This window comes from Mobula hypostoma, chromosome 2 (assembly GCF_963921235.1).
Source record: "Mobula hypostoma chromosome 2, sMobHyp1.1, whole genome shotgun sequence".
In the NCBI taxonomy this organism is placed as follows: Eukaryota; Metazoa; Chordata; class Chondrichthyes; order Myliobatiformes; family Myliobatidae; genus Mobula; species Mobula hypostoma.
This window is the reverse complement of record NC_086098.1, coordinates 244,232,895-244,377,073: the sequence shown is the minus strand read 5'-3', so window position 1 is coordinate 244,377,073 and position 144,179 is coordinate 244,232,895. Positions and strand designations below refer to the sequence as shown.

The window sequence follows — 144,179 nt, the reverse complement described above, 5'->3', positions numbered from 1 at the left end:
ATTAGTACCTATATGTATCAAGACATCTGTCTGCTCTCCCTCCCTCTCCAAAATGGTGTGGACTCGATCTGAGGTGTCCCTGATCCTGGCACCTGGGAGGCAACATACCATTTGGGTGTCCCATTCATGTCCACAGGATCTCCTGTCTGTTCCTCTGACTATTGAGTCTCCTATCACTACCCCTCCCCTCGTCTCCCTCTTTCCCTTCTGCTCAGTGCCAGTAACCCGGTCTCCATGGCATTCCCCCGGAAGGTCTTCCCCCACAATAGTATCCAAAAGCGGTATACTTATTCTTTATCCTCCAGTTTGTGCATCTTGATCTTGGGAAAATGCATTTAGTTTACTGGAGTATTCTCTTATTAATCCTCCTATTGCTCCCTTTACAATTTGAACTCTTCTCTTGGTTTCCTCATCCCCAACATCATCTGACAAATTCTTTGTTTTCATATCTCCATTGACTCCTTTCTTTTTGGCCTTCTATTCATCCGTCCATTTGTACCTACATTTACAAGCAGATTTTTGTCTCCCACTTTTTTTTAGATTATGAGAACACTCAGTCCTCTTTTATTGTCATTTAGAAATGCATGCATGCGTTAAGAAATGATACAATGTTTCTCCAGAGTGATATCACAGAAAACAGGACAGACCAAAGACTAACACTGACAGAACCACATAATTGTAACATATAGTTACAGCAGTGCAAAACTGTGCAAACCATAATTTGATAAAGAACAAACCATGGGCACAGTAAAAAAAAAGTCTCAAAGTCCCCGAGTTGATTGACTCCCGAGTCCCCGATAGCAGGTGGCAAAAGGGAGAAACTTCCTGCCATAAACCTCCAGGCACCGTCAACTTGCCGATACCTTGGCGGCAGCCGACCCCAGCCGACACTGAGTCCATCCGTCTGAAAACTTCGAGCTTCCGACCGGTCTCTCTGATACAGCCTCCCGAGCGCCATCCTCTGCCGAGCGCCTTCGACCTCTCCCCGGCCGCTGAAACACGCAAAGCTGAAGATTTCGGGGCCTTCTGCTCCGGAGATTATGGTTACCACACAGTAGCAGTGGCAGCGAAGCGGGCATTTCAGAAGTTTTCCAGATGTTCCTCCGTACTCTCACGTCTGTCTCCATCAAATCAGAATTGTGCACCGTCCCCTACTTGACAGATAACAGACATTACCACCAGAGTGGCCGCGCGCGCTGCCGTCGCGTTGCCATCTTCTTCCCCCTCCCGGGAGGGGGAAGTTCATGCAATAACCTTAATGCATGCAGAGTAGATTCTGGTTCTTTATACTCACAAAAGCTGAATGTTTGCAACTTTCCTGAAGCTCCTTGAACTCTCTTCCAACTGAAATACAAGCCACGTTTCGCAAGTAACTGTTAACGTATCAGAAGCTTTCTCAGATATGTTGCCTATGAAAACCGTTGTAGTCAGACTACTGCTTTTATCAATTTCACACTTCCTCTGAGCAGCAGCGTGCTTTCCAACCAGAAGCACAGAGCTCGGCACCAACACCTGCTTGCCCCCTGTGGGGCAATGACCCATGGTGTTTGGTATGGAGACAGTCGTGGCATCATCCAGTTCCTTTCTTAATTCAATTTCACATGGGTCTATTGCCGGGGATGTGGCATGCAAATGGTGAATGGATCTCCAATCAAGCTGTAGTTATCTCACATCTCCACGATGTTGGTCCTCCTGTTTTTACCACATACAACCCAATGTGGCTTGTTGGTTGTTGTATTTCACTGTTACAAATGTCATTCCTACAAGAATTATCTTTTCTCCAGTATAAATTCTTAATTGAATATCTACAGGCTTTAGTTTGGTATCTTTGAAATGCTATTCAAACTTGTTTTTTGGAATGACTGAAACAGAGTCCAATTTATTTTAATTAATTTGCCATTCTCTTCTGGTGTAAGCCATATTGCTTGCTTGTTGCTAATTTTCACATGTAAATCCCGGGGCTACACAGTCCTGTGTCATTCATCATGATCAGATTTTTCATCAGCAGCATGCAGATTAGTGCTCTTTTTGAAACTGCAACTTGACTTTTTATCTTTCTCTCTTCCCTGTGCAGTCCATTTGTTTTGTCTGCCCGACTTTGAGTCCTACTTTGTTGCAGTTTCTGCAAGTTTCACCCTTACCTGCACTTGTTTGGTGTATGTGAGCCCCCATCACAATGATTTGTTTGGCCAGACAGTCCTCTGTCTAGATGCTGCGATTTTGTTCACACTCACTTTCATTTATGACTGCTGTTCAGTGGCCTCTGTGTGGTTTCCATTGAAACAGCGATTTCAACTGTTCTGTAAAATGTAAGATGTGCTTCAGTTAGGAGCCTTTTTTGAATGCGTTATTCCACAAACTAAGCGTAGCTACAATGGCGCTAAGGAGCAGATTCTGTGAACTCATCTGCAGAAACAGCTTAATTTCTACCTTTAACGTCTCCTGTTTTCCCTTTTCAGGGTGATCTGAGCTGCACTCAAACTGTGGCCATTATGGTGATGATCCCCGCTCCCGGGACTCACTGACCAACCGATTTTCAATATCTGAAAGTCGCGGCCTAGAAAATGAGTGCACCTCTGTGATTCCGAGGTTTTGCTGCTCTATAGATAAACGGATTCTATGCCAGTGCCATTGACTGAAGTGTTGTGGGAGAAAATTAAATATTGGAAAAGTGGATCAGCTGTCGGAGGTCTCAGTACTCAGTGAATCTCTCTCTCTCTCTCTGATTGGTGGGGGTGGGTTTGCTGCCGATTCTTGAGTCAGAGAACTCGGAAAGAGCGACGCAGCAGACTTTAACACTGTAAATCAGTGCGTTGTTTGTTTTAGTTGGTCTCCCCTCTCACTGTGAAAGGGTGACACCTCTCTGCTCCTTTATTAGGGAGACAGAGAGAGAGCCTGCGGCATGTCGAATTGGAAGGGTGAGTGATTAGTTTTTCTGTACTGCAGATCACAGTCTCTCTTGGGGGCTTTGCTATTTATCGCTTGGTGGAAGGTGGGTGATGATGCTCTTTTTGCTGAAACAAGTGGGGAGGGGGAGGGGGAGAAGGGGTCTTTGGTGTTTTTACTGTCATTCATTCTTTGGGGTCCTTATTTCAGGTTGTATATTTTGTTTTAGATTATGAAGACACGTAGTCCTCTTTTATTGTCATTTAGTAATGCATGCATTAAGAAATGATACAATATTTCCTCCGGTGTGATATCACAAAACACAGGACTGACAAAGACTGAAAAAACTGACAAAACCACATAATTATAACATATAGTTACAACAGTGCAACAATACCATAACTTGATGAAGAAGTCCATGAGCGCAGTAAAAGTTCAAAGTCTCTCAAATGTCCCACATCTCACGCAGACGGGAGAAGGAAGAAAAACTCTCCCTGCCATGCCGACCACAGTCCGTCTCTGAGTCATCCGAAAACTTCGAGCTCTGATCAGCTCTCTGACACCGAGTACTGAGCGCCATCTCTGTCCGAGCGATTCGACCTCAACCTCGGTTGCCAACAGCAGGCAAAGCCGGGGATTTTGAGGCCTACCCTCCGAAAGATTCCTGACCATGCAGTAACGACAGCAGCGAACGAGCGTTTCAGAAATTTCTCCAGATGTCCCTCTGTGCTTTCACGTCCATTCTCCATCAAATCAGAATTGTCCACGGCCCCTATTTAACAGATATGATATCATTTTCACCGGAGGGCTGTGCACGTGCGGCGCGCTGCTTCTCTCTCCTCCCGCCTATACATTCTCAGATGTTAAATGGAGCTATTGAACTAAGCAATCACTCATTGCATCATTAAGCTCATTACAGAACTGACAATGCTCAGACAATATCTTCAATTCAGCCGCATTCACTAAAATGGATTCCCCTTCCTTTTGATTCCACTTATGAAGCCTAAAGCATTCTGCAATCGACAAAGGCCTTGTTTCTAAGTATTCGTGGATTCCTTTTACAATAGCAGCAAAGCTCATTTCTGCTGGTTTGGTCAGAGCTGTCAACCTTCGAAACAAACTGTATGCCTTTAAAGCCAATGCACTGAGCAAAACTGCTATTTGCTTCTCATTGGCTATTTCATTTGCTTCCAAGTATTGCTGAATTAGATCAGTGTACATGAACCAATTACCTGTTGTGTAATTAAATATGCTGATCTTTCTGATATGGCCAGCAACTTCTGCTTTTTTAAAAATCGCCCAGTACTCACCCTTTATGAACCTGTGGATTCTTCCATTTTCTGACTTTAAAAAAAACTTGATCTTGTCTTCCCTTCTGAAGAACATGTTCTGTGATGTTTTTAACTCAACGGGTCCTTGCTGCACTGTTCTCTTAACTCGAACGCCTCGCTGCGTTTGAACGGGTCGGTAGCCATCTTGGGTTCGTTTAAAAAACTCCTCATTGCCAGTATTAAGTTTTGTAACTTCAAAACATTAAAGGAAGTCATGGGAGTCCAAAATTTGGGCCTAGCTTTAACTTTATTTTCAGAGAGTCGTGCACATGTTGTGTAGTAGTTTGATGACATAAGCAATTAATGAAATTTTACATATTAAAAAATTATATTTGTGATTTAACAAATATTAAAAATTATATTTGTTCAAATTATAATGTTAACAATAATTAAAATTATTGTTAATAATTTTATAATAATAATCTGTGCCTCCCCCTCCCAAAGTGTTCTGCCCTACCCCCAACAGTTCTCGGGGGTAGACAAAAATTTGCTAAGGATCCAGCCTGAACTCTGGGTCGAAGGGCCTCTGCTGGTCGCTCTGGATCACGACAGTCTTTAATTTCTGTTTTCTTTCACCTGGCCATGTGGGTTCTGGCCCAGCCCCTTTCCTTTTTGGACTTCCTCCAATTACCTGCTTGTCTCCTCATTTGCACCCACCTGTTTCTAATATTCACTCATTGCCCTGTCCATTTAAACCCTGCCTCGACTAGTTTTCTCTGCCAGTTTGTCCCAGTTCTGACCTGTGTTGTTCTAGCCTGTCATTGTGACGTCTGCCAACTGATTTTGCCTGTTCCTGTGTTTTGGATTTTGCCTGTTCCTGGACCTGAATTTTGCCTGTGTGCTCTGGATTGTCTGCCCTTGCCTGACTGCCTTTCCTGGTAAGACCTCTGCCTGCCATTTCAGATTTGTGCCTGCCTTCTGTTTTTGAAAGACTGTTGCCTTTGTGCTCCTTAATAAATCCTGGTCTGCACTTGAGTCCCACTGAAACCTGACAGAACCTGACAAACTTAAACAAACAAGAATGCTTAATCAACTGATATATGTGGAAGATTAGTCAAATATTGTTTAAGTATTAAATTACTAACCCCCCAGTGTCATTTTCCAGCAGTTCAATATCCACTTTTGCCTCTTTTACTCTTTATATATCTGAAAAAGTGTTTGGTTTCCACTTTAATATTGGCAGCTAGGTCATCTTCATATTTCATCTTCCCATCCCATGCCATCTTATGGTCTTTTAGTTGCCTTCTGTTGGTTTTTAAAATTTTCCCAACATTCCCCAGTCAGGGTTGGATTCCCACTGCTGCCCATAAGGAGTTTGTACCTTCTCCCTGTGACTGTGTGGGTTTCCTCTGGGTGCTCTGGTTTCCTCCCACAGTCCAAAGGCGTACTGGTTGGTAGATTAATTGGCCATTGTAAGTTGTCCGGTTGTTAGGCTAGGGGTAAATTGGGGGGGTTGTTGGACAGTGTGGCTCGAAGGGCCAGATGGGTCTATTCTAAGCTGTATCTCAATAAATTTATTTCATCCTTGCCCCACCTATTCCTTTGGATTGATCAGCTGTGTAGAGAGGGGGAGCCTGCTACATGGGCAACTGCTTGGTCTCCATATTGTACTGCCCTGGTTTGCCTATCATGTAGACAGCATGGTTAAACCTTTCTTATTCATCAGTTCCACCCATAACGCCTCACTAGCTGAGTTCTCCAGTCTGTCCTGATGGAACTCGTGACATTTTCCCTGACTAGTAACATCAGCCCTCCTCCTTTAATCCCTCCTGCTCTGTCACGTCTAAAACAATGGAATTTCCTGCCCCTCTTGCAGCCAAGAATCACTGATGGCTACAATGTCATAATTGGTGTTGATCCATGCCCTGGGCTCACCTGCCTTCCCCTACCATACCTTTTGCACTGAAATATTCGCAGCTCAGGACAGTGGTCTCACCATACTCAACTTTTTTGAGTCCTGACTTTGTCTGAGATCTTACCAACATCAGTCTCCACAACCTCTCCACTAACTCTTCTGCCACTCTGGTTCCCGTCCCCCTGCAAGTCTAATTTAAAACCCACTGTGTGGCATTAACAAACCTTCCTGCTAGGATATTAGTCCCCCTCTAGTTCAGGAGCAAACCATCTCTTCTATACAAGTCCCACCTTCCCTGGAAGAGAGCCCAATAATGCAAAAAAACTTGTGCCCTCCCTCCTACACCAACTCCTTAGCCACGTGTTAAACTGTATAATCTTCCTAGTTCTGGCCTCACTAGCACATGGCACTATAGCAATCCTGAGATCACAACCCTGCAGGTCCTGCCGTTTAACTTGGCTCCCAACTCCCTGCAACACACACAAGTTGCTGGTGAACGCAGCAGGCCAGGCAGCATCTCTAGGAAAAGGTACAGTCAATGTTTCGGGCCAAACTCCCTCTGCAGAACCTTTTCACTTGTCCTACCCATGTCTTTCTTTTTAAATCTTTTTATTAAATTAGTACACAAAGTAAACCATGTAGATGCTAATACACTGTTGCAATATAAATTTGCAAGAGATTAATGCACAAAAAAAGTTAGTACAAACATTGCAGTTTAGATATAAAATAACAAGGTAATATAATAGTATACTAATTTTCCATACATGTCAATAAAGAGAAGAAACCCCCCCAAAAAACCCCCCCCCAAAAAACCCACTGTGCAACTAATCTAAAAAGCAAAGCAATGGGCTAACTAGGTATCAAGTAGACTTAAACAACTTAAAACAATCACATCCTCAAACCCGACCTCCATTAAATATCCGACCCATGTCATTGGTACCTTTATGGACCTCCGGCTGTTCACGCTCCCACTTAAGAATGCCAAGGACTCGATCCGAGATGTTCCGGACCCAGGCAGTGTACGCTATCTTGTGCTTGGCTTTAGGGTTCCAACAATTTGGAAGATGTACAGGCTGGTAAGTTACAGGTTGGCACCGGAAGCACGGTGACCCTCATGGGCTGCCCCAGAACATTCATCAGACTACGTTTGTAGTTGCTGCAAAATGATGCATTTCACTGCCTGTGTTTTGATGTACGTGTGACCAAGCTAATCTTCAGTATACAGCTTCCATTTAGATAGATAGATATACTTTATTGATCCCGAGGGAAATTGGGTTTCGTTATAGCCACGACAACCAAGAATAGAGCATAAATATAGCAATACAAAAACCACAAACAATCAAACAACAAAATGCAAACTATGCCAGATGGAAAATAAGTCCAGGACCAGTCTATTGGCTCAGGGTGTCTGACCTTCCGCGGGAGGAACTGCAAAGTTTGATGGCCACAGGCAGGAACGACCTCCCGTGCCGCCCAGTGTTGTATCTCAGTGGAATATGGCCGAAGTCCAACAGTAAAAAGTTTAATATCCGGTCTACAAACACGTTCCTCGATCGTAATATGACCCGGATTGCACCATCATTTTGAGCTAGTGTGGGAGTTGAGAGCAGTATGCTCTATCGTGGGCTTGCTCTTGGTAATCCCCAGGGTAAGGTGTGGTCTTAATGTTTCCTGAAGAGGTGAGTGAGGCCCCTCCACTCCCTGCCATTTTAACTGGTTTTTACAGGAGCATCGTCGAGAGAGCCCTGACCAGCTTCATCACCATTTGGTAAAGGAATTGCAAGGCATCGGTGCAAAGGTCCCTATAAAGGATTGCCAGAACTGCTGAGAGAATCATTGGGGTCTCCCTTCCACCCATCAGAAATATTTATCAGGAGCCTTGTGTATGCAGGGTCCTTAGCATTGGCAATGATCCCTCCCATCTGTCCAACAATCTCTGACCCCTGACCATTATTGGAAAATGCAAATGCATGCATTGTATTTTCTATGTATTACAGTATTTACTCAAATGCACACATTGTATTTTCTATATTTGCTATGTAACTACTGCTAGCTGAATAGAAGGTATTCACTATGTAGCCATGACTTTTGACCTGTTCACTATTAATTCATGAAGAGAACTAGAATGAAACCAAGTAGAAAGATAACGGTGGCGAGTAAGGTGATGAAATATGTGGCAGTATGTCAACACAAGACTAAGAAATAACCGTGGTTAGGGATGAGAGGACATATGGTCTAAAATGTAAACTAGGACATAAGTCAGGGAGTAAAAACAATAGTGGAAAGTGGAGAGCGGATATATTAATGATATGTAATCACAGGCCGACTGGATATGGTAATATAGCTAAGATAGGAAAATTACTATAAAAAGTGCTGTATACAAGCCTCGATAGGCAGTCAGCTCCTAGCTTTCTGATTGTCTCTTTTTTGATTTGCAAATTAAAGTTTAAAACATCTTGATGAGTTTTCTGCATCTCCTTGTCGTTTGTGAGAAACGAGAAACCACGACACCAGGCAGCAGGTAACATTGCATTAGGCCAGGGACTGTTAGGATGGGAAACATCTTCTTCCCCCCAGGCCGTGAGACAACTAAACTCCCTGTCACCACCTGGGTCTCATCACGTATGAAGCACTAGTAGGGTTCTACTGTTTACTTTTAAACTTGTGTCATAAATGCACCTTATTACTTGTTAATTTATTTGTGGTAACATTATGTTTTGTGTGTGTGATTTATGTGCACTGTGTTGTGCACCTTGGTCTTATTTGGCTGTATACCATTGTGGTTGAATGCAAATAATCTTTAATTTCCCAGCTGTAGGCTTCCAGCCAGTCATAGTCATACTTTATTGATCCCAGGGGAAGTTGGTTTTTGTTACAGTTGCACCATAACTAGTTAAATAGTAATAAAACCATAAATAATTAAATAGTAATATGTAAATTATGCCAGGAAATAAGTCCAGGACCAGCCTATTGGCTCAGGGTGTCTGACCCTCCAAGGGAGGAGTTGTAAAGTTTGATGGCCACAGGCAGGAATGACTTCCTATGACGCTCTGTGTTGCATCTCGGTGGAATGAGTCTCTGGCTGAATGTACTCCTGTGCCCACCCAGTACATTATGTAGTGGATGGGAGACATTGTCCAAGATGGCATGCAACTTGGACAGCATCCTCTTTTCAGACACCACTGTCAGAGAGTCCAGTTCCATCCCCACAACATCACTGGCCTTACGAATGAGTTTGTTGACTCTGTTGGTGTCTGTTACCCTCAGCCTGCTGCCCCAGCACACAACAGCAAACATGATCGCACTGGCCACCACAGACTTGTAGAACATCCTCAGCATCGTCCCGCAGATGTTAAAGGATCTCAGTCGCCTCAGGAAATGGAGACCCTGTGGTAGTGTAAGCAACACGCACAAGTCCTGATGAAGGGTTGTGGTCCGAAACATTGACTGTACTCTTTTCCACAGATGCTGCCTGACCTGCTGTGTGTTGCCTGGATTTCCGGCATCTGCAGATTTTCTCTTGCCGGAGGTGGTGTGAATCATTGCTGAGGCACTGCGCCACCAGCTGGCCAGAATGAGCATTACAACCAACCCTGCCACCACTGTTTCAAAACCAGACTGGAGTAACTCTGGGTTCAACCACAGAGCCCTAAGGTACTACCTGATCTTGGCTGAGATGGGGAGGGTTTTGGAACAGAAAGGACAAACCACAATCTAGTAGGCTAATTTCATTCCATAATACTGCCATCAGATTTCTGAAAGTTCCTTAAACCCATGAACACCACCCCTAGTCTGTGCTACTTTATTATAACTTGCGGCCACAAAACAGCATATTTTATGAACTAACACACAAAAGGAGGAACTCAGCATCAATGAAGAAGAATAAACAATTGACTTTTAAGGCTAAACAGATTCTGATGGAAGGTCACAGCCCAAAATGTCAACTGAAGTGGTAAATGCAGGCTCACCTTTAACATTTAAGAAAAACTTGGACAGGTACATGGATGAGAGGTGTTTGGAGGGATATGGTCCAGGTGCAGGTCAGTGGGACTAGGGGGGAAAATGGTTCGGCACAGCCAAGAAGGGCCAAAAGGCCTGTTTCTGTGCTGTAATGTTCTATGGTTTATTCCTCTCCATAGATACTGCCTGACCTGCTGAGCTCCTCCAGCATTTTGTGTGAATTGCTCTGGATTTCCAGCATCTGCAGAACCTTGTGTTTATAATTTTACAACTTATATCAGTAATAATAAAACTTATTCTAAGTATAACACTAGCAGCCACTCTTTAGCCATCTGTTTAACTCTAAAATGCTTGTCAAAAGCCCTCTGCCCCCTCTCTTGTGACATTTATATTAAAAAAAACATCAAATCCCCTGCCTCCTTGACTAAGTTTTTTTGCCACCTATCCTGATCTCTCCTTAAATACAAGAGATTCTGCAGATGCTGGAAATCTAGAGTAACACACAAAATGCTGGAAGAACTCAGCAGGTTGGGCAGCATCTATGGGGGGGAATAAACAGGTGACGTTTTGGGCTGAGACCCTCAAGGGTTTTGGCCTGAAATGACGAGCAAGACAGACAAAATGCTGGGGGAATAAACAGTCATCATTTTGGGCCGAGACCTTTCATCAGGACTGGAAAGGAAGCGGGGCAGGAGCCAGGATAAGGGGGGGGGGGAGGAGAGAGTGCAAGCAGGGAGGTGATAGGTGGGAGGGGGGGATGAAGTGAGAAGCTGGGAGGCGATAGGTGTGAGAGGTAAAGGGTTGAAGAAGGAGGAATCCGACAGGAGAGGACAGTGGACCATGCGAGGTGTTCCGAAAACACTGAGTGTGTGTCTTCAGACTCTTGTGCTTCCTCTGATGGTAGTAATGAGAAGAGGGCCTGTCCTTCATGATGAATGCCACCTTCTTGAATGACCGGTAGTACTCTTGAAGTAGCCCTCGATGGTGGGGAGCGTTGTGCCTGTGATGGAGAGGGCTGAGTCTGCAGGGGGCATTAATTGGCTGCACAGCTGTCCCCCTTGTGTTTGGTGAGTGGTAGGGGGTGGGGTGGGAGAATAACGTTGGGGTAGAGTTGGTGGGAATGGTGAGGGTGGATTCGTTTAGCAGAAGGGCCAGTTTCCATTCTCCGTGACCTGATAGTAGTGCCTGTTACACCTTCCAGCAGAACCTCTCCAATATAATCTCAGCAAATTGTCATCTGAGTAGTAGTCAGGCCGAAATGTTCAATCACACCGTGCTTGCTCCCCCCACCCACCCCACTCATTATCATCATCATCATGTGCCATGTTGTATACCTTGGGCAATTATGGTCCTGACCATGATTGTTCTTGGCAAATTCTTCTACAGAAGAGGTTTGCCATTGCCTTCCGCTGGGCAGCGCGGTGTCTTTACAAGATGGGTGACCCCAGCCATTATCTTCAGAGATTGTCTGCCTGGCGTCAGTGGTCGCATAACCAGGACTTGTGATGTCCACCAGCCACCAGCTGCTCCGATGGGTTCACATGATCCTGATCGGCTGGGGTGGGGGCTAGGCAGGTGCTACACCTTGCCTGTGGGTGACCTGCAGGCCAGTGGAGAGAAGGAGCAGCTACACCTCCTTTGACAGAGGTATCCCCACCCTGCACACCCACCACTCTGTTAGACGCTGGATAGTTGACGTGATGGAGAATAAGGTCACCCTGTTCTACGTGGATTTTGGGAACATTACCCGTGGCCCTGCAGTAGCAGCGAAATCTCTGGACGATGGCAGGTTCCAGACCCACCCTCCGCTGGCTCGACCTTCCATCCTGTGACAAAGTTCAACATTCAAAAGTTCAAATTTATTCTCAAAGTACGTACATGTCACCATATACAATCCTGAGATATATTTTCTTGAGGGAATGCTCAATAAGTCTATAGAATAATAACCATAATACAAAGATCACACAAACTTGGGTGTTGGATCAGTGTGCTGCAGACGACAGTACAAATACAAAAGGAAAGTATAAATAATAAATAAGCAATAAATATCGAGAACGTGAGATGAAGAGTCCTTGAAGATGATTCTATAGGCTGTGGGAACATTTCAGTGATGGGGCAAGTGAATTGAGTGAAGTTATCCCCTCTGGTTCAAGAGCCTGATAGCTGAAGGGTAATAACTGTTCCTGAACCTGGTGGCGTGAGTCCTGAGGTTCCTGTATCTTTTTGGTGGCAAAAATAGGAAAACAGATTATTATCTGAATGGTGGCCGATTAGGAAAAGGGGAGGTGCAACGAGACCTGGGTGTCATTATACACCAGTCATTGAAAGTGGGCATGCAGGTACAGCAGGCGGTGAAAAAGGCGAACGGTACGCTGGCATTTATAGCGAGAGGATTCGAGTACAGGAGCAGGGAGGTACTACTGCAGTTGTACAAGGCCTTGGTGAGACCACACCTGGAGTATTGTGTGCAGTTTTGGTCCCCTAATCTGAGGAAAGACATCCTTGCCATAGAGGGAGTACAAAGAAGGTTCACCAGATTGATTCCTGGGATGGCAGGACTTTCATATGAAGAAAGACTGGATGAACTGGGCTTGTACTCGTTGGAATTTAGAAGATTGAGGGGGGGATCTGATTGAAACGTATAAGATCCTAAAGGGATTGGACAGGCTAGATGCAGGAAGATTGTTCCCGATGTTGTGGAAGTCCAGAACGAGGGGTCACAGTTTGAGGATAGAGGGGAAGCCTTTTAGGAAAAACTTCTTCACACAGAGAGTGGTGAATCTGTGGAATTCTCTGCCACGGGAAACTGTTGAGGCCAGTTCATTGGCTATATTTAAGAGGGAGTTAGATATGGCCCTTGTGGCTACGGGAGTCGGGGGGTATGGAGGGAAGGCTGGGGCGGGGTTCTGAGTTGGATGATCAGCCATGATCATAATAAATGGCGGTGCAGGCTCGAAGGGCCGAATGGCCTACTCCTGCACCTATTTTCTATGTTTCTTCCTGATGGCAGCAGCGAGAAGAGAGTATGGCCTGAGTGGTTGGGGGTCCCTGATGACCGATGTGGCTTTCCTGCAACAACACTCCATGTGGCTGTGCTCATTGGTGGGGAGGACTGGTCTTACTACTTTCTGTAAGACTTTGGCAAGTCTGCTTGCCATTGAGGTAATCTTCAACCAACCCCTAATCCCCAGATGAAACCACAACACTAATTCTATGGCCTAGATACAATAGATCTTCAAACTGCTTTCTAGCATACTGTCATGACATAAAAGCAAGGATGTGATGCTGAGGCTTTATACAAGGCCCTGGTCAGAGTGCACTTGGAGTATTGTGAGCAGTTTTGGGCCCTTTACTTGAGAAAAGATGTGCTGGCATTGGAGAGGGTCCAGAGAAGGCTCACGAGAATGATTCTGTGCGTGAAAGGGTTAATCTCTGGGGAGCTCAGGGCCTGTACTCACTGGAGTTTAGAAGAATGGAGAGGGGCATATCATTGAAACCTATCAAATATTATGAGGTCCAGATAGAGTGGATGTGGAGAGAATGTTTCTTATAGTGGGGATCTCATTGAGACCCGCTCATTGAATGGGCACTCGGAAAGTCAACAATGAGCTGCTGGCTTCCTACTCTTGTTTGTTGTAGGAGTGCTCTCTCTCCTCGCTAGTGAGGGAGAGCCTGTCTGCGATACCGAAGTGTTGGGATGGACTGCAGCTTTTGATGGACTCTAGACGTAGGTCTTCTTGGGGGCTTTGCTATTGGTTGCACGGGGGTTGGGGGTGGATGTCAGTGCTTTTTCTGGAGTGAGTGGTGGGAAGTGGAGGGGGAGGGTCAGTGCATCTGCGTGCAGGAAGGAGGAGGGGGTTTGGGGTTCTGACATTTCTGTCAATAGATTTGTTTTTTCTGTTTTGTAGATGTCTGCGTAGAATAAGAATTTCAGGTTGTATACTGCATACACTCTGTTCTCTGATGTTAAATTGAGCTATTGAAGAGATTTCCCACTCTCACTATAAGCCTCTGCCCTCTTTCTTGATTCCACCATCCTGGACAAGAGACAGAGTGCAGTCACCGTTTCTATGCTATTCAGGATTTTATACACCTCTGAGATCTGGGAGATCTCTTTCAGAAGAAACATTAAAAATAGCCCTGTGTGCGCTTTTATGAATCTAAAAGCAACTTTGCAGAGAGGAGTTATTGCTGTTGCCCTGAGGAGATCTTTATTATGCATTCAATATCACTGCAAGCAGTTACTGTGGCTGTAATCTGCTGCTTATATCTGTCCACAAAGTGGCTCCCATTTTCCCATTAATAAAATGATGAATGAATCTTGGAAGCAGCGCTTAATTTCCTGCTAAGAATTCTTTTGTGGGGAAAGTCGTTGCTCTTTTAGAAAAGTCTAATCAGTAATGCCGGTTGGTATTCCTGATTATAAACACAAGAGGTCCCGCAGATGCTGGAAATCCAAATTAACACTCTCAAAATGCTGGAGGAACTCAGCAGGCCGGGGGCAATATCTATGGAAATGAATAAACAGTTGACATTTTGGGCTGAGACCCTTCTTCAGGACTGGAAAGGAAGAGGGAAGATGCCAGAAATAAAACGTTGGGAGAGGAAGGAGGATGGCAAGAAGGTGATAGTTGAGGACAGGGTGGGAATGCCACAGGGATGGAGAAGGAATCTAACAGGAGAGAGGAGAAGATGGCGGCGCGACGCAGCGCGCGGCCATTCCAAATGATATCATATCTGTGACGTAGGATGCCGTGCACAATCCTGATTTGATGGAGACAGACGTGAAGAAGCACAGGAACATCTGGAGAAACTTCTGGAATGCCTACTTCGCTGCTGCTGCTACCGCGCAATCAAGAATCTCCAGAGGGAAGGCCCCAAATCCTCGGCCTTGCCTATTGCCGGGGCCGGGGTCAAAGCGCTTGGCAGAGATGGTGCATCGGTTTCGGAGGCTCGACGTTTTCGGACGAACTCGGAGTCGGACTGTGGTCGGATGCTTCTGGGATGCTGCATCGGCAAGTTGGCGACGCTGGAGGTTCACCGTTTGCGTGAGGTAATGGGACTTTTGAGAGACTTTGAGATTTTACTGTGCCCATGGTCTGTTCTTATCAAAGTATGGTATTGCTTTGCACTGTTGTAACTAGTTATAATTAAGTGGTTTTTGTCAGTTTTTCAGTCTTGGTTTGTCTTGTGTTTCTGTGATATCATTCTGGAAAAACATTGTATCATTTCTTAATGCATGCATTACTAAATGACAATAAAAGAGGACTGTGTCCTCATAATCAAATAGGAGAGAAGGGTGGACCATGGGAGAAAGGAAAGGAGGAAGAGAACAAGAGACAAGTGAAGGCAGATGAGGAGAGGCCAGAGTGGGGAATGATAGAAGAGGAAAAGGGTTGGGGGGGGGGGAGGAGAAAAATTACCGGAGAGAAATTGATGTTCATGGCATCGGGTTGGAGGCTACTCGGACGGAATATGAGGTGGTGCTGCTCCTCTGTCCTGAGAGTGGCCTCGTCGTGGCACGTGTAGTCAGCCATGGACTGACATGTTGGAACGGGGATCAACAAAGCAGTCCTGCAGCTTTCGTTGGGTCTCACCAATGTAGAAGCAGACACACCAGATACAACAGGGGCGACCCCGTCAGACTCACAGGTGAAGTGTTGCCTCTCCTGGAGGACTGTTTGGGGCCCTGAATGGAGGGGGAGGAGGTGGTGAGTGGGCAGGTGTAGCATTTCTGTTGCTTGCAGGGGTATGTGCCAGGAGAGAGATCAGTGGGGAAGGATGAGTAGACATGGGAATCACTGAGGGAGCGATCCCTGTGGAAAACAGATCTGGGAGTGGTGGGGGGCGGGGGGGGGGAGGTAAAGATGTGTTTGAGTCCAGTTGAAGATGGCGGAAGTTGCAGAGGGTGATGTGATGGATGTGGAGGCTCATGGGGTGGTGGGTAAGATAAGAGGGACTCTATCACTGTTGAGGTGGTGGGAAGATGGGGTGAGTGCGGATGTCTGGGAAATGGAGGAGGTGCGGGAGAGGGCAGCATCAATAGCGAAGGGAAGGAAGCTCTATTCTTTGAAGGAGGACAACATCACTGATGTCTCATTCTGGCAACAGATGCAGTGGAGACAAAGGAACTGGGAAAAGGTAATAGTATTTTTACTGCAGACAGCGAGAAGAGATCCAGTCAAGATGGCCATGGGGATTCGTAGGTTTATAAACTATGTTGGTAAACAGTTTGTCTCCAGAGATGGAGACAGATTGAGAAGGAGAAGAGAGGTGTCAGAGGAGGACCAAGTGAATTTAAGGACGGGGCAGAAGTTGGAGGCAAAGCTGATGAAAATGGTGAACTCAGCAGGGGTGCATTAAGCTCTGGTCGATGTACTGGAGGAAGAGTTGGGGAGCATTACCGGGGAAGGCTTGGAACGTGGACTGTTCCACGTAGCCACCCAAAAGGCAGGCCCATGGTTACCCCTCGAGTTTGGGAGGAGCCAAAGGAGAAATTGTTGAGGGTGAGGACCAGTTCTGCCAGTTGGAGGAGAGTGGTGGTGGAGGGGAACTGGTTGAATCTTTTAGTGGGAAAGAAACAGGAAGTTTTAAAGCTGCCTTGAGGGGAGAAGCCTTTAGGGACTGGACATCAATGGTGAAAATGAGGTGGTCAGGGCCAGGGATTTGTGAGCCGTTTGGTGCCTCTTATCTAAAAAAATATATTATTTTCCTGATATTAACTTGGCATCTCTTCAGACAGATTATTATTTGTCTGGCTAAACATATGATCCTGGGAATGAAAGGGTTAACATATGGTGTGTTTGATGGCTCTGGGTCTGGAGTTCAGATGAATTGGGGGAGGGGGTCTCGTTGAAACTTATTGAATATTGAGAGGACTAGATAGAATGGAAGTGGAGAGGATGTTTCCTATAGTGGAGGACTCGAGGACCAGAGTGCACAGCTCAAGTAAAAGACGTCCTTTCAGCACAGAGATGAGGAGGAATTTCTTTAGCCCGATGGTGGTGAATCTGTGAAATTCATTACCACAGATGGCTGTGGAGGCCAAGTCGTTGAGTATATTTAAAGTGTAGGTTGATAGGCTCTCGATTAGTAAGGGAGTCAAAGGTTACGTGGAGAAGGCAAGGGAATGGGGTTGAGAGGAAAAATAAAACAGTCATGATGGAATGGAGTAAACTTCATGGGCTGAATGGCCTAATTCTGTTCCAATGTCTTATGGTCCTACAAATCATTAATGCAGGCTAGTTTTCCTGATATCGTTTATCTGGTGTCTCCCCCAAGGCAGATCTATCTGGTGAGACAGTCTTTCTTAAGCAACAGAAATAACCCTTTGAACAAATCTCACAACCTGTCCATTTACTTCCTCAAATGGGAACTATGGTGAGCAGCTGGATCAAAGTCACTGAAAGAGACTGACTGTTGTCGAAAAAGTACTAATTTTTTATTAGAAGATACAACACAGAATTGGGGTGGTGAAGTGTAGGTATATCTCTACCAAAGGAGGTACAAGGTGCTAGCTGGCAGGTCACCCTTGGGCAAGGTGTAGCACCTGCTTAGCCCCCGATCAGGGTCACGTGAAGCCATGGGAGCAGGTGGTGGACGGTCATATGAGCAGCTGGTGCAGATCACAAGTCCTGGTTATGCGGCCACTGACGTCAGGCAGACAATCTCTGAAGAGTATTGATAATGGCTGGGGTCACCCGTCTTGTAAAGACACTGCCCAGAATGCAGCAGTGGTAAAGTACTTCTACAGAAAAATTTGTCAAGAACAATCATGGTCATAGAAAGACCACGATCACTCACGTCACACAACATGGTATATAAATGAACAAACAGTGCGTTTTACCGCGCAGAATAATCCCTTCCAGCCCTCCGAGCTGTGACGCCCAGCAACCCCTGATTAACCCTAATCTCATCATGGGACAGTTTACAATGACCAATTAACCTACTAACTGGTCCATCTTTGAACTATTGGGAAGAAACCAGAGCACCGGGAGGAAACCTGTGCTTTCAGTGGGAGGGTGTACAAACTCCTTACAGAGGACACCAGAAATGAACCCTGGTTGCTTCACACTAACCATTATTCTACGATGGCACCACAGCTGGATAAACCTTCTCCGAGGATCATCACCTTGTCGTGGTGGTGAGGATTATGAGCCCCTGAGATCCCGAGAGTGAGCTGGTGATTAGCTCCGGGTAGGCTCACTCATGGAGGTAGGGTCAAGGAGGAAGTTCCAGACACAGACGATGACACATCAGTGGCAGTGAAAGTGGAGGAGGCCACAGCGGCAAATGGTCCCCAGTCACCTCGCATTCCATGTTGTTAGAGTGAGTTTTTTTGGGTAGATGATTTGTTTACACTTAAATGACTTTGGCCACCAGACTTCTATTTGACAAAGTACTGTGGATTGAGCCCACAACAATGAGCTTCCTAAAAAGGTGTGAATACCACATGCTTCTGGTGCTGTAGTTTGACCTGATGCTGTAGTCTCGAACACGGTATTATCTATACTTTATTGTCTTCTATGTTAGCACGTAAAATGCCAAATAAATGTATTGTGGATTTAACTTGCATTTCTAAGGGCTGTGGATACCAACCCAGACATGTTAGCGTCGGAAGGAAAGGATGAAGTTAGGAGGTGTGATGTTTGTAGGTAGTTTCAAAAGGAAACATTCTCTATAACTTTAAGATTGCCTTTTGTGTTTAGCATATAAATATCGAGCCCACATTGGGCTAGCAGACCTTTCTACCAAAAGCATCTCTGTCCGTATGTGCCTGCTGTACCTTGTGTCGAATAAAGAAGCTGCTTTGTATCTACCAGTGACTGTCTTTCTGGTGATTTCATCCATGCTACAACACGTCACTGGATCCTGACGCTGATCTGTCAGGGACCCTGTGGTGGCTGCCCATGCAGCAGCCTCCCCACGTTAAGCAAAGTCATGGACAGGCGTTCTCCATTATGGGAACAACCCCTTAGAAGAACATCAAACTCAACTTGAGTGATGACACCAATACTGTAGATAAACCTTTACTGTGTTAATCTGAAGATACCATGTACCTGGTAAGTATGTGGGATCTCTCACATCCTTTTTAAATTGCCTCAAAGCACCAGTAACTTAGAAATCCAAGTTAGTAAGAACCTCTTTAAACATCTCCCAAGAATCGTCTTGAACAATACAACTGCTTTGCAGAGAAAATTTCCAAGGATGTTGAGGAGCTAAGTTATAAGGAAAGGCTGAATAGGTTAGAACTTTATTCTCTATAGGTGTAGGAGCTTGAGGGGTGATTTGATAGAGGTATACAAAATTATGAGGGGTATAGATAGGGTAAATGCAAGCAGGCTTTTTCCACTGAGGTTGGGTGAGACTAGAACTAGCGGTCATGGGTTAAAGGGGAACATGAGGGGGAATCCTTTCACTCAGAGGGTTGAGAAAGTGTGGAACGAGCTGCCAGTGGAAGTGGTGGATGGGGGTTCAATTTCAATATTCAAGATAAATTCGGATAAGTGCATGGATTGGAGGAGTATGGAGGGCTATGGTCTGGGTGTAGATTGGTGGGACTAGGCAGAATAATACCTTGGCATGGACTATTGGGGTGAAGGACCTGTTTCTGTATTGTGGTGTTTTATGACTCCAAGGCAGGGAAACATAGAGGATATCAGAAACAAGTTACACACATCAAAGTTGCTGGTGAATGCAGCAGGCCAGGCAGCATCTCTAGGAAGCGGTATAGTCGACATTTTGGACCGAAACCCTTTGTCAGGACTTCGTCCTAGAGATGCTGCCTGGTCTGCTGCGTTCACCGGCAACTTTGATGTGTGTTGCTTGAATTTCCAGCATCTGCAGAATTCCTCGTGTTTGCGTCAGAAACAAGTTGTTGCTTTTTTTAAACAGAGGGTGGTGGGTGCGTGGAATGCACTGTTGGGGTGGGGGGGTGGGGGAAGGAATGTATTAGAGGCAGATACATCAGGCACATTGTTGATTGCAAAATAGAGGGCTATGTGAGAGGGAAGGGTTAGATAGGTTTTGGAGTATGTTAGAAGGTCAGGACAACGTCATGATCCGAAGACCTGAAATGATCTATGTTCTAACACAGCAGTGGATTCTTTCTAAATCAGTCTGTTCAGGGCTGCTGTCATTTATTGTCCTACATTGTGGAGGCTTTTGAGAGGTGATCGCATTGGTGGGACTGGAGCTTTATCCCCATAGAGTGTTTTGAATCAGATGCAGACAACTTTTTTTTGTTATAGAGACTATTTTAATTCAAACTTAATACCTTGAATTTAAATTCTCCTTCTGTTACGGTGGGATTAGAACACTGTCTCTGGCTGAGTGGTGCAGGCACTGGCTGCTTGCCTGTTAACTTAAGCATGGTCACCTTACGCAGACAGTGATCAGAAAGTGGTGGAAACAGCCCAGTCCATCACAGGAAAAGCCCACCCTCCATTGAGCACATCCACAAAGTGTTGCCACAGGAAAGCATCATTCATAATCAAAGACCCCCACCATCCAGGCCACGCTCTCTTCTCACTGCTGCCATCAGGAAGGAGGTACAGGAACCTTGGGTCCCACACCACCAGGTTCAGGAACAGTTATTACCCTACAGCCATCAGGCTCCTGAACCAGTGTGGATAACTTCACTCACATCAACTATGAGCTGATTCCAAGATATGGCCACACTTTCAAGGTCTATACAACTTATCTTCCTGCATAATTTATTTATTATTATTTTTAAGGAATAGAACATGTTAACAGACCCTTGCAGTCCAACGAGCCCGTGCTGTCCTATTGTACATGTGACCCAGTTGACCTTCCAATCCGTTTGTCTTTGGGATGGGGTAGGAAACCGGAGCAGCCCAGACAAAACCCATGTGGTCACGGGGAGAATGTACAAACTCCCTGGACAGCAGTGGAATCGAACGCGGGTCTTTGGTGTTACTTTAACCGCAGTGCTGCCATACCAGCCATACACATTTTATTGTGGTTTTGTTTTGCATTTGGTGTCTTTTTGCACACTGGCCGTCTGGCTGTCTGTCTGTGTAGTTTTTCAATGGTTCTATTGTATTTCTTTGTTCTGCTGTGAATGCCTGCAAGAAAATAAATCTCAGGGTAGTAGTATTTGGTCACATATACATCAATAAATAAATGCAGCCGCTAGTCTTGTGAGACCATGGATCTGCGCCTGGAAAGTCAGGTTGTACGGAAGACCAGCAGTTGCCCATGCTGCAAGTCTCCCCTCTCCACGACACTGATGTTGTCCAAGGGAAGGGCATTAGGATTCATACAGCTTGGCACCAGTGTCGTCGCAGAGCAATGTGTGGTTAAGTGCCTTGCTCAAGGACACAACACGTTGCCTCGGTTGGGGCACAAACTCATGACCCTTCAGGTCGCTAGTCCAATGCCTTAACCACTTAGCCATGTGCCCACACATATGTACTTTGATATAAACTTACTTTAAAATAAATAAATACAAATTAAAAGTCAACATGTATGAACTAGCAATGTGTGCTGTGTTCTGTAAAGGAGGATTAGAGTCTGGATGGAAACTGGGTCGAACACCTTCGCTCCATCTACAACAGGCAGGATTTTCCAGTGGCCATTTTAATTCCACTCCCCATTCTCACATATCTGTCCATGGCTTTCTCTACTGTTGAGGCCACACTCAGGTTGGAGGAACAACATCTCATATTCTGTTTGGGAAGCCACCAACTCTATGGCATGGACCCTAATTTTTCCAATTCCTGGTAATTTCTCTCCCCCCCCCCCCTTTTTTCATTCCCCATTATGGCTCCCTTCCCCTGCATTTCACCTCTCTCTGGTGCACACCCTTTCCTTTTCTTCCATGGTCCAACTCTCCTCTCCTAACTGATTCCTTATTTCTTCAGCCCTGCATCCATCACCTGCCAGCTTCTCACTTCATCCCCCTCCTCCCCCACCCACCCACCCACCCACCCACCTTCATCCTCACCCATCACTTCCAAGGTTTCCACTTCACCCCCCTCCTCCCCCACCCACCTACCTTCACCTTTGCCCATCACCTGCCAGTTTCTCATTTCATCTCCCTCCTCCCCACCCGCCTACTTTCTCCCTCACCCATCACTTCCCAGGTTCCCACTTCACCCCTTTTCCCCCACCCACCTTCTCCCTCACCCATCACCTGCCAGCTTTTACTCTTTCCCCTCACCCCCACTTTCATATCCTGGTTTCCTCCTCCCTTTCCAGTCGCGATGAGGGGTTTTGAACCAAAACTCTTGTTTATTTCCCTCCGTAGATTCTGCCTGGTGTTACGCTATAATCATTCAACATGACAAGATGTCTTTAAATTTTTTTCATCAGGGTCCTGGCTAATCGGCAGATGGGTGGGGCCATTTGTGGTCAGACTGCACAAGGCGGAAATACAAAATAATTACAAAATGAGGTGTGAGGATAGAGGGTCTGCAAAGGAAATCGCTTTGGGGTTTCCTACGCCTACACAATCTGTGCGAGATATCATCTGCTAGAGAAGAGATCCAATCACTGGCTGTTCGTTGATGTGAAGCAATGTAGAAAAGGGACCCCCCAGCACGGGCGGTGCATGGTCCGGGTGTAAATGCACAGAACCGTGCATTTGGAATGGTCGATGATGGTGATGGAAAAGGGAGCTGGCCCTTACACAGCCTTGTTGTAATTCCTTACCGGATGCAGGGCTACCTTGTGGCTTGCGGGAGGGAAAATGAATAACCAAACTAAAGTTCAATGCCATGCTTGTGTAAACCCTGAAATAGACTGAGGGGAAGGGAGGGAATGCCATTGGTCTTGGGTGAAGCAATTATATATTCATTGGCTTCTGACTCGGGATAAGTAGCATCTGATTAGCTTGGGGCACATCTCCTTTGAACTTCTATACAGTATACACACATACAAGGCATTGACCAGACCACCCTTGGAGTATTACGCGCAGTTTTGAGTATTTTATCGAAGAAAGGATGTGATGGCTGTAGAGAAGGTCCAGAGGAGGTTCATGGGAATGCCCCTGGGAACAAAAGGGTTAACATAGGAGGAGCATTGGATGGCTGTAGGTCCATACTCAGTAGAGTTTAGAAGAATAAGGGGAGGAGAGGGAAATCTCTTTGAAACCTACCGAACATTAAGAGAATGTGGAGAGGGTTTCCTACGGCAAAGGAGTCTAACACCAGAGGGCACAGCCTCAGTGTAGGACATCTGTTTAGAACAGAGATGGGGAGGAACTTCTTTAGCCAGAGGGTGGTGAATCTGTGGAATTTGTTGCCACAGACTGTTGTGGAGGCCAATATTTAAAGCAGGGGTTGATAGGTTCCCGATTGGGAAAAGGCATCAAATGAGAATGGGATTGAGAGGGATAACAAAGATTGGTGGAGGGGCAGGTAGTGTTGAGGAAACAGGTAGGATGCAGGAGGACCAGATTAGGAGAAAAGTCAAGAAAATGGCAAATGAAATACAATGTTGGAAACGCATGGTCATGCACTCTGGTAGAAGAAACAAATGTGCGGACTGTTTTCTAAACAGGAGAAAATCCAGGAATCTGAGATGCAGAGGGACTTGGGAGGCCTTGTGCAGAGCACCCTAAAGGTTAACTTGCAGGTTGAGTCGGTGGTGAGGAAGGCAAATGCCATGTTAGCATTCATTTCAAGAGGTCTAGAATACAAGAGCAGGGGTGTAATGCTGAGGCCTCACCTTTAGTATTGTGAACAGTTTTGGGCCCCTCATCTTCGAAAAAATGTGCTGGCATTGGAGAGGGCCCAGAGGAGGTTCACAAGGATAATTCCAGGAATGAAAGGGTTACTATACGAGGAACGTTTGATGGCTCTGGGTCTGTACTTGCTGGAATTCAGAAGGATGAGGGGGGATCTCATTGAAACCTTTCGAATGTTGAAAGGCCTAAACAGAGTAGATGTGGAAAGGATGTTTCCTATGGTGAGAGTCTCGGACAAGAGGGCACAGCCTTAGAATAGAGGGGCACACTTTCAAAACAGTGATGTGGAGAAATTTCTTTAGCCAAAAGGTGGTGAATTTGTGAAATTTGTTGCCACATGCAGCTGTGGAGGCCAGGTCATTGGGTGTATTTAAGGCAGAGACTGATAGGTTCTTGATTGGACATAGCATCAAAGGTTACGGGAAGAAGGCTGAGAACTGGGGTTGAAGAGGAGATGGGGGGAGAAAAAAGGATCAGCCATGATTGAATGGTGGAACAGACTCAATGGGCCAGATGGCCTAATTCTGCTCCTATGTCTTGTGGTCTTAAGTCAGCCCTGACAGAATGGCAGATCATAGTCCATGGGCTGAATGGCCTAACTCTGTTCTTATTGTCTAGGTTGTTGACGAAGGCAGGAACACATCTACAACCAAAAATAACAATGCTGAGTGATTGGGATTTCCATTCTGTGGTCTCCCAAACAACCACTGGGTAGCCTTTTCAGCTCTGGGGATTTTTTTTTTTACCTTAGAAGCTTCACCCACACTGATTGTTTGTTTGGAAACATCACTACCACAAAGTTTTCTTTCATTTTTTGGGGGGGAATTTGGCTGTCACCAACAAGGACAACATTTACTTCCTTTTAAATGAGGGGCTTGTCAGGCCCACACAGCAGCTAAGACTAAACCTCACGAGTGAGGTTGGGGACATGTGGGCCACACAATGTAGGGGACAGTTAATTACCTTCAGGAACAGTTATTACCCTTCAGGTACCAGGCACCTGAACCAGTGTGGGAAACTTCACTCACCTCAACAATGAACTGATTCTACAACCCACGGACACTTATGCAAGGAACACATGTTCTCAATATTATTTATTAGTAATACTTTCTGTATTTAGTTTCTCTTCTTTTGCACATTGGCTTTTTTTGACTACCTTTGTGTAGTTTCTCATTAATTTTATTGTGTCATTTTTGTAACTACTTTGAATGCCTGCAAGAAAATGAATTTTGGGTAGTATATGGTGACAGATATGTACTTGGGTAATAAATTTACATTGAACTTTGACGCATCTTTCCTAGACGGTCATTAATGAACAAGATGGCTCTTTACAAATCTGCGTGCATTAGACCAGTGCAGGCTTTTCAGACCACAATGTTATACTAACCTTCTAATCAATCCTAAAATTAAACTAAACCTTCCCTCCCACATAGCCCTCCATTTTTCTCTCATCCATCTGCATATCTAAAAGTTTGTTAAATGCTCCTACTGTCTCTACCACCACCCCAGCAGGGTGTTTGACCCACCCACAACTCTGTGTTTAGAGCTAGGCTTTTCCCTTTGGAGCAAAGGAGAATGAAATGTGACATGATAGAGGTGTATAAGATGGGGTGGACAGACAGCATTTTTTTCCCTAGGGCAGAAATGACTAATACAAAAGGACTTAATTTTAAGGAGATTACAGGAAATTATTAGTGGGGTGGGGGTGGGGGGGGGGTGGTGGGTGCATGGAATGAGCCGCCAGGGGGCATAGCAGATACATCAGGGAGATTTAAGTAACCTTCAGATAGGAACATGGATGAAAGGAAAATGGGGGAAAGAGAGGGATTAGATTGATCTTGGAGTAGGTTAAAGGGTCAGCACAATACTGTGGACTGAAGGGCCTGTACTGTTCTGGGAACAATAACTCAGTCCCTCCTTCATCCGTTATGGTTTATAGAACGGTAGAGCACAGAAACAGAGCCACAATGTCTGCACTGAATACAAAGCTGAATTAAATGAATTGTCTTCTGCTTCACATGATCCACACCCTTCCATACTCATGCCTCTTAAAGCACACTGTCAGATCTGCTTCCAACACACCACATGCCCCCACTCTGCACCAAAAGAACTTGACCCCCCCCAGCACTTCATATTCCATCTGAACAGCCTCCAACCTGATGGTATGAACATCAATTTCTCCTTCCAGTTAAAAAAAAATGCTCCGCACCTTACCTCTTCTGCTCTGGCATCTTACCTGCTCAACACCACCACACGTCCCCCTCCCCCCCACACTGGCACCCCCCTCCCTTTCTCCCAGGGCCCACTCTTCTTTCCCATTAGATTCCTTATCTCCAGCCCTTTACCTTTCCTACTTGTCTACACCTCCCTCCTTTCTATTCTGGCATCTTCCCTTCTTTTCCCAGTCCTGATGAAGGGTCTCAGCCTGAAACATCGACTGTTGATTCCTCTCCATAGAGGCTGCCTGACCTGCCGAGTTCCTCCAGCATTTTGTGCGCTGCTCTGGACTTCCAGCATTTGCAGAATCTCTTGCGTTTACCCTTCAAGTAAGTCTCCTTTAAACTTCCCCCTTTCACCTCAAATGCACGTCCCATAATACTTCCTTCTCTATCCAGTGTAACCTTCTCTTCCCAACACACACAAAATGCAGGAGAAACTCAGCAAGCCAGGCAGCATCTACGGAAGTGAATAAGCAGTCATCGTTGTAGGCTGAGACCCTTCACCGGAACTAGGAAGGGAAAGGGAAGAAGCCCGGAGGAGTGCAAGGAGAACACGCTGGTGGGTGATAGGTGAGGGAGAAGGTGAGACGAAGTAAAAAGAAAACTGGGACTCAATAGGTGGAGGTGATAAAGGGCGAAGAAGGGGGAACCTAATGGGAGAAGAGAGTGGGCCATGGAAGAAAGGGAGGAGGAGGGCGGTGATGGGCAGGTGGGAGAGTAACCAGCATGGGGAATGGAAAAATAGAGAATACTGGGGAGGGGGCAGAAATTTGAGAAATTGATACTCAAGCCATCTGACTTATTAACAAAATAGACTTCTGAGCAGCAGATTAAAAAAGCTGGACAAAAATCAGCAGGCCAGGCAGCATCTATAGAGGGGAATAAACAATAAATGATTTGGGCCATCAGGATAGAAAGGGAGGGCTGGGGGGGGGGGACATACCAGAATAAGCTGTCTAACTTGCATGCCATCTTGGACAATGTCTCCCATCCACTACATAATGTACTGGGTGGGCACAGGAGTACATTCAGCCAGAGACTCATTCCACCGAGATGCAACACAGAGCGTCATAGGAAGTCATTCCTGCCTGTGGCCATCAAACTTTACAACTCCTCCCTTGGAGGGTCAGACACCCTGAGCCGATGGGCTGGTCCTGGACTTATTTCATAATTTACTGGCATAATTTACATATTAATATTTAACTATTTATGGTTCTATTACTATTTATTATTTATGGTGCAACTGTAACGAAAACCAATTTCCCCCGGGAACAGTGAAGTATGACTATGAATAAGGTGGGGGTGGGGAGGTGTACCTGGTAGGTGAGAAACCAGGTGAGGATGGGGGCGGGGGAGGGTAAGAAATTGGGATCTTCTTTTCCCAGTTCCTGCCTCACTGTAAACCTCTTTGCTTCTCAAAATTCTGCCTCGCGATGGGATGCAGGTGATGGTTGGTGCGTACCTGTGACCGCAAGGCTCAATGTACTGACATTTGCACTAAATCCCTAGGTTCTTTGTTTCATCAGTAAGTGGCCCGCAAGAGAGAAACCGGCCGAGGATTGCAAAATCGTCAGGGTGCTCGAAACTGAGGAAGAAAGTCTTGAACTGCGGGAAGATCAGTCAAATGGGTAAGTGGCAGTGGGGACGACAAACAAGGGGAGGGGTGGGAACACAGGGACCAAAGAGTGTATGTTCCAGAAGGTGGGGTGGGAGTTGACATCACCTGCACTGTCAAGTCATTGAATGTGGACAGGGAGATCATAAACACAAGAGATTCTGCAGATGCTGGAAATTCAGAGTAACGCACAAAATGCTGGAGGAACTCAGATCAGGAAGCGTCTATAGAAATGAATTAACAGTCATTGTTTCAGGTTGAAACCCTCGTCTAAGGGAAGGAAAACTCTAATGTCAAACCACGGCTGCCTTGTGGCTATACCCACCCATGGGGAAGGGTGTGGGAGCAAAGCCTGAGCAAAAATCCAGAGCTGAAGTCCCTAAGGCAGTCCTACATTGAGTTCAACGCCTGTGACGATATTGGTGCTAAGTGTATAGTCTCTGTCGTTTCTTTGGAATCATCAGCTTGGAACCTGCTGTGTGGGCAACAGCTTGCTCTCTATATCAAATTGCCCTGGTTTGTGCATCACGTAGACAGCTAGGACACAACATCCATGGTTGACCCCACAGTTATTTATTGTCAGCCTATTGCAGCAGAACGTGATAGCACTAGAGGTTTTAGAGAAGGGCAGTGCCAGAAATGAAGATGTTCAATTGTGACACTCACAACACGCTGGAGGAACTCAGCAGGTCCGGCAGCATCCGTGGAAAAGACCGATCTTTTCCACGGATGCTGCCCGACCTGCTGAGTTCCTCCAGCGTGTTGTGAGTGTTGCTTTGACCCCAACATCTGCAGATTATTTTGTGTTTTTGATGTTCAATTGTGAGAGTTTGGGAATATCTCCCTGGAACTAGAGCCAAGGGTAGTTTTAGCAGAAGTCCATTTTAAAAGACCTAGTTTCCTCACTCGATACCTGACTAGGAGCCGAATGGTACAGGAACATGAGGTTGAGGAATGACTTCAAGCCCTCAGAGACCCAAAGCTGCCAGACTTTTGACCAGTCCCGATGAAGGGTCTCAAGACTGAAATGTCAACTGTTGATTCACCTCCATAGGTGCTGCCTGACCTGCTAAGTTCCTCCTGCATTTTGTGTGTGTTACTCTGGACTTCCAGCATCACTTGTGTCAAGACTTGGTTGTCATACCTTTTGGTATGGCAAAGAAAGGTATCAGTTAGAAGATGGGTTGGAAGGAGAGGGAGGGGGGAAGAGGAAGACCTCGGGGAAGAGTATGGTCGGGGAAAGGATGGTGTTAGTGTGACTGTGGGGAGAGGGGATTAGGGGTGTGGGAAGAGGGGTAGGGTTAGATAGGGAGAGGGGAGTGGGAGGAGTAAGAGGTGTACAGCAAGAGGGGTACAACTGGGGAAGAGGGTAGGTGTGTGGGTGTAGGGGAGTGAGGACTGGGGAGTGAATAGGTGGTGAGACTGGTTGGAGGTCAGAGGGGAAGTAGAAAAGGGGTGTGTGGGAGTGGGATAGGGTTGAGGGAGGAGCTAGAAGGATTAGGATGAGTGAGAAGAGGGGTAGGGTTGAGGGAGAAGGAAGTGGGGTAGGGTTATGGGGGACTGATGTGGGAAGAGGTGTATAGTTCGAAAGAGGGGACGGGTTGGAGGAGTGAGCAGGCAGTGTGAGAAAAGAAGTATGGTTTCGGAGTGGGGGGTGGAGTAATGAGATGTGGTGGGAAGGGGTAGAGTCGGGGGAGAGGATTTGAGAGGAATGAGGAGCTGTGTGTGGGAAAGGGAGGGCTGAATGTGGGAAAGAAGGGAAGGTTGGGGAGTGAGGAGCAAGATGGGGGGGTGTGGCAGGGTAGAGTTGGAGAGAGGAGGGAAAACGATAGTGTTAGAGAAGAGAGTAGGGGCACTGAGGGGGTGTGGGAGTGGTCAGGAAGAGGAGTGGGACGGGGAAGAGATGGGGAGGGGTCACTGTGGGGATAGGGAACGGGTAGCATTGGGAGGGGAGACAGAAGTGACATTGTGGGAGAGAGGTAAAGTTGGGGGAGTAGTGGCACTGATGTGTACGGAGGGTGTTGTGGGGGGGGGGAATGAAACAGTAAGTACAGGGAAAGGTTGGGGGTGAGAGTAGATGCTGAGGATGTTCTACGAGTCTGTGGTAGCCAGTGCGATCATGTTTGCTGTTGTGTGCTGGGGCAGCAGGCTGAGGGTAGCAGACACCAACAGAATCAACAAACTCATTCGTAAGGCCAGTGATGTTGCGGGGATGGAACTGGACTCTCTGACGGTGGTACCTGAAAAGAGGATGCTGTCCAAGTTGCATGCCATCTTGGACAATGTCTCCCATCCACTACATAATGTACTGGGTGGGCACAGGAGTACATTCAGCCAGAGACTCATTCCACCGAGATGCAACACAGAGCGTCATAGGAAGTCATTCCTGCCTGTGGCCATCAAACTTTACAACTCCTCCCTTGGAGGGTCAGACACCCTGAGCCAATAGGCTGGTCCTGGACTTATTTCCTGGCATAATTTACATATTACTATTTAACTATTTACGGTTTTATTACTATTTATTATTTATGGTGCAACTGTAATGAAATCCAATTTCCCCCGGGATCAATAAAGTATGACTATGACTATTTCAATTTTCCAAGTTCATCTTCATGGGCAGAACTTAAAGTTTGACGTTACATCCAGGCACCATTGCTGTTAAATTGCTCAACTGCAAAGAGGTGATCCTTCTCCCTTCCCCCTTCCCCACACAATTTACAGAAGCCTCCTTCCTCAATCCTGGTGGGATTACCTACCTTCATTTTTCAGTTCTGTTCATCTGTCCCTGATGGCCACAGTCACCCACCCCCACTGATGCTGCCAGTCAAACACAATCTCAAGTTTAATGTACTTATCTTCCCGTGAAATTCTCCTCTGACGCACCGGGTCCCGACTCCCCTCAGAACCAACCATTCTTGCACCGGTTCTGAGTTGCTCCTGCCAAAGTGACACCAGAACCTCAAGTTCTGGAATTTCCTGCCAAAGTTTTTAAAATGGGTAAGTTTTTGCCTGTTCACAGGCAAGAGTTAACTGCAAAATCAAATGTGTTCTCTGAAAGCTGGCAATACATCCACCTTCTACCAGCCTTTCACTGCGTCTTGCAGCAGCAGTGAGTCCAGTCGGTGTGAAACGATCCTTTGAACGACCATCATCGCCTGCGATCACGCCCCACTGAGCGGGTACACTGCAACACTTACCGGCTGCCGCAGCACGTCCTTGGCGTTGTTGGTTGTTAAGAACCTGGGGAGGGGGGCGCCACGGTGGCATAGCGGTTAGCACGGCGCCATTACAGCTTGGGGCGTTGGAGTTGAGAGTTCAATTCCAGCGTCCTCTGCAAGGAGTCACTCCCCTGTGGAATGCGCGTGTTTTCTCCCAGCACTCCAGCTTCCTCCCACAGTCCAAAGACGTACCAGGTAGGCCAAATGGTCATTGTAAACTGTCCCGTGATTGTGTTAGGGTTAAACTGAGGTCGTCAGGGATTGCTGGGGCTCAAAAGGCCAAAAGAGCCTACTCCGCTCTGTATCACTACTTATATAAATAAACAAACACAAACGATGCATTTCACTGTATGTTTCGCTGTACATGTGATAAATAAATCTAAATCATTAGCAAGTCCCCATAGTGGCCACCCCCAGCCCTTCTACCAATCACAGAACATGTTACATACACTAGGGAACAAGCCAGTGACAGGCCGGGAAACAAAAAGGCTGCAGTCATTAATAAACTGTAATTATTGTTTCAGAAAGTTACACATCTTCACAAAACCAGCATACATTTTAAACAAAAAGAGAAAAAAAAAGGTGCATGTGAAGAAGAAAAAAATAAATTAAACGTCCACATTGATGCCTAGTTAGAGTGAAGTGGGAAGGGAGAGGGGGGACCAAAGTGAAACAAAAAAAAACTAGATGCAAAATTGATCGGAATCTATTCAAAATCCAGTTTACATGAGGTGGATTTAAGAGTCTGCGAGAGCAGGAGCCCAGGAATTGGGCCTGGCAACAGAGAAGAAGTTTGCAGTATTTGTCCGTGAGTGTACAGATGTATACTTGTATATACAGGTTTTATTTTATAGTAAGTGTATGATCCGATGTTCCGGCCAAAGCCCGTTCGTCTCACAGGGGAAGAGGCAGCTACTGATAAAATGGAGTTTTTTTTTCCCGACTGATGCAGCGTAATTGGTCCTGAAGCACAGGACATCTGTCACTGTTAGCCGTCTTCCTTGGGTGGGGTATACCAACCTGTGGGGATAAAGAACTCAAAATGGTAGATCAGACTATACAGCGCCTGCTCCCGGAGCTAACGTCAATCTACAGTCAGGTCATTCGTAAATGCAGTAGTGACCCTTGTGAGCGTATTTATCGAGCAATGCAGCCCTTCCAACACTTTGAGCTGGGCGACCAGCAACCCCGCAAACCCGGACTGGACCCCAGTCTAATCACAAGACAACTAACCGGTGGGTCTTTAGACAGCGGGAGTGAACCCGCACATTCCACGTACAGACTCCTTACACAGGACCCCGGGATTGAACTCGCAACTCCGACGCCTCGAGCCGTAATACCGTCGCGCTGACAGAGGCCCTACCGTGGCAGCCACTGCGACCGTGCAGAACCCCCAAAAGCTTTGATTCAAGTTTATTCATCACGCGTACGTCGGAGCATACAGCGAAATGCGCCGCCTGGGTGGGCTGGGGAATGCCCGCAAGCCCGCCATGCTTCCAGTGTCAGCATAGCAAGCCCAGGGTACTCAGCAGGACAACACAGAACGCAACAAGCAAGCCCCGTTTTCCCTTCACCCGCGCATACACTATCCTCTAATGCCAAAACATTCTGTATTCTTTGGCCCCCAGTTGACTCTGATCAACTCCCCTTCCCACCCACCTCTGTAAATACTTTAAACCACTTTTCATAATGCTGGTTACATTGGAAACATATGCTGATATTCTTGCACGTTTTATTCCATATCTGTACTCTTCACTTTACACACAGCAGTGCAGCAGCGGCTGGATTAAAAGGCTTAAGCCTGTGCCATCGAACCCAATCATCTCAAAATGATCAGTGTTTCGCATCGATGCTTAGAGCCGTCAGATACCCCACCGACACCCACTCTAAGGCTTGGTATGCAGGAACACTAAGCTGTAATAACCCTGTACCCCTGCCAGAGGCGCCGACTGCACCAGAGACACACTAATGCCTGACTCTCGAAGCTTACGGTCTGCAATTCATACCATTTTTCTCGTGAATCTGGACCAGCGATTTGTAGGACTGCTGTGCTCTGGTCAGGCTGTACTGTGACTGAAAGGAAGAACACATGCTTTAGAAGTTCAAAGTGCAGAGTACATGTATGTCACTATTATACATAAGAACATAAGAAATAGGAGCAGGAGTAGGCCATCCGGCCCATCGAGCCTGCCCCGCCATTCAATAAGATCATGGCTGATCTGTCCGTAAACTCAGCTCCATTTATTTGTCTTTTCCCCATAACCCTTAATTCCCCTACTATGTAAAAACCTATCTAACTGTTCCTTAAATATATTTAGTGAAGAAGCCTCCAACTGCTTCCGTGGGGAGAGAATTCCACAGATTCACCACTCTCTGGGAAAACAGTTTCTCCTCATCTCTGTCCTAAATCTTCTTTTCTGAATCTTGAGGCAATGTCCCCTAGTTCTAGTCTCACCTACCAATGGAAATAACTTTCCTACTTCTATCTTATCTATCCCTTTCAAAATTTTGTATGTTTCTGTAAGATCTCCGCTCATTCTTCTGAACTCCAGAGAGTATAGTCCCAGGTGACTCAATCTCTTCTCACAGGTTAACCCCTTCATCTCTGGAATCAACCTGGTGAACCTCCTCTGCACTGCCTCCAAAGCCAGTATATCCTTTCTCAAGTGCGGAGACCAGAACTGCATTCCAGGTAAAACCCCGAAGGCTGTAACTCACAGTAGAACAAAGAAATACAGGAGAATTTATGAAAAACAACACAAAGACTGGCAAACAATCAATGTGCAAATGAAAGCAAACTGTACAAATGTATACACACACACACACACAAACACTGAGAACGTGAGCAGTTGAATACTTTAAATGTGTCCATAGGTTGTGGACATCAGTTCAGTGTTGATATACGCTGGTTTAGGAGCCTGATGGATGAGGGGTGATAACTATTCCTGATCCTGGTGGTGTGGGACCCAAGGCTCCTGTACCTCCTACCTCCTTCCCAATGGCAGCAGTGTGAAGAGCCCATGGCCCAGATGGGGGGGGGTCCTTCACAAGGGGATGCTGCTTTCTCGTGCCAACGATCCTTGTAGATGTGCTCCTGGGGGGTGGGGGTGGGGGTGGGGGTGGGGTGCTGAAAAGATCTCGCTTCTGTGAGACCTCTTACGACTACTGGACATTCCCAGGTGTTTACCAGTGAGTGAAGTTGGGCCACTGTCGTGGGAAATGGGACAGTTTGGGTACGGCAGACACCCACGAAACGAAAATCTAAACTGATGAGGGTGGCGGACAGGGTGAATGCTTGTGGGCTTTTCCTCCTCAGGCTGGATGAGACTGGAACTAGCGATTATAGGATGGCTGTGACTTGAAGTAGAGCTCATAGGTTTAGGGTGAAAGATGAAATATTTAAGGGGAACTTTGAGGGGATCTTCTCTCAGGAGCACCATCATGTGGTATGGAAGCTACAAGGCACTGGACTGTAAGACCCAACAGAGGGTAGTAGAACTTGCCAAGAGGATCATCGAGCTTTCCCTCTCCCCGATTTGAGACATTTGCCGGGAGCATTTCAGACAAATTGAGGATCCCTACCACCCATTCCCCAATCTCTTTGGTCCCACTACTGTTAGGAAGGAAGCACAGGAGCATCAGGACTAGGACGGCCAGACAGGGAAACTGCTTCTTCCGCAGGGCTTTAAGATTAACGAATATCATGTCATCATTGAGATCTTGTCACCAGGACAGCAAGCTGTTTAACATACTGTTTACCTGTGCTGTGCAATACATGCACTTTGAATTATATTTTATTAACTTCTCTGTGGTAATATTTTGTTTAATGTGCTGTGTGTGATACAAGACCATAAGACATAGGAGCAGAATTAGTCCATTCAGCCCATCGAGTCCGCTCTGCTATTCCATCATGGCTGATCCCGGATCCCACTCAACCCCATATACCTGCATTCTCGCCACATCCTTTGATGCCCTGACCAATCAGGAAACTATCAACTTCCGCCTTAAATATACCCATGGAATTGGCCTCCACCGCAGTCTATAGCAGAGCATTTCACAGATTCACTACTCTTCAGCTAAAAAAATTCCTCCTTACCTCTGTTCTAAAAGGTCACCCCTCCATTTTGATGCTGAGCCTTCCAGTGCTGGATACCCCCATCACAGGAAGCATCCTCTCCACATCCACCTTATCTAGTCCTTTCAACATTTGGTAGGTTTCAATGAGATTCCCCCCTCCACTCTTCTAAATTCCAGTGAGTACAGGCCCAAAGCTGCCAAACGCTCCTCATTCCTGGAATCATCCTCGTGAACCTCCTCTGGACTCTTTCCAAAGACAACACATCCTTTCTGAGATATGGGGCCCAAAACTGTTGACAGTACTCCAAGTGTGGCCTGACTAATGTCTTATAAAGGCTCAGCACCATCTGCTTGCTTTTATATTCTATTCCCCTTGAAATAAATGCTAATATTGCATTTGCCTCTTAACCACAGACTCAACCTTCTGGAAGTCCTGCACAAGGACTCCCAAATCTCTCTGCACCTCTAATGTTTGAATTTTCTCCCCATTTAGATAATAGTCCGCAATATTGTTCCTTTTACCAAAATGTATTACCACACATTTCCCAACACTGTATTCCATCTGCTACCTTTTTTGCCCATTCTTCCAAATTGTCTAGGTCGTACTACAATCGCATTGCTTCCTCAGCACTACCTACCCCTCTACCTATCTCTGTATCATCCGCAAACTTTGCCACAAAGTCATCAATTCCATTATCTAAATCATTGACAAACAATGTGAAAAGTAGCGGTCCCAATACTGACCCCTGAGGAACACCACTAGTCACATGCAGCCAACAAGAAAAGGCTCCTTTTATTCCCACTCGCTGTCTCCTGCCTGTTAGCCATTCCACTATCCTTGCCAGTATCTTTCCTGTAACACCATAGGATTTTACCTTGTTAAGCAGCCTTGTATGTGTCAGCTTATCAAGTGCCTTCTGAAAATGTGTTGTGGGTGCACTGTCCAGAGGAACATTGTTTAGTTTGGTTGTCTGTACGTACAGGCGGATGACAATAAACGAGCTTGGCGGTCAGCATAATGCTTTACAGCGCTAGCTGAAAATTCCCCCACTATCTATAAAGAGTTGCACATTCTCCCCATGACCGTGTGGGCTTCCTCCCACATGCTAAGGATTAGTTAGCTGAGGGTACGGGAAGTGTGGCGACACTGGCGGGCTACACCCCCCACCCCCAGCACATCCTCAGACCACGTTGGTTGCGACGCGAACACATCTCGCTGTTTTGACGTACAGGTGATAAATAAAGGTAGTGACTCCGCATGCCCTGTGTGTGACTATATGTGAGGTGTCTTGCACCTCGATTCCAGGTGAACGATGTTTCATTGAGCTGTATATGTGCGTATGGTTGAATGACAATAAACTTGAACTGAAGTGAGCAGAGGCTCTCGACTTTTATTTTCATGCCATGGACCAATACCAGTAAGCCAGGGGTCCGTGGATCCCTGGTTGGGAACCCCTGGGAGGAACACGGTATGGCGAGCTATAGCAAAAATCTGTTCCTGAGTTGGGGAGAAGTCAGCTTATGAACAGTTCTTGGAACGGAACTCTTCTGTAACCCATGGACTGCCTGTGCCAGGGAGCCAGCCATCAGCTGATCCTGAATTGCCACAGTCGGCAGACCGAATGGTGCTGGATTAGGAGAGCGAGTGAGAAGCCAGACCCCACACGGCTCTGGAGAGAGTGGATCCCAGTGGAGGATTCCTCAAAGCTAGAACTATTAAATTGGTAAGCTTGTGTTGCATGCAGATCCACAATATCACTGCAGTGTCCACAGCAAAATAATCAGCCACAGCTTAAGGATCAAAGGTAATGTAGATCTGTTGTCGGAAGTACACACTCAGTGGCCTTTTTATGAGTTACCTCCTGTACCCAATAAAGTGGCCATTGAGTGCATGTCTGTTGTCTTCTGCTGCTGTCGCCCATCTACATTCTTCTGCACACCACTGCTGTTATTAGAGTTCCTGTCGCCTTCCTGTCAGCTTGAACCAGTCCGGCCATTCTCCTCTGACCTCTCTCAATAACAAGGCAGTTCCACCCCCAGAACTCCCGCTCACTGGATGTTTTTGTTTCTCATACCATTCTCTATGAACACTGGAGACTGTTGTGCATGAAAATCTGAGGAAATCAGCAGTTTCTGAGTTACTCAAACCACCCCATCTGGCACCAACAAGCGTTCCACAGTCAAAGTCACTTAGATCACATTTCTTCCCCCATCTGATGTCTGGACTGAACAACAACTGAAGCTGTTGACCACGTCTGATGTTCTTGTACATTGAGTATCTGTCACATGATTGGCTGATTAGATATTTGCATTAATGGGGTGGACGGATGGACCTAATAAAGTAGCCACTGAGTGTATATACTACCTTGAGATTCATTTTCCTGTGGGCATTTACAGGAAAATAAAGAAATACAATAGAATTTATGAAAATAACTATACATAAAGACGGTCAAACAACCAACATACTAAAGACAAACTGCACAAATAATGAGAACACGAGTTGTAGAATCCTTCAAAGAGATTCTGTAGGTTTTGGAGTCAGTTCAGAGTTGAGGTGAGTGATGTTATCCACGCCAGTTCAGAAGCCTGATTGCTGAGGGTTAATACATGCTCCTGAAGCCGGTGGTGTGAGGCTCTCGTACTTGCTACCCGATGTTAGTAGACAGGAAGGGAGCATGGCCTGGATGATGGGGGTCCTTGATGATGGATATTGCTTTCCCCTGGCACTGGTAAGGCTCACTGTAGGGGAGGGTTTTCCTGTGATGGACTGGACAGTATCTACCATTTTCTGTTCCTGGGTGTTGGTATGTCTGTATCAGCTGTGATACACTCAGCTGGAATACTCTCCACTCTACACCTATAGAACCTTGTCAAGTTTAAGATGACATCATGAATCTACGCAACCTTTGACGGCCTCAGTGAAGCAAGAGAAACTGACGCGTGCAAGATGACCCGCAAACTCTTTGATCCATACCTCCCTTACCTTATTGGCCCCGAACTGAATCCTCGCTTTCCCTTTCACCAGCGTCGCACTGATCTGCATAATGACGGACTCGATGGAGTAGGCGCTGCTCCAGCCCTGGGTGAAAGGTCGACAGGCAAAACGTTAATGACTCTGAACGGGCGCTGGTCGGGGCAGAATGCAGTAATGGTGGCATAGGCTACAGGACACTCATGGACAAGAGGGCATAGTTACAAGGAACCGGTCATTTAAACCTGGTGTGGGTAGAAGCATCTTCTCAGAGGGGTAGGAAGGGTTCCTAACCCTTTTTATGCCATAAACTGCTACCATTAACCGAGAGGTCTGTTCAACCCAGGTTGGGAACTCCTGGGATACAGGATCTCTGAAATCCTCTGTCACTGCTCTACACCACCCACCCCCACCAAAGACCTGAGGATGGGAGGAGATCAGATTTATAAACACAAGGTGGAGACGGGCAAATGAAGAAAGAAAGAGGAAAAAGATGCAGAAGAGGCTTGAGGCCTACAGACGCGAGAAGCCACGAGGGACATGAGAGACATGGGAAGTGTCAAGTGTAAATATTAAGAAAGTTAAAGATGTCTTTCGAAGAAAGGTTGAGTGAGCTAAAGCCCTTCTCTATAGGGTGAAGGAGAATGAGAGGTTCCTTGTTAGAGATGCATCTTTAAAGTTTCTTCGTCTGATCAACCACACTCCCCTCTATCTATTATCCCCCGTAACGGCACTGCATTATAAACATTTAAAAACACTCTTTATGATGCTGTTAACATTATAAATATATGCTGGTATTTATGTATTCACGCACATTTTATTCCACATCAGCACTTTCATCTCTAACTTTATATAATTCTTTATAATTGCTGAATCCTGCTTTTGGTTGCACGTCACGCCAACACAGCAAATTCCTAACACAAGTAAACGTATATGGTGAATAAAGTTGATCCCTGATAAGATTGTGAGGGGGTCGGATAGAGTGGACAGCCAGCACCTTTTACCCAGGGGAGACATGGAGAATCTGAGGGGGCATATTTTAGAAGATAGAAATCTACAGCACATTATAGGCCCTTCGGCCCACAATGTTGTGCCGACCACGTAACCTACTCTAGAAACTGCCTAGAGTTACCCTACCGCATAGCCCTCTATTTTTCTAACCTCCATGTACCTATCTAAGAGTATCTGAAGGTGAACAGAGGAAAGTTTAAGGGAGATGGCAGAGGCAGGTTTTTTTAAAAATATACACACAGAGAGGTAATGCACTGCCAAGATGGATGCAGAGGCTGATACATTCAGGACTGTATGGAAGGCTATGGGTTATGTCGGAGCAAAGGGTTAAATTGATCATAGAATAGGCTAAACACAGCGGGCCGAAGGGCCTGTATGGTGTTTTGTGCCGGACGAGGTTTTGAAACAGAGTGGTAGGTGCTTTGAACAGGCTGCCCGGGGTGATGTTAGAAGCAAATATGATGGAAGTGCTTGTAAAGCTGTTAAAATAGGCAGATGAACGGACAGGGAATGGGGGATAGGGATCGTGTGAAGGCATTAGGTGTCGAGCTTCATTAGTTTGGCACAAAGGATGAAGGGTCTGTTCCTGAGCTGTACTGTTAGATAAACGTTGGGAGTAGTGGCAGAGACAGAGATTCAAACCGTGACGGGAATAACGAGGACACACACAACACATATTCTGCATGCTAAAATGTCTTAAAGGAGGAGTATAGTTTCTGCCACAACCTCGTGGCGGGTTTACTCATAAAACAGGCTGCCTCCTCACCTGTTTCGTTAGCAGTTCCATGCAAATTGCTCCCCCTCCAAGGACATATCTGTAGACAAGAGAGGAAAGGAAAAATCAAATAGCAAGTCTGAGGTATTGGGAAGGAAAAAAAAATCATCTCTCAGCAGGCAGCAACTCAGAACACCTTGCAGGCGTTTAGCTGTTGTAAGCCCCTGAGGCCTCCGCATTCAGCCAGTTATCTTAACGTACAATGATGTGTGTACAAAAGTTAGCCAGCCAGCAAGATGAACAGCCAGTTTATTATCAAAAAATACTTTTAAAAACAAAACTACCTTTGGGCATATTTGCACTGAGAATTGTTGTACAGGGAACTTGGCTGGTCAATTCTTGTTAAGTTTACACTCCTACCTGTGCAGAGAGGAGATTTTGCCTGGGAATATGAATAGGCAGCGACTATCAAACACCCTCCATACTGTCAGCCTTGATCATGGGTTCAACACGATAATGGTATAGGCATAGAGGTGGGGTGGGGGGGGGGGGATGAAAATAGGGAATAAAGTCATTCCAAATCTGGAAGGATTAGAGGTTTCCGAGGAGTGGAACAGCCCGTAAAAAGAGTGCGCACACAGGACCAGGCACCTGTTCACCTGCTTGTTACTGTAAATATAAATTTACCTAATCTAATCTAATGTCTAATTAGCCCATGTGGCAGCAGCTCAGTGTATAAAAGCACGCAGACATGGTCAAGAGGTTCAGTTGTTATTCAGACCAAACATCAGAATGGGGAAGAAATGTGATCCAAGTGATTTTTGACTATGGAATGATTGTTGGTGCCAGACAGGGTGGTTTGAGTATCTCAGAAACTGCTGACGTCCTGGGATTTTCACGCACAACAGTCTCCAGAGTTTACAGAGGATGGTGTGAAAAGCAAAAGACATCCAGTGAGCAGCAGGTTTGTGGGGAAAAAGGCCTTGTTAATCAGAGAGGTCAGAGGAGAACAGCCAGACTGGCTCAAGATGACAGGAAGGCAACAGTAACTCAAATATCCATGCATTACAACAGTGGTGTGCAGAAGAGCATCTCTGAATGCACAACACGTCGGACCTTGTACAGGATGGGCTACAGCAGCAGAAGACCAAACTGGGAATCAAGGTGTACCTAATAAAGTGTCCACTGAGTGTACAATTAATAATAATACTTCCAGCCGGGTACAGGTATTGTTTTTAACTGATGTTTTGATGACAGACTCTGCCATCTTCATCAGGGATGATGCCCGGGCATGTCTAGTCCGGTGGTATTTATACCCCTGTAGTCTGTTCCTCCTGATTGGTTAAGTCCTCATCCAATCAAGTTTCTATTCTCCCACCTTGTTTGCAATTGAATTCCAGTTCTTATTTAGAGAGAGACCTTCATTTTTGTTAAAGTTCTTCTTCTCAAGTTTGATTTCAATGGCTTCCGTCACTATTCAGTCCCAAAAGCCATTGGCCCAGCACGGTAGTTTTCTGCCATCAACTCCTACGGCCATTGTGAATGCAATGTTTTGCTACCACCGATTTCTCCCGATAACCCAAACAGATACACTTCCTGTGCTCCTTGATGTAGGTTTCCACCGTGCGTCCCGTCTGGCCGATATACGCTGCTCCGCATTCACAGGGAATCCTATAAACCCCAGTCGACCCGAGTCCCAGGTCATCTTTGACCTGCACAAGCTGTGACCTGACCTTCCTTATGGGTTTGTGGATGGTATTAATCCGGTATTTCTTCAACGTCCTGGCCATCCTTCCGGAAACGGTGGAAATATAGGGAAGACAGGCAGTAGCGCTAGGTTCCTCCTCGTTGTTAGGTTTCCTGGTTTTAAAGGTTGGATTGATTTCCTTCACCTTGACCCGTTCTCTAGGAACATCGTGCATAATCATCTTATTTCTTTGTGGAGACTCTCCGGGTCCAAAGTAGTTTTCACACAATCAAAGTAGAAAGAACTGCTCTACATTGGGAGGCATGATGGTGGCTGTTATTATTGAGGTACAAGTCTGTGTGAGTGGGTTTTCGATAGACACCATGCCTGAGGCTACCATGCAGTTTCTGTCGTATTAGAAAGTCCAGGAACAGGAGGCAACATTCTTCTCCATCTACATCGTAAATTGAATGTTTGGATATGTGCTGTTCAGATGGTCGTGGAACTTAGGAGTGCCTGGAGTCCATGAGGCCACACTACGAAGGTGCAATCGATGGACCTGAAGCAGCATTTCAGGCGCAAGGACGATGAAGTCAGAGCCCTTTCCTCAAAGTCCTCCATGTAGGGATTAGCAATAGCCAGTGACAAGGGTGGTTCCATGGCCACTACATCTGTTTGTTCATGGTAGTTCCCCTTATAGAGGGAGTACGTTGATGTAAGGGTGTGTTCAAAGAGGTCAGTGGAATCCTTATCAAACCTTGACTCCAGGAAGGCCAAGCTGTCCTTAGTGGGAACTCTTGTGAACAGGGACACCATGTTAAAACTGACCATTACGTCCTCCAGTTTCAGCTGGATGTTGGTTATCGAAGTCGGTCAGGTCATTAGGAAGGAAAAGAGATATTGAATATAAGAGCAGGGATGAGATGTTAAGGCTCTATAAGGCACTCATGAGACCACACTTTGGAGTATTGTGTGCAGTTTTGGGCTCCTCATTTTAGAAAGGATATACTGACATTGGAGAGGGTTCAGAGAAGATTCACAAGAATGATTCCAGGAATGAAAGGGTTACCGTATGAGGAATGTCTGGCAGCTCTTGGGCTGTATTCCCTGGAGTTCAGGAGAATGAGGGGGGATCTCATGGAAACATTCCGAATGTTAAAAGACCTGAACAGATAGATATGGCAAAATTACTTCCCATGGTAGGGGATTCTGGGACAAGAGGGCATGACTTCAGGATTGAAGGACGTCCTTTTAGAACAGAGATGCGGAGAAATTGCTTTAGTCAGAGGGTGGTCAATCTGTGGAATCTGTTGCCATGGGCAGCTGTGGAGGCCAAGTCATTGGGTGTATTTAAGGCAGAGATAGATAGGTTTTTGATTAGCCAGGGCATCAAAGAATATGGGAGAAGGCAGGGGAGTGGGGATGACTGGAAGAATTAGATCAGCCCATGACTGAATGGTGGAGCAGACTTGATGGGCTGAATGGCCTACTTCTGCTCTTCTACCTTATGACCTTATGAAGTTCGTGATGTGATGCTCACAGCCCCCAACAAAGAGAGACATCATGGTCGTTAAAGGCATAGTGAGGTAGCAAGTCAGTGGATCTATCCCACTGATGATAGGCCTCGGGAGGGGGGGAACCCTCCTGGTGTGTCTCAGGGAGCCCGTAAAGTCTCGGTGGTACCAGCACCTGAGGCAGAAGTGTCTTGCGCACGTCTGCTGGCAGTCCGGATTTCTTCAGTAAACAGAGAGATTATCCTCACAGTTCAATCCGCAGGATCCTACAGTAAGACCTCTGCAGGCGGGATCATCCAGAATGTGTTGGACTTTCCTGTGGTATTGCTTGGGGGACATCAGAACCGTCGCATTTCCTTTGTCCGCTGGTAAAATCATGATGGCTGGATTTCGCTGTAATGCCTGGTGGGCCAGTCACTCTCCTTCTGTAATGTTGGTGTCTGTAAAACAGCCCTTTGCAAGGCTGCGTAGACCTCTATCCTTACCTTCTCTGCAGTATCCGGCGGGAGCTTTTGGATTGCATACTCGACTCCGCCAACATAGTCTGATAAGGTACAGCTCTGCGCACCGGAGCGAAGTTTGGCCCCTTGGCGGGGACCAGAGCGAAGTTTAGCCCCTTGGCGGGGACCAGAGAGAAGCTTAACCCCTTGGTGGGGACCAATCTAGTCACCTCATCGATCTTTTGCCCAGTTTGATTGATAACAATCCTTCCCTTCGCTAGCCTGCGAGTCACCCTTGGGTAAGGTGTAGCACCTGCTTAGCCCCTCCCCCTGATCTGGGTCATGGGAGCAAGTGTGGACGGTCATATGAGAAGCCGGTGCACATCACAAGTCCTGGTTATGCGACCACTGACGCCAGGCAGACAATCTCTGAAGAGTATTGATAATGGCTGGTGTCACCAGTCTTGTAAAGACACTGCCCAGAATCATACCAGAAATCTCTGTCAAGTGTTAGGATTGGGGCCCATCATCTAGCACCCCAAGAGATGAAATGGGCTCCAGTACCTCACTGGCTTCATAGTTTATAGAAATACGCCCTCTGGTTTAACTCGTCCATGGTGGCCAAGATGCAATCAAACTACCTACACCAAAAGCTGGAGGATCTCAGCAGGCCAGGCAGCATCTACAGAGAAGAACGAAGAGTCAACGTTTTGGTCCGAGAGCCACCATTAGGATCTCGGCCCGAAACTTTAGACTCTTTATTCCTCTCCATTGATACTGCCTGACATATTGAGTTCCTCCAGCATTTTGAGTGCGCTACTCTGGATTTCCAGCATCTGCAGAACCTCATTTCTATTCTGATCTCATTTTCCTGAGTTCAGCACACATCCTACTAATCTGTCATTATCCTGTCCTAATGTTTTTTTTAAATGTTCAATTCCTGCTGGGATAATTTCCCTGGAAAAGTACAAGACTTAAGGGAATACAACAGAGGTAGCTGTTACTCACCCTCCTGAGAGCACTGGAGATACAACCCGTACAAAGGGTGGGTCGAATGGGAAATTATCCTGGGGAGGCAACAAGAGATCTGTTAATATTCACTCAGTACCCCATTTCCCAGATGAAAAAGCGCGTCTCCACAGCCCACATACAGATTTCCCTCCGTCCAAGACCGGTAGCAATTCACTTGGATTTCTTCCAGATGGTAGTAGCTGGCTGGCCACGCTGAGGAAGAGCAGAGACTGGGTGACCACTTCACAGCTCATTGGTAACCAGCCTGCAAGCCACATGCTAAATTTGCTCTCACTGGTCTGGGACCAGAGTACATCACAGAATCGCTTTTGTTTTATAATCCTGCCTGAGCTCTCAGATCTTTTCCTGCCAGTCTCTTAAATTTAAACAATCTCTCTCAAAATCTTTTTTGAACTTTGCTCCCAAACTGTGGAACTCAATACCTAAAGCTATAAAGGGATGCAGACTCAGTTGACACTTTTTAAACACCAGCTCAAAGCCTATTTATTTAACTTTGCTCTTAACTAACGTCTTTGTCTTCTTATTTTCATGTTTGCACTTTATCCCATTGTAAAGCAATTTAAATTATATTTACTGGATGAAAAGTGCTCGATAAATAAATTATTATTACTACTTTAACACACAGACTCCCTCAGAGGCTTACAGTTCCAAACAAACTCAGCATATAGCATGAACATCAATTTCTCTAACTTATGGAGGTACTGAGTGCCAGGGTGAAGATACGTCTCTTCTAGAGGAGGCGCAAGGCACTCCTTCCCTCCGTGAGCCTACAGGGTCACGTGAAGCCATGGGGCAGGAGGTGGATGGTCGTGTGAGCAGCTGGTACATATCACAAATCCTGGTTATGCAACCACTGACGCCACTGAAGAATATTGATAATCGTTGGGGTCGGCCATCTTGCAAAGGCACTGCTCAGAAGGAGACGATGGCAAACCACTTCTGTAGAAATGTTTGCCTAGAGTCACGGGACCACAATCGCCCACGTCACATGACACAGCACATAATGATGATGTCAAATGACACGGCGCAAAATGATGATGATATGGAGGCATAAACATTGATTTCTATAATTTCCAGTAATTTCTCCCCTCCCCCTTCACTTTCCATTTCCCAGTCTGGCTCACCTCTTAAGCCTGATTTATACTTCTGCGTTAATTCGATGCGGTAACCTACTCAAGTGGCCTGCACGCATTGTGAGCATTTATACTTGTGCATTGGTGTGTCTGTGTCGCTCTGCAATTGGGCACGTCGCACATGCGCACACACCTGCAGTCGCAAGGCTTCATGGTCATGGTAGTCTTTCTCGGGGTAAACAAGTTTAAAGCGATCGTCTTTTTTTTGTAAAAGCGAAATGTGTCCTCCATAATTTCGGAGGTCTGTAAAGCTTTATGGAAAGCATTGCAGCCAGAGTTCCTTCCCTGCCCTTCAGTCGCCCAATGGGAAGCTGTTGCAGCGTAGGAGGAAATGCGATGCTACCAAGCGGACCAATCACAGCTGTTGCGGTCTGTGTTGCTGCAACACATAGTTACATTTTGGGAGAGGTGAGCGTCGGGCTCTGGTGTAGGGATCCGCGTCCGCTCTGCGTAGGGTTTGTGGCAGCGCACTACTTACGACGTCGCATTGACTCAGAAGTATAAATCAGGCTTAACTCCTTCTCTTCTCACCTGCCAATTACCTCCCTCTGGCGCCCCTCCTCCTTTCCTTTCTCCCGTGGTCCATTCTCCGATTAAGATTGTTTCTTCTTCAGCCCTTTACCTTTACCACCCATCACCTCCCAGCTTTTCACTTCATTCCCCCTCCCCTCACCCATCACTTGCTAGCCTGTACTCCTTTCCCTCCCCCCATTCTGGGCTCTTTCCCCTTCCTTTCCAGTCCCGATGAAGGGTCTCAGCCAGAAAAGTTAACAGTTTATTCCCCTCCACAGATGCTCATTTTTAATTTATTGATTGAGATACAGCACAGAATAGGCCCACTGAGCCACACCACCCTGCAATCCCCCGATTTAACCCCTAGCCTAATCACATGACAATTTACAACCTACCAACCGGTACGTCTCTGGACTGTGGGAAGAAACCAGAGCACCCAGAGGAAACCCATGCGTTCGGGGGGGCGGGGGGGGGAATCATAAAAACCATAAAAACCGCTTACAGACACTGGCGGGAATTGAATCCGGGTCGCTGGTACCCGACCTGCTGAGTTCCTCCAGCACGTGTGTGTGAAACTCACTAGAAGTTTTCTTCAAAGGATCACATCTCATCTTCTGCCCAGATCCGTTTCACTAAGCTGCCAACTAACTTCATAGAAATGATCTTGCTTCTCCCATTTACACCATCTCAAAACCATCCATTTTCTTGGCTGGATAATATTGTTAAGAGTCAAGAGCTATTCGGTATGGAACCAGACCCTTTGGCGCAAGTGGTATGTGCCAACCAAGATTACCTTTTCAAGGTAAATCACTGGGTATACTTAAAGCAAAGGTCGATGGGTTCTTGACTAGTAAAGGGGTCAAAGGTAACTGGGAAAGGCAAGAGAATGAGTACAAGGGGGAAATAAGTCAGCCATGATCGAATGGTGGACACTCGATGGGCTGAATGGCCAGGTCTTACCCTCTTGGTGTCCAGCCCTAAAGTGTTAACTGTGTTGCTCTCAACCACGTTGCCTCAGGGGATGACCATCTCAGAGAGCTTCTGTTTTTATCCCGCTCTCCACACTCAAGAGACCCACTCACTCCATCTTTTGCAAACCCCACCCACCCCCATGTTCAATAATCCGACCTCGCAAAGAGCCAGTCTCTCAGATTGAGAAAAGGAATTGGGCTTTATTATTTCGGCGGATGACTGGGCGCATACTTTACAACTAGTCAATACTTCCTCTATCTGTTCTAAACACTCCCTAATTCAATTTTAAGTTGTCCATAGAGCACATATGTCCAAAGATAAATTAGCTCATTTTTATTCTCATATTAATCCTCTTTGTGACAGATGTCATGGTGAGATAGCCTCCTTAACTCATATGTTTTGGTCCTGTCCTACTCTGGAAACTTTTTGGAAAGACATTTTTAATATTATTTCAAAGGTATTGAATATAGATATCTCTCCCCATCCTATTACTGCTATCTTTGGATTACCTAAAATTTCCAGTAGTCTTTCCCCTTCAGCCTGTAGAATGATTGCATTTCTTACTTTAATGGCGAAAAGATATATTTTACAACATTGGAAGGAGACTAATGTTCCAACTACGTTCTTTTGGTTTTCCCAGACGATACTATGTTTAAATTTGGAGAAAATTAGAAGTAATCTTTATGATTCTTCAGTTAAATTTGAACAGACCTGGAGATCTTTTATTCAACATTTCATTTAATGTAACTTTTTTTCTCTCTCTGTCCATATTTACATTCCCTTCTTGCTTTTTAACTGTTTTAATGGAGGTCGGGTTTGAGGACGTGATTGTTTTAAGTTGTTTAACTCTACTTGATACCTAGTTAGCCCATTGTTTTGCTTTGCTTTTTAGATTAGTTGCACGGTGGGGTTTTTTTGGGTTTTTTTTGGTTTTTTTTTTCTTTTCCTTATTGATATGTATGAAAATTAGTATACTATTATATTACCTTGTTATTTTATATCTAAACTGCACTGTTTGTACTAATTTTTTTTGTGTATTAATATCTCTTGTAAAGTTATATTGCAACAGTGTATCAGTGCCTATATGGTTTACCTTTTGTGTACTAATTCAATAAAAAGATTTAAAAAGAAAGAAAGAAAGAGCCAGTCTCACTTCTGATACAAACCTCATTATTTATTCATTTAGATCAGTAAGGTCCCAACCTCAGGTGTATGGCTCCTTTCTGCAGGTGGAACAGAGTTACAGGAAGAGGGCTGGTGCCGTAGAGGTTGGCACAACGCTTTACAGTACAGGCAACCCAGGATCAGTTCCCTTCACTGCCTGTAAGGAGTTTGTACGCTCCCCCCGAGACTGTGTGGGTTTCCTCCGGGTGCTCTGGTTTCCTCCCACAGTCCAACAACGTACCAGATGGTAGGATAATTGGTCAGTGTAGATTGTCCTGTGATTATGGTAGGATTAAATCAGGGGATCAAAGGGCCAGTTCAGCGCTGTATCTCAATAATAAAAATATAGGCCACTCGGCCCCTCAAGACTTCCTACCATTCTGTGTGATCGTGGCTGTTCTACCCCAGTTCCAATTTCTTCTGTGCCCCTTTCCCAGAGCTGCCAAAACATTTATCTACTTCCTCTTTGGTGAGCTAACACCCAGAGCTGTGCTGCGGACAGCCCAACACCTTACAAGTACCAGTGACCCGGGGTCCAAAGCCACCACTGTCTGCAAGGAATACGTGCGTTCTCCCCATGACCGCAGGGGTTTCCTCTGGGTGTCCTGGTTTCCTCCTACATACCAAGGATGAAAACGTTAGTGAATGGTGGGCATGGCATGTTGACACTTGTGGGCGGCCCCCAGCACATGCTCGGACTGTGTTGGTTATTGACAGAAAGGACACTTTCCAATGTAGGTTTTGATGGACGTACAACAAATAAAGCCAGGCTCTCGCCAGGAACTGAGGGCCTGAGTTATAGGGCGAGGTTGGACAGACAAGGTCTTTATTCCTTGCAATGTAGGAGAGTGAGTGGCAAAGCAAAGAAAGGTTAGTGAAAGGCAGACATAAGGTAGACGGTAATAGTTTTCTCCCCAGGGTAGCAGAGTCCAAAACCAGCCATGAGGGAAAAGATTTAAAAGGGACTTGAGGGTAGCTTTTCTCACTCAGTGGTGTGTAGATGGAGAGGAGCTGCCAGAGGAAGTGTTCGAGGCAAGTGCAATAGTATCATTTAAGAAGCACTGGGATAGGTAGGTGGAGAGGGCTTGGAGGGATACAGGCTGAGTGCTGGGCGTGCACTGTGGTCAGCATGGAACGGGTAGGCCGATGGGCCTGTACCTGTGCTGTATTGCTCCGAGACTGACAATCCATATTTCTCTGGTATGGGGTTTAGAGCAAGTCCAAAGCTTACAGGTGGTCTATCAGGTTTTAACAAAAGTATAAAAATTAATAAAGCCACCAGCCACCCTAGCAACAGGCTTGCTCGTACTCTGTGGTTTGTGTGTGCTCTTTCAGAGAGTAAACCTGCGATGTCATCACTTGCTTTTTTTTCCCCAAAAAAATGGAGCATATTTTACTGACAGAATTATTATTCCGTAAAATTTTATTTAGAAATGCAGCACCCTCTGGCCCAACTAGCCACATTGTCCAGCAATCCACCGACTTAACCCCAGCCTAATCACAGGACAGTTTACAATGACTACTTAACTTACTAACCCGTACGTCTTTGGAATGTGGGAGGAAACTGTAGCACCCAGAGGAAACGGGCATGTTCACAGGGAAGATGTACAAGCTTCCTACAGCCAGCATTGGAATTGAAATATGCCTCAAGCCGTAAATAGTGTCTCACCGATCGTTATGCTACCACTTAGCACAACTAGACAAAAGTGTTTTAGTCTGTTCTTACAAGATTTTATTTGACATGTTTGTGTTTTTCTCATGGATGTTGAGCATCTGGTGCTCTGAGCCTGTGATACTGCTGCAAGTAAGCTTTTAAATTGCACCCACGCACACACAGACTAGTGCAGATGAGAATAAACCTGACTTTGGGTAGCCAGGTGGCAATTCAGAGGGCAGCTTAGCAGTAATCACATCACAATACCAGTGATCGCCAACTGGGGCTCGATTCCCACCGTTCTCTGTAAGGAGTTTGCACGTTCCCCCGTGACTGCATGAGTTTCCTCTGGGTGCTCCTGTTCCCTCCCACATCCCAAAGACACACAGGTTAGAATTAGAGATTTGCAGGCATGCTATGTTGGTGTCTGTAGTGTGGCGACACCTATGGGCTTCTCCTCACTGTTTTGACGCTGCATGTTTCAATGTACAGGTGACGAATAAAACTATTTTACTTTTAACTTAGTTACTTTTCTGTGGGTCCCAACTTTCAGGATCAAGTTGGTGGGCAGCAGACTGGTGTAACCAGCAACCCCGTTTCGAACCTGATCTCCAGCACCAATCAGAACCTGATTTATCATAACTGATAAATGCCTGAAATTTGTTGCTTTGAGGCAGCAGGTACCGTGTCTTCGGTTGTCCATCCAAATCCGATGATGACGACGTCCACTCCTTTACCAGTGAGATCTTTGATGACTATACAGTCCTATCCTGGACCCACAAGCTCTGTTGCAGGTGGGACGTGTATATGTAGTAGTGGTGGCAACCATGGCTGCATTTCTCCTGGCTCTCTTCTGCTGTCTTCTGGTTGTCCTTTCCATCTCCAGAATACAATAGACAATAGGTGCAGGAGTAGGCCATTCAGCCCTTCGAGCCAGCACCACCATTCACTGTGATCATGGCTGATCATCCACAATCAGTACCCTTTTCCTGCCTTCTCCCCATAGCCCTTCGCTCCACTACCTTTAAGAGCTCTAGCTAACTCTTTCTTGAAAATACGAACCCCGTCCCTACACAGCTGTCGCCACGTGGTACGGTCAGCAGTAACCTCCTCTAGGTCCTCGGGTCTAATCTGGCACTTCCTTAAAGCTTTCTTCATCTAATCCTTATAGCACTTCTTCTGCCTTCCAGCTGAGCGTCGACCATGATGTAGCTGGCCGTTAACAGTCTGCGGGGTAGCCCACATGGGGGCATCCTTATCACGTGCCCCAGCCACTGCAGCTGACGCTGGGTGATCATGGCCTCAATACTCCTGCAGTTGGTCTTTACAAGTATTTCAGTGTGAGGCACCCGCTCACGCCAGGTAATTCCCAGGATGTGCTGGAGGCAGCTTACATGGAAGTGCTCCAAGGACTTGCAAGTACCATGCAAAGACAAAAATCTACAAACTGCATTCAGTGGCCATGAGTGCATGCTCGTGGTCTTCTGCTGTGGCAGCCCATCCACTTCGAGGTTTGACATGCATGCGTTCTGCACACCACTGCTGTAATGTGTGGTCATCTGAGTTACTGTCACTTTCCTGTCAGCTTGAACCAGTCTGGCCATTCTCCTCTGACCTCTCCCACTAACAAGTCGTTTTCACCCACAGAACGGCCGCTCACTGGATGTTTTTTGTACCATTCTCTGTAAACTCTAAAGAGTTTTGTGCATGAAGATTCCAGGAGATCAACAGTTTCTGAGAGACTCAAGCCACCCCATCTGGCACCACAGTCAAGGTCACTTCGATCATATTTCTTCTCCATCCATTTGGCCCATCGAGTCTGCTCCACCATTCAATCATGGCTGATCCTTTATTCTCCTCAGCACAACTCCCTGGACTTCTCCCAATATCCTATCATGTCATCTCCAATCAAGAACCTACCAAGCTCTGACTTAAATACACCTAACCTCCACAGCTCCCTGTGGTAACAAGTTCCATAAATTCACCACCCTCTGGCTAAAGAAATTTCTCTGCATCTCTGTTTTAAACCTCTATCTTGCTGTGCTCTCTTGTCCTAGACTCCACCACCACGGGAAACATCCTTTCCACTTCTACTCTGTCTGGGCCTTTCAACATTCGAAAGGTTTCAATGAGATCTCTCCCCTCATCCTTCAAAATCACAGTGAGTACGGACCCAGGGCTATTAAATGTTCCTGATATGATACCCTTGTGAACCTTTCTGAACTCTCTCCAATGCCAGCACACCTTTTCTTAGATGAGGAGTCCAAAACTGTTCGCGATACTCAAGGTGAGGCCTCACCAGAGCCTTATAAAGCCTCAGCATCACATCCTTGCTCTTGTATTCTCGACCTCTTGAAATGAATGCTAACATGGCATTTGCCGTCCTCACCACCAACTCTACCTGCAAGTTAACCTTCAGGGTGTTCTGCACAAGGACTCCCAGGTCCCTTTGCGTCTCAGATTTTTGGATTTTCTCCCCATCTAGAAAATAGTCTGCACATTTATTTCTATTACCAAAGTGCATGACCATGCATTTTCCAACATTATATTTCATTTGCCACTTTCTTGCCCATTCTCTTAATCTGCCTAAGTCCTTCTGCAACCTTCCTGTTTCCTCAACACTACCTGCCCCTCTACCACTCTTTGTATCATCTGCAAACTTGGCAACAAAGCCATTTATTTAATCATCTAAATCATTGATATACAGCATAAAAAGAAACGGTCTCAACACCGACCCCTATGGAGCAGCCAACCGGAAAAGGATCCTTTTATCTCCACTCGCTGCCTCCTACCAGTCAGCCAATGCTCTAACCATGCCAGTAACTTTCCTGTAATACCATGGGCCCTTAACTTGGTAAGCAGCCTCACAAGTGGCACCTTGTCAAAGGCCTTCTGAAAATCCAAATATACAACATCCACTACATCCCCTTTACCTACCCTACTGTAATCTCCTCAAAAAATTACAACAGGTTTTTTCAGGCAGGATTTTCCCTTAAGGAAACCATGCTGACTTTCTCCTGTCTTGTCCTGTGACCAAGTACTCCATTAACCTCATCCTTAAAAATTGACTCCAACATCTTCCCAACCACTGTGGTCAGGCTAACTGGTCTATAATTTCCTTTCTGCTGCCCGCCTCTTTTCTTAAAGAGTGGAGTGACATTTGCTATTTTCCAGTCCTCTGGCACCATGCCAGAGTCCAATGATTTTTGAAAGATCATTACTAATACCTCCACAATCTCTACTGCTATCTTTTTCAGAACCCGAGAATGCAGTTCATCTGGTCCAGGTGACTTATGTACCCTTGGGTCTTTCAGCTTTATGAGCACCTTCTCACTTTTCATAGTAACTACACTTACTTCTTTTCTCTCACACCCTTCAACATCTGGCACACTGCCAGTGTTTTCCACATTGAAGACTGATGCAAAATACTAACTTAGTTCATCCGCCTTGTCCCTGTTATTATTTCTCTGGTCTCATTTTCTAGCAGTCCTATACCCACCCTCATTTCTCTTTTTTTTTAAAAATACATACTTGAAAAAGCTTTTACTATCCACTTTGATATTGTTTGCTAGCTTGCTTTCATATTTCATCTTTTCCCTCCTAAAGATTCTTTTAGTTGCTCTCTGTAAAGTTTTAAAAGTTTCCCAATCCTCTATCTTCCTGCTAACTGTTGCTTTGTTGTATGTATGCCCTCTATTTTGCTTTAACATTTGCTTTGACTTCCCTTGTCAGCCATGGTTGTACTATTTTGCCATTTCAGTATTTCTTCATTTTTGGAATATAGCTATCCTGCACCTTCCTTATTTTTCCCCAGACACTCACGCCATTGCTACTGTTGTCATCCCTGCCAGCAGTTCCTTCCAATTTACTTTAGCCCACTCCTCTCTCATACCACTGTAATTTCCTTTACTTCACTGAAATACTGCTGCGTCAGACTTTACTTTCTCCCTATCAAATTTCAAAATGAACTCAAATCATATTGTGATCACTGCCTCCAAAGGGTTTTCTCCCCGTTGCAATTTAACTCAACCCCCAAGAACCATATCTTCCGATCCTGTGTCACATCTTTCTAATGATTTGATGCCATTCTTTACCAGCAGAGCCACACCAACCCCTCCGCCTACCTTCCTATCCCTCTGATATACTGCATAACCCTGGACATTCAGCTCCCAACTACAACCATCCTTCTGCCACGATCCAGCGATGGCCACAACATCATACCTGACAATCTGTAATAGTGCAACAAGATCTCCACCCTATTTCTTATTACTCCATGCATTGAGATATAACACTTTGAGTACTGTATTTGCTACCCTTTTTGATTCTGCATCCCAAATGCACTGATACTCAGCCTGCTGGCTGCAGTTTTGTCCTATCATCTCCCTGCCCCTCCTGACGTTCTGACTGCATGCTCTCTTTGCTTTTTACCATCTATCCTATCCCGAACCTCTTGACCATGTCTGCATGCTTTTACGCATTGAGTGCCTGACTAGGTATTTGCATTAATGAAATGTACCTAATAAAGCAGCCAGAATGTATATAAAAAGCTTAAAAGGAATAATGAGGAAGTGTTCATGGACCATTCGGAAGTCTGATGACAGGGGAAGAAACCATTCCTAAATGTTGAGTATGGCAGTATCATCCCACATCTCAAAGATGAGCAGGGATAAATTATAAACATGAGAAATTCTGCAGATGCTGTAAATCCAGAGCAACACACACAAAATGCTGGAGGAAATCGGCAGGTCAGGCAGAATCTATGGAAATGAATAAACTGTTGACGTTTCGGGCCGAGACCCTCCTTCAGAATAGATTAATTGCCCAATGTAGTATCTTTACATACAGCCCATCCTGGGAGTGCTGATGAGAATACAGGAAGAATAAAAAGGGACCCGTGTTAGATATGCTTAAACGGCTGCAGACAGTATTGGGATAGACGGGGTCTGACTAGGGATAGTCATCACGGCTTTACGTGTTGTAGGTTGCGTCTTTATTTTGAGGAGGTTACAAGGAAGTTTGAGGAAGGAAATGCAGTGGATGTTGTCTACATGGACTTCAGCAAGGTCTTTGACAAAGTCCCGCATGGGAGATTAGCTCAAAGGTTGATTTATTATCAAAGCACGTATTCATATACAACACGTCTTCTCCAGATAACCAAGACAAATTTCAACAAGGCTCAATAGCTTGGCGATCAGGATGAGGTAGTAAATTGGATTCAACATCAGTCATGGGTAAATTACTGAAAGATCTTCTAAGTATTTGGATAGACATGGCCAGAATAGGGATAGCCAACATGATCTTGTGCATGGTAGGTCTCATCTAGCCAATTTTACAGAGATTTTCAGTAGGTTACGAGGGAAGGTTGGTGAGGCAAAGCCAGTAGAAGTTGTCTACATGAACTTCAGCAAAGCCTTGGGCAAAGTCCCGGATGGGAAGCTGGTCCAGAAAGTGAAGCTGCTTGGCATTCAGGTTGAGGTATTAAAATGGGTTCAACACTAGCTTCAGCAGAAGACAGGGAGCAGAAGCAGACGCCTCGCTGATTGAAGGCCTGAGTCTAGTGGTGTGCGACTCCCTGGTTAGGATGGCAAGTTTCCCTTCCACGGATGTCGTCAGTGAATCCGATGCATATTTATTATAAGCAGTAGATTCATTACCGAGGCAGGCTACTTTCTTTTAATTCTAGATTTTGAATAACTGAAAACAAATCCTACGTTGGGACTTGGAATTGTGTCCCTAGGTCGTCAGTTCAGCTGGCCAGAGTACCAGTAGCATTCAACCTGCAAATGTTTCGGCCACGACAACAGCAGGCGCACAGGAAGTTAGGGCCTCTTGCAACCAAGTTCAAATTCCTGAACTGTCAAAATGAGACCAGAAACTCTGGCCTCTGAGCGACACGGCTCCCAGTTATGTAACGGTGAGAAACGACCCACAGACGGCAGGGCTGATCAGGAAGCTTCCCCCACCCACACACACCACCCCACCCACCCACCCCCTCCCCCCGACACCTCGCCCTGCACAGTACTCACTTTAAAAGAGAAATTTAACAAAATAAAGTCAACGCCTTCTTTCTCTTTGAGGATTTGGAGGTCGTTATGCAAAGCACTGTCCTGATCGACTCTGCAAGTGAAACAGCAAGAATCAGTCACCAAGACCTGCATTTGTCTAGTGCCTTTACAACAAAGCGGTTAGGGAGGGAAGGAGTGGGAAACAGAGACACGGACAACCAGAACAGGCCGTTGCCCTTGCCCCTTCAAGCCTGCTTCAGAATTTAATACCAACATGGCTTAAGGCCATCTTCCTCATACTCTCACTGTTACCTTTTGAACAATACAGGCCCTTCAGCCCACAATGTTGTACTGAACCTGTAACAGACTCTAGGATCAACCTAACACTTCCCTTCCACATAGTACTCCATTGCAGCCCATCAAATATCGATAGGCCGAGATTTTATTTATTTTTTTATTATTGAGACACAGCGCGGAATAGGCTCTTCCGGCCCCTCAAGTCACATCGCACGGCAACCCACAATTTAACCCTGGCCCGACCACGGGACAATGATCAATGACCAATTAACCTTACCAACCAGTACATCTTTGGACTGTGGGAGGAAACCAGAGCACCAGGAGGAAACCCACATGGTCATGGGGAGAACGTACAAACTCCTTACAGGTGGCGGGAAGTGAACCTGTGTTGCTGGTCCCGTAAGTCATTGTGCTAACCACTACACTGCCCTGCTGCCCCAAGATGTGGAGAGGATGTTTCCTACAGTGAGTCTAGAACCCCAAGGCACGGCCTCAGAATAGAAGGACATCCCTCTAGAAAAGAGATGGGGGGGGGGGATTTCTTTAGCCAGAGGATGGTGAATCTGCGGAATTCATTGCCACAGGCGCAGTCATTGGGTATATTTAAAGTGGAGGTTGATAAGTTCTTGATTAGCAAGAATATCAAAGGTTATGGGGAGAAGGCTGGAGAATGGGGTTGAGAGAGAAAATAAATCAGATATGATCAAATGGCGCAACAGACTCAGTGGGGTTAATAGCCCCATTCTGCTCCTGAGTCTTAGGTAAGAGCTTTTCCATTGTCCCCAACGTACCAGCCTCTTGCAGGACATTCCACGCACCTAGCACTAAAAACCTACCTCCGACATCCCTCACCATACTTTCTTCCCAATACCTTATGCCTGTATTGGCCATTTCCATCCTGGGAAGTCTCTGGCTGTCCGCTCTATCAAGTCACCTCTCGTCCTGCTGCTCTCTAATGAGAAAAGCCCGAACTCACTCAGTCTATCTTCATAAGGAGCATTCACATGGCGGCTAGCCTAACACAATTACAGCGTCAGCAATCCAGGTTCAATATCGCCACTCTCTGTAAGAAGTTTGTACACTCTTCCCATGACGAAGTGAGTTTCCTCCGGGTGCTCTGGTTTCCTCCACAGTCCAAAGACGTAGGGGTTGTGGTTAGTAAGTTGAGGGCATGCTATGTTGGTAGCAGAACCGTGGCAACACTCACACCCAGTGCATCCTTGTTGGTCGTTGAGGCTAACTTATTTCATAATGCTTCGATATACGCGTAATAAATAAAGCTAATCCCGTTCACTACTTAAATGACACCATTGCCTGCCCAACAGCCATATTGGGCTCCTCATCTTAGAAAGGATGTGTTGAAACGGGACAGGGTTCAAAGGAGGTTCAAGAAAATGATTCCAGGATTGAAAGGCTTGTCATGTGAAGAGTGTTTGATGGCTCTGGGCCTGTATTCACTGGAATTCAGAAGGACGAGGGTTGACCCAATTGAAATCGAGCGAACGGTGAAAGCCCTCGATAGAGTGGACATGGAGAGGATATTTCCTATGGTGGGGGAGTCTAGGACCAGAGAACACAGCCTCAGAATAGAGGGGTGTCCTTTTAGAACAGAGATGAGGGGGAATTTCTTCAGCCAGAGAGTGGTGAATCTGTGGAATTCATTGCCACAGGCAGCTGTGGAGGCCAAGTCTTTACGTATATTTAAGATGGAGGTTGGTAAGATTCTTGATTGGTCAGGGAATGAAAGGATATGGAGAGAAGGTAGGAGACTGGGGCTGAAAGGGAAAATGGATCAGCCATGATGAAATGGTGCAGCAGACTCAATGGGCTGAATGGCCTAATTCTGCTCCTGTATCTTATGGTCTATCGATGGAGCTTTTCAATCTCTCAGGATCATAAGAAAATGGTGAAAGGCCTTGATAGAGTGGATGTGCGGAGGTGGTTTCCTATTCTGGGAGAGCCTAGGACCAGAGGACACAGCCTCAGAATAGAACGGTGTCCTTTTAGGACAGAGATGAGGAGCAATTTCTTCAGCCAGAGGGCGACAAGTCTGTGGAATTTATTGTCACAGGCAGATGTGGAGACCAAGTCATTGGGTATATTTAAAGTGGGGGTTGAAAGTTCCTTGGTTAGTAAAGGCAAAGATTACGGGGAGAAGGCAGGAGAATGGGGTTCGGAAGGAAAGTAAATTTAAGATTTAGGATTCGATTGTTTGTTGTCATTCTTCAGTGCACGGGCGTAAGGGAGGGCAAAGTGATTGTTACTCTGGATCTGATGCAGCATGAAGAAAACCATCCTGATTGAATGGCAGAGAAGGGCCGAATGGTCTACCTCTGCTCCCGAGACTTACGGTCGAAACCTCGAGAGCCAGCGGGCGGGGGGAAGGCACCGCCCAGCCTTTGAACAGCAGTCAGTTAGCGCAGAGCCAGGTCACGACCTCTGCGCTGAAACGCCAGTCAGCCAGAGCAGACGCCATAGTTCACTGCACTGCCTGCAGACACAATGCTTGTGCTCAAAGGATGAATACGCGGTCCTTGGGAAAGGGTGCAAGGTCACCACCCCTCCTCCCCTGTCGCCTCTGTGTTGCCGGGGCGACTGCACACTTGCCAGCTTTTATTTAAAAAATGTACAAAAATTTATTCAAACTGACTGCAAAACCACAGAACACTATACTGTATCCAGACCAGATAAAACTCACTACAGTTCAAATTAAATTCTAATGAGCACGACCTACAACACACTTGAGGCCCGAGAGGGCCACTGCACTGGGAAATCCCCTCTAGTACCCATTGACACCCAAGCACAGTCTGGAAAATGGGCAGGCAGTCGGCTTGGGCAGAACCCTTGACTGCCCACTGCCTGGACCTGTGAGTGGTCACCTTGGCTGGGCCCAGGGGCAGGCCGATCAGAAGATCCCACAAGAAGCCCTTCCCCACCCCCCACCGTACTGAGCGACTGTAAATCAGGGGCCCCAAACTGCCCCACAACCTCTCTGACCCCCTATCATCAGGCAGGAGGTAGCACAGCATTAGGGCAAGAATTGTTGGGATGGGAGAGCTTTTGGTACATTGGCCTTTATTAATCAAATTATTGACCATAAGAGCTGGAATGTTATGATGAGGTTGTATAAGGCATTGGTGAGGCCGAGTCTGGAGTATTGTGTTCAGTTTTGGTCACCGAATTACAGGAAGGATATAAATAAGGTTGAAAGAGTGCAGAGAAGGTTTACAAGGATGTTGCCGGGACTTGAGAAACTCAGTTACAGAGAAAGGTTGAATAGGTTAGGACTTTATTCCCTGGAGCGTAGAAGAATGAGGGGAGATTTGATAAAGGTATATAAAATTATGATGGGTATAGATAGAGTGAATGCAAGCAGGCTTTTTCCACTGAGGCAAGGGGAGAAAAAAACCAGAGGACATGGGTTAAGGGTGAGGGGGGAAAAGTTTAAAGGGAACATTGGGGAGGCTTCTTCATACAGAGAGTGGTGGGAGTGTGGAATGAGCTGCCAGACGAGGGGGTAAATGCGGGTTCTTTTTTAACATTTAAGAATAAATTGGACAGATACATGGATGGGAGGTGTATGGAGGGATATGGTCCGTGTGCAGGTCAGTGGGACTAGGCAGAAAATGATTCGGCACAGCCAAGAAGGGCCAAAAGGCCTGTTTCTGTGCTGTAGTTTCTATGGTTTTCTATGGGAGACGCTTCCTCCCCCAGGCCGTGAGTCTGCTGAACTCCCTGACACCACTCACGTCTCATCATGTACAAAGCGCCAATACATAGAAATCAACAGCACATTACAGGCCCTTCGGCTCACAATGTTGTGTCAGCCATGTAACCCACTCTAGAAACTGCCTTGTGCACAGCCCTCTATTTTTCTACCTCCATGTACCTACCTAAGAGGCTCTTAAAAGATCCTATTGTATCCACTTCCAGCACTGTTGCTGGCATCCCATTCCACACACCCACCACTCTGTGCGGAAGAACTTAACCCTGACATCCCCTTGGTACCTATTTCCAAGCCCCTTAAAACTATGTATGCCCCTTTGTGCTAGTCATTTCAGCCCTGGGAAAAAGCCTCTGGCTATCCACACGATCAATGCCTCTCATCATCTTACACACCTCTATCAGGTCACCTCTCATCCTCTGTTGTTCCAAGGAGAAAAGGCCAAGTTCACTCAACCTATTCTCATAAGGTACACTCTTATGTAGCACGATGATCCTGAAAAACGTCGTCTCGTTTTTACTGTGTACTGTACCAGCAGTTATGGTCGAAATGACAGTAAAAGGTGACTTGACTTGACTCCAATCCAGGCAACATCCTTGTAAATCTCCTGTGCACTCTCTATGGTATCCACAATAGTATTATACTGTCTACTTTTTCAACTTGTGTCAAAATGCACCTTATTGTTTGTGGCAATATTAATTTATGTGTTGTGCACCTTGGTCCAAAGGAATGGTGTTTCATTTGGCAGTACACACGTGTAGAGTTGAATGACAATAAACTTGAAATTGAAGTTGAGCTCGGGGCTGATGTGCAGCCGGATCTCGAGGAGCAGCTCCCTCAGACACTCAAGAGGCTGTAATATAGACAGTACACCATCTCTTCCCGGCCACAGAAATAAACAGCTGGCTCGGGAATCCGTGAAGCAACTTAAGAATCTACAACATAGTGCTGCTCTATAGAACTGTGCAAAAGTCTCAGGCACGTATATATAGCCAGGCTGCCTAAAACATTTGCACAGTTCTGTAGCGGTTTTATGTACTGCTGCCGCAAAAGAAAAACAAATTTCATGATATACGTGAGTGATGATAAACCTGATTCTGATATGGGTCTCTCTTGTGGACTGAGAGTGGGAAGGGGGCAGGGAATGGGAAGCACCACAGAAACATTCTGTAATGATCAACAAACCAATTGCTTGTAATCAAATGACCTTGCCTGGTGGCTCAATATACATGCCATCTCCCACCCCTGGCACTCCTCCTCTGCCACCTGTCCCACACCTCTCCTAGGGCGCTCCGTCCTCCCCATTCCCAATATCCTTTGCTCGTGCCAGATTTGCAAACTCTTTCTCTGCTCTCTGTTGACAAACACACACACACACACACACACACACCCCTAAGACTTTTCAACAGTAATGCATGTAACACTTTCCATCCAGGTCCCCAATGTTAAAGGCGCATTTTTTAAATGCATCTACACATGGTTCAGTCAGATTCCTCTTCTCCCATGCCCAGTAAAGGGGCACATTTAATTCAGTGAAAGCAGCATCACTGCTAGACAGGGAGGTGAAGGTGGCATCTGACAGGCTGCCCTGCTTCAGTCAGGGCACTGGGCACTGGGTACAGGAATCGTGAAGTTATGTTTCAGTTGCACAAGAAGTTGGTGAGGCCACTATCAGGAGTTTTGTGTATAGTTTTGGTCACCCTGTAATAAGAAAGATGACATCGAAGAAGGAAGGATGCAGAAAAGGTTCACCAGGATATGGCCTGACAGCGGCCCGAGTTACCAGGAGGGGTTGTGTAGACTGGGGCTCTATTCCCTGCAACACAGGAGATTGAAGGGTGACCTGATAAGAGGCACACAAAATCATGAGGGGGGCATAAACAGGTTGAACGGATAGCATTTACCCCAGGGACGGGATGCTAAAAGCAGGAGGCAAAGGTTTAAGGTCACAGGCAAGAGATTTAAAGGGGATATCAGGGGACAACCAGTTTGTCAAGTGGTGTGAGATTAACCCAAGCCTCAACGTGAACAAGACAAGAGAGATGACTGTGGACTTCAGAAAGGTGCAGGTTGATCGGTCTCCATTGCTCATCAATGGCCCTGCCGTGGAGAGAGTGAAGAGCACAAATTTCCTCGGTATGCACATAATGGACGACCTAACCTGAACCCACACCTCCTTAGTCAAGGCATAGCAATACATAACACTTTGAGGAGATCGAGGTGTGCAAGTCTCCCGACCCTATTCTGACAACTTCCTACAGGAGCACCATCGAGAATATCCTGTCTGGCTGCACCAGTGTGTGGTACGGAAGCTGCAAGGTTTGGGCCACGAGACCCCACAGAGGACAGTAAAAAACGGCTGAGAGGAGTGGGGTTCCATTCCCCCCCCCCCATTTGCCCGCCACAGCACAGTATCTGAAGTGCCTAAAGCATTGTTTATTTATTGAGATCCGCGTAGAATAGGCCCTTCGAGCCCTGACGCCCAGCAACTCCCGATTTAACCCTGGTCTAATTGTGGGACAATTTTGTTGTCGCTCAGTCGTTCAGTCCAGTCCGACTCTTCGTGACCTCATGGACCACAGGGTTTTCATGGCAAGATACAGAAGTAGATTGCCAGGCCTTTCTTCTGCACAGATACTGCTGCTGCCCAGGTTGGGACCCGGCTGGGTTTGAACCATCTGTATTGAAGTCCAGCGCTGATGCCACTACACCACCAGCTGGCCCGTGGGACAATTTACAATGACCAATTAACCTTTGGACTGTGTTAGGAAACCGGAGTACCAGAAGAAAATCTACACGTTCCATGGGGAGGACATACCGCCTCCTTACAGAGAACATTGTAATTGAACTCTGAACTCCGACGCCCCGAGCTGTAACAGTATCACGCTAACCATAGGATACTGTGGCACCCGCCATTTTTGGAGGATTGTTGAGGATCCCACAATCTCTGACCCACTACCATTAAGAAGGGGGTACAGGAGTATCAGGACCCAGATTGCCAGACTGGGTAACAGCTTCTTCCCTCAGACTGTGAGATTAATGAATATCCTGCCCCCACTGAGGTCTTGTCACGAGGACAGCGAGCTATTTACCTGTGCTCTACCGGCACTTTGAATTATATTGTATTAACTTATTGTTGTTGAAATACTTTGCTTTATGTGCTGGGTGTGATGTGGGTTTTGTGGACGTGCTGTGGTCCAGAGGAATGCTGTTTCATTTGACTGTTACGTATTTACACACAGATGACAATGAACCTGAAATTCTTGATGTTGCATTTGGTGGTGTGCATTTTGAATGAGCTGCCAGAAATAGTGATTGAAACTGGGCATATTACCAACATTTAAAAGCACACGGTTAGGAGAGGTTTACAGGGCTACGGCCCTAACGTGGGCAAATGGGATGAGATCGTTGTGCAACACAGTTGCCCGCAAGAAAACGAATCTCAGGGTTATATATGGTGACATGTATGTAACTTTGATAATAAATTTACTTTGAACTTTGAGACTGTCTGTTAAGATTGTTCAAGGTAATTTCCTATACACAAGTGTAAAGGAGAACAAAATAATTTTTACTCCTGATCCTATGCAGGACACAATAAGAAGATGAACACAATAGTAAAAAACAAACTCACAATAAATAAAAATACACAAGACAGCTTCTATACATTGATTGTGACCATAAAGTGACCCAGGCACAGGAGTGTCTGTAGACAAGGTTAGTTAAGGTTTATTAGTAGTTTCTTTTTCTATTTGCACAGTTTGGTTTATTTGGCACATGGGCTGTTTGTCAGGCTTTGTGTGTAGTTTTCCATTGATTCTGTTGTACTTTGTCCCATTGTGAATGCCAGTAAGACATTGAATCTCAGGGTAGTATGTGGTGACATGATAATAAATTTACTGTGAACTTTGGGGAATGGGAGCAGAGGAACCGAGGTTAGCATAGATCAGTTATGATGGTATTGTACCATTGGGAGTGGAGTGGGAGAGATGCTTGGAACCCTGTTCCTGCTTTTGTTTTCTTATTCTTGGCCGAACCTTTTTACCCGAACCCCACTTTCTCCCAGACTCTAAAAATCTATTCACCCGCCTCCCACTCTGCTGAACAGGCCCAGGATGTGGTTCGAGGAGGAATGGGGCGGAACGCAATGATAAATTGGTCTGTGGTTCTCAGTGTAAGACCATAAGATATAGGAGTGAAATACAGTGTAAGACCATAAGATATAGGAGCAGAATTGGGCCATTCAACCCATCGAGTCTGTTCTGTCATTCCACCATGGCTGATTTATTTTCCCTCCCAACCCCATTCACCTGCATTCTCACTGTAACCTTTGGCATTCTTACTAATCAAGAACCTATCAACCTCCATCTTAAATGTACTTGGCGTCCACAGCCATCCACGGCAATGAATTCCACAGATTCACCTCCCTCTGGATAAATAAATTCCTCCTCGTCTCTGTTCTAAAGAGACATTTGTCTCTTCTGAGTTTGTGCCCTCTGGTCCTAGACTCCACCACTATAGGAAACATCCTCTCCACGTCCACACTATCCAGGCCTTTCAATATCTGATAGGTTTCAGTGAAATCTCTTCCTCATTCTTACAAACTCCAGTGAGTAGAGGCCCAGAGCCAAAGGCTCCTCATACATTAACCCTATTATTCCCGGAATCATTCTCGTGAACCTCTGAACCCTCTCCAATGCCGGCAAACTTTTTATTAGGAAAGGGAGCCAAAACTGCTCACAATACTTCAAGTGTTTTATAAAGCCTCAGTGTTACATCCTTGCTTTTATATTCTACTCCTGCATGACATGGGGGTTGGGAATCTGCTTTCCCCACTCAGAAATGAAGGTTCAGTTGTGTAGTGCGGTGATCCAGCAACCTGGCTCCCCACCCACAATTTACCATGGTCCCAGTGTGACCATGTTCACGTTCCTTTGTCACCTACCCTGAAGTGCATTATAAACCACACGCGCAAATTCTATACCTCAGAGTGAGAGGCAAGGCCAGATGAGGTGTATATTTAGGTGGAGGTAGATAAATATTTGAATGATCAAATAATCAAGGGTTATTTATTTACTTTCTTTATGTATTTTCATTTTGTCATTGTTTGCACATGCATTGTCTGTCAGCTGTGTGTGTAGTTCTTCACTGTTGTATTTCTTTGCTCTATTTTGAATGCCTGCAAGAAATTGAATCTCAGGGTAGTATGTGGTGACATACATGTACTTAGATAATAAATTTACTGTGAGCTTTAGGAAACGGGAATAGAGAAGAACACTCACACTAAATGCTGGAGGAACTCAGCAGGCCAGGCAGCACCTGCTGTAGCGTCTCGGCCTGAAACATCGACAGTACTCTTTTCCGTAGATGTTGCCTGGCCGGCTGAGTTCCTCTGGAATTTTGTGCGTGTGTGTTACTTCGATTTCCAGCATCTGCAAAATTTCTCTTGTTTGACAGAGGAGAGGAGGTAGCATGGACCAGTAATGATGATATTGTACGATGGGGCAGGCTTGGGAGATCAGTAATGATCGTATTGTACGATGGGGCAGGCTTGGGGGAAATCAGTAATGATCGTATTGTACGATGGGGCAGGCTTGGGGGGGATCAGTAATGATGATATTGTACGATGGGGCAGGCTTGGGGGGGGGATCAGTAATGTGGGGATCAGTAATGATCATATTGTACGATGGGGCAGGCTTGGGGGGGTCAGTTATGATCATATTGTATGATGGGGCAGGCTTGGGGGGGGATCAGTAATGTGGGGATCAGTAATGATCATATTGTATGATGGGGCAGGCTTGGGGGGGGATCAGTAATGATGATATTGTACGATGGGGCAGGCTTGGGGGGGATCAGTAATGTGGGGATCAGTAATGATCATATTGTATGATGGGGCAGGCTTGGGGGGGGATCAGTAATGATCATATTGTATGATGGGGCAGGCTTGGGGGGGTCAGTTATGATCATATTGTACGATGGGGCAGGCTTGGGGGGGTCAGTTATGATCATATTGTACGATGGGGCAGGCTTGGGGGGGTCAGTTATGATCATATTGTACGATGGGGCAGGCTTGGGGGGGGATCAGTAATGATCATATTGTACGATGGGGCAGGCTTGGGGGGGTCAGTTATGATCATATTGTATGATGGGGCAGGCTTGGGGGGGGATCAGTAATGATCATATTGTATGATGGGGCAGGCTTGGGGGGGTCAGTTATGATCATATTGTACGATGGGGCAGGCTTGGGGGGGTCAGTTATGATCATATTGTACGATGGGGCAGGCTTGGGGGGGTCAGTTATGATCATATTGTACGATGGGGCAGGCTTGGGGGGGGATCAGTAATGATCATATTGTACGATGGGGCAGGCTTGGGGGGGGACCAGTAATGATCATATTGTACGATGGGGCAGGCTTGGGGGGGATCAGTAATGATGATATTGTACGATGGGGCAGGCTTGGGGGGGGATCAGTAATGTGGGGATCAGTAATGATCATATTGTATGATGGGGCAGGCTTGGGGGGGGATCAGTAATGATGATATTGTACGATGGGGCAGGCTTGGGGGGGGGATCAGTAATGTGGGGATCAGTAATGATCATATTGTATGATGGGGCAGGCTTGGGGGGGGATCAGTAATGATCATATTGTATGATGGGGCAGGCTTGGGGGGGTCAGTTATGATCATATTGTACGATGGGGCAGGCTTGGGGGGGTCAGTTATGATCATATTGTACGATGGGGCAGGCTTGGGGGGGTCAGTTATGATCATATTGTACGATGGGGCAGGCTTGGGGGGGGATCAGTAATGATCATATTGTACGATGGGGCAGGCTTGGGGGGGTCAGTTATGGTCATATTGTATGATGGGGCAGGCTTGGGGGGGATCAGTAATGATCATATTGTATGATGGGGCAGGCTTGGGGGGGTCAGTTATGATCATATTGTACGATGGGGCAGGCTTGGGGGGGTCAGTTATGATCATATTGTACGATGGGGCAGGCTTGGGGGGGTCAGTTATGATCATATTGTACGATGGGGCAGGCTTGGGGGGGGATCAGTAATGATCATATTGTACGATGGGGCAGGCTTGGGGGGGGACCAGTAATGATCATATTGTACGATGGGGCAGGCTTGGGGGGGATCAGTAATGATCGTATAGTACGATGGGGCAGGCTTGGGGGGGGACCAGTAATGATGATATTGTACGATGGGGCAGGCTTGGGGGAAATCAGTAATGATCATATTGTATGATGGGGCAGGCTTGGGGGGGGGATCAGTAATGATCGTATTGTACGATGGGGCAGGCTTGGGGGGTCAGTTATGATCATATTGTATGATGGGGCAGGCTTGGGGGGGATCAGTAATGATCATATTGTATGATGGGGCAGGCTTGGGGGGTCAGTAATGTGGGGATCAGTAATGATCATATTACGATGGGGCAGGCTTGGGGCGGGGGGGGATCAGTAATGATCATATTGCACTTGGTGCCCCATTCCAGCCCATTTTCTCGTTCTTGGACAGATCTTTTCACTCCAACCCCACTTTCTCCCCGACTCCATAAATCCATTCACTCACTCCCCACTGTGCTGTACGGACATGGGATACGGACAGAGGAGGGATGGGGTGGGACCCAATGATAAGCTGACCTGTCATTGTCACACATACAGAGATACAGTGCAAGACATAAGACATAAGAGCATAAATAGGCCATTCAGTCCATCGAGTCTGCTGCACCATTCCATCACGTATGATCTATTATCCTCTCAACCCCATTCTCCTGCCTTTTCCCCCATAACCTTTGATGCTCTTACCGTTCTGTAAGGAGACTCTGGCGTGGAATGTGTGGGTTTTCCCCGGGTCTTCCGGTTTCATCCCACAATCCAACGATGTACAAGGTAGGTTAATTGGTCATTGTAAACCGTCCCGTGATTCGGTTAGGATTAATCGGGTTTGTCAGGGCAGCATAGCTCGAAGGGCCAAATGGCCCTATTCCATGCTGTATCATTAAGTAAATAATCAATCGAGAACCTATCCAGTTCCTCTTTAAATATACTCAATGACTTGTGGCAATGACTTTCATTGATTCACCACCCTTTGGCTAAAGAAATTCCTCCTCACCTTTGTTCCAAAGTGATGTTCTTCAATTCTGAGGCTGTGTCCTCAAGTCCTGGACAACCTCACTACTGGAAACATCCTCTTTGAGTCCAATCTATGTAGACCTTCCAACATTTGACAGGTTTTAATGAGATCTCCCCCCCCCCCACATTCTTCTAAACTCCAATGAGTGCAGGCCCAGAGGCATCAAACGCTCCTCACATGTTAACCCTTTCATTCCTGGGATCATTCTCATGAACCTCCTCTAGACCCCCTTCAATTCCTGCATGCCCTTCCTTAGATTAGGGACTGAAAACTGCTCCCAGTACTCCAGACAAACTGTTTTGACATGCCTTGCATACCGATAATATCATCGCAATCGTACATCGAGGCAGTACAAGGGAAAACACTAACGGAATGCAGAATAAATTGTCACAGTTACAGAAAGTGCAGTGCAGGCAGACAATAAGGTACAAGGGCCACGACCAGGACAAGTTAAAGTCTGTTCTGAGCCTTGTGGCCCATCATGCTGGTGCTTATGCCGGTTTCTGTGGCCTGAAGCAACTGAGAGTACGAGACTCCCCCCGGACAGGACGCCAGTCTATCGCGAGGTTAAACCCCAGCATTTTGCCGGTACCCATTTTCATCTGGGTGGACTGGAGCGGTGTGAGTGGGCCTTGCTCAAAGACACAACACGCTGCCTTGGCCGAGACTCGAACCCACGACCTTCAGATCGTGAGCCCAACGCCCTAACCACTCAGCCGCCCGCCAAACGCGACCAGGACAAGAGCCTATCTTAATGTTCTGGAGGACCGTCAATAGCCTGACAACCTCAGGGTAGAAGCTGTCCTTGAGCCTGGGGCACATGCTTTCAGGTTTTGTATCTTCACAAAAGCCCTTAAGCACATAATACCACCTCAGGAACAGCTTTTGGAAAACAGGCAAGGGACACTTTTTTTAACATTTAAAAAGAAATTAAGGTCAGGTAGAATCACTTACTTGAGGATTTTTACGTTCCAGTCATATAAGCTGTCGTTGACAAGTTCAACTGCATAGTTTCCTAGATGGGCAAGAGGATAAACAGATCAGGACTCTGCACTAAAGCTTCTCCAAACTCAATATTGGCTTCCACAAGTAATTCACACCCCACCCCACCATCAGCTCGGCCTGCGCAGGTATCCGAGCGGGAAGAAAATGAGAAGACGTCCGACAAACAAATAACTACGATCCTGAGTGCTGTGCTTGGGAAGGCCATAAGCAGAATTAGGCCATTCGGCCCAGCCTGTCTGATGAGGTTTTAATTTATCACCTGCATATTGAAACATACAGGGAAATGGGTCAACAACCAAACACAAGATAAGTGTGGCTGGGGTGGGGGGTGGGGGGGTTGTGCAGCCTGCAAGGGTCAACACACTAGTTCTGCTGCCAACATATCATAGCCTCAACGCTCAGCATAACAACACAGAAAACAGCTAAACAAATTTCTGGCAATGAATTCCACAGATTTGTCACTATATATATTTATTATATATAGTGCTGAATCTGTGGAATTCATTGTCACAGACGGCTGTGGAGGCCAAGTCATTGGGTATATTTAAAGTGGAGATTGATAGGTTCTTGATTAGTAAGGTTGTCCCGGGACAGCGGGTGTATAAATACATACACATACACACTGACACACTAATCATGGCTGATTTATTATCCCTCTCCACCCCATTCTCCCACCTTCTCCTTGCAACCAGAGACAACATCACTAATCAAGAACCTATCAACCTCCACTTTATATATATCCAAATGACCTGGCCTACACAGCCGTCTGTGGCAATGAATTCCACATATTCATCACCTTCTGGTTAAAGAAATTCCTCCTCGTCTCTGTTCTAAATGGATATGCATCTATTCTGAGGTTGCACTCTCTGGTTCAAGACTCTGCCACTACTGGGAGATATCCTCTCCTTGTCCACTCTATCTAGTCCTTTCAATATTCAATAGGTTCTTATTTTTGGAATTCATTGAAGTGTACTACAAAATGGAAAGGGTTATTGAAAAGCACAAGTCAGGTGATGCATACAAGAAAATTTCCAAGTCACTTAATATCCCTTGGAGTACAGTTAAGTCAATCATCAAGAAATGAAAATAATATGGTACAGCTGTAAATCTGCTTAGAGCAGGCTGTCCTCAAAAACTGAGTGACTGTGCAAGAAGGGGACGAGTGAGGGAGGCCACTGAGAGACCTATGACAACTCTGGAGGAGTTACAAACTTCGGTGGCTGAGATGGGAGAGACTGTGCATACAACAACTGTTGCCCGGGTGCTTCACCAGTTGCAGCTTTATGGGAGAGTGGCGAAGAGAAAGCCACTGTTGAAAAAAAAGCTCAAATGAAACCTTGGCTAGAGTTTATCAGAAGGCACGTGGGAGACTCTGAAGTCAGCTGGAAGAAATTGAGCTTTTTGGCCATCAGACTAAATGCCATGTCTGACGTAAGCCAAACATCACACATCATCAAAAAACACACCATCCCTACGATGAAGCATGGTGGTGGCTGCATCACGCTGTGGGGATGCTTCACTGCAGCAGGCCCTGGAAGGTTTGTGAAGGTAGAGGATAAAATGAATGCAGCAAAATACAAGGAAATCCTGAAGGAAATCCTGATACAGTCTGCAAGAGAACTGCGACTTGGGAGAAGATTTGTTTTCTAGCAAGACAATGACCCCAAGCATAAAGCCAAAGCTACACAGGAACGGCTTAAAAACAACAAAGTTACGGCCTGGAGCGGTCAAGTCAGAGTCCAGACCTCAATCCAATTGAGAATTTGTGGCTGGACTTGAAAAGGGCTGTTCACTCGTGATCCCCATGAAACCTGACAGAGCTTGAGCAGTTTTGTAAAGGAGAATGGGGAAAAATTGCAGTTTCGAGATGTGCAAAGCTGACAGAGACCTATCCACACAGACTCAAGGCTGTACTTGCTGCCAAAGGAGCATTTACTAAATACTGACTTGAAGGGGGTGAGTAATTATGCAATCAATTATTTTGTGGTTTAATAATTATAATAAATTTAGAATTTGTAAAAATTTGTTTTCACTTTGATCAACAGAAAAAGACTCTTACTGGTCAGTGTCAAAAAAGCGGAATTAAATCCACTGTGATTCAATGTTGTAAAACAATAAAACATGAAAACTTCCAAGGAGAGGTGAATTGTTTTTAATATATATAGGCATTGTACATAAGTGTTGGCGCGTGGCCAAGTGGTTAAGGCGTCGGTCTAGTGATATGAAGGATCTGAAGGTCGCGAGTTCGAGCCTCAGCTGAGGCAGCGTGTTGTGTCCTTGAGCAAGGCACTTAATCACGCATTGCTCTGCGATGACACCAGTGCCAACTGTATCGGCCTTAGTGCCCTTCCCTTGGACAACATCGGTGGCGTGGAGAGGGGAGACTTGCAGCATGGGCAACTGCCAGTCTTCCATACAAACTTGCCCAGGCCTGCACCCTGGAAACCTTCCAAGGCGCACATCCATGGTCTCACGAGACTAACGGATGCCTATAGATAGAATACTGTACATAAACACGTTTTTACTGTAATTCAGTTTTCCCCCAAATTATGTATTGCAATGTACTTGTGCTGCAATGACAACAAATTTCATAACATGTTCCAGTGATATTAAACCCGATTCTGGTTCCGAAGTAGTGGGGAGAAAAGAATATGGATGGGGAAGGGAAATCACAGAGGACATTTCCACAGAGCTATCACTGAATGGCACCCTCCTGCCACAGTTCTGTGCCGTATGGAATTGGGATTGGACTTGGCCTGTCTCCTCGTGATTACAAGGACCTCAGCAAGCACTGTTGACTGCAGGTTGAGGAAGGACATATGGGACGTCCCTAACAGCTGAGCCTTTGGGAAGCTGGGAGACAATCACTAGCGGGCGTGGAGTCACTTGCAGGGTAGATCAGGCGAGAATGGCAAATCAGAGACATAGAAACATAGAAAATAGGTGCAGGAGTAGGCCATTCGGCCCTTCGAGCCTGCACCACCATTTATTATGATCATGGCTGATCATCCAACTCAGAACCCTGCACCAGCCTTCCCTCCATACCCTCTGATCCCTGTAGCCACAAGGGCCATATCTAACTCCCTCTTAAATATAGCCAATGAACTGGCCTCAACTGTTTCCTGTGGCAGAGAATTCCACAGATTCACCACTCACTGTGTGAAGAAAATTTTCCCTAATCTCGGTCCTAAAAGGCTTCCCCTTTATCCTCAAACTGTGACCCCTCGTTCTGGACTTCCCCAACATCGGGAACAATCTTCCTGCATTTAGCCTGTCCAATCCCTTTAGGATTTTATACGTTTCAATCAGATCCCCCCTCAATCTTCTAAATTCCAATGAGTACAAGCCCAGTTCATCTAGTCTTTCTTCATATGAAAGTCCTGCCATCCCAGGAATCAATCTGGTGAACCTTCTTTGTACTCCCTCTATGGCAAGGATGTCTTTCCTCAGATTAGGGGACCAAAACTGCACACAATACTCCAGGTGTGGTCTCACCAAGGCCTTGTACAACTGCAGTAGTACCTCCCTGCTCCTGTACTCGAATCCTCTCACTATAAATGCCAGCATACCATTCGCCTTTTTCACCACCTGCTGTACCTGCATGCCCACTTTCAATGACTGGTGTATAATGACACCCAGGTCTCGTTGCACCTCCCCTTTTCCTAATCGGCCACCATTCAGATAATAATCTGTTTTCATATTTTTGCCACCGAAGTGGATAACTTCATATTTATCCACATTAAATTGCATCTGCCATGAATTTGCCCACTCACCTAACCTATCCAAGTCACCCTGCATCCTCTTAGCATCCTCCTCACAGCTAACACTGCCGCCCAGCTTCGTGTCATCCGCAAACTTGGAGATGCTGCATTTAATTCCCTCATCCAAGTCATTAATATATATTGTAAACAACTGGGGTCCCAGCACTGAGCCTTGCGGTACCCCACTAGTCACTGCCTGCCATTCTGAAAAGGTCCCGTTTATTCCCACTCTTTGCTTCCTGTCTGCTAACCAATTCTCTATCCACATCAATACCTTACCCCCAATACCGTGTGCTTTAAGTTTGCACACTAATCTCCTGTGTGGGACCTTGTCAAAAGCCTTTTGAAAATCCAAATATACCACATCCACTGGTTCTCCCCTATCCACTCTACTAGCTACATCCTCAAAAAATTCTATGAGATTTGTCAGACATGATTTTCCTTTCACAAATCCATGCTGACTTTGTCCAATGATTTCACCGCTTTCCAATTGTGCTGTTATCACATCTTTGATAACTGACTCCAGCAGTTTCCCCACCACCGACGTTAGGCTAACCGGTCTATAATTCCCCGGTTTCTCTCTCCCTCCTTTTTTAAAAAGTGGGGTTACATTAGCCACCCTCCAATCCTCAGGAACTAGTCCAGAATCTAATGAGTTTTGAAAAATTATCACTAATGCATCCACTATTTCTTGGGCTACTTCCTTAAGCACTCTGGGATGCAGACCATCTGGCCCTGGGGATTTATCTGCCTTTAATCCCTTCAATTTACCTAACACCACTTCCCTACTAACATGTATTTCCCTCAGTTCCTCCATCTCACTGGACCCTCTGTCCCCTACTATTTCTGGATGATTATTTATGTCCTCCTTAGTGAAGACAGAACCAAAGTAATTATTCAATTGGTCTGCCATGTCCTTGCTCCCCATGATCAATTCATCTGTTTTTGTCTGTAGGGGACCTACATTTGTCTTTACCAGTCTTTTCCTTTTTACATATCTATAAAAGCTTTTACAGTCAGTTTTTATGTTCCCTGCCAGTTTTCTCTCATAATCTTTTTTCCCCTTCCTAATTAAGCCCTTTGTCCTCCTCTGCTGAACACTGAATTTCTCCCAGTCCTCAGGTGAGCCACTTTTTCTGGCTAATTTGTATGCTTCTTCTTTGGAATTGAAACTATCCCTAATTTCTCTTGTCAGCCACGGGTGCACTACCTTCCTTGATTTATTCTTTTGCCAGACTGGGATGAACAATTGTTGTAGTTCATCCATGCAATCCTTAAATGCTTGCCATTGCATATCCACCGTCAATCCTTTAAGTGTCATTTGCCAGTCTATCTTAGCTAATTCACGTCTCATACCTTCAAAGTTACCCCTCTTTAAGTTCAGAACCTTTGTTTCTGAATTAACTATGTCACTCTCCATCTTAATGAAGAATTCCACCATATTATGGTCACTCTTACCCAAGGGGCCTCTTATGACAAGATTGCTAATTAACCCTTCCTCATTGCTCAAAACCCAGTCCAGAATAGCCTGCTCTCTAGTTGGTTCCTCGACATGTTGGTTCAAAAAAACCATCCCGCATACATTCCAAGAAATCCTCTTCCTCAGCACCTTTACCAATTTGGTTCACCCAATCTACATGTAGATTGAAGTCACCCATTATAACTGCTGTTCCTTTATTGCACACATTTCTAATTTCCTGTTTAATACCATCTCCGACCTCACTACTACTGTTAGGTGTCCTGTACACAACTCCCACCAGCGTCTTCTGCCCCTTAGTGTTATGCAGCTCTACCCATATCGATTCCACATCTTCCTGGCTTATGTCTTTCCTTTCTATTGCGTTAAGCTCATCTTTAACCAGCAACGCCACCCCACCTCCTTTTCTTTCATGTCTATCCCTCCTGAATATTGAATATCCCTGACCGTTGAGCTTCCATCCTTGGTCACCCTGGAGCCATGTCTCTGTGATCCCAACTATATCATAATCATTAATAACAATCTGCACTTTCAATTCATCCACCTTGTTACAAATGCTCCTTGCATGAGGGTCAGCAGATGCTGCAATCTAGAGCAACACACAAAGAGCTGGAGGAACTCGGCAGGTCAGGCAGTGTCCATGGAGGGGAGATAATAAATTCATTTGGACTAGATCATCTAGATCTGGCATCGAGTTGAAACGTCTCAACCCAAAATGTCGGCTATAGCATTGGTCTACTGTGTTCCCTCGTTTTACTGAAGAAAAAGTATCTCATGGTAGTAGATGGCAGTATCAGGCCCCTGAACCTAAGGGGATAACTTCACTCGCCTCATCACTGAGCTGGACTCGCTTTCAAGGAGTCTTCATCTCACATTTTCAGTATTTGTTGCTGATTTATTATTATTATTTCCTCCCTCGCCCCCTCGGTCTTCTGGTATTTGCTGAGTTTGGTTTCATTTGTAGAGTAGTTTTTGTCTACCCTGTTGTGTGTGGTCTTTGATTCTATTGCGTTTCTTGTATTTACTGTGATTATCTACAAGGAAATGAATCTCAGGGTTGTATATGGAGACGTACACCTGTGGACTTTGATAATAAATTTACTTTGAACTTTGACACTGCCTCACCTGCCGAGCTCTTTGCGGAATGAGATTTCGTTCTGTGGAAGGAGGAGTAAACCAGAAGGTTGCCGTAACAACCAGGTAGGTTCAAGATTCCTTCAGATTTGCTTCATTAATATTAATGTGTCCCCGGAATTTTAAACACACAAGGAGCACTGCCACAAAAAGGCAGCATCCATTATCAAGGCCCCTCACCATCCAGGGCATGCTCTCTTCTACGCTACTACCATTGGGCAGGAGGTCCCACACCACCACTTTCATCATCTTCAAATGACTGTTGTGCTGCTGGCATTTATGGCAGCAATGAGGGTCCTCCATATCTGTATGTCCTGAGCCATCTTCTCTCTAGTGTGCCCCAGGTGTAGTTCATTTCTGCCCCTACGGTACAGCGCCAAGTTGACTTTGGTCTCTCGTGTTTCCGCCGCCCTTCAGGGGTCCGATGAAGAGCTGTCTTGATGATGAAGCTGGCCTCTCTTCTCATCATGTGCCCAATCCATCTCCAACATTTCATGATGATGATTGTGGCCGTGCCCTCTGGGTGATAATGAAGGAGTAGGGAGTAGTTGAGATCTTTCTTGGCCAGAAAATACGGATCTTCTGGAGGCTCACGGTGTGGAATGATGACGCCTGGCAAGTTTGTTCTGTCATGTGTCAGCATTCTGACCCGTACAAGTGTGTGGGCACAACGCAGCTCTGATAAGGCTTCACCTTGGCGTGGGCGCTGTACGTGACAAAATGACAGCTACACGATCACAATGCTGAGCATCTGAGTGAAAAACATCAGGTTTGGGAATAGTTATTACCCTTCAACCAACAGGCTCCTGAACCAGTGCAGTTAATTTCACTCACCTTCACTCTGAACCGATTCCACAGAGTCACTGTCAAAGACTCCATGACTCAATCTTACTTTACAACCCACCATGCTCTCAGTATGATTTATTTTTTTCTACTTGCACTATTTGTCATCTTTTGCACATTGGTCTCTGTATTGTTTTTCACGAGTTATTTATTTTCCTGTAAGTGCCTGCAAAAAAAATGAATCTGAAGGTGGTATCTGGTGACATACACTGTGTGCACTTCGATAATAAATTCAATCTGGACTTTGAATGGTCTAGTATACTGGATACTATGCCCTGAAAACTTGTTAGCAATATCAAGAATGGACAGACGGTTCCCCAAGTTCCAACCACTCAGACAATGCCCGGTTAGTGTCATCTTACCTGCTTTAAAACTCTCTGATCGGTAAATGTCCCTGAGCTCTTTCATAAGCCGGTCGGTGGCCTGTACAGACCCGGACACCGCCCCCTGTAAAACAACGGACACAACATTAGCTGCAGCAGTCAGACACAAGGAAGTAGAAGCAGGAGGGGGCCGCTCGGCCCCTCAAGCCTGCCCTGTCATTCACGCTGGCCTCAGTTCCTCTTCTGCTGCCAGTTCATTATAACCTTTGAAGCCCTGACCTTCCAAATATTTATCTACCTCCAAATGATTTTTATTTTATTTAGAGATACAGCACAGTAACCTTCCAGCCCAATGGGCCCCAATTACACCCATGTGACCAGTTAACCTATTAACTGGTACATCTTTGGAATGTGGGAGGAAACAGGAGCACCCGGAGGAAACCCAGGGGGGTCACGGAGAGAATGTATCAACCCCTTACAGACAGTGGTGGGAATTGAACCCGTGTCACTGTTGCTGCCAAAACTATACAGAACACTACTGCCCACGATGTTGTGCCGAATTTTTAACCTACTCCAAGATTAATCTAAACCTTCCCTTCTTCCTTCATTCATGTGCTTCTTAACCACTCGTGACCTTATCTGCTTCTACCACCAGCCTCGACAGGACATCCCATCTGTGGGATAAATCTGTCTCTGACATTCTCCCTAAACTTCTCGCAATCACCTTACAATTTTGCCCCCTTGTATTCGCCATTTCCACCTCTGGCTGCCCACCATCTATGCCTCATATTATCTTTTACGCTTTTACTAAAAGTTATTAATAGGACTTTTAAAAGACATTTGGACAGGTACATGGATAGGAAAGGATTAAAGCAGGGGTTCCCAACCTTTTTTATGCCATAGATCCTTACCATTAACCAAGGGATTTGTGGACCCCACGTTGGGAACCCCTGGATACAGGGATATGGGCCAGATACAGGAAAATGGCTATCACTTGATCTACAGAGTGGCCACTTTATTAGTTACGTCCTGTACCTAATAAAGTGGCCACTGAGTGCATGTTTGCTATAGCTCATTCATTTCAAGATTTAACGTGTTGTCTTCAAAGGTGCTCTTCTGCACACCACTGTTGTAACTCGAGGTTATTTGAGTTGCTGTTTCCCTCCTGTCAGCTTGAACCAGTCTGGCCACTCTCCTCTGACCTCACGTATTAATTAGGAGATTTCGCCCACAGAACTGCCACTCAATGGATTTTTTTTTTTGTTTCTTGCACCATTCTCAGTAAACACTGGAGAATGCTGTGCATAAAAATCCCAGGAGACTAGCAGTTTCTGAAATACTCAAACCACCCCATCTGGCACCAATCATTCCACGGTGAACATCACTTAGATCACAGTTCTTCCCCATTCTGATGTTTGGTCTAAACATTAACTGGACCTCTTGACCAGGTCGGCATGGTTTTATGCTGATTAGATATTTGCATTAATGAACAGGTGTACCTAAAGTGATTGTATGCCCCTTATCATCTTGTATATCTTTATCAAGTTGCGCCAACTGCTATACCACTATGCCAGGCCACTAAATATTTAAGGGATCCAGCCACATACCTCTTGGTTAGAATAAGAATACAAAGGGGTCGCAACGATCGAAGAGATTTTGTCATTTATCTTTGGGTTCTGGCCGCTGCCAGAAAGGTCACGCACTGTGGTCAGTTTTGGTCACCCTGCTTTAGGAAGGATACCATTAAAGCAGGAAGGAGATTTGAGAAGGCTGCCAGGGATTGAAGGCCTGAGTTACAGAGAGAGGTACCACAAGCTGGGTTTTTTATTCATAGGGGTGTAGGAGAATGCAGGGTGATCTTACACTGAATTCAGGAGTGGCACAGATAGGCTGAATGCACAATCCATTTCCCCAGGGTTGGGGAAGAACTAGCGGACATGGGGTTTCAGATGAAAGGGAAGGGCTAGATTGATCATAGAGTAGATTAAAAGGTCAACACAACATCGTGGGCAATAGTCATATTTTATTGATCCCGGGGGAAATTGGTTTTCGTTACAGTTGCACCATAAATAATAAATAGTAATAAAACCATAACTAGTTAAATAGTAATATGTAAATTATGCCAGTAAGTTATGAAATAAGTCCAGGACCAGCCTATTGGCTCAGGGTGCCTGACCCTCCAAGGGAGGAGTTGTAAAGTTTGATGGCCACAGGCAGGAATGACTTCCTATGACGCTCTGTGTTGCCTCTCGGTGGAATGAGTCTCTGGCTGAATGTACTCCTGTGCCCACCCAGTACATTATGTAGTGGATGGGAGACATTGTCCAAGATGGCATGCAATTTAGACAGCATCCTCTTTTCAGACACCACCACCAGAGAGTCCAGTTCCATCCTCACAACATCACTGGCCTTACGAATGAGTTCGTTGATTCTGTTGGTGTCTGCTACCCTCAGCCTGCTGCCCCAGCACACAACAGCAAACATGATAGCACTGGCCACCACAGACTCGTAGAACATCCTCAGCATCGTCCGGCAGATGTTAAGGGACCTCAGTCTCCTCAGAAAATTGAGACAGCTCTGACCCTTCTTGTAGACAGCCTCAGTGTTCTTTGACCAGTCCAGTTTATTGTCAATTCGTATCCCCAGGTATTTGTAATCCTCCACCATGTCCACACTGACCCCCTGGATGGAAACAGGGGTCACCAGTACCTTAGCTCTCCTCAGGTCTACCACCAACTCCTTAGTCTTTTTCACATTAAGCTGCAGATAATTCTGCTCATACCATGTGACAAAGTTTCCTACCTTAGCCCTGTACTCAGCCTCATCTCCCTTGCTGATGCTGTACTGTACTATGTTTACGTGTATTGATTTAAAATGCTCTGCTGCCCTTGTTAGATAGCCTGGTATCTGTGCTAATTAGGGTAGATTGGGGGCGGGGGGAGAACTGGGATGGAGAGTTTCCCACCCTCCCCCCACCATCTGGCATTAACTGACATCACTGCATTCTCAAAACTCCAACAAGTCTCAATGTTCCTCGACCCAGGAATTACACTTGCGCATCTATCCCACTCTGACAGAGGCCCAACACCTTGTACTTAGTCATAATGCTGAAGCCCCACCAAGTCCTTGCCAGCAAACAATTTGAACCCTTCCTTGATCAGACGCGATGAATTACAAGGACAGGTTGGACAAACTTTGGGTCGTTTTCTCAGGGTTGAAAGGAGACATGATGGAGGTTAATAAGGTGAGGAGAGGCATAGACAGATGTAGAGACATAGGAGCAGAATTAGGCTATTTGGCCCATCGAGCCAGCAAGTCTCAAGCCAATCTTCCTCAACCCAGGAATCAGTCCCTGTCTGGCATCTGGAATTTAGATCATTTTCCCAGCATGGCTGCTCTTGGAATTCTGGGATATGAATATGCACCCACTGTAGTGAAGCTTGTTGCTGTTGTGTTTAATATTTCAGTAATACTGTAAATGTTTGATTAAGCATTCTTTGTTGTTTGCATAATTCATTACAGGTTATATGTAAAAGTACATGAATGGCATACGTTATCACACCACCGTGTCTTATGCGCGCGCCTTGGTAAACTAAAATAAAGAACGCGTTCTCCCATGTTTTGTTTAGTCTCTCAAGTTACAGATTAAAAACACTTGTCAGTGCCCACTGCTTCACACTTATCCCCCTTTCCTTTTGCTCCATGCAAGCTTCTTGATTCGTAATGGTGTCACAGATTACTGGGTGGAGGAAGAAGAGCCAGGAGAATGGGGTTGAGAGGGATAGTAAATCAGCCATGATGGAATGGCAGAGGAGACTTGATGGACAAATGGTCTAATTCTGTTCCAATGTCTCATGGAATCATTTTTCTCCTGGGATTGAAATGGCTAATACTGGAGCACATGCATTTAAGGTGGGGAGGGGGTGTAATTCAAAGGAGAGGTGTGGGGGAAGATTTTTTTTTTAAAAAAACACAGTGGTGGGTACCAGGAATGTGCTGGCAGAGGTGGTAGTGGAGACAAATACAAGGCATTTATCAGTCATTTGCAAACAGGATTGAAATCTCTAATTTTAGAGGGTATGTTTTTAACCTGAGGGGCAAAGCTGTCTTAATAGGAGATGTGTAGGGAAAGATTTTTTTTTAAAAAACAAAAGAGTGGTGGGTACTTGGGACTGCAAAACTGACATAGGAGCAGAATCAGACCATTCAGCCCATCAAGTCACTTCTGCCATTCACCATGACTGATTATCCCCCTCTACCCCATTTTCCTGCCTTCTCCCCATGATCTTTGATGCCCTGACTAATCATGAACCTATCGACCTCCGCTTTAAATAGACCCAATGACTTGGCCTCCACAGCCATCTGTGGCAATGAATTCCACAGATTCAGCACCCTCTGGCTAAAGAAATTCCTCCTCATCTCTATCCTACATGGATGTCCCCCTATTCTGAGGTTGTGCCCTCTGATCCTAGATTCACCCACTATTGGAAACATCCATTGCACGTCCACGTTATCTAGCCCTTTCGATATCTGATAGGTTTCAGTCAGATCCCTCCTCATCAACTCCAGTGAGCACTGGCCCAGAGCCAAACATTTACCCTTTCATTGCTTGCTGACCCACTGTGCCTCTCCCCCCCCCCAACTTTTATAACAGTGTTGGGTATCTGGGATAGTGGGCCACAAGGAGGCCAGCTGTCCACCCACACCTTAGAGTCTGGCCAAGACCAGTGCCACTAGAAAGCTTTGAACAGGAGAAACAGCCACAAGCTCAGTGCAGCCCACAAACAGCAGTGATCACCCCACCTCGGTCCCAACCAGCAAACCCCCAGACCTCCCAACTGAGCTGGAAGTGGGCCCTGAGTACATCATTGCGGCCTGTTTTTTTTTTTTTTACAAACACTTTGCTGCCCATCATGGACAAAATGAGCGAGTGGTAAAGGGTAACTCTACAATTAATGTCCCCTACAGACACGTACATTTAGATAATCTTGCCTCTGGTTCTTTTTAATTTTCTCCAATATAGCCAGGTTTTCCTTTCCGATGCCCTCGTCCTCTGATTTTTTGCCCTCAGCCGGCTCTTCTTCCTTCATCTCGTAATGGTCCAGGTCTTCGTTGTCCTGCAGTGCACAGAAAGAGGCAGTGCTAGTGTGCTGACATTTGAACAGGGCAGTATCACCAACAGCACACACAGCAACACGACGTGGACCAAGGCCAAAGGAGCAAGCTTAAAGGAGAGGTGCAGGGCAAGTTTTTTTTTTAAAAAAACACCGAGCGGCAGGTGCCTGGTGGCAGAGACAGATATGACAGTGGCACGTGAATGCGTAGGACAAGGGTAGCAAACCTTTCTGAGCCCAAAATAAAGAGAAAATCTGCAGATGCTGGAAATCTGAGCAACACACACAAAATGCTGGAGGAACTCAGCAGGTCAGGCAGCATCTATGGAAAAGAGTACACTACATACCTAAGGTCCTGCCGAAGGGTTTCAGCCCAAAACGTCAACTGTACTCTTTCCTAGTATCTCCTGCATTTTGTGCCTGTTGCTCAAACCTTTTTGAGAGCAGGCATCCAAATTGGCGATGATCTGAAAAGATTCTCCTGTGTGCCACGGTAACTTGGAGCAGAGGTTTTCACTGATTAATGAATTAGTAATAATAACTGGCAGTGGTCCTCCAGGTTTGGGGGGTTAGGCTTAGGGCCGACAACCCTGGCAGGTAAGAAGACTGTTATGGAAACAGCAGTGAAGAATCCGAGTGCGATGGAATCCCTGAGACTGGACTCAGGACTTGGACAACTGGCAGGAACGAAAACCGAGAGAAAGCTACCGACACGAGGCACACCGCCTTCACTGCTGCCCTAAACGCCAGCCGCGTAACCGGCAGTAAGTAACAATACATTCACTTAGTCTTTGGGGTTTGTTTTGTGGATGTCTCTCTGAAGAGTGAATTTCAGACTGTATACCATATACATTCTCTGATACTATAGGGAACCATTTGATTTAAAATGAATTGTAATTATTGTAAGCCATATACCCAAGGGCCTCTTAAATACTGCTAATGTGCCTGCCTCAGCCACTTCCTCTGGCAGCTCATTCCAAATGTGGACACCCTCTGGGTGGAGAAAGTCTTTCCCTCTGGGGCACCACGGGACTGTAGTAGTTAGCCCAACGCTATTACAGCGCAGGGTGCCAGAGTTCAGAGTTCAGTTCCAGCATCCTCCGTAGGGAGTCTCTGTATGAGCTCCCCGTGGAACGTGCGGGTTTCCTCCGGGTGCTCTGGTTTCCTCCCACAGCCTAACGATTGAAAACTATCCCGTGATTAGGCTTGGGTTGAACCAGGGTTGCTAGGCTGGTGCGAAATGAGGGGCCTACGTGCTGTATCGCTGAATACATAAACAGGTTGCCCGTCAAGTTCCTATTAAATCCCGTCCCTCTCACCTTCACTTATGCCCCCTTGTTCTTGAATCCTTAGCTCTGGGAATTTGACCAGCATTGTTCTGCTAGGCCCACACCAAACTCTCTACCCAACTTCAAACCTCCCTTCTCCCCCTTCCTTTTACATCTTTCCTCCTCCGACATGTTTATCTGTCTCCCCCTTCAAATCCTTTCCTCTGCAATCACTCCCCATTCCCATTCATTTAGAAGCCTGGGATTTAAAAAAAAAATTGGGTTGTTCAGGGCCAGTCCTGCAACGGCAGCCCCCAAGTTTCACGACAGTACACCCTCCATCCTGCTTATGATTCTGTGGTAGTTTTCACCGCCAGGTTCAGGAATAGCTATCACCCTACAACCACCAGGCTCCTGAACTGGTGTGGACAACATCACTCACCACCCTGAACTGACTCCACAACCTACACACTCTACAACTCATTGTCCTTTGCACAATTTGTCTTCCTTTGCATAAATAAAGACAATTCCTGAAGGTTGTTATAGCCAGCGTTGGCAGTGGGGATAAGCTCCCACTATTTATTAAAGGCTCCAAATACCGTGTCTCAAATAGCCTCTGACAACCAAGTCAAGCCACTGTCCTTCACATGTGGCTTAGCTACTAAGTCCAGTGGAGCAGTTTGAAGGGACAAAGGCGGATTACTGGCGCCTTAAAACCAGTCGCTCTGGAAGTGTCACTGGTTAATTTGTTCTGTACCCTACAATATTTAATTTATGCACTTTACTTTGACAATTCATGTGTATAAATATTTGATAATTCATTTGTAGATTTTATTCTTACTTTTCTAAGTTATTTGTGTAATAGTGTTTTACACCCTGCTTCGGGGAAACGTCTCGTTTGAAGGTATACATGTATGTAGTTAAATGACAAACTTGACCTGAGCTGGTTGGCACCGTGGTCAGCATGGGCTCATTGGGCCTGTATCCGTGTGGTATTGCCCTGTAACTATGACTAAGATTTAACTCTGTGATCTGTACATCATGGGCAAGGCTGGTATTTAATGCCCATTTTCTAACACTGCCTCGCTGGAGAAGACACAGGGGGATGAGCTGTCACCTTGAATGGCTGCCTCAGTGAAGGTTTGAGACGTAGAAACGTTTGAGAACTTGCAATGAGGAAGGTACACAGCTTGGAAGGGAAACTGCTGCTAATATCTCATGCCTGTGGTGCCTTAGTAGACCATTTAGAACGGAGTTGAGGGAAAACTTTTTCACACAGAGGGTTGTGGTTCTGTGGAATGCTCTGCCTCAGAAGGCAGTGGACGCCAATTCTCTGGATTCTTTCAAGAAAGAGTTAGATAGAGCTCTTAAACATAGCGGAGTGAAAGGATATGGGGAGAAGGCAGGAAAAGGGATGATCAGCCAAGATCACAGTGAATGGCGGTGCTGGCTCGAAGGGCTGAATGGCCTACTCCTGCACCTACTGTCTATTGTCTTACCTATCAGTGGTACAGGTCACGAGTCAGTACAGCACATTTTCTTTAGCCAGAGGTGGTGAATCTGTGGAATTCATTGTCACAGCCTGCTGTAGAGGCTGAGTCATTGGGTACATTTAAAGCAGAGGTTGATAGGTTCGCAGTTAGTCAGGATGTTAAGAGCTACAGGGAGAAGGCAGGTAAATGTGGTTGGGAGGGATAATAAATCAGCCCTGGGAATGGTGGAGCAGACTCAATGGGATAAGTGGCTTAATTCTATTCCTGCGTCTTATGGTCTTATTTTGTCAATGGTACACACCACACCCACTGTGGGTGAGTGGTAAAATGTTTTTGGCTGATGGCACCATATACCACATTGAGGTTCGTTTTCATTTGCCTGCAGGTGCTTACAGAAAAATAAATACAGTCGAATTTACGAAAAAAAACTACACATTAACAAAGACAGGCAAACAACCAATGTGCAAAAGATGACAAATTGTGCACTTTAAAAAAAAATACTGAGAATACGAGTTTAGAGTCTGTAGGTCATAGAATCAATTCAGAGTAGTGGTGGGTGAAGTTATCAGGCCAGTTCAGGAGCCCGATGGCTTAGAGGTAGTAACTGTTCCTGAACCTGGTGGTGTGGGGCCCCAAGGCTCCTGTATCTCCTGCCTGATGCTAGTAGTGAAAAAAAGACCATAGGCTGGGTGGTGGGGGCCCGCTGCTTTCTCGTTGCAGACTTGCTCAGTGGTGGGGTGGGGTACAAATCAAACAGCCTTCAAGTTGACAATGGACATCTTGCACTTCAAAAGAGATGTGTGGGAAAGTTTATTCTTCTCCCTGTTTTAAACAGCAAGTGGTGGATGCCCGGAAAATTCAGCAGGGGTGCTGGAAGGTAGTGTAGAGGCATTTAAAAGGCTCTTGGTATGGCACGTGAATGTGAGAGAATGGAGGGACTGTGTAGGCAGAAGGCATTAGTTTAGTTACGCATTTAATTAGTTCGACACAACACTGTGGGTTGAAGCGTCTGTTCCTTGCTGTACTGTAGTCCAAGTATCCATCTATCCATTCCAATCCACTCCACAGCTTCATGGAACACCACACTAGGGGAGGAGGTCACGGTGGAGGCATCTCCCACCATTTCCCCCGCCCCCCCTCCACCCCCACAGTGGGAATAAAAGCGACCTCACCTCTGCCATCTCCTCGTCCTCCTCCTCAGATGTTACGTCGTCCCGTGTGCTCTGCAAGAGAGGGGGGGGGGGAAGAGAGCCCTCAGACAAGTCTGCAGTCAGGTGCCCGCACCCCACCCTCGCAGAGGACGCAAGTCCATCTTTGTTTCTGATGTTCCCCCCCCCCCGCCCCAACACCACCTCAACCTGTTCCAGCACAATGTCCGTCAGCAGAGATCCATCGGAGAAAGAGCAGGATGTGAGATTTAGTGAAATCTATGAGGGGGAGGGGAGGAATTTCTCTCCCATCTTCAGTTCCTCACAAGCTGCTTCCTGAGTTTCTTGCCACCACTGCCTGCTCAGTATCTCACTGATGCCAGGGCTGGGTAGGGGAGGGAACATGCTTCCCAATCTGCACACTCCTACACCCTGCCTCACCACTCGGAGATGTTTAAACTCCACAATCTCCCTCCTCCCATTCTACCCCTTATCAGGAGGGGCAGGGTGCCCCAGTCAGTATCCAGCCACCAGCTTGGCAATTATCACACTACTTTCGGAAACCTGGCTGTGCAGGACGGACCTTCACCGGGTCTGGGTTCGATGGAGCACAATGACGATAGCTCGGTCACGTGCCACTGACCTCCAAGCCCTATGGACACTTGGGTTGGGCGTTGGTCATTGTGTTCTAAAGCACTGACCACCCCCCCCATCCCAAATGGCCTAAATGGCCCCTCTCCCCACTTGCAGTGGCCAAACTCCACCACCCCACCTCTCCCAACCCAACTACCTGTTCCGTGGGCAGCGGCTGGTCCAACATCTCCACGTCCGGGTGCTGTGGGAGGTTGTAAAGTTTGCACAGGTCGGATATTATCCGCTTTAAATGTTGAAGGAGCTGCCGGAGAGGACAGAGGATTAGTGGCTGACAGCTGTGCCCAGAGACCACCCAGACCACCATGGCTGCTCCAGAATCAGGTTCATTATCACCGACGTATGTCGCGCAATTTATTGGTTTTGTGGCGGCAGTACAGTCCAGGCTATAAAAATTACAAGTTACCATTAAAAAAAACAAGTACGGAAGAATAATCAGATAGTGGTCATGAACCGTTCGGAAACCTGGTGGCAGAGGGGAAGAAATGTTAAGTGTGATCTTCAAGTTCTTGTTTCTGCTCCTTGATGGTAGAAATGAGAGGACAGGTCCCGGACAATGTATGCCGGCTTCCTGAGGCACTGCCTTTCGAAGATGTCCTCTGTGGCGGGGAGGGTTGCTTCAGTGATAGGTACGAAGGCTCCAATGCACAGGACTGAAAGAGGCTACAAATTCTACAACCCTCTGCAGCCTCTTTGGATCTAGTCCAATGGAGCCCCCATACCAGGCGGTGATTCAACCAGGCAGAATGCTCTCCATCATAAAACCGTACCTAGAAATTTGCTAGTCTTTGCGGACGTACCAGTTCTCTTCCAACTCCTAATGAAGTAGAGGCACTGGCATGCCTTCTTCACGTTGGGCCCAGGGTAGAGCCTCGCACCCAGGAACTTGAAACCTTCCATGAGGACTGGTGTGCATTCTCCCGACTTCCCCTTCCTGAAGTTCACAGTCAATCCCTCGGGTCTTGCTGATGTCGTTGCTGAGTGGATTTTAAGATCATTCCCGAATCTGAAATGTACTCTTCCTCAGGCATACTTCGAATCATTATCTGTCTGTACTCAAGTAACCCTTACTGAGGGAGGGAACGGCTAGATTGATCTTGGAGAAGGTGAAAAGGTCAGCACAACATCCTGGGTTAAGGGCTGTACCGTTCTATGTTAACTTGTACAAAACTCCGGCAAGGCCACACTTGGGGAATTGAGTAGTTCTGGCCACCCCGTTTATAAGGCATCATTAACGCTGGAAAGAGTGCAGACCTGGTTTACAGGGATTTGTGGGCTTGAGTTATAAAGGGGGAGGTTGGACAAACTTGGAGCTCATTCTATCGATTGGAGGAGGCGGAGGAATGACCTTACAGGTTTATATATCATGATCGGTAAGTTGAAGGCACAGTCATTTCCTCAGAGAAAGGGAATCAAAAACCAGAAGCCATAGAGAGATGAAAAGGGATTCAAGGGTCAGTTCTTCATGCAGAGTGTGGCATTCAGACTCGGTGGCCACTTTATTAGGTACACCTGCTCGCTAATGTAAATATCTAATCAGTCAATCGTGACAGCAACTTAATGCATAAAGCATGCAGACATGGTCAAGGAAGTTCCGTTGTTGTTCAGACCAAATAGCAGAATGGGGAAGAAATGTGATTCAAGTGACTTTGACCATGGAATGATTGTTGGTGCCAGACGGGGCAGTTTGAGTATCTCAGAAACTGTTAATTTTTTTTTTACACACGCACAAGTCTCTAGAGTTTACACAGAATGATGTCAAAAACAAAAAAAAAACATCCAGTGAGCAGTTCTGTCTGTGAAAACGCCTTGTCGGTGAGAGGTCAGAGGAGAATGGCCAGACTGGTTCAAGCTGATGGGAAGGCGATAGTATCTATGCATTACAACAGTGGCGTGCAGAAGAGCATCTCCGATCGCTCAATACGTTGAACCCTGAAGTGGATGGGCTACAGCGAGAGAAGACCGTGAACTTGTGGTGAGCAGAAAGAGCTGGCAGAGTAAGTGGCATTGGTAGGTACGTTAACATTTACAAGACCTTTGGACAGGTAGATGATAGGGAAGGTTTAGAAGGATTCAGGCCAAACTGGACCCCTAACTAAAAGGGCAGGGGACACCATTATCTGTTTGCACAAATCCCCCAACCTGGAAATGTATCCTTGTTTTTAATCATGGACTCCCCTTCCACCAGTTCAGTAGGAGCCCCTACACCAGGGTAACCCACCATCCCCTCCTTGGGGAAGAGAATGAAAATTAATGCAACATCTTGTTTAAAAAAAAATAATTATTTAAAAACAAACCCAAGTTTAGATCATTTAACAGTGGTGCAGAATTCCCCTATGGACTAAGAAAAGTTTCCAGACCTGTTTCTGCAATTTCCCCCGGAATATTCTCAGTAGCTTCAAGCGGACCACAACATTGTGGTTTGGAGGCTTACTGTGATCCAGAGAGTTATGGCAGATGGAATTGGGGCTTTATGGCTTGGCTCTCGGTAGGGTCACACATGCCAAACAGGTGAAAGGGTAGAGACCAGACTAACAGTGGCCCGGCGATGCTCCAGGTTCAGGGGTTCAGCTCAGGGGTGAATGGCCAAGCAAAACTGTTACGGAAACAGCGATGAAGCATCTGATTGTGACGGTAATCCTGAGTCTCCACCTGTGACTTGCACGGCTGACAGTAGCGAAAACTACTGACATGATAAAGGACGCCGCCTGGGATGAAGGGTCTTCATTGCTGCCCTAAATGCCTGCAGTGTAACGGGTAGCAAGTATTCTTAGCAAGCCATGAATGGCTGACGAATTGTGCTAAACTCAGGAGGGGACCGGCCAAGGAAGTGGGCTGGTTCTTCCAGGTCTCCTTTCCCCTCGCTCCCCCAGACTCACCAGTGTGTTTCCTTTCTTGAGGTCAACGAGTCGCTCTAGCACTGCTGCCAAGTTGGGGTCATCTGATTCCACGAACCATATGGGTGGCACCGAGGGATAGGACTCCTGGAAGACAGGACCATACAGAAGCACGGTCAGCTCTGGAACCTGGCCGTTCACCTCAGCCCATCCTGCGCCCCACTGTTTCCCCAGCCCCACCACCCCATCCTACTCAATCAAATTATCAGGATTGGAAAGGAGGAGGTGGGGAGGAGTACAAGCTGGCAGGTGAAACCAGGTGAGGAGGAAAGTGGGTGGGGGAGGGTAAGAAATTGGGATCTTCTCTTCCCACTTCCTGCCTCACTGTAAACCTCTTTGCTTCTCAAAATTCTGCCTCGCGATGGGATGCAGGTGATGGTTGGTGCGTACCTGTGACCGCAAGGCTCGATGTACTGACATTTTAGATTAGATTTAAATTATGAAGACACGCAGTCCTCTTTTATTGTCATTTAGTAATGCATGCATTAGGAAAAGATGCAATATTTCCTCCGGTGTGATATCACACAACACAGGACAGACCAAGACTGAAAAAACTAACAAAACCACATAATTATAACATATAGTTACAACAGTGCAACAATACCATAACTTGATGAAGAGCAGGCCATGAGCACAGTAAAAAAGTTCAAAGTTTCTCGAAAGTCCCACATCTCACGCAGACGGGAGAAGGAAGAAAAACTCTCCCTGCCATGCCGACCACAGTCCGACTCTGAGTTGTCCGAAAACTTCGAGCCTCCGATCAGCCCTCCAACACCGAGTACTGAGCACCATCTCTATCCCAGTGATTCGACCTCAATCTTGGTCGCCAACAGCAGGCAAAGCCGGGGATTTTGAGGCCTTCCCTCTGGAAGATTCACGATCACGCAGTAACGACAGCAGCGAACGGGCGTTTCAGAAATTTCTCCAGATGTTCCTCTGTGCTTTCACGTCTGTCTTCATCAAATCAGAATTGTCCGCTAAATCCCTACGTTCTCTGTTTCATCAGTAACTGGCTCGCAAGCGAGAAACCGGCAGAGATTAGCAAAATTGTCAGGGTGCTTGAAACTGAGGAAGAAAGTCTTGAACTGCGGGAAGATCAGTTAAATGGATAATTGGCAGTGGGGACGACAAACAAGGGGAGGGGTGGGAACACAGGGACCAAAGAGTGCATGTCCCAGAAGGAGGCGTGGGAGCTGACATCACCTGCACTGTCAAGTCATTGAACGAGGTCAGGGAGATCATAAACACAAGAGATTCTGCAGATGCTGGAAACCCAGAGTAAACACACACAAAATTCTGCAGGAAGTCAGTAGGTCAGGCTGCATCTACAGAAATGAACGAACACTCAACATTTAGGGCTGGAACCCTTTATCAGGGCTGGAGAGGATGAGGGAAGAAGCCAGGATAAGGTGAGGAGTGGGGAGTGGGGAGTGGGGGGGGGGAAAAACAGGGATAGGTGATAGGTGAGACCAGATGAGAGGTTACGGTGGGTGGTGAGTGGAGGGGAGGGGATGAAGCAGGAAGCCAGGAGGGGATAGGTGGAAGAGGTAAAGGGCTAAAACCTTTGGAGAAAGGGAAGGAGGAGGGGCACCACAGAGAGATGAGATGACAGGCAGTGAAGGCGCAAGACAGGATAGTGAGAGAATGGGAAGGGGAGAAATTACCAAGGGTTAAGAGAATTCGACGTTTATACCTTCAGGTGGGAGCTTCTCCACCCACATTCCCCACTCACCTGGTCTCAACCTTCACTTGCCAGCTTGTACTCCTCCCTCTTCCCCCCCCACTTCTCATTCTAGCTCATTTCCCCCTTTCTTTCCAGTCTTGCTGAAGGCTCCCGGCCCAAAACACAGTCTCTTTATTCGCTCCACAGATGCTGCCCTACTTGCCGAGAACCTGCAGCATTCTGCACGCGTTGCTCGGGAAGGTTACAAGGCCTGCCTGTCCCTACAACAAGAGCCTCTCTCTCAATGTCAGCACAACCGAAGAGCCGATTATTGAATATAGGAGAGAGAAGCTGGAGGTTCTTCAGCCAGTTCTTATTTGCTCAGCAGAGGTGGAGAGGGTCAGCCACTCAGGGACTTGTGGTAGTTTTATTTTGTGACTATATGTGCTGTGTGCATCTATACTTACTGTGTTTTGCACCTTGGCCACAGAGGAGAGGTGTTTCATTTAATTGTATATGTGTTTTGTTGAATGACAATAAACTTGAACTTCGAAATTTTCTTTGGGGAGGGGGTGGAAATAGGTGAGTTAACTGTAGCTGCACAGGTCCAGAGTTGGTGAGAAGTTCCTAGGACAATTTAGAGGAAGCAACACTCTGCATCTGATCCCAGGAGTGTGAGTTGGGAGTGTGTGATGGGACAGTGTAGAGGGAACTCCACTCTGTGTCTAGACCCTGGGAGTGTGTAATGGGACAGTGTGGAGGGAGTTTCACTCTGTGTCTGACCCCGGGAGTGTCAGATGGGACAGTGTAGAGGGAGCTCCACTCTGTGTCTGAACCCAGAAGTACGTGATGGGTCAATGCAGAGAGTGTTTCACTCTGTGTCTGACCCTGGGAGTGTGTGATGGGACAGTGTAGAGGGAGCTTCACTCTGTGTCTGACCCCGGGAGTGTGTGATGGGATGGTGTAGAGGGAGTTTCACTCTGTGTCTGACCCCGGGAGTGTGTGATGGGATGGTGTAGAGGGAGCTTCACTCTGTGTCTGACCCTGGGAGTGTGAGATGGGACGGTGTAGAGGGAGCTTCACTCTGTGTCTGACCCTGCAAGTACGTGATGGGTCAACGTAGAGAGAGTTTCACTCTGTGTCTGACCCCGGGAGTGTGTGATGGGACAGTGTAGAGGGAGCTTCATTCTGTGTGTAGCCCCTGGCCACCCTCAGGGTCGCTCGGCTCGCTGTCGTCTAGGGAAACAGCCTCGGCCCCGGCAAACTGGGTAATTCGTTTGTGTGGATGCTGTGTGATGTACCCCACCCTGCCCAAATAACAGACAATACACCAGATGCAATTAAATGATATACAGTTTGTAGATATTACTGGAACTATATAATTAAAAGAGAATAAAATATAAAAGGAAAATAAAAGGCGCCACACTTATCAAAGTTCAATCTCTTCGTGCACAACAAGCGTTGGAGCTCAAGGACCTTCTTCTTCACCCTGCGACCCCCTCGAACCACCTCGACCGGCCGCCTGGGACCAACAACGGTGGTCAACCAGACGCTCCACACAAATCCGTCTCCGTCTCCTTGCCGAACGTCCCGCTCGGGGTCCGACCCCGTTAGTGGACTCACAGCACCTCATCCATCCTCTGTCTCGCTCTCCCGCCTTCTGTCCCAAAACCCCCTCGCAAACAGTATCTTCAAATACACCAAAACCATAACAACTATCCCTATTGGTTAATAACGTATTTCTTATCACCCTCTAAACCACAACAAGCTGCTAGCGCAAACTTTCTCAGCGTTTAAGACAACAAAGCCACATTCCCCAGATTAACATAACAAAGACGCCATTTTAATTAGCCTCCGCTGTAACATAAAAATCGAAACCCCCTTACACTCTCCCCCCACCAAATAAAGTCATGTCCTCATGACTTCTAAATAACTTGCCAACCAGTCCTGCAGACACACAACACACACATACACAAATACACACAGTGACAGTGCTCCCCAAACAGTGGACCTTACTCCCGTCCCACGGGCGCTAAATAGGCCAACCTATCTGGGAGCTTCTTAACCTTCTGAGACCTCCGTACCCCCTCACCTAAACCCAAAAGGCTCAGACACTACTAGGGATACCTCGGGCCTGCTTGCCAACTCCCCTCCCACTCAGGCCACCACTACAGCTCGGAGCCCCCTGTCCCGTGTCCGGGCCCCACCTCTACTCCTTCCCAATCCTGCCACAACTCAGACTGCCCACAGCTAGCCCTCCCCACTACACCTGACTCAGTGGGAGAAGGGCCAAAGGTCTCTTCCTCAATCGTGGGGAAGTTAGCGAAAGGCAGCATGTACCACATGTGCAGCACATCATCCTTCGAATCCGTATCCTTCCTCATTCCCTCGATCGGTAGCTGCTGTTTGAGTTTCTCCAAACTGAAACATTTAGCCGGGGCTACCCCTTCAGTCTCCTGCAGTCGAGACGTCAGCTTCTTTGGGGACTCCTTCAACTCTCGCCACAGCCTCAGTAGTTCTGACTCACGGTTCCTGCCCATCTCAATCTGGGACACAGTTACCCCACCAGCTTCTCCCACCCTGACCTGAAAAGCAGCAGTTAAAGGGTGTTCAGCCTTTGGTTGTTTCTTCCTGAGGATGTCTTCCAGGTCAACGTTCAGTTTTTCCACTTCATTTAAACTCATGATAGTCACCTTCAGGTTCCTTTCAAGCGTCCGCCGCCCTTTTCCAAGATCTGTCCTCCATTTCTTTACCTCCTCGGGAGTGTAGTCAAACTCCCCTCCCTGGGCGCTCGGTTTTCTGCTGACCTTACTCAGAACACTTCCTTGATCTTCCCCAACTTGCAAGTCTTCCAATCTGTTCTGAATGGATGTCTTGAGTTTCTGCTGATCCCTTCGAAGGTGGGTCATTGTTTCTTCTCGCTGGATTAATTCGTCAGTATATGACCGCAGTGCGGTGCAAATCCCCTCTCTCCCCTGTGTCTCCTTCAGATTGACGACCTGGGGTTCCCTCCCCAGGTCCAGCACCGTCTGTCCCAACACCAGGAAGTTCAACTGGTATGTCGGGTCATTTTCCTCACATTGTACCAAACTCCTCCGGCCAAAAACTCCTCCACATTTGACACTTCGCTTCGGTCGCCCGGGCTCAGCCACTCGCCTCGCCTCATAGTCCCCCCAGGCGAATCCAAGCTCTAGGTGGTCATCCACATACGTCAAAACTCCACACACCTTCACTTGCCCCATGGTCTTCCTCATGTCCCGCGGGAAGGATGCAGGGGCTCCGGATATGCCCCTGGGCATCTTTTCCGATCGGAAGAATCCTAGGGAACTAGTAAAGGCTATCTTCAGCTCAACAGCCGCACTCCTCAGGATCTGGCAACATCCACCCCTCAGATGCAGCACATCAAACCACATCGCATAATCCACACACACGCTGCCTTCATCTTCCACGCCGCTAGGGTCCAGTTGCCACGACCTCTCTCTCACTGAGGTGTCTTCAGTGGTCAACTCCCCTCCCTCGTGGTAGTTCGGAGCGTCTACTAAGAGGGTCTCACCCTCAGCTACTTTCCCCAAGCCGTACCACCACCGGGTCTCGTTTAAATTCGGTACTGGCTCAAGGCTGCTACACACGTCCTCAGAAGCAACTGGACACGCTGGGTGCCCAGAAAATGCCTCCATGAACTCCAGGGTCATTAACCAATCATCGTCTTCTGGATAACTACTGCCACTAGTACCCAAAGTCTCCGGTGCCCTTGCGGTTGTCAAGGGTAAATGCTTCAGACACCGGTTGTAAAACGAACTGTACAACAACTTGATCTGTGCCCCGCGGTCGAGGATAGCTTTAGCATTGCTTCCCTCTATCCACAACGACACCCTGGGGCGTGGTCCCTCTGAGCCTTCAGGAATAGGGTCTTTTCCTTTCGGAAGTTCATCGATACATTGCTGGGAACGTGCTTCCCCAGAGACCCCAAGCCGTTCCCCCACTGGGCCTCCACTAAGTTTCTCGATCCCTCTCTGATCAGCTAACAACTGAGGGAGGGGCTGATCCCCTGAAATGATCCCCCTGGCACTGCAAGCAATTTAGCCGCCCTCCTAGCCAGAGAAGATACACTGAAAACTTTTCCCCCATCTTTCAAATAACTGACAGCTGTCACTACGGTGTAAGTGAACCTGACAGTTCTAACACTGTCAACAGCCTGCCTACTCAAACTTTCAACCAATCCCTGTCGCTCTCCCTCAACCGAGCACTGCCACTCATCTAACAACTGAGATCCGCTCTGCCCACGTCTCACACGCCTCCGCCCCTCTTGGGGTGCACACTATCCCAAGTGCCAGGCGGAGCCTGCCAGAGCTAGAACATTTATTCGCAGACTCTACCTCCAAATCAGACCACTCTTTCCTCTCTCTCCCAACCGCATGGACAGCCTCTAGTGCCACCTCCCACTCGTCAATGCCAGCCTGAACTCGAACAAAGACCTCACCCACAACGCATACAGCAATCACCAGCAAATAACCCACAGAGACACACATTACAGATTTAAACAGGGCACCCACACAGCATACCAGCAGACTCAATCTCAGACAAAGCCCACACAATGTAGCCCCCCGGCCACTCTCAGGGTCGCTCGGCTCGCTGTCGTCTAGGGAAACAACCTCGGCCCCGCTAAACTGGGTAATTAGTTTGTGTGGATGCTGTGTGATGTACCCCACCCTGCCCAAATAACAGACAATACACCAGATGCAATTAAATGATATACAGTTTATAGATATTACTGGAACTATATAATTAAAAGAGAATAAAATATAAAAGGAAAATAAAAGGCACCACACTTATCAAAGTTCAATCTCTCCGTGCACAAACAGTTGGAGCTCAAGGACCTTCTTCTTCACCCTGCGACCCCCTCGAACCACCTCGACCGGCCGCCTGGGACCAACAACGGTGGTCAACCAGACGCTCCACACGAATCCGTCTCCGTCTCCTCGCCGAACGTCCCGCTCGGGGTCCGACCCCGTTAGCAGACTCACAGCACCTCGTCCATCCTCTGTCTTGCTCTCCCGCCTTCTGCCTCCAAAACCCCCTCGCAAACAGTATCTTCAAATACACCAAAACCATAACAACTATCCCAATTGGTTAATAACATATTTCTTATCACCCTCTAAACCACAACAAGCTGCTAGCGCAAACTTTCTCAGCGTTTAAGACAACAAAGCCGCATTCCCCAGATTAACATAACAAAGACGCCATTTTAATTAGCCTCCGCAGTAACATAAAAATCGAAACCCCCTCACATGTGTCTGACTCCGGGAATGTGTGATGGGACAGTGTAGAGGGAGCTTCACTCTGTGTCTGACCCCGGGAATGAGTGATGGGATGGTGTAGGGGAACTCCACTCTGTGTCTGACCCCAAAAGTACATGATGGGTCAATGTAGAGAGTGTTTCACTCTGTGTCTGACCCTGGGAGTGTGAGATGGGACGGTGTAGAGGGAGTTTCACTCTGTGTCTGACCCCGGGAGTGTGTGATGGGGCGGTGTGGAGGGAGTTTCACTCTGTGTCTGACCCCGGGAGTGTGTGATGGGACGGTGTAGAGGGAGTTTCACTCTGTGTCTGACCCCGGGAGTGTGTGATGGGACAGTGTAGAGGGCGTTTCACTCTGTGTCTGACCCCGGGAGTGTGTGATGGGACAGTGTAGAGGGCGTTTCACTCTGTGTCTGACCCCGGGAGTGTGTGATGGGACGGTGTAGAGGGAGTTTCACTCTGTGTCTGACCCCGGGAGTGTGTGACAGGATGGGATGGAGGAACTTCCCTCTGCAAAACACCATAAACAGAGTAATTTCATTCACCACTCTACTCCCATATGGAGGTAGAGACCACAGACCGGATGTAACTCCATTAACTACACAGTGTGGAGCTGCTGTGGCACTTACAGCCCGTGGTCAGATAACTTCACTTCATGCCTCACAGGCAGATTCAGAGTTTCAGTTCCTGTTACTGGTTTTCTCCACAAACTCTACCCACTCCCAGGGAGCGTTCTGCCCGAGCAGACAGTGACGCAAGTAGACCCGGTCAAGGCCACATCGTAAAAACTACATCTGTGCACAGAACTTCAATGGTTCGCATCAAAACATGGATACACCTAAGCAACATACATCAAAGTTGCTGGTGAACGCAGCAGGCCAAGCAGCATCTATAGGAAGAGGTGCAGTCGACGTTTCAGGCCGAGACCCTTCGTCAGGACTAACTGAAGGAATTAGTCCTTCAGTTAGTCCTGACGAAGGGTCTCGGCCTGAAACGTCGACTGCGCCTCTTCCTATAGATGCTGCTTGGCCTGCTGCGTTCACCAGCAACTTTGATGTATGTTGCTTGAATTTCCAGCATCTGCAGAATTCCTTTTGTTTATGGATACACCTAATCCACCTATCCCCACCAGTACTGTACACTGGTGTAATACAGTGACAGACCCATCCCCACTGGCACCGTACACTGGTGTAAAACAATGACAGACCCTTCCCCACCTGTACTGCACCCCAGTGTTATACACCGACAGACCCCTTTCCACCGGTACTGTACCCCGGTGTTATACACTGTCAGACCCACCCCCACCGGTACCGTACCCCGGTGTTATACAGTGACAGACCCGTCCCCACCGGTACTGTATCCTGGTGTTATTAGGATTAATTAGTTTCAGTGTAATTATGGAGAAGGATAGGACTGGACCTAGGATTGAGATTTTTGATTGGAGAAAGGCTAACTTTGAGGAGGTGCGAAAGGAGTTAGAAGGAGTGGATTGGGAAAATTTGTTTTATGCGAAGGATGTAACAGAGAAATGGAGGTCATTTAACGGTGAAATTTTGAGGGTACAGAATCCTTATGTTCCTGTTAGGTTGAAAGGAAAGGTTAAAAGTTTGAGAGAGCCATGGTTTTCAAGAGATATTAGAAACTTGGTTCAGAAAAAGAGAGAGATCTTCAATAAATATAGGCAGCTTGGAGTTAATGAGGTACTCGAGGAATATAAAGAATGTAAAAAGAATCTTAAGAAGGAAATTAGAAAAGCTAAAAGAAGATACGAGGCTGCTTTGGCAAGTAAGGTGAACATAAATCCAAAGGGTTTCTACAATTATATTAATAGCAAAAGGATAGTGAGGGATAAAATTGGTCCCTTAGAGAATCAGAGTGGACAGCTATGTGTGGAACCAAAAGAGATGGGGAAGATTTTGAAGAATTTCTTTTCTTCGGTATTCACTAAGGAGAAAGATATTGAATTGTGTAAGGTAAAGGAAACAAGAAGGGTAGTTATGGAAAGTATGCAATTAAAGAAGAGGAAGTATTGACACTTTTAAGGAATATAAAAGTGGATAAGTCTCCGGGTCTGGACAAGACATTCCCTAGGACTTTGAAGGAAGTTAGTGTAGAAATAACAGAGGCTCTGACAAAAATATTTCAAATATCATTAGAAACGGGGCTGGTGCCGGAGGATTGGCATATTGCTCATGTGGTTCCATTGTTTAAAAAGGGTTCTAAGAGTAAATCTGGCAATTATTGGCCTGTGAGTTTGACGTCAGTAGTGGGTAAATTGATGGAAGGTATTCTTAGAGATGGTATATATAATTTTCTGGATAGACAGGGTCTGATTAGGAACAGTCAACATGGATTTGTGCGTGGAAGGTCATGTTTGACAAACCTTATTGAATTTTTTGATGGGGTTACTAAGAAAGTTGACGAGGGTAAAACAGTGGATGTTGTCTATATGGACTTCAGTAAGGTCTTTGACAAGGTTCCACACGGAAGGTTAGTTAGGAAGGTTCAATTGTTAGGCATTAATATGAAAGTAGTAAAATGGATTCAGCAGTGGCTAGATGCGAAACGCCAGAGAGGAGTGGTGGATAATTGTGTGTCAGATTGGAGGACGGTGTGTAGCGGTGTGCCTCAGGGATCTGTGCTGGGTCCATTGTTGTTTGTAATATATATTATTGATCTGGATGATGGGGTGGTAAACTGGAATAGTATGCAGATGATACCAAGATAGGTGGTGTTGTGGATGATGAGATAGGTTTTCAAAACTTGCAGAGAGATTTAGGACAGTTAGAAGAGTGGGCTGAAAGATGGCAGATGGAGTTTAATGTTGAAAAATGTGAGGTGCTACATTTTAGTAGAACTAAACAAAATAGGACATACATGGTAAATGGTAGGGCATTAAAAAATGTTTTAGAACAGAGGGATCTAGGAATAATGGTGCATAGTTCCCTGAAGATGGAATCTCATGTGGATAGGGTAGCGAAGAAAGCTCTTGGTTTGCTGGCCTTTATTAATCAAAGCATTGAGTATAGGAGTTGGGATGTAATGTTGAATTTGTAAAAGGCTAAATCTGGAGTATTGTGTACAGTTCTGGTCACCGAATTATAGGAAGAATGTCAATAAAATTGAGAGAGTGTGGCGACCCACTTTCCAGAGCACACGAACCGGCTCACGAAACAGCGCGCGCAGGCAGAGGGCCGGTCCCAAAAAGGGCGCCAGGCCATCTTCACCAGCAGGGGGAAAATCCCACGCGCGGAAAGGGTCTGGGAATATGCATTCCCCACAGCAGTCCCGCCCCAGGGAGGGCGGGAACGGGAAGGCTTTAAAGCGGGCCGCGAAGTTTGAATAAATCTCTTTATCGCAACTCCAACTCACCGACTCCGTGTGGTTATTCTAGCGCTGTGTGTAGCACACCGCTACAAAAGCACAGAGGAGGTTTACTAAAATGTTGCCTGGGTTTCATCTCCTAAGTTACAGAGAAAGGTTGAACAAGTTGGGTCTTTATTCTTTGGAGCGTAGAAGGTTGAGGGGAGACTTGATAGAGGTGTTTAAGATTATGAGGGGGATTGATAGAGTTGGCGTGGTTAGACTTTTTCCATTGAGGGTGGGGGAGATTTAAACAAGAGGGCATGGGTTGAGAATAAGAGGACAAAAGTTTAGGGGTAACAAGAGGGGGAACTTCTTTACTCAGAGAATGGTAGCTGTGTGGAATGAGCTTCCAGCAGAAGTGGTTGAGGCAGGTTCGATGTTGTCATTTCAAGTTAAATTGGATAGATATATGGACAGGAAAGGAATGGAGGGTTATGGGCTGAGTGCAGGTCGGTGGGACTAGGATAGGGCAAGAGTTCGGCACGGACTAGAAGGGCTGAGATGGCCTGTATCCGTGCTGTAATTGTTATATGGTTATATGACCAATCCCCACCGGTACTGTACCCCAGTGTTATACAGTGACAGACTCATCCCCATGGGTAACATACTCTGGTTTTATAGAGTGACGGACTTATCCCCACTGCTCAAAACTCCCGAGAACACGGTAAGCCAGACTGACACACTGTGACATGACTAGTCAAGTACAGCAGTGCCAGAGTCATCCTGTGCCAGGGCAGAAACACAACACCGCACTGCGCCCCTCCCCCCCAGCAGTGCCTTGTCAACAATCATTTCTCAACATTTTAGGAACCACTCCTCCCCCTCCACTATCAGGATTCCGAATGGCCCATAAACAGCACCTCACGATTCATCTTTTTCAGTCTTTATTGCACTGACCTGCTGTCACAAAACAACAATATTTCACAACGAACGTCAGTCAAAAGAGATCCAGTTCTGATTCAGACCCCCGGTTTTAAACTCCTCAACCAGGGCAAAGGTGCTCCTGGCAGCTAACTTGTACAGTTATAGACATAGAAACAGACCCATCAGCCCATCTAGTCTGTGCTGAACCGTTAATCTGCCTAGTCCCATTGACGTGCACAGACCATAGCCCTCCATACCCCTCCCATCCAAATTTGTCTTAAATGTTGAAATCGACCTCGCAGCCAGGATATCTCAGATCGAGTCCTCAGCATTCTTAAGTGGAAGGGTCAACAGCTTGAAGTCACGGTCCATTTAGGTATCAATAACATGGGAAAGACAAGTGACAAGGTTCTGCTTAGGGAGTTCAGTGCTAGGTTAAAGGCAGGACCTCCAGGGTTGTGATCTCAGGATTGTTATCTGTGCCACCTGCTAGTGAGGCCAGAACTAGGAAGGTTATACAGTTTAATACATGGCTAAGGAGTTGGTGTAGGAGGGAGAACATTAAGATTTTTGGATCATTGGGCTCTCTTCCAGGGGAGGTGGGACCTGTACAAAAAAAAGTTTGCATCTGAACTAGAGGGGGACTAATACTCTAGCGAGAAAGTTTGTTCATGCTCTATGGTGGGGTTTAAACTAGAGTTGCAGGGGGATGGGAACCAGAGTGCCAGAATAATTAGTGGAGATTTTGTGGAGGCAGATGCTGGTAAGACGTCAGACAAAGTTAGGAATCAAAAGGTTGAGCACGGTGTGACTAGTGTCCTGAGCTGCCTATATTTCAATGCAAGAAATATCGTAGGGAAGTCAGGTAATAGTGCTGAACATGAGGTAGGGTGGCTTACAAACAGGCTATGTGAGGAGAGGCTGTTGATGGGGCAAAATTATAGTCAACAGGACGAGTTGTAACGTAAAAGGTGGACAAAATCAAAAAGGGTGAATACAGGACTGAAAGTGTTATATTTGAATGTGTGCAATATATGGAATAAGGCAGATGAACTTGCAGCACAGTTCCCAAGTCCCCTTTCACATCATACTGCTGGTGTCTTCCACTGTGAAGACTGACACAAAATACTTTATATCACTTCATTGGCCTTTTCATTGTCCCCTATAACTACCTGTCCAGCATCGTTTTCCAGCAGTCCAATATCCACTCTCGCTGCTCTTTTATACTTTATGTATCTGAAGCAACTTTTGGTATACTATTGGCTAGTTTACTTTACATCTGAAAGTATGAAGGTAGGCCATAGTCACTAGAATTCAGAGAATGAGGGGTTGAAACCTATCAAATGGTGAAAAGCCTTGATAGGGTGGATGTGGAGAGAATGTTTCCTATGGTGGGAGAGTCAAGACCAGAGGACACAGCCTTAGAATATCAGGGCGTCCTTTTAGAAGAGAGATAAGGAGGAAATTAGCCAGAGAGTGGTGAATCTGTGGAATTCTTTACCACAGGGAGCTGTGGTGGCCAAGTCTTTATGTATATCAAAGGCAGAGGTTGATAAGATTCTTGATTGGTCAGGGCATGAAGGGATACGGGGAGAAGGCAGGAGATTGAAAAACTGGATCAGCCATGATAAAATGGCAGAGCAGAAATGATGGGCCAAACAGCCTAATTCTGTCCCTATATCTTGTGATCTTATGGTCTAAATTAGGCTCAGCAATGTCTTACACAACTTCAACATAGCATCCCAACTAAGAGAGTTAGATAGAGCTCTTAAAGATAGCGGAGTGAAGGGATATGGGGAGAAGGCAGGAAAATGGGACTGATTGTGGATGATCAGCTATGATCACAGTGAATGGTGGTGCTGGCTCAAAGGGCTGAACGGCCTACTCCTGCACCTATTGTCTATAACTCTTATACCAAATACATTGATTAATGAAGGCCAGTGTGCCAAAAGCTTTCTTTATAATCCTAACTACAGTAGTGTGCAAAAGTCTTAACACATATCTATAGCTAGGGTGCTGATGACTTTTGCTCCGTCCTCTATATGGAGCAGAGAGCGAGGTTGTCAATCTGGCAGGAGCAAAGCATATTGGGAATGGTGAAGGTGGAGTGCCGCGCGAGGGGTGTGGGACAGGTGGCAGGGGGTGGCGTGGGTGCAGACACACCCAGCCCCGAGACACCAGGCAAGGATTTTTGATTCCAAACAATTGGTTTATTGATCATTATAGAATGTGTTTCTGGTGCTTCCCACTCCCTCCCCTCTCCCTTCACCCTTTTCCCGACCATGATTCCCCTCTCCTTGCCCCCTTCCCACTCACAATAGAGAACCATATCAGAATCAAGGTTTATCGTCACTCACATAAGCAATGAAATTAGTTTTTTTTGTGATGGTGCAATGCATAAAATTACTGCAGTACAGCGCAAAAGTCTGAGGCACCCTAGCTATACATAGGTGCCCAAGACTTCTGCACAGTACTGTACCTGTGACGGCACTTTCAAGGAATTTTTGATCTGTGCCCTACCGTTCACCTGGTTCGTCCTCCCAAAGTGCAACCCCTCACACTTGCCTGTGTTAAATTCCATCTGCCATTTGTCAGCCCACTTTTCCAGCTGGTACAGATCTTACTGCAAGCGTTGGTAGTCTTCCTTGCTGTCCACTACACCCCCAATCCTGGTGTCATCAGCAAATTTTCCAATTCAGTTTACCACATTATCATTCAGTTTGCTGATATAGATGACAAAGAACAATGGACCCAGCACCAATTCCTGCAGCACTCCACTAGTCTCAGGCCTGCAGTCAGAGAGGCAATCATCTACAATCACACTCTGACTTATTCCACAAAGTCAAAATCTAATCCAATTTACTACCTCATCTTGAATGCCAAGCGACTGAATCTTCTTGACCAACCTCTCATGCAGGACCTTGTCAAAGGCCGTGCTAAAGTCCATGTAGACAACACCCACTGCCTTTCCTTAATTCCTTGAAAAACTCTCCAAGATTGGTTAGACATGACTTACCACACACAAAGCCATGTTGACAGTCATTAATCAGTCCCAGTCTACCCAATCACTTATATATCCGGTCCCTTAAAATGCCTTCCAGTAGCTTTCCCACAACTGATGTCAGGCTCACCGACCTATAACCTCCTGGCTTACTCTTACAGCCTTTCTTTAACAATGGAATATTAGCTGTGCTCCAATCCTCTGGCACCTCACCCACGCTCAAGTATGTTTTAAATATCTCCGCTAGAGCCCCTGCAATTTCTGCACTAGCCTCCTACCGGATACAAGAGAACACATAGTCAGGCCCTGGGAATTTATCCACCCGAATTTGCCGCAAGACAGTAAACACCTCCACCTCCAATATGTATAGGGTCCCTGACCTCACTGCTGTATTGCCTCACACCTTATAGACTGTGTGTCCGTCACGTGAGTAAATACAAGTGCAAAAGATCCATTTAATATCTCCTCCAGCTCTTTAGGCTCCACACATGGATCACCACTCTGATCTTCTAGAGGACCAATTTTGTCCCTGGCTATCCTTTTGCTCTTAACATATCTGTTGAAGCTCCTTCACCTTGTCTGCTAGAGTGACCTAATTTCTTTGTTTAGCCCTGATTTTTTTCTTTAAGTGCTCCCTTGCATTTCTTATTCTCAAGTACCTCATTTGTTCCTACCTGCCTCTACCTGATAGACATCTCCTCCCTTTAACCAAGGCTTCCAAGGTTCCCTAAACCTGTTATCCTTGCATTTTATACTGACAGGAACAAAAAGACTCTGAACCCTCAAAATTCCACTTTTGAAGGCTTCCTACTTCCCAGGGAACAGCCTGTTCCAATCCACACTTGCCAGATCTTTTCTGGCACCATCAAAATTGGCCTCTCTCCAATTCTAAATCTCAACCCAAGGACCAGCCCTATCCTTTTCCATAATTACCTTTAAACTAATCGCATTATGCTCACTAGATACATAGTGTTCCCGTACACAAACTTCTGTCACCTGCCCTGTCTCATTCCCTAATTGAAGATCTAGTATTGCACTCTCTCTAATTGGGACTTCTATGTACAGATTAAGGAAACTTTCCTGAATATATCTGACAAATTCATTGTCATCCAGCCCCTTTATAGTTATGGGAGTCCCAGTCAATATGTGGAAAGTTAAAATCACCAACTATCACAACCTTACATTTCATGCAATAGTCTGCGATCTCTCTGCAAATTTGCTCTTCTAAATACCACGGACTGTTGGGTGGTCTATAATATAATCGCATTAACATGGTCATACCTTTCCTATTCCTCAGTTCTACTCTTGAGGACTCACTAGATGAGCTCTCCAGTCTGTCCTGAATGAGCACTGCTGTGACATTTCCTCTGACAAGTAATGTCCTCCCCCTTCATTCCCTCCCACTCTGAGCATTGGAACTCTGGAACACTGAGCTGCCAGTCCTGCCCCTTCTGCAAACAAGTCTCACTAAAGGCTACAATATCATAATTCCACGAGCTGATCCATGCCCCGAGCTCATCTGCTTTTCCTTACACCTTGCATTGAAATACACTCAGCTCTGAAAACTAGTCCCACTATGCTCGACCTTTCGATTCCTGACTTTGTATGTAGGCTGAACAACATCTTTCTCCACAACCATTCCACTATCTGTTCTGACACTCTTGTTCCCACCCCCCTGCAACTCCTCCTCTTTCTGTGCAGCAAGTGCAAACCTTCCTGCTAGGATATTAGTTCCCCTCCAGTTCAGGTACAAACCGTCCCTTCTGTACACGCCCCACCTTGCCTAAAGAGAGCCCAATTATCCAAAAAATCTGAAGTCCTCCCTCCTCTACTAACTCCTTAGCCATGTGTTAAACTGTATAATCTTCCTATTTCTGTCCTGACCGCCACGTGGCATGGGTAGCATCCTGAGATCACAACTCTGAGGGTCCTGTCCTTTAATTTAGCACCAAACTCCCTGAACTCACTTTTCAGGACCTCGTCACCCATCCTACCATGGTGTCACTGGTACCATGACCTCTGGCTGCTCACCCTCTCACTTAAGAATGCTGAGGACTTGCTCCGAGATGTCCCTGACTCTGGCACTTGGGAGGCAAGAAACCATTTAGGAATCTCATTCTCAACCACAGAACTTCCTTTCTGTTCCCCTAACCAATGAATCCCCCATCACTACAGCTCACCTCTTTTTCCCCCTTCCCTTCTGAGCCACAGAGCCAGACTGAGTGCCAGAGGTCCGAAGCTTTCTTCAGCTTGGTCATTCCCCACCGCACCCCCTCTCCAAACAGTAAAAGCCAAGGGGTACTCCCCACTGCTGCCTGTCCACTTTCCCCTCCTGACGGTCACCCAGTTACTCGTGTCCTGCACAGTGAGTGTAACTACCTCCCCTGTATGCCCCGTCTATCAACCCCTCATCCTCCCGAACGATCTGGAGTTCATCCCGTTCCAGCTCCAACTCCTTAACATGGTTTGTTAGAAGCTACAGCTAGATGCACTTCAAGTCAAGTCACTTCAACCATAACTTCTGGTACGGAACACAGTAAAAACGAGACGACATTTCCCAGGACCATGGTGCTACATGAAACAATACAAAAACTACACTGAACTATGTAAGAAAAAACACAAAAACTACACTAGACTTCAGTGCTATAAAGTGCACAAAACTGTGCAGGTATTACAATAAATAATAATAAACAATAAACAAGACAGTAGGCACAGTAGAGGGCGGTAGGTTGGTGTTAGTCCAGGCTCTGGGTATTAAGGAGTCTGATGGCTTGGGGGAAAAAACTGTTACATAGTCTGGTCGTGAGAGCCTGAATGCTTCGGTGCCTCTTTCCAGATGGCAGGAGGGAGAAGAGGAGGTCTCCCTGCCTTCCCATATCCTGAAAAAGAAGCATTCCAGTATCCTGCCCGACACTCCCTCTGCTCTAAACGTGGGATAAGGATAATGAAAAAAGCCTATGGCCTAGCCTCTCCACGCTAAAGCCTCATCTCACCACTCCAGCACTGGCCCACTCACAAATGGCTGCTCTGCTTAAACCTAACTTTGTAATTAGGTACTTGACAATGTCCATTATGTGTAATCCAAAGTCTTTGTCATTGTTGAGACCTGCTAGCATGCTCCATCTCTGGATGAGGTCACACCTCATTCTCCTGAACTCTCGACAACAGAGGCACAGTCTACAACAGTGGTCCCCAACCACCGGGCCACAAAGCCTGTGCTATCGGGCTGCGAGGAAACGATATGATTCGGTGATATGAAACGATATGAGTCAGCTGCACCTTTCCTCATTCCCTGTCATGCCCACTGTTGAACTTGAACCCACGCGAGATCATTACGCACACGAGGTCATTACCCACGCAAGGTCATCAGTTGGTCATTAACCTACAACTACTCGATGAGTAAAAAACAAACGTCGCTTGAGTTTCTTTGAATGAGGTGGCAGAGGACATAAAAGGCCTAACGATGACGATAATGTAGAGGCACTTGAGGCCAAGACTGCAAAAAAAAAGCTTCCTTCAACAGAAAATACGAGTTGTACATAAAATATGGCTTTATTGCAACCAGTGACTCACATGCTCCAAGCTCCGCGTGTGATATGTGGAGACAAGCTGTCTAATGAGGAACGGAAGCCCTCAAAGCTGCTTCAGCACCTTGAGTCCAAGCACCCTGCACTTAAAGACAAACCCGTTGAGGTTTTTGAGCAGAAAAAACGTGAGCAAGCAGGACAGAAGCAAGTACTGAGAGTCACCACCTCCACAAACGTTGCTGCTCTGAGAGCGTGGTACTTACTGGCTAGCCGTATTGCTAAGGATAAGAAGCCTTTCACTGTCGGTGAAGAATTGATTCTGCCTGCTGCCAAGGGCATGTGCCGTGAACTGTTGGGAGAAGCTGCAGCTAACAAGATGGCACAGGTTTCTCTTTCAGCTACCACAGTTTCAAGGAGAATCGATGACATAGCCGAGGACATCGAAGCACAGCTGTTGGAACGGCTTAACGAGTCACCATGGTATGCTATCCAGGTCGACGAGTCTACCGATGTCAACAACAAGGCAATACTGCTGGTTTATGTGTGATACATACTTCAAGACGATGTGCATCAGGATATGTTGTGTGCACTGCTGCTGACAACTAACACAACTGGGGCAGAACTATTCAAGTCTTTGAATAACTACATGTCAGGCAAACTGGACTGGTCATTCTGTGTTGGAATATGCACAGACGGGGCTGCAGTTATGACTGGACGGCTGTCTGGTTTCACTACCCGAGTCAAAGAGGTTGCTCCTGAATGCCAGTCTACACACTGTGTCATACACAGGGAAATGCTGGCTAGCCGAAAATTGTCACCCGATCTTAACAGCATATTGAGTGACGTTGTTGGAGTTATCAATCACATCAAAGCAAAAGCCCTTAACTCACGTCTGTTTGAGCAGCATTGCAAGGAAACGCCTTCTCTTACACACTGAAGTCAGGTGGCTATCAAGGAGGAGAGCCCTGGCCAGGGTTTCTGAGGTAAGAGAGCAGCTACAGAGATTTCTTTCAGGAAAAAAGTCACCACTGGCAGCACACTTCAGTGACGAGGAGTGGATAGCAAAACTTGCTTATCTGTGTGACATCTTCAACCTGCTCATTGAACTCAATTTGTCACTTCAGGGGAGAATGATAACTGTCTTCAAGTTGGCAGATAAAGTGTCTACTTTCAAAGCCAAAATGGAACTGTGGGGATGGCGAGTGGACAGGGGCATATCTGACATGTTCCCAACATTAGCTGGGATTTTGGGAGAGACTGAGGCTGCACCGTCCTTCTCACAGCTGGTGTGTGATCACCTAACTTCACCGTCGACAGAATTCGAGCGTTACTTCCCAACCACAAATGACCCAAGATGTGCAAAGGAATGGGTCCGTGACCCATTTGTGAATATCCCCGGTGAATTATCCATGCCAGCGCGAGAAGAAGATCAACTCCTCGAGCTTGCAAATGACAACGGGCTGAAAAGTATGTTTGACATAACATCTCTGCCGGCATTCTGGATCAAAGTCAAGGCTGAATATCCTGAGATAGCCACGAAAGCACTGAAAACGTTGCTTCCATTTCCAACATCATATCTCTGTGAAGTGGGGTTTTCTGCAATGAATGCAACGAAAACTAAATTGCGGAATAGACAGGACATGAGGAACCCCCTTTGAGTATCGCTGTCTCCTATCACCCCTGAGGAGACTGAGGTCCTTTCACATCTGCCGGACGATGCTGAGGATGTTCTACAAGTCTGTGGTGGCCAGTGCGATCATGTTTGCTGTTGTGTGCTGGGGCAGCAGGCTGAGGGTAGCAGACACCAACAGAATCAATAAACTCATTCGGAAGGCCAGTGATGTTGTGGGGATGGAACTGGACTCTCTGACGGTGGTGTCTGAAAAGAGGATGCTGTCCAAGTTGCATGCTATCTTGGTCAATGTCTCCCATCCGCTACATAATGTACTGGGTGGGCACAGGAGTACATTCAGCCAGAGACTCATTCCACCGAGATGCAACACAGAGCGTCATAGGAAGTCATTCCTGCCTGTGGCCATTAAACTTTACAACTCCTCCCTTGGAGGGTCAGACACCCTGAGCCAATAGGCTGGTCCTGGACATTTCATAATTTACTGGCATAATTTACATATTACTATTTAACTATTTATGGTTCTATTACTATTATTTATGGAGCAACTGTAACGAAAACCTATTTCCCCCAGGATTAATAAATTATGACTATGACTAAACACCTGAAATAAGGTGTAGGGAAATCGTAGCAAGAGCCCGTCAGAAACATTTACGGGCAAGGTTCCAGGGTTAGATGCGGAGAATCCGGGATTGTTCGGTGAAGAAGGTGAAAATTGGAATTGGTATTGGTCTAGTGAAAAGCTTGTCGTGCAAACTGTACAAATCAAATCATTACACAGTGCAGTGAGCTGGAATAAGGTAAAACTATTACAATGCAGAATAACATGCAAAAGCTGTGATTGTGAGGTCAAGTGCTCTCTTATGCTGCAAGGAGAATCATTCAATAGTTTTATAATAGCGAATTGGAACTGCTTTATTATTGTTACGTGTACCGAGATACAGTGAAAAGCTTGTCTTGCATACTGTTCACACAGATCAGATCATTCCACAGCGCATTGAGGCAGAATAAGGTAAAACAACAGACTGCAGAATAAAGTATAACAGCTACAGAGAAAGTGCAGTGCAGGCAGACAATAAGGTGTAAGATCATAATGAGGTAGGTTCTGAGGTCAGGTGTTTCTTATCGTACAAGAGGAGCGCTCAAGAGTCATAACAGTGGGTTAGAAGCTGTCCCTGAGCCTGGTGGGAGAGGGGAGAAGAGAGAACATCCAGAGAGATAGATCTCACGATGCAGACTCAGCCCAATAGATCACAGACTCATCCCTCGTAACGAGGTAGTTTGGGAGGCCAAGGGTCCATCTTATCGCACTAGAGGACTGTTCAACAGTCTGATAACAGCGGGATAGAAGCTATCCTTGAGCCTGGTGGTACGTGCTTTCAGGCTTTTGTATCTGTCTGATGAAGGGGGGGAGCAGTAGAGAATGTCCAGGGTGGGTGGGGTCTTTGAGGGTGGGGGCTAGATTCTGTGATGTACCAAGGTGTGTCCACAACTCTCTGCAGATTCTTATGGTCACAGGCAGAGCAGTTGCCATTCTGGCCCACACACACACACACACACACTCCCCACTGGGCTACCTGTGATCAGGAAGGTCACGAGAGTCGGGGGAACTGGAACTGGTTTGTTATTGTCACATGTACCGAGATACAGTGAAAAGCTTCTCTTGCACACGGTTCACACAGATCAGATCATCACACAGAGCATCAAGATAGAACAAGGGAAAACAATAATTACACAGAATAAAGTGCAACAGCTACAGAGAAAGTGCAGTTCAGATAGACAATAATGTGCAAGATCATAAACAGGCAGATAGCAAAGTCCAGCGTCTACCTTATCACATTCAGGAACAGGTCGGGTTCAGGGGATGATGGCCCAAGCACTGGCAAATGGGATGAGCTTGGTTTGGGCACCTTGGTCAGCACGGAAAGTTGGGCTGAAGGGCCTTTTACTGTGCTCTATTACTCTATGAAGTGAAGGCGAGTTTGGATAGGGTTGACAGATGGATGGAAGTGGCTGCCATTCATAGAACAGTGGACAGCACCAGGGGAGAGCTTACACAGCAAATGGTAGGACACCGAGGAGTATGGTTGAGCAAAGGGATCCAAGACCAAAGTAACGAGGTCCACGATTCCTTGAAAGTGGTCCCACAGGTAGACAGGGTCATAAAGAGAGCCTTTGGTACGTGAACCCAAATTTAGAATGGGTGCGCATCTATGGTTACCTACCTGCAGGAAAGATATCAATAAGATTGAAAGAGTAGGATGTCGCCAGGATTTGAGGACCTGGGTTCTAGGGAAAGGTTGAATAGGTTAGGACTTTATTCTCTGGTGCGTAGGAGAATGAGACGAGATTTGATAGAGGCATACAAAATGCTTAGGGTGTAGACAGGTATAGATAGCATGTAGGCTCCCCCCTCCCCGGGTTGGGTCAGAGGTTATAGGTAATGGGTGAAAGGTGAAATATTTAAGGGGAACGTTTTCCACTCAGAGGGTGGTGTGAATGCCAGCAAAAGTAACAGATGTGGGTTCAATTACAAAATTTAAGAGAAGCTCAGATATGCACATGGTTGAAGGAGCTATGGAGATTAATGGTCTGTGCGCAGCTAGATGGAATGAGGCTAGCATTGACTAGGTGGGCCAAGTGGCCTGTTCCTGTGCTGTAGTGGGCTCCATGACATTATAACACACAAAGGGGTGGGGGTACAAAGGAAGAAGTTAAAAAAAGGCTGTAGTTATAATCTGGCAGTGGTGGTATTAGAATCGGCCTGTATAAAAGAATTAGATGAGGATAGGAGAATAATCTGGGGTGTAGGGGCAACGGATTTGTCCTGTCTGGAGCTGGCTTAGCTCTCTGATACGCTGATTCCACAATTCAGTGGGAGATCCCTGTCCAGGATTCCCATTCCCCTCCCCCCCACCTTCCAAAACAACAGGAGAGTATGTGCTGGCAGGGCTGAGGGAGGCAGCAGCAGATTTAGAGATGGTAGCTATCACAGGAGCCTCTCTCACCACAGTAGACAGGGAGGGGAAAATCGAGGGAAGTGTCAAACCTCACATCAAAAACAGGTCCACCCTGAACAAACATGACTCTGCTCTGTACGGAGCCCGCAAGAGATTAAAGCTGGGAACAAGACGCTGGCCCGCCCTAGGCACACCAGGGACTGTGATCAGCTCAGCTTTAGATCCTGAATCACAACCAGGGTTATTATCTCTGACATATGTCGTGAAATATGTTGCTTTGCGGCTGCAGTGCAGTACAAAACAAGAAAGTATAGAAGTTACAATAAAAAAATAAACGACACAAAAGAGTAATCAGGACAAATCAAGATCAGGTCACTGGCATGTCGGGAAATTTGTTTTGTGGCAACAGTACAGTGCAATTACTGTACATTCCAATAAGAAATAAATAGGGCAGATGAGGAATAATGAGGTTGTGTTCATAGACCGTTGTGAAATTATTTCTGATATGGGATGTGAAACGTGTTGTTTTGTGGCAACAGTACAGTGCAACTTCGGGCAGATGGGGCTCGTCAGCCGAGGTTGGCAGTTCATCTGGTAGAAGGGAAAACTCTGATCTCAAATCTCCACTGCCTTGCGCCTACACCCACCCATGGGGGAAGGCTTCGGGTGTAAACCCCCGAGGAAAACTCCAGAGCTGGAGTCCCCAAGGCAGTCCTACATTGAGCTCAACGCTGACTGGCAACTCCTGTGAACCCGCTGGTGCCAAACTGTATCAGCCTCTGCCGTTCCTTTGGATTCACCAGCCGTGTGGAGTGGGAGAGGATGCTGCACGGGCAGCATCTTGCTCTCCATACCGTACTGCCTTGGCATGCATGTGACAGGCAGGATGCAACACCCATGGTCAAACACTCTACGGTGCAGTGCAATAGATTAAAAAAAACTACAATTACAAATAATAAATAATTGCAAAAGAGAAACAGCATCATAATATTCATTGTCCATTCAGAATTAGGCTTATTACACTGGACAACTTTCTGAAGCCTTTGTGGATTTTGGGCTGCTGACCATGAAAATCACTACGCCATTTCCCTATCACAACATTTTTATGAAATCACCTATATTTGTTCTTTCAACTCATAATTCAAGTCAGAAATAACTGAAGTCAAAATTAAAGCCGTAACTTTTGTTGGTTCACAAATCAATGACAGACAATTTGAAGAACTTCTAGTGGGACCAGAGAAAAATCACATGGAAGGCATTCAAGGATGTTATTGAACATTTTCTTGACAACAACAGAGCACCAATCTACGTGCAGCTGGTCCACAACATGCTTCAAGCATACAAAACCATGAAGTGCAACATGTCACTAAAGATTCATTTTCTGCGTTCCCATTTAGACTTCTTCCCTGACAACCTTGGCACTGTCAATGACGAGAATGGTGAAAGGTTTCACCAGGACATTGCGGTCACAGAGAAACAATATCAGGGCAACTGGAATCCATCAATGCTGGCTGAATATTGTTGAGACACTTAAGCGAGAAACCTCAGACACAGAGTACAAATGAAAATCATCAAAAGAAACACTTTTAATTTAGTTGAACTATTGCAAAGCGTCAGCATTGTTATGCAATTAAACACACTATATTCAATAAAAGTTACTTTGTTTCCCCAAATTCCTACATGATACAAGTAGTCTTACAAGATACATGCTGTCCAAGTTGCATGCCATCTTGGACAATGTCTCCCATCCACTACATAATGTACTGGTTGGGCACAGGAGTACATTCAGCCAGAGACTCATTCCACCGAGATGCAACACAGAGCGTCATAGGAAGTCATTCTTGCCTGTGGCCATCAAACTTTACAACTCCTCCCTTGGAGGGTCAGACACCCTGAGCCAATAGGCTGGTCCTGGACTTATTTCCTGGCATATTTTACATATTACTATTTAACTATTTATGGTTCTATTACTATTTATTATTTATGGTGCAACTGTAACGAAAACCAATTTCCCCCAGGATCAATAAAGTATGACTATGACTAAATTTGTATTGAACTTTGCATGGTCTATGATAAACAAAGAAAAAAATTCTAGGTAAGCAACACTTTTGAGAAAAAAATTGTCCGGTGTTATTACTTACATATACTGTGAAATACATTTAAAATGCAATATGTAAAAATGCAATTTGTTAAAAAATTACAATAATATAAAAAAAGTGAAAAAAGAGAGCAAGATGTTGTGGTGGTGTTCATTGACCATTCAGCAATGTGATGGCACAGGAGAAGTGTTTCTAAAATGTTGAGTGAGAGTCTTCAGGCTCCTGTACCTCTTCCCTGATGGTAGATATGAGAAGGGGGCATGTTCTGGATGATGAGGGTCCCCATTATGGATGCCGCCTTGCTGAGGCACCAACTCTTGAAGATGTCCTTGATGCTGAAAAGGGTCGTGCCTGTGATACAATGGCTTTGTACAGGGGAACAAGACATAGCTGCTGGAGGAACTCAGCAGGTCAAGCAGCGTCCTTAGAGGGAAATGGATAGTTTCGACCCTTCACCTGGGCTCAGAGTGACGCTGTAAGGTGGTTCAAAGACCCAAGATTTAAAATTCAGAGATATTGAAGGGTGGAGGAGATATTCCCTCATATGAGAGAAGCTCGAACTAGGATCCGCTGTTTTAAAAGTAAAGGACAGCTAATTTAATAGATTTCTCTCTCCTCCCCGCCCTTCCTATTTTGTTTTTGAGATACAGCACAGTTTCAGCCCCTCAAGGTCCAACGAGTCAGTGCCACCCAATTACACCACGTGACCTACTAATCCATTAACACACACATATTTGGAATGTAACGAGAGACCGGAGCACCCAGCGGAAACCCACGCAGTCATGGGGAGAATGTACACACAGTGGTGGAGTTATTGTCATGCTAACTGCTAAACTACTACGTCACTATAATTTAAGAGAGCTTCAGGTACTTCCCTTAGAAATAGAAACATAGAAAACCTACAGCACAATACAAGCCTTTCCGCCCACAATGCTGTGCCGAACATGTACTTACTTTAGAAATTACCTAGGGTTACCCATATTTTTCAAAGTTCCATGTACCTACCCAGGAGTCCCCTTCTGCCCTTCCTCATTCAAAATTAAGTTTTTTGGAACTATAAGACATTGGAGCAGAATTAGGCTATTTGGCCCATCAAGTCTGTTCTGACATTCCATCATGGCTGATTTATTACCCTTCTCAATTCCATTCTCCTGCCTTCTCCCCGTAAACTTTGAAGCCCTCACCAATCAAGAACCTTTCAACCTCAGCTTTAAATATACCCAATGACTTGGCCTCACAGTCATCCATGGCAATGAATTCCACAGATTCACCACCCCTGGCTAAAGAAATTCTTCTTCTCTTTTCTAAACGGAGATCCTTGTATTCTGAGGCTATAGCTTCAGATCCTAGACTTCCCCCATCATTGGAAATACCCTCTCCACGTTCACTCTGTCTTGGCTTTTCAACATGCGATAGGCTTGAATGACAGTGCATGCCCCACCCCACCCCCGCAAGTCTTCCAAACTCCGGTGGGTATAGGTCCAGCTCATGTATTAACCCTTTCATTCCCAGAATCATTCTTGTGAATCTCATCCAGACCTTCTCCAATGCCACACATCTTTCCTCAGATATGGGGAGCAAAACTGCTCACAATACTCCAAATGCTGTGTGACCGAGGCCTTATAAATCCTCAGCTACTATGGGTGTTACTGCATTAAAAACTGATAAATTACTAGAGCGAATGGTTATGATATGGTCTTGTTAATATCAGGCAATGAGATACCTTCCCTCAAGGGCATTTGAATAGTTAAGGAAGAGATCAAGAGACCTCTGTTCTCAATATTATTTATTTATTTATTGTTAGTATTTTTTAAGTTGTTTGTGTACAGTTGTGCAACTTTGTGTGTAGATTTTCACTGTGTTTCTTTGTATCTACTGTGAATGCCCACAAGAAAACAAACCTCAAGAGAGTATATGGTGACGTATATGCACTTTGATAATCAATTTACTTTGAAGTTTGAGAGATTCTTGATAAGCAAACATACGAGGAGCGTTTGTTGGCTCTGGGCCTGTACTCACTGGAGTTTACAGACATCCCACCCTGCAAAAACTCATTTCAGGGAGGTAGCATCATCAACTTGCGGGAGACTTCCGGGAGAGGTGGGATGTCTGCAATAGAGTAGCTCCTTAGCAGCTAGCCAGCTAGTTTAAATAACGTTAGCTATGCTAATGAACGAATGACACCTGTTAAACTCACCTCAACAGGTCTTTTACAGTCTTAACCCACCATGGGCAATAGAAAAGTCACTGTTGCAAACAGTGCAGCGAGCAACACTGTCATTATTTTGACCCCCATTAGGCAGGGGTACACTTTAGTGTAGTCTGGGGTGACGTACGTATTATATCTTTTTTGGAACACTCTGCCATGGCGCGCTCTCTCCCTCTCGTGGTCGCTCGCGCGCTCTCAAGTGCTCTCGCTTGCTTTCTCTCACTCGCTCTCAAAAAAATTGATTTCTGTGATACTGTATATAATTTGCAGGCATCAGGGAGCCACTCTTAATATGCGGGAGACTCCCGGAACTTCCTGGAGAGGTGGGATGTCTGAGTTTAGGGGATCTCATTGAAACCTATGAAATATTGAAAGGCCTAGATAGTGGACGTGGAGACGTTTTCAATAGCGGAGGAGTCTAGGACCAGAGGCCACGAGCCTCAGAATGGAAAGGTGTCCCTTTAGATGAGGAGGAACTTCTTTAGCCAGAGGGTGGTGAATCTGTGAAACTCAGTGCCACAGATTGTTGTGGAGGCCAAGTCATTGCGTATATTTAAAGCAGAGATTGATAGGTTCTTGATCAGCAATGGCATCAAAGGTTACCAAGAGAAGACAGGAGAGTGGTGCAGAAAGGCATAAATTAGCCAGGACAGAATGGCCAGAAAGATTTAATGAGCCGAATGGTCTGATTCTCCTCCTATCTCTTATGGTCTTATATCCAAACTGCCCTCTGGACATCACACAAGACTTCTCCCACTAACGAAAAGCTCAAAGGACAGACAGAGACTCGCAGAGACAGCCCACCATAGGTTCCAATTAGACTTAAACTAGTTGCGTTATAGTTAAAATTTTAAATGCTGCTTAAATTTGTTGGGGAAATCAATCATCTGCGATTGGCCACAGTGGGTTAGTTAATGTCTGGGATATCTTGTGACTTTTTTTTTAAACTTGATGCTTCTAAATATGAAATGCAGAATCTGATATACAGCATATATTTCTCAAAATATATCCACAGCCTTCTCAACTTATCAACAGCACAGGGAAGTGTATGTCATGCACTTTGGTAGAAGGAATAAAGACAGACTATATTCTAAATGCAAGCCAATTCTGAAATCAAAGTGTAAAAGGACTTGGGAGCCCTAGTGTGGGATTCCCTAAAGGTTAACTTGCATGTTGAGTTGGTAGTAATGAAGGCAAATGCAATGTAAGCATTTAATTTGAGAGGACAATATAAAAGCGAGGATGTAGATGCTGATGAGTTACAAGGCATTGGCCAGACTATATTTGAAATATGGTGAGCCGTTTTAGAGAAAAAGACTAAGATATAGGAGCAGAATTAGGCCATTCAGCCCATTGAGTCTGCTCCACCATTCCAATCATGGCTGATCCATTTCCCTCTCAGCCCCATTCTCCTGCCTTCTTCCCGTATCCCTTCATGTCCTGACCAATCAAGAAGTTATTAACCTTTGCCTTAAATATTCCTGAAGATTGGGCTCCACAACCGCTTGTGGCAACAAATTTGGCAGGTTTACCACTCTCTGGCAAAAGAAATTCCTCATCTGTTCTAAAATAATGCCTCCCTATTCTGAGGTTGTGTCCTCTGGTCTTAGACTCCCCAGACACTCCTCATACAAACCTTTCAATCTCAGAAACCTCCTTTGAACCTTCTCCAATCAAGTAGTACGCCCTTGGGCACATCCTTTTTAATGCTCAGAATACTCCAAGTGAGGCCTCACCAGGACCTTATAAATCCTCGACTTTATTTCCTGCTTTTATAATTTAGTCCTCTCAAAATGAATGCTAATGGTGCATTTGCCTTGCACCCTCGCCGCACCAACTGCACCCCAGGGCCATTCTTACTCCACTGACTGTGCCCTGGAGTCATTCCCACTGCACTAAGTGTATTCTAACAGATGAGAATAAAGACAGCCAGATACTTACCTCACCCATGCCTGATCTCATCCAAGCCCGATGAGCCAAAGCCAAAGTTTGCCCACTCTAACACTGGCCCATTCACACAATAACCACTCCACTTGCCCCGGCCTTATTTTTATTTGCCCTTGCTAACGAATCCCATTCATTATTTGGGTGCAGTCCAACTTTGAAAACTGCTGCTAAGTCCTGCCTTTTTAAATCTTCAACCATGTTCTGAAATGAAATCACCCAATATCTTAAAAGGGTGTGCTTGCACCGAGAGGGTCCAGAGGAGATTTATGTGAATTATCCTGGGATCCCAGGACTGAAAGGGGTTAATGTCCGTTTGTTATGTGCTGTGTTGTATGACATGGGCAATCATGGTCTTTCCATGACCATGATTGTTCTTGGCAAATTTTCTACAGAAATGGTTTGCCATTGCCTTCTTTACAAGCCTTTATCAATAATCTTCAGAGATTGTCTACCTGCTGTCAGTATAATGTGCCTGTGTGTAGGCAAGTGTTACACCTTGCCCAAGGGTGACCTATAGGTCAGTGGAGGGAAGGAGTGCCTTACACCTCCTTCAGTAGAGACACATCCCCACCCTGCCACCCCGGGAGTTACTGTACGAGGAGCATTTGATGGCTCTGGGCCTGGTTGGAGACTGCCCAGACAGAATATGAGGGGTTGCTACTCTAATCTGAGAGGCAGGACAGAAGGCCATGACAGACCTGTCAGAAAGGAAATGGGTGACCACTGGGAGCTCCTGCTGTGGGGACAGGACAAAGGTAGCCATCAGATCCACCTAATCCAGGGGTCCCCAATCTTTTTCTGCCATTAAGCATGGGGTATGTGGCCCCTGGCTTGGGAACCCCTGATCTAATCCTACTTAGATCTACCCACTTTTACACACGGGTTGTTTGCCAGTCTGTGTGTGTAGTTTTCATTGATTCCATTGTTTTCTACTGTGAACGCCTGCAGGAAAGTGAACCTCAGGCTGTTATACGGTGACGTATATGTACTTTGATAATAAATTTCCTTTGAGTGCGAGAACCTTGGGGCACTTTTGCTGCACAGAGGGGTGGATTTGATTCAGTGCAGATGTAGCTTCCCTCCGTCGTCAGCTGGACTGCAGCATCCACCAATTCAGAACGGTCAATACATTTCCCAACACAGCTGAGGCGAACTCCAGCTCTTAAAACCAACAAGAGATGGCTTCTTAAAATCTGATGGCGTGAACATCAATTTCACCGCCTTCTGGTAATTTCTACAACCCCCACCCTCCCCCCCGCCCATCCCTTTATCTCTTTATCCATTCCCCATTCTGCCTTCTCTTCTCCTCACCTGCCCATCGCCACCCTGGTCCACTCTCAACTACCCACCTTCTCCAGCTCTTTACCTCTTCCACCCATCTCCATCCAGCTTCTCACTTCACCGCTCCCCCTGCCTTCTCTCTCGCCTGGTCTTACCCATCACCTGCCTGTTGGTATTCCTCCCTCGCTCCCCGACCTCCGTATACTGTCCCCTTCCTTTCCAGTCTTCAGCCCAGAACGTCGACTGTTTATTCCCCTCCATAGATGAGTTCCCCTCGTGTTTTGCATGCGTTCTTCAAGATTTACAGTATCTACGGTCTCTCGGGTTTAAAACCTCAAGCTAAGTCGAGGGGTCACAGTTTAAGGATAAAGGGGAAGCCTTTTAGGACCGAGGTGAGGAAAAACTTCTTCACACAGAGAGTGGCGAATCTGTGGAATTCTCTGCCACAGCAAACAGTTGAGGCCAGTTCATTGGCTATATTTAAGAGGGAGTTAGATATGACCCTTGTGGCTTAAGGGATCAGGGGGTATGGAGGGAAGGCAGGTACAGGGTTCTGAGTTGGATGATCAGCCATGATCATACTAAATGGCAGTGCGAGCTTGAAGGGCCGAATGGCCTACTCCTGCACCTATTTTCTATGTTTCTAAGACACGTCCTGGCCCAATCAGCCCTGGGAGTCCATTTAGGAGGAAACTGGTTGGCAGCTGCTGAGGCCAACAAAATCTTTTTGAAAAGGAAATCGGCACATCAGCAACAGTGGAGATTAACAAATAATAAATGTCACCTCGTGATGTAGCTACTGGCATGGCTGGGCAGCAAGCTAAGCTCTCACTGATTTCTGCCCTCTAACCAAACAAGACCTCTCAGAAAGACACACACTGTTTCATAGATCAGCCTCATAAGAAATTACAGAGAGTGTATAAATCACAGGAATTCCATGTCTGGTAACTAAGAGAGACTCTGATAACTGATGTACAATCATAAGATATAGGTTCAGAATGAGGCCATTTGGCCCATCAAGTCTGTTCCACCATTTCCCTCTTAAGTCCATTCTTCTGCCTTACACACCCCGACTAATCAAGAACATATTAGCCTCTGTCTTAAATCTCCCAATGACTTGGCCTCCACTACCCGAATTCCACAGCCTCACCACCCACTGGTTAAAGAAATTCCTTCGCATCTCCATTCTAAATGGACATTCCTCTATTCTGAGGCTGTGCCCTCTGGTCCTAGACTCACCCACCATAGGAAACATCCCTTCCACATCCACTTTGTCTGGGCCTTTCATAGGTTTCAGTAAGACTCCCCCCCCCCATTCTTCTAAATTCCAGCAAGTGAAGGCCCATAGACATCAAACACTCCTCAAATATTAACCCTTTCTTTCCCCAGAATCATTCTTGTGAACTTCCTCTGAACCTTCTCCAATGTGAAGACATCCTTTCTTCAGAAAGGGGCCCAAAGCTGCTCACAATACTCTGTGAAACCTCACCAGTGCCTTGTAAACCCTCAGCATTACAGCCATCGATAAGAATGAGTAACAGGTACATTTACAATCAACTCTTTATTGTACACAGCATACGACATTCACTGTACACTTGGCACTTCTTGCTGCCTGGGTGAAACAACCAATATAATCAAAAATCTCACCCATCCCAGACATTCTCGCATCTCACCTCCAACACCTGGATCCACAGCTGCACCGTAGCCCCTCCAAACCCTTTCCATTCCTTTATCTATCAAAACTTCTCTTAAATGTTGCAATCGAACCCACATCCACCAGTTCCTCCGACAGCTCATTCCGCACTGAATGAAGACGTTCCGCTCACGTTCCCCTCAAATATTTCACCTTTCACCTTAAGCTACAACCTCTGGTTCTGGTCTCACCTAATCTCAATGGAGAGAGCCTGCTTGCATTAATCTGATCTGTACCCCTCATAATGTTGCATACCTCTATCAAATCTCCCCCTCATTCTCTTACACACGCCAGGGAGTAAAATCTTTCCCTACAACTCAGATCCTCATGTGCTGGCAACATCCTTTGTAAATTGTCTCTACACTCTTTTAATTCTATTGATAATCTTCCTGTAGGTAGGTGACAGAACTGCACACATCACTCCAAATCAGTTCTTGCTACAACGTACACCCTCAAAGCATGGTTCTGCTGATGCCATCTCTATGACCACATACAAAACAAAGCTTTTTCCACTGTACCTCTTCTATGTGTGCTGGGGCAATGGTATCAACACAGGTAATGCCAACAGGCTCAATAAACCGATTGGAAAGCCTGGCTCTGTTATGGACACACTGGAGGCTGTGGTAGAACAAAGGATCCCATGGAAAATCCTGGCAATTCTGGACAATGTTTCTTACCCTCTACACGCCACCTTGGCTGAACAGAGGGGCAGTTTTAGTAATAGACTAAGACAACTGCGCTGTTCTAAAGAACGCGATATGAGGTCATTCTTAACCTCAGCCATTAGGCTCTATAATGAGGCAACCTATCGCTGGGGAAAAGGTGACCCCTCCTGTTGGACTGTTTGTGGTAACTTATTTTTTATTCTTTCTACTTCTCTTCTAAAATTTATATCTGTGCACTTGTAATGCTACTGTTTTACTGTAATTTCCTCAGTGATCAATAAAGTATCTATCTACATGTGACAATAATGAACCAATTTATATGTTGCTCAATGCGCCGTGTGCTTCTGTGTATAAAACAGACCAGAGTTGAACCCTGCATCAGACGCCATCATAATGTACAAGACAATGGTAAGGCCACACCTGAATCAACAAAAACCTGCTGGAGGAACTCAACGGGTCGAGTAGCGTCTGAGAGGGAAGGTATTGCTGACGTGTTGGGTAGAAACCCTGCCACTTGGAGTATAGGGCAACACTGTACTGCAGTGCTCAGCACAATGCTTTACAGTACAGGTGATCCAGGTTCAATTCCCACCACTGCCTGTAAGGAGTTCGTACGTTCACCCCGCCACCACGTGCTGCTCCAGTTCCTTCCCACAGTCCTAAGACATACCAATTCGGATTTAGTTATGGGGAGAGGTTGAACAGGCTGGGAATATTTTTTCAGTGGAGGGTAGGAGACTGAGAGGAGACCTTACAGAGGTGTTCAAATCATGATAGGCATAGTTAAGGTGAACACACAGTCTTTCCTAGGGTTCAGAAATTGAGAGCGAGACACAGGCTTAAGGTAAGAGGAGAAAGGTTTATTAGAAATAGCCCTGATTTCCCCATTCAGAGAGTGGCCAGTATATGGAACAGACTGCCAGAGGAAGTGATTGAGGCCAGTACATTAATGGCATTTAAAACACACTTGGACAGGTACGTGTATAGGAAAGGTTTAGAGGGATACGGACAGGTACACGGATAGGAAAGGTTTAGAGGGATATGGACAGGTACACGGATAGGAATGGTTTAGAGGGATACGGACAGGTACACGGATAGGAATGGTTTAGAGGGATACGGACAGGTACACGGATAGGAAAGGTTTAGAGGGATACGGACAGGTACACGGATAGGAAAGGTTTAGAGGGATATGGACAGGTACACGGATAGGAAAGGTTTAGAGGGATATGGACAGGTACACAGATAGGAAAGGTTTAGAGGTTTATGATTATGATTATGAGAACACTCAGTCCTCGTTTATTGTCATTTAGAAATGCATGCATGCATTAAGAAATGATACAATGTTCCTCCAGTGTGATATCACAGAAAAACAGGACAAACCAAAGACTAACACTGACAGAACCACATAATTATAACATATAGTTACAGCAGTGCAAAACGATACCATAATTTGATAAAGAACAGACCATGGGCACGGTAAAAAAAAAGTCTCAAAGTCCCGAGTCCCCGGATACGGACAGGTACACGGATAGGAAAGGTTTAGAGGGATACGGACAGGTACACGGATAGGAAAGGTTTAGAGGGATATGGACAGGTACACGGATAGGAAAGGTTTAGAGGGATATGGACAGGTACACGGATGGGAAAGGGTTAGAGGGATATGGACAGGTACACGGATGGGAAAGGTTTAGAGGGATATGGACAGGTATGTGGATAGGAAAGGTTTAGAGGGATATGGACAGGCACACAGATAGGAAAGGTTTAGAGGGATATGGACAGGTATGTGGATAGGAAAGGTTTAGAGGGATATTGACAGGTATGTGGATAGGAAAGGATTAGAGGCAAACAGGCAAATGGGACTAGCTTGGATTGGGATCCTGGTTAGCATGGACAAGTTGGGTCAAAGGGCCTGTTTTTGTGCTCTATGACTAATACCTGCACAGTGCATTTCATAAAAGGGACACAAGTGTGTTACAGTACATTAATGTGATATCTCCAAAACCATACCATGCATGATATAATGCACACTAATTGGGAAGGAGGCTGTTTGGCCCATTCTCTCTATACTAGCCCTTTGCACAACAATCTATTAATCCTACTCACTGCCCCTCACCCAATCGCCCTGGATCCCAACCCCCTTTAAATACTTATCCCAGCTCCCTTTTGAATTTGTCTCCAGTACACTCCTCGGTGACGCACAGTGAGCATTTAGAGTCGGGAATTTTGCTCCTGTCACATTTGCCAATCACTTCCCTTCCTCACTGACTGGTTTCCTCACCCCTCCAGCAGTGTGAACATCCCCTCTCTACTGTGCCAACCTTTATTGATTTTAAAAATCACTTTACTGGGGACCCTCTGCCCCAGGGAGAAATAGCCCAGTGTCTCTCTATTCGTGCCATGTCCCCCATCCCAGGGACCATGCTATGAAATCTGCTCCACATCCCCTCCGAAGGCTTTCGCATCCTGCCTCTGCGGCCAACACCAGAATGTGGCCTGGCGCTCCAGCTGTGGCCGACTAGCGTCTTATAAAGGTTTGGTGTACGACTCCCTTACTTTGTGCTACGTGTAGCCATTGGTGAGGCCAAACCTGGAGAATCGTGTGTGTACCTACCTACAGCAAAGGCACCAATAAGATCGAAAGAGTACTGAGATTTACAAGGATGTTGCCAGGACTTGAGGACCATTAACAGGGAAAGGTTGAAAATGTTCGGAGTATAGGAGAATGAGACGAAATCTCATGGAGGTGTACAAAATTATGAGTGGTATGGATAGGGTGACACAGTTACCCCCTCCCCCAGGTTGGGCGAGATGACAACTAGAGGCCATATGTTTAGGGTGGAGCTAAAGATGGTGCCAGCAGGCGACTTCTCCCAGCCCATCAGTGAAACAGTCAAATTCTAATGACTCTATTTTCCTGTTCAGGGCGGTTGGGGTCCTACTGGGATCTTTGACCTACACTGACAGTGTGTCCCCGATCTTGGAGCTCGCCCATCGGCCGCGTTTCGGTATGTCCAGGTTCGGCCTGAAGTCGGCCGATTTGGGGGCCTGCGCGGCCCTGCGGACGCGAGTTCTTGCCGATGGCGCGTACTGAAGCAGAGCGGGAGCAGGAACATCAAAGACAGCAAGAGTGGCTATCGGAGGGCAGGTTCTCGAGTTGAAGAGCTCGAAATAAAAAACGCGTCAGACTGACTGTAAACTTGAAAACAGGGACTGTTATCTCCCCTGTCACTGTGGAAGGAGAGATATCTGTCTCTCTGTGAGAGAGAGATACGGAGACACAGCCTGAGGGATGTCGAACTGTTGGAATGAACAGTTAGTTATTGATGGACTGTAGACCATGGTCTTTCTTTGGGGGCTTTGCCGCTGCTGGCGTGGTGGGTGGTGGGAATGCTGGTGTTTTATGCTAGAATAAGTGGGGGGAGGGGGGAGGGCTGGTGCTGCTTGTGTGTGGCAGGGGGCTTTGGGGTTCTTACACCTTTTTTCTTGTCATTCATGCTTTGGGTTTATTTTCTTCTGTTTCGATGATATCTGTGGAGAGCAAGAATTAGGCTGTACATTGTACACATTCTCTAATGTTAAATGGAACCATTGAAAGGTGAAATATTTAAGGGGAACTTCTTCACTCAGAGGGTGGTATGAGCCGCTATTGGAAGCAGAGAATGTGGGTTCAATTTCAACATCTCAGTAAGTACGTGGAGGGGAGGGGTATGGAGGGGAATGGTCCAGGTGTGGGCCAATAGGAGCCGGCAGAATAAAACTTCCGCATGAACTAGATGGGCTGAAGGGCCTGTTATTATGCTGCAGTATTGTCCGACTATGACTCTCTCCAGTGAGTCCTGGTTCAGGGTTTCAGCCCAGATCCAAATTTGATCTTATACAGCTTGAACATAACATCCCAGCTCCTGTATTCAATACTTTGATTTATGAAGGTTAATGTGCAGCAGCCTGTGACCTATGACCTATCAGCCTGTGACACCACTTCTGTTTGAACAAAAGATGCAAAAAAGTTTATAACTCTCCAGTCGTCAAAGGCACCACTCGAGGACCTGCAGGTGTCCAGCTGATTACAGCCAGAACCATTGCCATTTCCCTTCCGCTTGGTACAGCAACGGCTCTGCCCGTGATCGCAAGGAACTGCCGAGAGCTGTGGACACAGCGCAGCAAATCACAGATGGACTCCATCTACCCTTCCTGCTGCCTCAGTAAAGCAGTTAGCATAATCAAAGACCCCCCCCCGCTAACCCCCACCCCGGACAACCTCTCTCCTCCCTTCCCATCAGGCAGAAGATACAAAAGCCCAAAAGCCTGAACCACCAGGCCTGAGGGCAGTTTATATCTCACTGTTATCAGATACTGGAATGGACCTTGAACAATAAGATGGACTCCTGGCCTCACAATCTACTTCATTATGATCTTGCACTTCATCGTTTACCTCCACTTTCTCTGTAGCTGTTACATTTTATTCTGCATTGCTATTGTTTTACCTCATTCTAGAACATAGAACAGTACCGGCCCCTTAGCCCACGATGTTGTGCTGACCTTTGAACCTTCTCTAAGAGTAATATCACCATCCCCTCCCCTCCCCTCCCATACAGCTCTCAATTTCCAGCTCAGTGCACTACCACTCCCCCTTCCCATTCCCCATTTCCAACTCAGTGCACTACCCCCTCCCTTCCGCCATTCCAGCTCCCCTCCCATCTCTCCTCATCTGCTTGTCAACCGACCCTGGTACCCCTTCTTCTTCCCTTTCGCCCATGGTCCACTCCCCTCTATCAAATTTCACCTTCTTTGCCTTCTCCAGGTATCACCTATCACTTCACCAACCTCTCCCCACACAGCTGGCTTCACCTATCACCTTCTAGCTTGCACTCCTTCCACTCCCCTCCCCATTCTTATCCTGGCTTCTTCCCCCTTCCCTTCCAGTCGGCCTGAGACGTCGACCGTTTCTTCCCCTCCACGGATGCTGCCTGACCTGCTGAGTTCCTCCAGCGTTTTGTGTGTGATGTACGTGTACCGATCTGATCTGCATGAGCAGATTGCAAGGCAAGCTTTTCGCTGTATCTTGGTACACGTGACAATAATAAACCAATTCCAATACCCTAGTGGCCTCAGGTGCATCCCAACTGGACCGGGCGACTTACATACTACTAGTCATTCCTAAGCACGAAATTCTGCAGACGCTGGAGATCCAGAGCAACACACAAAAAATGCTGGAGGAACTCAGCAGGTCAGGCAGCAGCCATAGAGGGGAATAAACAGTTGGCGTTTCGGGCCGAGACCCTTCTCTGGAACTGGAAAGGAGTGGGGGGGGGGAGACACCGGAATAAAAAGTTGGGAGGAGGAAGGGAAGGGGGACCAACTGGAAGGGGATAGGTGAAGCCAAGGTGTCTTTCCTGTAACAGTTCTTGCCCCACCCAGAATTCCAGCTGCATCTTCCTTCACTGAGACCACAAGGCACGGGAGCACAATGAGACCGCTTGGCCCATCAAGTCCAATCATGGCTGATTTGTTATCCCTCTCAATCCCATTCTCCTGTGTTCTCCCAATACCCTTTGATGCCCTGACTAATCAAGAACACATCAGCCTCCACTTTGACCTGTGACCTGCCCTCACAGCCATCTGCAGCAACAAATTCCACACAACGAGACTCCAACCAACGGCATCCTTCCTTACTGGGCTGTTTTCCCTGGAATGTTGGTGCTGAGGGGGTGACCATATAGAGGTTTATAAAATCACGAGACAAATGATCAGACTTCTCCCCCCCCCAAAAAAAAACAAGGCAGCACAGTTTAAGGTGATGGGGAGAGATTTACCAGGAACCTGAGGGGTAGCTTTCACACAGAGGGTAATAGGTACCTGAAATCAGCTGGCAGGAGAAGTGATTGAGGCTGCCACATTTATAGTGTTTAAAACAACATTCCGACAGGTAGATGGAAAGGGAAGATTTAGAGGGCCAAGCCCAGACAAATGGGACTAGCCCAGGTCAGAAGAGTCATCGTCAGGCAGGCAACTTGGACAGCATTAGGTTGAGAGGTCTGTGATCCACACTGAATCATTCTGTGACTAAAAAGCTTTTTACTCAGGAACAAACAAGTCCATATTGTCCACTAGCCTCCCCGGCATCAATAACATCTTTAAAAGGCATCGTTAAGGACCCCTACCACCCAGGACATGGCCTCTGCTCACACTGTCATCAGAGAGGGGTGCGGGAGTCCGACGACCCACACTCGATGTTTGAAGAACAGCTGAGACACAAAACACAGGAGCAGAATTAGGCCATTCGGCCCATCATGGCTGAATTATCCCACTCAACTTCATCTCCAGCCTTCTCCTTGTAACCTTTTGGTGCCCTATCAACCTCCAGTTTAAATATACCCAATGGCTTGGCCTCCAGGGCCACCTGTGGCAATAAATTCCACAGATTCACCATTCTCTGGCTAAAGAAATTCTTCTCATCTCTGTTCTAAGCTTCCCCTCCGCAGTCAGATTTCTGAATGGACAATGAACCTCATTTTTTTTTGCTCACTTTTGAACTACCTAATTTTTATATATTTCCTTTTATAACTTATGATATATTTTATGAATCAGACTGTACTGTCAGCACAAAACAATAAATGTCAGAGATAATAAACCCAATTCTGATAAAGCAAAGGTATATCCAATAATCCTCCAACTGTGTCATTGGGTTTGGAGGCTTGCATACCTCACTGACCCAGACAGCTACGTTGGATGGATCAGGGCTTTGTGCTTTGACTCTTGCTAGGGTCACCATGCCAAACAGGTTAAAGGGTAGAGGACAGACTAAGGGAGGGCAACCAGTCGGGGGTTCAGCTCGGGGCTAACAACCCCGACTAGTCAAATAAAACTGTTATGGAAACAGCAATGAAGAAACCTTCTGCATCGGAGTGCGAACACAAAATAATCTGCAGATGCCGGGGTCAGAGCAACACTCACAACACGCTGGAGGAACTCAGCAGGTCGGGCAGCATCCGTGGAAACGATGAGTCGATGTTTTGGGCCGGAACCCTTCGTTAGGACTGTAGAGGGAAGGGGCAGAGGCCCTATAAAGAAGGTGGGGGGAGGGAGGAGAAGGCTGGTAGGTTCCAAGTGAAAAACCAGTAAGGGGAAAGATAAAGGGGTGGGGGAGAGGAGGCGGGGAGGTGACAGGCAGGAAAGGTGAAGAACATCTGAGTGTGACAGTATTCCTGAGTCTCCACCCAGGACTGGCATGACTGATACTAGTGAAAACCGAGAGGAAGCTACTGACAAAATGAAGGAAGCCCTGAACGCTCCCAGAGATGGAGGACCTTCATTGCCATTCTAAACGCCAGCGGTACAACAGGCAGTAAGTATATCCAGTAATACACTTGTATAAGAGAGCAGGAATGTCTACAAGAAGGGTCAGAGCCATCTCTATTTCCTGAGGAGACTGAGATCCTTTAGCATCTGCCGGACGATGTTGAGGATGTTCTACGAATCTGTGGTGGCCAGTGCTATCATGTTTGCTGTTGTGTGCTGGGGCAGCAGGCTGAGGGTAGCAGACACCAACAGAATCAACAAACCCATTCGTAAGGCCAATGATGTTGTGGGGATGGAACTGGACTCTCTGACGGTGGTGTCTGAAAAGAAGATGCTGTCCAAGTTGCATGCCATCTTGGACAATGTCTCCCATCCACTACATAATGTACTGGGTGGGCACAGGAGTACATTCGGCCAGAGACTCATTCCACCGAGATGCAACACAGAGCGTCATAGGAAGTCATTCCTGCCTGTGGCCATCAAACTTTACAACTCCTCCCTTGGAGGGTCAGACACCCTGAGCCAATAGGCTGGTCCTGGACTTATTTCATAATTTACCGGCATAATTTACATATTAATATTTAACTATTTATGGTTCTATTACTATTTATTATTTATGGTGCAACTGTAACGAAAACCAGTTTCCTCCGGGATCAATAAAGTATGACTATGACTATGAATACATGAAATATTGTCACATACATTGTATTATTGATACAGAAGTGTAAAACTCAATATTTCCCTAGTAACTATATATTACACACAACATATAGCAATTCCATGTTACATAGTCACAAAATACACAGTGCTGTTATATCCAGTAATTCAGAAACTTCTCACATGGTGTGTGATATTATGCTTTATAATATATGCACAAGACCGGTGCACACACAACACACACAATTCCTAGTAACACTTTTAAAAACACAGATACAGGAGGAAGGTTCTATCCAATAATACATGCTATGTTTTCATAATACATAGGCTACACGGCAGATATTAAGAGTGACTGAAGAAAGGCGGGATTTAGGAAGAGGGCTCTGGGGTTTGGGGTTTACAAGGGGCAAGTATCCGAGGAGAGTAGATAGAGGTGGGCAAGGGCAAGGAGGCCAAGAATTGTTTTAAAAACACAAGCTGGTGTTGTTAAAGAGCAAAGTGACATTGGATGTGTGATCAGGGACTGGAGAAGCGCAGGGTGCTGCTGGGACTAAGGCGGGGCACGAGTCTAAATGTCAATCGGCACTCGAAAGCACACAGCTGACTGCGAACCCCACCTGTCTGCCCCACCGCACAACCAGATTCAGACTTCCACACCCAACCACTCCAGCAAGGAGGCTATTCAGCCCATCGGACCCATTCTGTCGCTCCAACAGTCGACAGCACCTTTCACCTCAGGACCATTCCCCCATGGAAACACCCGACCTCCGCACCCAAAGACTCAGCCTTGAGCATTGAACAGTCAGTGACTGACACGCCCCCCCCACCCCAATGGCTCTGTCGGGTAGAGGATTCACACACTTGTGGCTGGACAACTCCCTCACCACCACCTCCAACTCTGTTCCCAAATGGCTGACCTCCTTCATTTGGGAGTTGCGATGCAGGGTTGGAGCAGCAAGAACAAGTTTAAGGTTGGGGGGGGGAGGTGGAGGTTTAATAGTAACCCGGGGGGTAATTTTTTTAACCACCCCAGAGGTGGTCAGCGTATGGAAGGAGCTGCCAGTGGAAGTGGTTGAGACTCGGAGAGGGACGTGGGTAGGAAAGGTTTAGGCTGTGGGCCAAATGGGATTGACTTGGACGTGCATTTATTTATTGAGCGTCATAGGAAGTCATTCCTGCCTGTGGCCATCAAACTTTACAACTCCTCCCTTGGAGGGTCAGACACCCTGAGCCAATACGCTGGTCCTGGACTTATTTCATAATTTCCTGGCATAATTCACATATTACTATTTAACTATTTATGGATCTATTACTAGTTATTATTTATGGAGCAACTGTAATGAAAACCAATTTCCCCCGGATCAATGAAGTATGAGTTGCAGTGCAGAGCAAGCGTTCCAGTCCTCCGAGCCGTGCCGCTAAACAACTCCCGATTTAACGCTGGCCTGATCACGGGACAATTTACAACAATCAACCTCCCACCCGGTACCTCTTTGGATGTGGGAGGGAACCCACGCGGTCACGGGGAAAACCAGACAGTGGCAGGAACTGAACCCGGGTCGCCTGTACTGTGAAGCATCGTGCTGACCACTGCACTACTGTGCCACCTTTGGTTGGCATGGTCCAGTCGGGCTGAAAGGCCTGTTTCTGTATTGTACAGCTCTAGGGCCATGATACCAGAGTAGAACACAGAACAGGCCATTCGGCCCACAATGTTGTGCCGACCTTTTAACCTAATTTAATCCTACGTGGCCTTCCATTTCCTCTTAAATCTCCCAAACGTATCTGCCTCTCCCACCAGCCCTAGCAGGGCTTTACGCACACTCTCCATTCTGTGTTTTTTAAAAAAAAACCCTCTCTCTGACATCCCCCTATACTATCCTCATTAGGACCCCTCATACTAGCCATTTCCACTCTTTCTGGCCATCCACTAACACAAACCAATCCTCAAAGAGAGTGAGAAATCTCTCTCAGGATCTAACCTGGTCCCAACACATTGTTTCAGCTATAAAGAAGGCAAAACAGTGGCTATATTTCACTAGGGATTTGAGGAGATTTGGTTTGTCACCTAAAACACTTGAACACTTCACAGATGTACTGTGGCGAGCATTCTGACTGGCTGAGTCAGCATCTAGTATGGGGGTGGGGGGTGGGGGGTGGGGGGGGGAAGCAGGGGGCTACTGCACAGGATCGGAGTTGCAGAGAGTTGTAAACTTAGTCAGCTCCATCATGGGTACTAGCCTCCGTAGTACCCAGGACATCTTCAAGGAGCAGTGTCTCAGAAAGGCTGCTTCCATCATCAAGAACCCCCACCACCCGGGACATACCCCTATCTCACTGTAACCGTCGGGAAGGAGGTACAGAAGCCTGAAGGCACACACTCAGCGATTCAGGTACAGCTTCTTCCCCTCTGCCATCCAATTCCTAAATGGACATTGAACCTCCGAACACTACCTCACTATTTTGTTTTAATTTCTGTTTTTGCACTACTTACTTTAATTTAACTATTTAATATACACATTTACTATAATTCTGTTTTTTCTGTATTTATCATGTACTGCTGCCACTGAGTTACCAACATATCCCAGTGATATTAAACCTGCCTCTGATCACCTTGCACACCTCCATCAAACTGGCCTCTCCTTCACTCCAACGAGAAAAGCCCTAAGCTCACTCAGCCTTTTTCCTCACAAGGCACGCTCCTCAATCCAGGCAGCTTCCTGGTAAACCTCCTCCACGCCCTTCACTAAACCTCTCTTCCAAGCGGCAGAGGGTGAAAGGGAGAGTGACGGAAGTTCACAAAATTATGAGACAACCAGTAACTTTCACTGATGGTCAAGATGTCTGATAACTAGAGGCATGTACTTAAGGTGTGAGGGGAGGGGCGGAATCTCAAAGGAGATGTGTGGGGCAAGTGTTATAGATTGGTGTGTGTTCTTGAGGGGATACTGGCCAAACATTGGCGATTGTGGCCAACTTAGATAGGCAAGTGGCTGGCATGAACTGGTCGGGCCGAAAGGCCTGTTTCTGTGCTGTACTGACTTTTGGCTGCGGGTTCTAGACAGCCCAGGTGGGGGGGGGGGGGGAGCAACACCAACTGTACAACTATCCTGTGCAGGCCTGTACGAATTTCACCTCATCTGCTCCAATACCTAGCAATGGACTTGACCCCAAGCCACGGTGCATGAAATCGCAGACTTATTAATAAATCTATGTTATAAGTAACAGCTCAGGCCTCTGTTTATACACACAAGCGTCAGGCTAGTTCGGATCTATTTACCTCAAATGGGAACTGGACCCGAACTAACCCTAGGCCTCGCGTCGATTTATCGTGCTACAAGAGAGTTAGCGAGAGAGAAAAAAAATCTCATCGGAGGTAGATCAGCAGCCATTGCGGCCTGGATACCAACAATCCCTGCCCCTTCCGCCTCTCTAGGAACCAATCTCCCTTCGCCCCTCGATATTTTTTTTGGCTTCTTTCAGCTGCAACTTTTAGGCCTCGCCCCGGTTAATGTCACTTCTGGCTTCGACACACACGCACACAACAGATACTTGTGGAAGGTTTGCGAATCAGTATTCAAAGGAGGTCAAAATTGGCCTCCCTTTTAAACACGCACAACCCCGGTTGTAGCAAACCTTCTTGCTTTGACTGTCGAGTTACAAGGAAGAGAATAATCCTCAAGGAAATAAAATAGAGACACTGGGCAGAGGAGGTGCCCCCAGTTGTTATTCGGAGGCGCAGGGAGGGTGTCACTATTTTGCCACTGAATACATATTGCAACCGTGGTGCTCCTGATACAATGTTGCAGTTTGTGTGCGCTGCGGTTTCCTGATACAATGTTGCAGTGTGGCGATACAGTTGTTGCGGGCGCTCGGGCTGACCACTGGTTACTTTAACGCCGCTGTTATGTTGCCGATTACGTGCGTGGTGCTTGTGTGTGCGCGCTGGAGTGTTCATCAGCCAGACCTCTGGTTAGTTTCACGCCGCTGCCGCCGCGCGTCGGCTGACTCGCTAGTTAGTTTCGCGTCAGTTTCCTTACCGTGATATTGCAGTGGATGACCAGAACCTGTTCCTGGGTAACAAACTGACAGCTGATTTCGTCCAGAGACCCAGAAACAATGCGGAATCTCTCGTGTTTCTGATGGAAGATCGACTCGAGTAATTTGAGCTCTTGTTTCAGCGCAGAGCCCGACATTTTCTCACCATTTCCGACGGTCGAAAGGTTAAAAAAAATCCTAAACCCTCCCAAAAAAAATCCAATAATATATTTATTTTAAAAACTGCTTTTCCAACCGCCCCTCTCTCTCATTTAAAAATTCAGACACAAAGCACGGAATGAAGACCAGGAAGGGGAAACTAGAACTGCGGGGAGGTGGTGGGGGGGGGGAGGCGGGGAATAAAGGAAGGAAGGGGGAACGAGAGGCGTTGAGACAGTGAAATTAGAAAGAGAGAGAGAAAGGAGGGTGAGAGAGAGAAGGGAAGGGGGAGATAAGAGAGAGAAAGGTCCAAGTTGTCCTACGCCTAGACTGAACGGAACTCGATGCACCAGGATCTCCGGGGCCCTCGCACGCACGCACACACAGAGAGAAAGAGAAAAAAACAAAATAAGATTTCCCTTCCCCCTCCTCGCTCCCCCAAAAAATAAAACACACAAAAAAAAACTTCCTCACAACCCCCAAAATGGCGACAGCAGCGAGCCCAGGGGCCCGGCATCCATCCTGATCGCGACCAAAAACCCGTGAGATCCGAGAAAAAGGGAAAAAAGAGAGAGAGGGGGGAGAGAGGGAGAGAGAGAGAGCGGAACCGCGGAGTCTTAAAGCGACACCCACACTGAAAACACAACCCGGAAGTGATCTGAGTCCGGACCGAAATGACGAGGGGACGTTGACCTCCACCGAAAGGAGTCGGGTGTCGCGGAGGGGAGGGGTGAGAAATCCACCGAGGGGCTGAGGTCGATAGAGGGGGGAAATGGGCAAACAGATTGAAATCCACATGGGGAGTTAAATCGACAGGAGCAGGGGTGAAAACCAAGGGCGTGAAATCGACAGAGGGCATGAAGTCAGTGGGAGGGGTGAAATCGACAGAGAAGTGAAACCAGGGGTTGGAATCGACTGAGAGGTGAAATCAACACGGGTTGAAATCGATGAGGAGGTGAAATCATCAGGGGGTGAATTTGACGGGGAGGCGAAATCGACAGAGGGTGAAGTGGATAAAGGGGTTGAAATCAACATAGGGAATTAAATCGTTGGGGGTTAAATCGATAATGATGAAGACAATGGGTAAAATCGACAGGGAGGTGAAATTAACAACGGGGGGGCGTAAAATCAACAGGGAGCTGAAATTGACAGCAGGATCAAAACCATCAGAAAGCTAATATCGACGGGGATAAAATCGACAGGGTGAACTTGACGGGGTGAAATAGATAGAGGAAGGGGTGAAATGATCTGGGGTTAAATTGACATGGGGTTGAAATTGTCAGAGGGGTTGGATATCGACGTGGGTTGAAATTGACGGGATGAAAACGGGTAAAATCGCCAGGGGTTGAATGGACAAGGGGATGGAATTAGTTGGGGGTGAAATTGATAGAGGGAGGTGTGAAACCAAAAATGGGGTGAAATTGTCAGGATGGTGAAATCAAAATGGGGTGAAATTGACAAGGAGCTGAAAATGACATGAGAATTTGACGGAGGTGAAATCGATAGAAGGATTCAAATCAACATAGTGAATTAAATCGGCACGGATGAAGTTAACAAACGGAAGGATGATATGGATGGGGTGAAATTGTCAGCAGGGTAAAATTGACAGGGTGAGGAAATCGACAGAGGGATGAAATCAACAGGGGTGTGACATCCACAGAGACGGCTGGAATTGACAGGAGGGTGAAATCGACAGAGGGAATTTGAAATCGACAGGGGTGTGACATCCACAGAGACGGCTGGAATTGACAGAGGAGGGTGAAATCGACAGAGGGGATTTGAAATCGACAGGGGTGTGACATCCACAGAGATGGCTGGAATTGACAGAGGAGGGTGAAATCGACACGGGCTGAAATCAACATGGGGAATTAAATCAATAGTGAGTGAAGTTGACAGGGGGAGGGGTGAAAACGACAGGGTGATGAAATTGACAGGTCAAATCAATGGGGTGAAATCACAAGGGGAGGGTAAAATCTGCGGGGGTGAAATTGACGGGGCTGGTGAAATCAACAGGGGGTGAAATAGACAAGGGTGAAATTGAGTGAAGATAATGGATAAAATCAACAGGGAGGTGAAATCAGCGGATGAAATCAACAGGGTGAAACTGACAGTGAAATCGATGGTGGGGTGAAATGGACATGGGGTAAAATTGACAGTGCGGGTGAAAATTGATAGAGGGAAGATTGAAATCCTTGGGGAGTTAAATCGATGGAGTTAAAATCGTCAAAGGGTGAAATCAACAGGGGGTAGAAACTCAATAGAGGGAGGAGTGAAATCACTGGGGGGTGCAATCGACAGTGGGGGTAAATCGACTTTGGGGTTGAAATCAGAACGGTGTGATCAACAGGGTGAAATCGATTGAGGAGTGAAATCGACAGAGGTTGTGAAGTTGATGGGGTGAAATCGATGGGTGAAGATAATGAATAAAATCGACAGGGAGGTGAAATCACAGCGGATGAACTAGATGGTGGTGTGAAATTGACGAAGTAAAATCAGTGGTGGGGTGAAATGGATGGGGGTTGAAATTGACAGGGTGAAAATTGATGGAGGAGTGAAGTCATTGGGGAGTTAAATGGACATGGGGTTGAAATCGTCAAAGGGGTGAAATTGACAGAGGGGAAGAAATCAATAGAGTTTGGGGTGATATCACTGAGGGGGTTAAACTGACATGGGGTTGAAATCGACTGAGAGGTGAAATCAGTGGGAGGATGAAATCAACAGCGATGGGAAATTGACAGTGGGGGGGGATCAACAGCAAAAGTGAATTCAACTGAATGGTAAAATTGACATCAGGGATTAAATCAATGGCAGGGTGGAACTGACAGAATTGTGAAGTCACTGGGGGTGAAATAGTGAGAGGGTGTGAAATCAACAGAGGAATGAAATCGACAGTGGAGTAAAATCAACAGGGAGGTGAAATTGACAGTGGAGTGAAATCAACGAGGGTGAAATCAGAGGGGGTGAAATCTGCATAGGGCGTTAAATCGATGGGAGGGATTAAATCGACAGAGGGAGGTAAATTGATTGAGAAGTGATGCCTGAGGTGTGGAAATCGACTGAGAAGTAAAATCAACAGGGGCTTAAATCGCTATGGGAAGGAATCGACAAGAGGTGAAGTTGTCATGGGGGAGTGGTGAAATCGACAGGGAGGTGAGATCATTGGGTTGAAATCAGGGTGAAATCAACATGGGATTTATAATGACATGGTGAATTTGACAGAGGAAGGAGTGAAGTCATTGGGGAGGTTGGGGTTAAACCAACGTGGGATTGAAATTGTGAGAGAGGTGAAATCATCAGAGGGGTGAAATTGTGAGGTGAAATCGACAGGCTGGTGAAATCAATCGGGAGTGAAATAGACGGGTGAAGATAATGGGTAAAATCAACAGGGAGGTGAAATCAACAAGGGGATGAAATCAGCAGTGGATGAAATCAACGGGGGTGAAATTGACAGTGAAATCAGTGGTGGGGTGAAATGGATGGGGTGGGGTGAAATTAACAGGGGGTGAAAATTGATAGAGGGAGGATTGAAATCTTTGGGGAGTTAAACCGACAGAGTTAAAATCGTCAAAGGGGTGAAATCAACAGAGCGGTGGAAAATCAATAGAGAGAGGAGTGAAATCACTGGGAGGTGAAATTGGGGGTAAAATCGACTTTAGGGTTGAAATTATCAGAACGGTGTAATCAACAGGGTGAAATCGATGGGGTGAAATTGATGGTGGATGAAATCAGGGGTGAAATCAATAGTTTGAAATCGATGGGGTAAAATTGACAGCGGGGATGAAATAATCAAAAGAGTGAAATTGGTGGAGCTGAAATCAATGGGCATGAAATCGACAAGGAGGTGAAATCGACAGGCAGGAGAAATTGAATGTGGATGAAATCGACATGGGTGAAAGCAACGGGCAAGATCAATGGAGGTGAAATCAGTGGGGTTGAATTAAGGGGGTGAAATCAATGGAGGTGATATTGGTAGAGGGAGGAGTGAAATGGGGGGTTAAACTGACATGGGGTGGAAATCATCAGAAAGGTGAAATTGACAGAAGTGCTGATATCGAGAGAGGGGTTGAAATTGACGGGGATGAAATTGGGTAAAATTGACGGGACAAAATCAACAATGGAGGTGAAATCAAGAGAATGGTGAAATCGACAGGGGTGAAATCAACATATTGGATTAAATCGATGTGAGGGGTGAAATCAATAGAGGAACTTAATTCAACAGAGAAGTGAAACTAGAAGGGTTGAAATTGACAGATGAAATCAGGGGGCATTGACAGGAGGTGAAATTGATGGGGGTGGTGAAATCGACAAGGAGATAAAATCAGTGGAGTTGAATCGACAAGGGGGTGAAATTTAAAGCGGATGGAATCAACGGTGGGTGAAATTGAAGGGGAGAAATTAATGGTAGGATGAAATCAACGAGGAGGGTGACATTGATAGAGGGTGGAGTGATATCATTGGGGGGGGTTATACCAACATGGGATTGAAATCATTAGAGGTGAAATCGTCAGAGGGGTGAAACCAACAGAGGGTTTGAAATCGATGGGAGGGGTTAAAATTGACAGCTGAAATCGACAGCGGAAATGAAATCATCAGAAAGGTGAAATCAATGGAGATGAAATCGACAGGGTGAAATCAAAGGTGGAAGAAATTGATGGGGTGAAGACAACAGGTAAAATCAGCAGGGAGGTGAAATTGATAGGGTTGAATTGAGAAGGGGTAAAATCAAGGTAAAATCAATAGAGGAGGTGATAGCGATAGAAGGAGGAGTGAAATCATGGGAGAGGCTAAATTGTCATGGAATGGAAATCAGAGAGGTGAAATTAATTGAAGTGTTGATATGAGAGAGGGGTTGAAATTGACAGGGGCATGAAATCAACCAAATGGTGAAATCTACAGAGTTGAAATCAACGGGGGTGTGAAAACATATTGGATTAAATCGATGTGAGGGGTGAAATTGACAGAGGGACTTAATTTGACAGAGAAGTGAAACCAGAGGGGTTGAAATTGACTGAGGAATGAAATCAATGGGGCAAAATGGATACATTGAGGAATCGACAGGAGGTGAAATTGATGGAGCTGAAATCAATGGGGAGAAATCAACAAAGGGTGCAATAGACAGAGGACATGAAAACAACAGGTGAATTCGATATGGGGGCTGAAATCAATGGGGTTGAAATCTACGGGGGAATTGATGAGATGGTGAAATGAACAGAAGAATGAAATCGACAAAGGGGAGATAGTGACAGGAGATGCATGATATCATGGGGGGGGTTAAACCAACATGGGGGTGAAATCGTCAGGAGGGATGAAATCGATAGAGGGAGGCATGAAATCATTGGATGGGGGGTTAAACTGACATGCGGGTGAAATTATCAGGGGGGTGAAATTGTTATATGGGATTAAATTGATGGGGTGGGGTGAAATTGACAGAGGAAGTTAAATCGTCTGAGGAGTGAAACCAGAGGGTGAAATCCACTGAGAGGAGGTGGTGAAGTTAATGAAGTGAGAGTTAAATCGCCGGGGTGGTGGAATCAACAAGGGACTATAAATGACATGTGGTGAATTTGACAGCGGGGTGTAATCGATAGAGGGGTTCAAATCGACATGGCGGATTAAATCAACACGGTAGATTGAATTGACACAGGTGAAATTGACAGAGGGAGAGATGAAGCCGATGGGGTGGGGTGGGGGTGAGGAAATTGACGGGATGAAATCAACATGGGGAATTAAATCAATGGGGAGTGAAATTGTCAGGGAAGGGGTGAAAACAAGGGATGAAATCAATAGAGGAGGATGAAATCAACGGGGGAGGGAAGGGTCAAACCAATAGAGGTTGGTGAAATTGACGGGGTGAAATCAATTAGGGTGGTGAAATCGATAGGGGAGGAGGGAATGAAATCGATGGGGGCTGGTGAAATTGACAGGTGGGGGGTGAAATCAACAGAGGTTGTGAAATAGATGGGTGAATATAATGGAGAGGTGAAATCAATAGCCTTGAATCAACAAGGAGTTGAATCAAAAGCGGATGAATTTGACTAGGGCTGAAATTGACAGATTGAAATTAAACCAACATGGGATTGAAATCGTCAGAGAGGTGAAATCGACAGAGGGTTTGAAATTAACAGGGGAGGGGTGAACTTGATTGTGGAGGTAAAATCCATGGGGTGAAATTGACAGTGGGCTGAAATCATTAGAACAGTGGAATTGACGGAACTGAAATCAATGGGAGAAATTGCCTGAGTTGAAACTGACAGGGGTGAAGATAATGGGGAAAATCAACAGGGAGGTGAAAGCAATGGGGTTGAATTGATTACAACATGAAATCGACGGTGTAATCAATGGAGGGGTGAAATGGTGGGTGAAATCGACGGGGTGTGAAATCAGGATGAAATCAACGGAGTGGGGTGAAATCGATACAATTGAAATTTACGGGGTGGGTGAAGTCGTTGGGGATGGGAATTGAAATAGATTGAGTTTGTTCAAATCTGCAGGGAGGTGAAATCGATTAAGGGAGGCAAGAAAATCATCGTGGAGTTAGCCCAACATGGGGGTGAAAACAACAAGGAAGAAAAGGGGGGTGAAATTAAAAAGGGGGTAGAATCAACAGGGGGTTAAATTCAACATACTGGATTAAATCAATGGGAGGGGCAAAATCAACAGAGAGACTTAATTCAATAGACAATAGGTGCAGGAGTAGGCCATTTGGCCCTTCGAGCCAGCACCGCCATTCACTGTGATCATGGCTGATCATCCACAATCAGTACCCTTTTCCTGCTTTCTCCTCATATCCCTTGACTCCGCTATCTTTAAGAGCTCTATCTAACTCTTTCTTGAAAGAATCCAGAGAATTGGCCTCCACTGCCTTCTGAGCATTACTGTGGCCTCTGGTTCTGGACTCCCCCAACATCGGGAACATGTTTCCTGCCTCTAACGTGTCCAATCCCTGAATAATCTTATATGTTTTAATCAGATCCCCTCTCAGCCTTCTAAATTCCAGTGTATACAAGCCCAGTCGCTCCAATCTTTCAACAGAGAAGTGAAACCAAAAGGGTTGAAATCAACTGAGAGATGAAATCAATAGGGGGCAAAATCGATACAGGGAGGAATCGACAGGGAAGTAAATTGATGGGTGAAATCGACAGGGTGTAATAGAGGGGGTGAAACAGCTGCTGAAATTTGCAGGGGTGAAATTGAATGGGTGAATGGGGTTGAATAGATGGGGATGAAATCAACAGAGGATGCAATAGACAGGGAGTGAAAGCAACAAGTGAAATCGATGCGTGAAATCAACATGGGAGTGAAATAAATGGGGTTGAAATCTATGGGGGGTGAAATCAACAGAAGGATGAAATCGACAAGGGTGAAATCATCGGGAGCTTAAACCGACATGGGGGTGAAATCGAGGGGATGAAACTGATAGAGGCATGAAATCATTGGCTAGGAGGGTTAAATTGACAAAGAGGGTGAAATTGTCATGGGGATTAAATTGATGGGAGGGGCAGGGGAAATTGACAGAGGGAGTTAAATCAACTGAAAAGCGAAGCCAACAGAGAGGTTGAAATTGACTGGGAGTTGAAATCGACGGGGTGAAATTGATATGGGGAGGAATCAACGGGGTGAAACTGTCAGAGGGGTGAAATCGACAGTGGGGTGAAATTTACAGGGAGCTGAAATTGACAGTGGGGTGAAATCACGGAGGTAAAATTGACATTGGGGTTTAAATCAGTGGCAGGGTGGAATCAGCAGAGTGGTGAAATCTACGGAAGGGGTCTGAAAACAGCAGAGGGGTTGAAATCAACAGGGGTGAGGGGTGAAGTCAACAGGGAGGTGAAATTGACGGGAGAGAAATCGACAGAGGGTAAAATTGATAGAGGGGTTGAGATCGACCAGGGTGAAATCAACAGTGGAGTGAAATTGATAAGGGGGGTGAAACCGACACTGGAGGAGGAATCGACAGGGAGATGAAATTGTCAGAGGGGGTGAAATCAACGGGTGAAATTGATAGAGGGGTTGAAATTGACATAGGGATTAAGTGGACATGGAGTGTAATGAACAGAGGGAAGGGTGTTAAATCGAAAAAGGGAGGAAAATTCACAGGAAGTTGAAATCAACGGAGTGAGATCTTCAGGGGGTTGAAGTTGTCGGGGGGGTGAAATCAATGGGAAGGAGATGAGAGTGAGATTAGTGGGGGAGGATGTGGGTATTATCCACAGAACATAGAATATCACTGCTCTGTACACAATATTGTGCCGACCTTTTAACCTACTTCAATATTAATCTAATCCTTCCCTCCCTTGTAGACCTCCATTGTTCTATCACCCATGTGCCCTGTCCCTTGGATGACCCTAATGTATCTGCCCCTTCCCCCATCCCTGGCAGGGCCTTCCACGCATGTACACTTACCTTTGAATACTCCCTGTACTTTCATGTGCCCTGGTATTAGCTATTGCTTCCCTGGGAAAAATGCACGGGGTGTCCAATCTGTCCGTGCTTCCTATCATTTCACGCACCTCTTTCATCACCTCTCATCCTCCCCGTCTCAAAAGAGAAAAACCCTGGCTTTCCCAATCGTTCCTCATAAGAATTGTTCTCTAATCCAAGGAGTGTCCTGGTAAATCTCCTCTGCAGCCTCTAAATCATCCACATCCTACCTATGATGAACTCCTCTGATACCCCTTTTGCCAGTCAACTGTCCAGCTCTTGGCTCCATCCCTCCCCCTCCCACTTTTAAATCTCTTACTAGCTCTTCTTTCAGTTAGTCCTGACGAAGGGTCTCGGCCTGAAACGTCGACTGTACCTCTTCCTAGAGATGCTGCCTGGCCTGCTGCGTTCACCAGCAACTTTGATGTGTGTTGCTATGATGAATTGAACTCATTACCCCCAGGTGCGGTCTGACCAGAGTTTTATTGAGCTGCAACTTTACTTTCCAGCTCTTGAACTCAATTTCCCTGACTAATGAAGGCCAACACATCATACACCTTCTTAAGTAGCCCATCAATTTTGAGGAATCTGTAGTCATGGACCCCGAGATTTCTGTGTTCCTCCACAATGCCATTAACCCTGTATTCTGCCTTCAATTTTGACCTTCCAAAAGAGTATCGCTTCACACTTTTTCTGGATTGAACTCCATCTGCCACTTCTCAGCCCATCTCTGCTTCCTGTCAATATACCGGCGGATGATGGGGTTGGGGGTGAAATCAACAGGGAGAGAGGGGGTAGGAGTGAAATAAATGGGGGAGAGGGGGTTGGAGTGAAATTAATAGGAATGTGGATGAAAAAGTGACAGGGAGAATGAAATCGATGGGGGTAGTGGTGGTGTAACTGACAAGGGGGTGATGGAGTGAAATCAATGGTGGGGCAGATTGAAACTAAGAGGAGGATGGGGTGAAATCAATAGGGGATGGGTGAAATTCACAGGGAGAGGTGGTAGAGTGAAATTGTGAGGGAGGGCATGTAGGGGTGAAATCAATTGAATTTAATTGACTTTATTTCTTACATCCCTCACATACATGAGGAGTAAAATTCTTTAAGTTACGTCTCTATCTAAATGTGCCATATGCAATCATAGTGATTTATAATAAATAGAACAGTCAATGTAATATAGAGTACACCCAAATCAGTGTGAGTTTGTCAGTCTGATGGCCTGGTGGAAGAAGCTGTCCTGGAGCCTGTTGGTCCTGGCTTTTATGCTGCAGTACCATTTCCCGGATGGTGGCAGCTGGAATAGATTGTAGTTGGGATGACTTGGCGTCCAATGATCCTTTTTTCACACCTGTCCTTGTAAGTGTCCTGAACGGTGGGAAATTCACAGCTACAAATGCGCTGGGCTGTCCGCACCACTCTCTGCAGAATCCTGTGAATAAGGGAGGTACAGTTCCCATACCAGGCAGTGATGCAGCCAGTCAGGATGCTCTCAATTATGCCCCTGTAAAAGGTTCTTAGGATTTGTGGGCCCATACCAAACTCCCTCAACCGTCTGAGGTGAAAGAGGCGCTGTTGTGCTGTTGTTCATCACACAGCTGGTGTGTACAGACCACGTGAGGTCCTCAGTGATGTGGATGCCGAGGAACTTGATGGGGTGAAACTCACAGGGAGAGGGGGTAGAGTGAAATTGTTAGGAGGGTGTAGGGGTGAAATCAACAGGCAGAGGGTGGTGGGGTGAAATTGATAGGATGGGGGAGGAGGGTTGAAAATAATTTTATTTAGTGACACAGCACAGGGTTGGCCGTTTGAGCCACGCCACCCCAGTAACCCCGACAAACCCGATTAACTCTAACCCAATCGCAGGACAATTTACAATAACAAATTAACATCTTTGGACTGTGGGAGGAAACCAGAGCACGTGGGGAAAACCCATGCATTCCACAGGGAGGACGTACAGACTCCTTAAAGAATGTGCCGGAATTGAACTCTGAACTCCAGAACTGTAACAGTGTCACACTAGGCACACTGGTGCCCAATGAGCAATGGAGGAGGAGCAGAGGGTTGGGGCGGGGGGGGGGGGAATTGACAGGGCACTGGATGGTATTAATGGGGGGATGAATTGTACATGGAAAGGGGTTGGGGTGAAATTGACAGGGCAATGGATGATTTTAATGGGGGGATGAATTGTACATGGAAAGGGGTTAGGGTGAAATTGACAGGGCAATGGATGATTTTAATGGGGGGATGAATTGTACATGGAAAGGGGTTGGGGGTGAAATCGACAGGGCAATGGGTGATATTAATGGGGGGATGAATTGTACATGGAAAGAGGTTGGGGAGGAAATTGACAGGGCAATGGCTGATATTAATGGGGGGGATGAATTGTACATGGAAAGGGATTGGGGGTGAAATCGACAGGGCAATTTTTTCCTGAAGCTTCAATCT

The 144,179-nt window shown here is 46.3% G+C and overlaps 1 protein-coding gene across 2 annotated transcripts; it reads right to left on the bottom strand.

The window, feature by feature from the left end:
• Nucleotides 1–31,125: 31,125 nt before the first annotated feature.
• On the bottom strand, nt 31,126–133,955 carry LOC134343041 (ubiquitin-conjugating enzyme E2 Q1). 2 transcript variants are annotated; one of them, XM_063041871.1, is made up of 13 exons: nt 133,154–133,955; nt 88,939–89,043; nt 86,199–86,303; nt 85,433–85,483; nt 81,362–81,502; nt 76,425–76,509; nt 68,797–68,857; nt 55,705–55,795; nt 44,219–44,277; nt 39,621–39,669; nt 37,847–37,951; nt 32,802–32,868; nt 31,126–31,815 (listed from the first exon to the last, which is right to left on the bottom strand). In XM_063041871.1, the coding sequence occupies exons 1-13, from the start codon at nt 133,307–133,309 to the stop codon at nt 31,784–31,786; spliced, it is 1,107 nt and encodes a 368-aa protein (XP_062897941.1). In that variant the 5' UTR covers nt 133,310–133,955; the 3' UTR covers nt 31,126–31,783. The 2 variants fall into 2 exon arrangements, with proteins under 2 accessions (XP_062897941.1, XP_062897942.1); XM_063041872.1 differs by having other exon boundaries at nt 31,128–31,815; nt 37,856–37,951; nt 133,154–133,952.
• Nucleotides 133,956–144,179: the final 10,224 nt, after the last annotated feature.

What these genes read in the sequence shown, in the direction of transcription:
- LOC134343041 (XM_063041871.1), bottom strand. Translation starts at nt 133,309, where the DNA reads ATGTCGGGCTCTGCGCTGAAACAAGAGCTCAAATTACTCGAGTCGATC. An exon ending in AGCCGCTGCCCACGGAACAG is followed by an intron (nt 85,484 to 86,198) that starts GTAGTTGGGTTG and finishes CCTCTCTTGCAG; the next exon opens with AGCACACGGGACGACGTAAC. An exon ending in AGGACGAGGAGATGGCAGAG is followed by an intron (nt 81,503 to 85,432) that starts GTGAGGTCGCTT and finishes TGTGCACTGCAG; the next exon opens with GACAACGAAGACCTGGACCA.